Here is a 144,179-nt window from a genome sequence, read left to right as displayed (position 1 = left end):
TATTTTCCACTATTACTATTCGGATTAGTAAATATAATAATTCTTAGAATGCTAACAAAGATAATGAGCTACATATACACATATAAATTGAGAATCTTGGTAAACAAGAATTGATAATAGTTTTTAATTTGTACAGTTCTTGGTTCGAAGTAAGAGAGGGCCAACAGACCAAAATAAAGTCAGTGTACATCACGCCATAAACAAAACCATCAATTACGTGTCTGTCTCCGCTATAGCGAAAAGAAAACTGATATGGCGATCTTTAGGAAGTGTACGGAATGGCCTTCTTAGGCAGTTCACATCATGATAGGAAGAAGATGTATGTGTAAATATAATGCAGGTTCTTAGCCATGGTCTATGGGTGGCGTCTTTGACTACAAATCAAAATATCCTAGGGCCCGGGTTCGAACCTCGCCACTGGTTAAATTCAGCAGTGACGGCGAAAGATTTCCGGCATAACAGGGCACACTCTTTCTACCAACGGCCTTTTCAAAGTGGGTGGATGAACGTAGAGGGGTTCAAGGCAATATCTTGCCCTAATGAGGGGGAAAACGTGCTAGGGCAGCTAGAAAATGTCAAAAGGGAAACACTAAGGCTCACACAAAATATAGAGGGATTTAGCGAATTGAAATGGGAAGACAACAAGGATTTTTGGTCAGACGAGTCCAGGATAATATCTTTAGTTGGTGTAACATGAGTAGGAACCGTTATGAAATGAAAGATAGGGCAGAGAATAAGTTACTACGAACGTTCAGTGCCAGAGTTGTTCCCATGAGAATCGAAAGCAAACCGCCACCGACAGCAATAGTTCAAATACACATGCCGACTCCCCAAGCGTAGAAACCACGGGTAACAGGAGGAATATTTCAGTTGATCGACGGAAGAAAGAACAACAAAATTTTGAGGGAAATTGAAGAATACAGAATTACAGGTCGCTCAGGAATAAAATGAATAGAAAGCGCAGGGAATCTAAGGCGAAATGGCTGCATGGAAGAATGTGGTGAAATCGAAAAATAAATGACTGTCTAAAGCAGTGATGCAACATATAGAAACGAAAGAACAACCTGCAATGGAATTAAAGGCAAGGGCGGTAAATTAACAGTGCAAAGGGAATTCCACACTTGAATGCAGGAGAGAGAGCGCTCATGCGGAAACAGTATATTGAGAGCCTCTATAAGGAACAGGAATCGTCGGATGACGTAATAGAAGGAGAAACAGGAGTCGACAGAAGAGACAGAGGGATCCAATATTAGAGTGAAATTTAAAAGAACTTTTGAATTCAAATAAGGCAGAAGGTGTAGGTAACACAACTTAAGAATTTCTAATACCGTTGGGGGAAATGGCAACAAAACTATTATTCACAATGATGTGTAGAATGTACGAGACTGGCTATACACCGTTAGACTTTCGGGAAAACATCATCTATACAATTCTGATGATAGAAAGGGTTCAGGAGCCCAAGTATTATGGCACATTAAGCTTAACAGCTCATGCATCCAACTTGCTGACAAGAATACTATATAGAAGACAGGAAAAGAAAATATAGGATGTGTTACATGACCATACGTTTGGCTTTAGAAAAAGGAAAGGCTGCAGAGAGGCAGTTCTGACATTGCGGTTGATAATCGTAGCAACACCCAAGAAAAATCGAAATACGTTCATAGTATTTGTAGACCAGGAAAAAGTGTCGATCGTGTAAAATGGTGCAAATTATGAGAAAAATAGGGGCTAACTCTGGGTAAGAATGGGTAATATATAATATTACGAAAAACCAAGAAGAAACAGTAAGAGTAGAAGACCATGAACGAAGTGCGTGGATTAATAAGTGTAAAAGACAGGGATGTAGTTTTTAACCCCTAATGTTTAATCTATACATCGAAGAAGCAATGACGAAAATTAAGTAAAGATGCAAGAATAGTATTAAAATTCAAGGCGAAATAATATCAACAATAGGATACGCTGATGACATTGATATACGCAGTGAAAGTGAAGAAGAATTGGAGGATGTGTTGAATGTAATGAACGGTCTAATTAGTACAGAATAAGGACTGAGAGCAAATCGATGAAAGACGAAGTAGCAGAAATGACGACAGCGAGAAATTAAAAAGCAAAACTGAGTAGACAAAGTTGAGGAACTCTATTACTTAGGCCACAAAATAAGGCATGGTGGACGGAGCAAGGAGGACGCACAAAGACAGACAACTATTGGCAAGGAAGGTATTTTTGGCCAAGAGGAGTACACTAGTGTCAAACATAAGCCTTAATATTAGGAAGATATATCTGAGAATCAATGCTTGGAGCACAGCGTTTCATTGTAATGAATTACGGACTATGGGTGTCGAGGCATTTCAGGTGCAGTATTACAGAGGAATGTTGAAAGTTCGGTGGACTGATATTGGTAAGGAATGAGAAGCTTCTCCACAGAACTAGCAAAACGAGTAAATGGAAAACACTGACAAGAGGAAAGAACCGGATGATAGAATAGCCTCTGTACTACTAGTAGTGGTTAAAACTGTAAAGGAAGACAGATTGGAATGCATACAGCAAATAACTGAGGACGTAGGTTGCAATTGCTACTCTGAGATGATGAGGCTGGCCCAGGTTAGGAATACGTGGTATGTTTCACAGATAAGTGGTTTGGTGGGAGAGGGATACATCGACCTTACGTGGGGGAAGCCTACTGGATGGCACTATTTAGGATCAGTACGTCGCCGGTTGTGACCAATATCTGAGAGAAGGCAGCCCCCTGGTTTGCCATACCTAAACTTCACTGATAGCGGTGGGGACAGTAGATTGGTGACCTGCGTAGCAACACACACCATCAGTGCTAACACTGCAGCTTGAACACTATCGGCATGGTAAGTGGGTCCCTGTGTTTCCGGACTATAAGTCTTCTTTCATATTACGTGGAGTTTCATAATTTTTGTGTACAATTCTTTTAGGTCGCGAATTAATGAAGAAATAAAAGATACATTGGTTAAGAGTTTGTATATCACAAATAGGAATGTGTAACGCCCCAAGGACAGAAAACCCCAATTAACAAACTTTGAGAAAACTTAAAGTAGGGGAGTGAATCATCTTGACAGTGACGGCAACTATTGACGATAAAATCTATACTGGTAATATTAACACCTTTATCACTCAAATACTGAGACTAGCATACAAAAATGGGAGATAAAAGGAAAGGATTATCATAGATTCTTTATCAAACATTTGTGGAAAAAATTCCAAATCATATGAACGAAAGTTAAATCCAAGAAAGTAATTCCGTCAAAGATAACATTTACCATGGAAGAGAATTGTAGCCGCATTGAAAAGGAAATTCAGTGCGACTACAGTGCAACTCGGATATGGAAATGTTCAGTTAGTTAGTTGCTCTTGAGTCGCTCTAGAGTACTTTTGCGATACTTCAAGATTTTAAACATGGCTGAAACAGCAACTGTTGACATTCTTCACGGTAAATAATGACAGCCAAAACAGTTGCAGGATAAGGAGTTATAAAAATTCTTGACCACTGTATCGGTATATACAAATATACCTTCATCAGAAGTAAAATATCCAAAATTACATCCTGCAATGGAGATAAATAAAACAATTGTGCCAAAGGCGTCGTCAGTAGTTAAAACATCATCTCCATGTTGTATAAATTGAGATGATGTTTTAACTACTGACGACGCCTTTGGCACAATTGATTTATTAATCTCCATTACAGGATGTAATTTTAGATATTTTACCTCTGATGAGGGTATAGTTATATATACCGAAACCGTGGTCAAGAATTTTAATAAATCTTTATCCTGCAACTGTTTTGGCTGTCATCATTTACCGTGAAGTACTTTTGCGATAGTTGTCTGGACGAAAACGCCATTAGATAGTTTCAGTTTTGGTAGTTTGATAATTCGTGAGCTAGAGACTGAAATTTTGCTCAATCATTCCACTGATGAAAGTTAATCTTTACCGTTCTCAACGCGACGGTATAGCAAGACTGAATGATATTGGTTTATCGGACTTAGCCTTCGTACTGACGAACAGTTACAAACCTTGCGAGTAATGGATCAACGACAGACAAACAATTCGTAGGCTTGAGTAGGACACAATAAAACGAAGACACGAAGAAAGACAAGTACGCCGATTAGTCAAAAGTTGTCGTCAGCATCACGATTACTGAACTGAAAAGAAGTTAATCTTGAATGACATATCGGCGTGCGTGTGTTGTAGGGACAAAGAATTAATTACAGAAAGAACAACAAAATCTGAGTCAGAAGGTAAATCTTACGTGTCGCCTAACTCATTAAACGGTCAGTACAATGTGTATTAATGCACGCTGATTGACTCTTTAAATATTTTAAGTGACTAAGTGAGTGCATGAATAATGGACAGTGAAGACTGATTAGTTTAAACTAGTATTACGGCGTATATAAAAAAAACATTTACTCCAACATGAGTTATCTCTGGGGTTACGTCGGACCGTTGTTAGTAACTGGACGTAGCAACTGCATAGCAACGGAACAGTAGACAGCAAATTTTCATGCCCTCTATGTATGATGTGAAAAACTACCGTAATGATGAAATCAAGAGTCAAGATTTTATTTCATCACGGAACTAACCGGACATAAAAATGAAAATAAACGATGGCAGTTTACCAGTTCGCACAAACTGAGAAGACTGTTGCGGACAGATAACAGAATATTTCTAAACCACGCGAGGAGTTGTGTTCTTGCGAGAGTTACAGGTGCTGTTCCATGTCACACCGACGGGGACGAACACCGTTACGAGTCGCGTCTCTTCCCGGCGAGTGAAGAAGGAAGGAAGAGACGTCACATCAGTTGGCGCCTACAACGCGGAGCTCAAAGGCGCCAAACGACACACTGTTCACCTACAGCGCGAGGTTTGACGACGCCGGACAACACATCGTTTGGCGCTTCACATCGACGACGCCGGCAGCGACAACGTGCGGAGCTCGACGCCTCTACGGCTGCCACGCGAGGGTCAACGCTTCGTGACTACGAGATATCTGAAGACGGAGCGACGCAACGCGTCGGAGAACTGTTCGAGAGCAGAACGTCGGTCGAGACAGCGACATAAGCTGCCGGCAGGTATGTGGGCGAAGCTGCAACAACCCCAAACAGACGATAAAAAGTAAGCACTAATCAAGATAAGTGATTTTTCAGGTACCGTAGGTTTCATTATTTTACCATATTGGTAATAGTGAGATTTTCTTTGTGCTTGTGTCGAGTAGGAGTAAATGTAGAGTCGTTTGAGTATTGTAATTGTAGTAAACGGTAGTTAACAATATTTTCTATCATGTCAAAGCGAAGTAGCAGATTGCGTAGTGATTTTGACAAAAAAATTCCAGAATCTAATGATGAACTAAGTGAATTATCTGAACATGAGGAGATTAACAGGACAATCGTTAACGTAGGAGGAGAATCGTTTAAAGAGTAGGACAAAATTATTACCCCTAGTGTATCTGGTTCTGGAATGAAAAGTAAGTTTATGGAACTAGATGATAATAATTTTGATCCCAAGGAGGAAGCAGGCAATGAATCGGTTCAGGAAATGTAGATGTACTTAGTGCTATACTATCAAACCTAAATACCGGGTGATCAAAAAGCCAGTATAAATTTGAAAACTTAATAAACCACGGAATAATGTAGATAGAGAGGTAAAAATTGACACACATGCTAGGAATGACATGGTATTTTATTATAACAACAAAAAAACCAAAGTATTGCTAGACGTGTGAAAGATTTCTTGCGCGCGTCGTTTGGTGATGATCGTGTGCTCAGCCGTTATGCTTGGCCTCCCAGGTCCCCTGACCTCAGTCCGTGAGATTATTGGCTTTGGGGTTACCTGAAGTCGCAAGTGTATCGTGATCGACCAACATCTCTAGGGAGGCTGAAAGACAACATCCGACGCCAATGCCTCACCATAACGCCGGACATGCTTTACAGTGCTGTTCACAAGATGATTCCTCGACTACAGCTATTGTTGAGGAATGATGGTGGACATAGTGAGCATTTCCTGTAAAGAACATCATCTTTGCTTTGTCTTACTTTATTATGCTAATTATTGCTATTCTGATCAGATGAAGCGCCATCTGTCGGACATTTTGTGAACTTTTGTATTTTTTTGGTTCTAATAAAACCTCATGTCATTCCTAGCATGTGTTTCAATTTGTGCCTCTCTGTCTACATTATTCCGTAATTTATTCAGTTTCCAAATTTATACTGACTTTTTGATCACCCGGTATGTTGGTTGATTTAAATACTAAGCTAGTTGAACAACAAGTGATATTAAATTCTAAATTTTCTGATGTAGCTGAACAACAAGCAACTTTAAATACTTAATTTTCTGAACAGAGGGAGATGTTAGAAAATACATTATCTGACATCGATGCTACAATAATGGTGAAGCAAGCATCTATCGATGCCAAATTTTGGGATCAACAACAGGCCTTAGAAAATAAATTTGCAGAACCACAGGCTAAGTTGATCGTTGCTTAGGAGGACATGTTTATTCAACAGCAGGTTAACGCTGATAATATAGAATCCAGATTAGTTAATCGAGAAAAAGATGAAGTTAAAATTATTGACCGTATGGACAACATCGTTGAAACTGTCAATAATTTTTCAGAACAGTTTGGGGTCTCACCTAAAGCGTTAACAACATGACCGAGAATAATTACAGTGTCACCAAAGAAAAGTTGAGAAACTAATCAGTCATCTTAATGATTTTGTGGAAGTAACTAATCATCATAACAATTTTGAGCACCAATCAAGTAGTGATACGAAGTCGGAAAATGAACAATTAGGTACCCATACGAATACTGCGAGAGAAAACTTTAGCGAGTACAACATAGCGCGTATACAGGTGAACCATGGAAAGTAAACAGCCAATCGGATGAAAAGGATGATCCCTATGTTCAAAGACGTTGTATATCATAGTTAAAAGTAGAATATAGTATTTTCACAAGTAAACAATTTCCTATTTTTGCGAGTGAAAAGAATAACATTAATCCCAAAGTATTCATTAATTCTTACAAAAGGATATTTCTATGTAGTTGGACACAGTATGAGAAACTATAGTTCACAGTATCAAAAATTGTAGGAGAAGCAGCATTATGGGCCGATGAGATAAACGAAATCTGCAATATGTGTTCCGAATTTGAAAAACTATTTCTAGGAAAATAGTGGTCAATAAGTAGATAAGAGAGATTACGTAAAGAAGTTTATCAGCCTGAATTTTACAATTCAAAGAAAGAAATATTGAGACAATATTTTGAACGTTATTTCAACAAGACTCGTTATTGGACTGAACCGATTTCGAGTAGGGAGGTTATCAGAATATTAAAAGGCAGATAACTTTTTAATATAAGAGGGAAACTTATTCATGTACTTGATAGTGATGTAGAACGATTTCTGTCAGTAATCGATTCGATCGACATGCTGATGGAAGATGCGAGACAATGGCCGAATAATAATAGTAATTATTATTCTAGAAATTATGTTTGTAGCAATCAATGGAGTAATGGTAATCAAAGTAATAGTCATTCTCCATATTTTAACCGAAGTAACAATAATTCTAAGAACAGTAGTGGACATATGAATCGCGCACCAAAGAATAATCAAAATTGGTATATGAATTACAAATACTCTAAAGGGAATTTCGTAGGAAACAATAACCAGATACCAGGAGGAGGAGGTTTTCAACGGGTGAACGTTGTAAATACAAATAGGAAAAGAGAGCTTGGGGAGCGGCAGTCGTGAGACAATCCACGTTGCAACGATGGCCGTGGGAATAATTGCGCTCCTATGGATCCACCGAATAAGTCAAACTGGGGAACGTATCACATGAATAATGTATGTTCGACAAACACTAATACTACAGGTAAGTCTTCTGGACCTAACAGACCCATACCGTTGACAGATGGGAGACATGTAGCTGTGGATAATACATATCAACCAACAGGAAATGAAATTGATTTATTAGAGGTACATGAACCGCTGAGGAATGACGGAAGGTTAAACTAGTACCAGTCAATTTAAGCCTTCCTCGGGTGGCTGGTATTGGGGAGGGAGGCAAACATCGTGAGTCAGTAAATATTCTTGAATATAATACGGAACCGAATATTCGGGAAGATCTCATGAAAGAACCAAAGAATGAAAAGAATGAAAAAGTATATACTTTGCAAGCGATTGTAGTAGTAAAGATTAATAATTTACCGGTTAATGTACTGATAGATACAGGGGCGACGGTTAGTGTGTTGACAAAGGGTTGCTTGAATATGGTTAGTCAGCAACAAAAAATACTCACTTTACCAGTAACAGGCTGCACAGTGTCAGGTGTGTTTAGCGTGAAAGCGCAACGCATAATTAAGTAGATACGGGTGACAGTGCAACTACAAGGAGTAGCCATCGACTGCACTTTCTTGGTAGTGTCGAGAATGTCAACGCCGTGTATTTGGGGTATGGATTTTTTATATGATTATGGTGCAGTGATTGATATTAAGGAAGGTGTGTGTCCTTTTATAGTTGAAGGCAAAGCAAACTTTAGGAAACTATTGCCAGAATCTAACCGTTAATTGTCTTCCTGTAAATGCTTTGCCTTTCAAGAATAATGATTGTGTTAGGCAAACTGCGTTTCTGGATGAGGTATCGAATATTTTGCTTCCCCCTACTTATACCTCCCGAGGAGACCACGAATGTAAAATTAGAGAGATTAGAGCGCGCACGGAGGCTTTCAGACAGTCGTTCTTCCCGCGAACCATACGCGACTGGGACAGGAAAGGGAGGTAATGACAGTGGCACGTAAAGTGCCCTCCGCCACACACCGTTGGGTGGCTTGCGGAGTATAAATGTAGATGTAGATGTACATCGAGCATCACTGAAAAAGTACGAGAATCGGAATATCTATCGCCCCAACCACAAACTGAAATGAGTGAAGTCTTGCAATTATTTTTGCCTGTATTTAATAAAAAAAACAGGTGTAATTAAGGACTTTGAATATTGTATGGAAACATACCCACATTCGGCTTGTTGTAAAGCTACGAATTCAGTCCCTTGGTCGAAAAGAGAAGCTGTAACTAAAGAGATCAAAAAGATAATAGACTGGGGAATTATTGAGACTTCCAATTCCGAATACTCGACCCCATTGTTGGCAGTGACTAAGCCGAACGGTGACATTTGGTTAGTCTTAGACGCTCGTGATATTAATAACATTATTCAGCCTGTGAGGACTCGCTCGGAAAATTTAGAACTATCACAGAAATTTCACGAGGTGAAATTCTTGACCCTTGACTTCCGAAGCTCATATTGGTAAACTAAAATATCTAAGCAATCAAGAAAGTATACGGCGTTCATTTACCTAGGATGTTGTTACCAATTTAAAGTAATGCTGTTTGGACTGAACGTTAGTGGTGGTGTTTTTATAACTGCTGTAGATACAGTACTCGGTCCGAAGTTAACAGATCAGGTCACTGTATATGCTGACGACTTACTGATCACCACAGAGACCTGGGAAGAACATATTGAGCTAATGAATAGTGTATTTCAGAAATTCCTAGAAAATGGAGTCATGATTAATTCAGAAAAATCAAAATTTGGAAGAAATCAGACTAAATTCTTGGATCACATTGTAATTCCTGAAAGAATGATTCCAAATCCTAAAAAGTTGGATACAATAAGAAATTGTCCGTATCCACAAAATAAGAAACAGCTAAAGTCATTTTTAGGTCTGGCATCTCTCTTCAGAAAGTTTGTATCTCAGCACTTATTAAATAAAGACTGCCTGTTGCAATTGTTGAGAAAAATGTACCATGGCAGTGGACAGAATCTTGTAGTAAAGCCCTTGACGAGATTTGCAACGCTTTAATAAATGCTCTGTTGTTGCATCATCCACAGATGGATAAATATTTTTTCATAGCAACAGATGCGGAGGAAACAGGACTAGGTGCTACATTATTCCAAGTGGACACTGAGAATAAAGTAGAAACTTTAAAAATTGTGGCCTTGTCTAGTCGAACCTCATCAGGTTGTAAACGCTCATACAGTACTACTGAGCTGGAAGTATTACCCATTATATGGGCAATAAAAATGTTCCGATATTTTGTATATGGTAAACGGGTAGTGATAAATTCTGACCATAAAGCAGTGACGTTCTTAATGACAAGTAGAATGTTACATGGTCGACTTACGCGTTGGGCCTTATTATTACAGGAATATGTCGTAACGGTTAAACAAGTCAAAAGGTGAGACAATGTTGTCGCTCACGTGTTGTCAAGCTTACCAACTACCAAGATCTATGAGGTTTAAGAAGAGCGAGTAATGGATTTTAAGGTGACGATGTTAGGAACACTTCCATATAGGAAAGAGGTTAATGAAATGTGTTCGCGAATAGGGCAAATGCAGAAAGGAGATGGTAAATGGAGAATAAAAGTGATTTAAGAAAAGGAACGATTCATAAAGTTTAAGTCATTACCAATTGCAAGAAGGAGTATTGTTTTATCGTAAAACTGAGAACGAAGAGTGGAAGATATGCATTCCCTCAAGGTGTATTCGTTCCGTTTTGTGGTTGACACATGTGAGAAGGTGACATTTCGGAGCTCATAAGTGTACAGATTAAATTGTTTAATTTTTTTGGATTAGAGTAAAACCGATTCAGCACACCAACTGCTCAACAACACATCACACAATAAATTTGCATGACACAAACACTAAGCATTTCGCATTCTTTAGCAAACAAAAACACCAAATCTTTTTTAAACGAACGTTACAGTATTTTTAAGAAATTAAGAGATTTCTCATTAAATCTTCTGAGGCATTGTTTTTCAGCACGTCCTCGTATCTAGACCCGTGGGCTATTCAGTTTTAAGAAAGTAATTTGGTTTGTTCAGTGTTTCTTGAACTGTAACATTCACTCGCAACGATCGTATCCGAAGTAGTGATGTTTAAGTGTTTAACTAACAGAATTCTTAAATCTCTACTTACCTACTCTAGGTGGTTAGCTTGGATACAGTGTTTCAAAATATTGATCCATTTACACTACTTTTTGTACTTGGATGAAGATAAAAACAATGATTTCAAGTTAACCATGAAAGCTGAAAGTCAGTTTCCATGATTTGGCTCTTAGATCTCATGGATGCTAGTGGCTTGTTCATTCGCTCCTTTGTTATCTAGTGCGAGTCGAGTCCACATGGCGATGTTACAGATACAAAAACTGTTTACTTTCTTCGTTCAACGAGTCACAACTGTACAGCATAATTTTGTTCTACCGCACTACTTCTCCCATAGTGTGTGGCTTTTTTTGTTGGTAGTTTGTGACAGACCGTGTCTTTGCGTCATCCCTTCCAACAAATGTCGTTGAACTGTAACGCTGCAAATAATCAGCATAGAATACTCTAGAAATGCTCACAAAAGTATGGGACGATTTGACTATCATCTACATGTTTGTAGATGCGTCCAATGGTGGGCAGATCCTAAAGCAAACTGTGAAAGTACTCCAAGGTTGTATGTACAGACATATGGCAAGTACGTCCTTATAAAAACTCTACGGCTATTTTTAAAATTAAAAGTTTGTTACAGTACACCTCAAATGTATATTTTCTTTCGCGTTCAAATGTAGGATATATATGACTTTTGGAAATCAGACAAGTCTGCTAGAAGTTAAAAAGAAAAGTGACGTTCCTAAGCTGCAGAAAAATATGGGTATCTAGTAGCATTCCTTTAAATGTGATAATTAAGAAATTCTGTTAAATTACACAACCTGCATCATGGCCCATAAACATAGGAAATATGTACCGTACAACCCATTTTTGTAAGAAAGGGTTTACAGTTGTAGGCAACTGATTAAGAAATACCTGCAGTGTTCGTAAGAAATTGCTTGTCATCGCGAATAGCTCAAAGAGTAAGGCAGATGTAATGCAATCAGGTATTACACTGACCTTTAGCGTTAAGATCGATCCGCAGCTACAAAGGTGGGCGATGTCAGCGCACCAGGTCGCAGCTAAGCTGTGGGTGTGTGACATATAGCAGACTCCATCTGACAGGTCGCGCGGGCATTGGGCATTTGACATGAGGCTATATCGAGGCCGTGTGAAGCGGGTCAATATCAATAACGTGGTAATGACGCCTTACGCCGTCATCTGCTGCGTATTATAACAGCGTAAGTATCGACCATAGAGCAGAAAATTCTTCATTAATTCAGTGCTCAAATGCAACAAACACTGAACAGCTATACTAACCAGAATTATGTGCCCACTCCATAAATGGTTGTACAAAGGGTTTGATCGCGAAGTGACGGATACACTGCACTTTTTGATAGCCCTTCTGTTGCGCAGCAAAACAGTACGTAAATGCAGGAATAAAATAAGAACCAACAGAGATGCCTAAGTGGTTCGTGCATGCTGGCTACACAACGGTGTCGTCACTGAGTGTCAACACAAGTGGCCCGAAGAACAAACATGCTGTGGGATCTTTTCATCAGACTGTGCGAGGGGGAAGCCAAGAACAATTAACGTAGTACTTCGGCGACAGCGCGGAACAGAGAGAACGTATCACTGCAATGAGGCTAAATGAAGTAACTTAGAGATGTCATAAGAACACTTTACGGGATGCATACTTCGCATTGAGGAACGCTGTGAAACCCTGAAGTTAGACACTAGTGAAGCCGAGAGGTCTGACAGACTCGTGAAAGGAGAGCAGATTCGATGACTGATATGGGGAGTATCACGTCATCACCTGCTATAAAACGTCCGTCCTCCCCAAGCTCATTCTCAGTACTAGGCCATTCCACCTGCATTACGGATACCGATAGAAGGCCATTTCTGTTACGTTAGAGGATGCTATAGTAAATTCAACAAGTGTCTACAATTTGCGGCGAATTTCGAGTCCGTGGGGACTTCTGATCAGCAAGTCGCATTCCATATGGTCACAACGGTGACTGACTGAGCGGATCTTCTATGGATGAAGAATCAATCTGCCATCCCGCAACCTATTCAGGCACTGGGCGTCTGTCTCGCTGCTACTGGGTTACTACGAGTACCGGCTGTAAGTTGAGACCGCCACTTGGTTGGTTGTTTTTGGGGAAGGAGACCAGACAGCCAGGTCATCGGTCTCATCGGATTAGGGAAGGACGGGGAAGGATGTCGGCCGTGTCCTTTGAAAGGAACCATCCCGGCATTTGCCTGGAGCGATTTAGGGAAATCACGGAAAACCTAAATCAGGATGGCCGGACGCGGGATTGAACCGTCGTCCTCCCGAATGCGAGTCCAGTGTCTAACCACTGCGCCACCTCGCTCGGTAACCGCCACTTGGGCTGTGCGTATTACTGCTAAGTCTCCTGTCTACACACCACCTCGACAAAAGACAACAGGGCGTGCAAATTTCTGGGGCAGGACCTAAATCTAGCTTCACTCATCTAGAGCGTAGTTGTTCTGGCAGACATCCACTGGCACTCCAAGTTGCGGGGACGTAGTGTCGCCGCATCGTCGAGCGACGGAGCAGCACTGACTATACCTGTAAACACTGCAAGGCTGGTACTCAGCAAATTCATCAGTCAGCTGTGCGGACTGAGTATGGTCGCTGTTGGACAACGCCGTGAAAAAGACGGAGTGATTGTAAGACTCTTGCCAATACATGACTGTTAACTGAATGATGTTTTATTGGTCCCAGGTACTGGACAGGAGCACTCACTCCGCTCTCCACTCGATCTCCTGGTAACAATGCAACCAGGATTCGGCTAATAACAATGATACCTAGAAGTGAAGTAGATACGTGGTTCTGGTACACTACATTCGCGTCAGAAAGTGGTTCTAGCACACTGCGTGGTGCTAGGAGAACTTGCAATCGCATATGTTGGGAGCCTGAGTGTTCTGACTAGGGTCAAACAAATATGGTCACAAGCCCAGGAGAGGCGCCGAAGGCGATGTCGTGCTGTTAGCAAAGGCATTCTCGTTGGACGTCTGTTGCCATAGCCAACTAATATCAAATTTCAGCGCATTGTGCTAACGGATACGTTCGTCGTACGTCTCACATTGATTTCTACTGTTATCTGGGACAGTGTTGGTTGTCCGTTAGCACTGAAATCCCTACGAAAACACCGCTGCTTTTGGTCATTAAATGAACGCCGTCGGCCACTGCGTTGTCCATGATGAGAAGTAATGCCTGAAATTTTATATAATCGATGCATCCTTGACACTGTATGATTTAAGAAAATTGAATTATCTAAGGAGAATAAATGTCCTATGGGTCTAGTTCCAAGTACCATCTTGCGTTCAGAGTCCGTGAATTGCTGTCGCGTGTGTGCATCATCACTTCGGAAACCTTTTCCATGGATTAACTCAGTACAAATAACAGCTCCACCAATGCATTGCCGTTTTATACCTTGTGCAGACGATAAAATTGCCATCTGTATATGTACATATCGCAGTCCCATGACTTTCGTCTCTTCAATGTAGAGACTCAGATAGAAGGTTGGGTTGATTTTGGGGAAGAGACCAAACAGCGAGGTCATCGGTCTCATAGGATTAGTGAAGGAAGTCCACCGTGTCCTGTCAGTGGAGCCATCCCGGCATTTGCCTAAAGTAATTTAGGGAAACCACGGACAACCTAAATCAGGATGGCTGGACTCGGGATTCAACGGTCGTCCGCGCGAATTTGAGTCCAGTATGCTAACCACTGTTACACCTCGCTCGGTACTCATATTCCGTTTGCAGGAAGCAGAGACAAGGTCTTCGACGTTTTTGTGAGAGGTATTTCAGCTGGTATTTTGCGAAGGGCCATTATGGACAAAGCTAGTGATATTTCTTTGGCTATCAGAATTGTCACACTATTAGAGGAAATAGATGTTTAGATTCTAAAACGATGGACGAAGGTGTTTCTCTGATATTCAATGTTACAGACGTGGACAAACGAGACACATGAAGAGTAAAAGTCGCCAGACAGAGTGCTTTCAATGTGGTGAGGTTGGATATAAGGTGCGTGACTGCAGAAATACACTCCTGGAAATGAAAAAAAGAACACATTGACACCGGTGTGTCAGACCCACCATACTTGCTCCGGACACTGCGAGAGGGCTGTACAAGCAATGATCACACGCACGGCACAGCGGACACACCAGGAACCGCGGTGTTGGCCGTCGAATGGCGCTAGCTGCGCAGCATTTGTGCACCGCCGCCGTCAGTGTCAGCCAGTTTGCCGTGGCATACGGAGCTCCATCGCAGTCTTTAACACTGGTAGCATGCCGCGACAGCGTGGACGTGAACCGTATGTGCAGTTGACGGACTTTGAGCGAGGGCGTATAGTGGGCATGCGGGAGGCCGGGTGGACGTACCGCCGAATTGCTCAACACGTGGGGCGTGAGGTCTCCACAGTACATCGATGTTGTCGCCAGTGGTCGGCGGAAGGTGCACGTGCCCGTCGACCTGGGACTGGACCGCAGCGACGCACGGATGCACGCCAAGACCGTAGGATCCTACGCAGTCCCGTAGGGGACCGCACCGCCACTTCCCAGCAAATTAGGGACACTGTTGCTCCTGGGGTATCGGCGAGGACCATTCGCAACCGTCTCCATGAAGCTGGGTTACGGTCCCGCACACCGTTAGGCCGTCTTCCGCTCACGCCCCAACATCGTGCAGCCCGCCTCCAGTGGTGTCGCGACAGGCGTGAATGGAGGGACGAATGGAGACGTGTCGTCTTCAGCGATGAGAGTCGCTTCTGCCTTGGTGCCAATGATGGTCGTATGCGTGTTTGGCGCCGTGCAGGTGAGCGCCACAATCAGGACTGCATACGACCGAGGCACACAGGGCCAACACCCGGCATCATGGTGTGGGGAGCGATCTCCTACACTGGCCGTACACCACTGGTGATCGTCGAGGGGACACTGAATAGTGCACGGTACATCCAAACCGTCATCGAACCCATCGTTCTACCATTCCTAGACCGGCAAGGGAACTTGCTGTTCCAACAGGACAATGCACGTCCGCATGTATCCCGTGCCACCCAACGTGCTCTAGAAGGTGTAAGTCAACTACCCTGGCCAGCAAGATCTCCGGATCTGTCCCCCATTGAGCATGTTTGGGACTGGATGAAGCGTCGTCTCACGCGGTCTGCACGTCCAGCACGAACGCTGGTCCAACTGAGGCGCCAGGTGGAAATGGCATGGCAAGCCGTTCCACACGACTACATCCATCATCTCTACGATCGTCCCCATGGGAGAATAGCAGCCTGCATTGCTGCGAAAGGTGGATATACACTGTACTAGTGCCGACATTGTGCATGCTCTGTTGCCTGTGTCTATGTGCCTGTGGTTCTGTCAGTGTGATCATGTGATGTATCTGACCCCAGGAATGTGTCAATAAAGTTTCCCCTTCCTGGGACAATGAATTCACGGTGTTCTTATTTCAATTTCCAGGAGTGTAGTAAACTCGGGAAGCCGAATCAGAAGAATCGTTCGTTGTACACGAACAAGATTGCCTCGACTGTCGGAGGTCATTCCCAGTAAAACAGTACACAGCAATAAACGACATAACAATAACCGGTCTTTTGTGGCATATGATCGAACTTGGTCGAACTTTGTTTCAGTTAGGGGAGAAAGCCGCTAGTGAAGCAATGTCGCAAGGTGCGCCTGTCATGAAGGCAGTACCAGCTCAACTGCGTACATGTACAAGGTTAATTCACAGGATAATGTACCAGTAGGTATAGGGAAATTGATCTGGGATGCTGTATGTACAAAATTACTGAGGGAGTTGTTGTGCAAGGCGGAACCACTGGCATGCAACGAAGAGATAGATAAGCCACTTTATGAGCGTAGTACACGTTTCTGATATGGAGGGAGAATTTATGGTTCCAGTGAGTTAAGACAGTTTTGGTAAGAACGAAATGAGTCTGCCTAAGTGGCTGTTGGTTGCCAGATTGAGTGTTTGGAAGAAGACGATGCTGACAGATCGGGTGGCGACCACAACCATGTCCATTCCGTTAGCAATTCCGTGCTGTGTGATAAAGTTAAACACTTTCAAGGAATAGAAAGGGAACATGAAAACTTTATTGCTTAGGTTCATTTTCTCACTCCAGTGGATCTATTACCAGCGACACCAATTACACAGCATAGGATACCAACAGGAACCAGTGGTCTGGTATATAAGAAACCATGAGTGCCAAAGCAGTTATAACCGCTAATGAAGGAATTCATTGATCAGCAGTTGGCTTAAGCAGTCATTCAGGATAGCGACGGTCCCTGGAGTGCAAATGTTGTCACTGTGCCCAAAAGATATAGGTTCTGTCGCAGTTATCGCTTCTCAGACACAAAACCTGTCACTGATGTTTATCCCATCCCTAACATTATGGAAACACTCGACAGTCTAGATCAATGTAACACTTTTTGGCTATGGATTTGAAGAGTGTCTACCTTCAGCTTGAAGTGAAACTGGAAGATCGGCCGAAGGCAGTATTTTCCACAACGTGAGGACACTAGTAGTATCGTAGAAGGCTGTTCGGTGCAAAAAACACAGCGGCGATATTCCAGGGACTCTTAGATGGAGTGCCTCCCAGACCGAGACCTAAGAAATGCATGATAAATTAATCGTATTTGCAAAGGATATCGAAGATCGCATGAAGTAATTGGCATCTTTAGATGGCTACGAACATCGCCTACGTGCCATTTGTCTCAGAGCATAATAAACTATCTAGGACATGTGACTGGCCAAGAAGGAGTAAAGCCTGATCCACATTCCATACCACCACTAATTAGAAAAGAGCAACAATCTTTTTTAGTCTTCTGTAACTGTTATAGGAAATTTGTAAAGGATTTTGAGCAAAACTGATGAGTTCTTGATCAACTGCTAAGAAAAGGACTAAAATTCGAGTGGTTTAGCAGAGTGACACGTTCCAGAAATTTCAGCATGCTGTAGTATCCAGTCCTTTGTTGTTATTTCCTAACTTAAAACATGGCTTCATCCTGTCCCATGATGCAAACAATAGAGCAGTTGCTTGTGTATTGAACCAGATTGTGGAGAATATTAACCAATGCCCTGTGGCTTATGAATCTAGACAGTTGAATAAAGCAGAGTTCAATTACTCAACAACAGAAAAAAAGATGTTAGTTGTTATTCGTGGTATTTCCTACTTTCACTGTTATTTGTACCGACACACATTGAAGGTAGGGACAGATCATGCTTCCCTTAAGTGGCTATTTGGATAGAAAGACCCTTCGAGTAGATGAACATTGCGGACACTAAAATTAAGTGGGGTTAATTATGATGTAGTTCATGAACAAGAGAAAATGCACACTAATGCAGGTACGCTAATTATAAAAATTGGAGTTCTGCCAGCACTAGGTAAAAACTTGTCAGAATGACAGAAAGCACAAGCAGCGGACATAGATGTTTGAGTTTCTGGGTCATGGCCACAGTTGATGACTAGTTAAAAAAGCGAACACAAAAATACTTGAAAATCTAGAAAAGGTGGGACAATATTGGGGGAAGCTACAATAGTATCAGCGCAATTTGCCGACTAACCCAAATACAGCAAAAAGGAGAACGACAAAGTTTATGAACTGTTTACCTTTAACTTCTGTTTGTTTTAAAGTTTTTAGTTCGTCTTTATGTCGAGTATCTCTTTTAGCTGGATGTTATTCAACTACGTACAGGGGTCCATGTCAGGCGATAGAGATGACATCAGCAGTGAATGTGAAGATACAGTTTCTGACGTTGATTGTCCATGTAAGTCAAGTCAAAAATTTCAGTGCAGTTATAGATATTTTTCCACAGATTCCAACACCACAGGCGGTAACGAATAAAAACCAGAAATCAAAGCTAATTAGTATTAATGTAGCACATCAAATGCAGGTAGAACAATTGTTTGGTTTTCGTTTATTAATTGTGTACATTTGTTTCTATTTCAATCATTGGGTTTCGTATTTTTCAGTTTGGGGGTGTTGTTTATACTATGAAGTTTAATGAGTACATGTTGTGTAGTATTTAGCAGTAAAATGAGGAGACATTCCTTTCCCTCAGGTGGCATGCCATCATGGGTAGCCAGGAAGAGTGTCGTATTATTGCTAATCCTACACCTCATACAGTAGGGAATAGGTGATTATTTTCGGAAGCAACCTCATTATTCTGCAATTGTGTTCTCAAGACAACCCATTTCTTTTTATCGGTTATCAGTGGATGCTTGTTTTAACTCCAAATGTACGGAAAATGAGAAATGAGGTGCACCAGTCAGAAGATACCTTTGAGGAAATGCAGAACGAAGTTGAGAAAAGGGGAAATACAGAGAAAATGGAGGAGGAATATCGCAGATTGCAACTTTCTTACAAGACTCTCAGATAATAGTTGAAGGAGGTAATTTGTCAAGTGCCATGGAGATGATTCGTGAAAACAGAGGACGGAAAAAGGCGTGTAGAGATATTTTGAAGACACTATTTGGAACAGTAGATGATATTAGAAATTTAACTAACACACTAGGGCAGGTACAAGCACTAGCAGACGTTACGAGCAGTATTATGGAATGGGGTACCATCCATCTGAGGAACATGGAACAAGCTACACTAAGACCACAACAGCGGTATGGGAATTGGCAATGAATTTAATGCAGCACACAACAAGTGGTAATCAGATTATAAATGAAGATCTTAGAAGGGTGCAGGACCAACTGCAGGAATTAGATGGGCAGATAGGTGTAGCTAGACTGTGACGCATTTTGACAGATGGTATCTATGATGCAAGATTGGGGACAGTAACTTTGCAGGGGGCTGTTTTCCACGCCGCACCTGAGCAGCTAAGCACTACACTATTGCCACAACAGCAGTTGTTAGCAGGAGAACGAGAAGAACAAAAAGGATTTGGTAAATAAAATGTGGCATATAGAGGAACCAGCTGAGGGTATCTTACCAAATGTCAGTAGGTGATAGAGAATGGACAGAGCGCGATTACAAGTTTTCCGGTAGTAAGCTTAAACGTCTATATCAGTGTTTTTATACACCTTTACCATTTGAAACGGACCGTGGTAGGAAAATGGGTACAAGAACGCGCTGGCTATGTGTTGATATTTTCAGAGAACAAAGAAGTATGTGCACTGACGTCTAGAGAAGGGTTATGGGATTCCCAGCAAGAGAATATTACCATCTGTGCGACCAGAATGGTCCAATCTGACATGCACGAATGTGCAGCACAGTTGTTCCTGGAAGTTCGAAAGCAACTGAGTGTCAGAGGGAATTATAAATCCTTATCCGTATCTCCAAGGAATGGGCGCCAGTGGATGTTTTCCCTGTAGACTACAAAGAATATAATTTTGAACTGGTATAAGAAAGAAAATCCGCAGGGTTTGTCCAAAATGGAATAGAAAATAATGAAATCTTAATAAATGGAACGGTGTGCGACATAGCCAGAACAACTTTCCGCTACAGCAGTAGACGAATTAACACATCCTACTGTTTTGTCCAGAGCCATGTAACTTTTTCAAATGATAGCCTACACGCGGATATTCTTCGCTCAGTAGACCAACTAATTGCATTACGGATTTCGGCAGAACGGATTTTAAACTTCATCAGGCAGTACTCTGAGAAGTAGCGTAATCAGGTTACAAACATAAGCAGTGCAGCTACAACTATTAAATATAATGGTTCTAGTCTTTATTTGCGTAATTTAGGTTTGCTGCAAGAGAAAAACTATGAAACACCTAGAATTACGTGTGCATCAGCTGCCTGTTGCTATATTTGGCAGTGTGACAGGAAACAATTCGGAGTAGTTGGAGTGAATGATAGGTCTAAACACTAGGAAGTAGGAGTAAGGAAATGATTAGGAATTGATTCAATATGTTAAGCGGATGAAGAACTTTGATATTGACTTCAGTCTCTGAAACAAGAATATTCCGTGGACGATGGATTAAAATGATATGTAGACTAATCGTAAGATGCGAAAACTGGAGTCGAATTATTTTTAAGTATGGGAAAAGTTCCACAGTAGAATGGTAAGTGAGCCCAGGAACAAAATTTTATTAACAATCAAGGGAGACGTGTACGTGCGGGCTGTCTGCTGGCTAGGCAACGGTGTCGTACTGAAGGTAGACACAGGCGGCCCGAAGTAAAAGCAAGGTACGGGCTCATTTGATCAGACTATGTGAGAGGGAAGCCAAGAACAACTGACTCAGCAACTGAACAAGAGTACGGAGAAGTCTGAAGGTTGTACTGTAACGAGGCTAAATGTAGTGACTTTAGGTAGATCAACCTACATCGCTAGCAAACTCAGAAAATGATAGCACATTCGTTCAGCAGTGTGGCGGGTATTACGTCATCGCCTGTTGTATTACTTCGGCCCTGCTCAAGCTCATACTCAGGCCATTCCGACCGTGTTACAGAGACCGATGGAAGGCGAGCTGTGTTAGTTTCCAGGATGCTCTGGTGAATTAACCAAACGAAAGGCTACAAATGTCAACAGGCTGCTGCCAGTGCTGCAACTCGAACCGGCACTTCTGATCTACTAGCTGCATTCCTGCTAGTCACAACGGAGACTGGCCGAGGATGGGGGCCGGGAAAATACTCCGTGGCTGCAGAGCCGATCCACCTGTCTGCAGGATTCTCAACTACGACCATGGGCGCCTGTTTTGTGATTACTGCGGCAGTACAAGTAAAACCTAACCTGATGTATACTGAGACCGCATCTTAGGCTGTCTTTCTTGTTGCTGCTGAGTCTTCCGCCTAGATTCCATCTCGACCACCAACACCAATGGCATAGACATTTCTGCGAGCGAGCCCAAGCGCGGCTTTACTCTTCGAGAGCACTGAGGCTTTGACGGATGTCCGTAGCCACTTCGGCCGCCGCCGCCTCCTCCTGTAACGGGGCCACAGAACCGATCAAAGGCAACGCTAGGGCCCGTGCTCAGTAAGTTCCTCGCTGGGCACTGACGTGTCACAGCGCACTTTCAAGTAGCGCGGACTCAGCACAATCACGGCTAGGCAGAGTGAGGAAGAAGACGTAATGATTGAAAACTCTCGCTACTAAGTGATTGTTAATTAATTGAATGAGGTTTCAGTGGCGCCACGGCGCTCTGCAGGGACACACACCCTCCGCTCTGACGTACACTTCCTGACAACAGTGCGACACCCGCTGGGGCCTTTGTTGTTGTTGTTGTTGTGGTCTTCAGTCCTGAGACTGGTTTGATGCAGCTCTCCATGCTACCCTATCCTATGCAAGTTTCTTCATCTCCCAGTACCTACAGCAACCTACATCCTTCTGAATCTGCTTAGTGTATTCATCTCTTGGTCTCCCTCTACGATTTTTACCCTCCACGCTGCCCTCCAATGCTAAATTTGTGATCCCTTGATGCCTCATAATATGTCCTACCAACCGGTCTCTTCTTCTCGTCAAGTTGTGCCACAGGCTCCCCTTCTCCCCAATTCTATTCAATACCTCCTCATTAGTTATGTGATCTACCCGCCTAATCTTCAGCATTCTTCTGTAGCACCACATTTCGAAAGCTTCTATTCTCTTCCTGTCCAAACTATTTATCGTCCATGTTTCACTTCCTGACATGGCTACACTCCATACAAATACTTTTAGAAACGACTTCCTGACACTTACATCTATACTCGACGTTAACAAATTTCTCTTCTTCAGAAACGCTTTCCTTGCCATTGCCAGTCTACATTTTATATCTTCTCTACTTCGATCATCATCAGTTATTTGGCTCCGCAAATAGCAAAACTCCTTTACTACTTTAAGTGTCTCATTTCCTAATCTAATTCCCTCAGCATCACCCGACTTAATTCGACTACATTCCATTATCCTCGTTTTGCTTTTGTTGATGTTCATCGTAACACGTTCAAAAGATCCAAGTCTTTCCATTTGCTTCATTATCACGGACATTGTGTGTTCTTCCCACTTCATATCGTGTGATTACATCTCAAGTGATCTAGCATTAGAAATATCTCGAAAACTGCGGTCAAATTGTACGAGAAGATTTGGAAAAGATCGAAGAAAGGCTTTCAAATTGTTAAACTATAATACTTTGTCAATAGGACAGCATTAATAAAAGGCTACGAAATAGAGACAATTTGCCGGATGCTGTGTCCGAGTGGTTCTAGGCGGTTCAGTCGGAACTGCGATGCTGCTGCGGTAGCAGGTTCGAATCCTGCCTCGGGCATGGATGTGTGTGATGTAGTTAGGTTATTTAGGTTCAAGTAGTTCTAAGTCCAGGGTCCTGATGACTCAGATGTCAAGTCCCTTAGTGATTAGAGCCATGTTAACCATTAGGGACATTTCAGAAATACTGTCCAAGTGTGAAGTACAGTAGAGGAAATCGGTATAAATGCAAGGTAACAATACAATGTCAGAACTGTGGAAGTATCGAATTTATCTTGGCAGCAGTAGACACACAAAAGACTTAAAAATCACGACGAAATTACACAGTTTCATTCATAACACGAGTAACAAAATGAGGCATTTACATTTCCTGGATGGATGATATTCGCTAATCAGGTGAGGTGCCTATTTTGCTACACATGTGATTAGTTATCAGTATTGTCAGTTTACTTAACCAGTTACGATTTCTCGTACAAGGGCGGCTTAACTTTAAGAATACGACGATGTGTAATGACTGTCACACACTGAACAACATTTTAGACTGGTCTGTAGATAGTTCGGCAATGACCCGAAACCGGTAATCAATAAAGAAAATTTTGGATCTTGACGAAGGCTTTGTGTCCACGTACGTTTTAAATCAACAGGTCACGTATCTCCCATGATAATGTCAAATCATTACAGAACAGTTGGGAATACGTTGTCTAACAATTCCATTGCAAACTTGGTGAATAACTGTCTTCTGTGTAAGCTACCACCACAAGATATGACATAAGAGGAAAATAGAAATGAAGGTAGCATTTCTTAGCCCCCATAGCTTTATGACTGGTACATCAGGCAAAACTTGCAGATCAGTACTATACGCTGCAAGCTTCCAGGTCACTAACCATTGACATTTCACCTTTATCCAATGAGATTCCTGCTTTAACGGTGAGTGCATTTTGGATCCTGTATTCAACGATCCAGAGAAAAACGTGCTTCAAGTGGAAAGTTACTTTGCTCTGAGCAAATACAGAGTGCGAAACGTTGTTTAATGCATGGAGCTGTGTTAACTCCTTATTGCACGCTGTAGAAGGACATGTTGAAGGTTATCTCTATGAGAGCTCTAGTTTATTTAACGAAAGTCCTCTAGCTCCTCAGTGAGCTAACAGCTCCCTCAAAAACCACTCTAAGCCATCCTATATCACTATCCGCTTTTGGGACAGGCTGGACCAACCAGTATACAATAAACGGAATTTTCATAGTTTTTTTGGTTCTCTTTATGCCCATTTTACTTTCATTCCTTCAGAATAGGCTCCGTTTATTTTGTCAGACCAGTTTGTTGCGGTCTTCTGGGATGTTTCAGGGACGCTAGGTATTAAGTCATGAATTGGCTGCTGAAATCTTTTTTCTCTCATGTATATCAAGTTGTGTTATCCCTGCCTCCTTCCCTGCTCCCTTCACGTCTTCACTTACCACTCCAATCTATTCTATTGTTTCGATTTTAGCTTTACTGCGGCTTTCGTAGAATTTCACAACCTTGTAGTTAAACTTTTTGGTTCTCTTATTTTAATATATTTAAGTACTTTAGTCTATGTTTTGCATATTAGAAAACCGTTGGTATTATTTTCAGTTTCTCTATTTGTTCTTAGTCTCTATATTCCTTCTTCTGTTTGGTTATATAAAACAAACGTGTACAGATACAGGAAAAAAATTTATTGCACAAAAATCTACAAATGTTAAACTACTTTTCTACATAGCTTCCGAAATTTGGTAGGCACTTGTCATTGCGTGACACAATTTTTTGTATGCCTTCTTCATAGAAGGTTGCCACTTGTGTATCCAACCATGTGGTAACGTGTCTTTCAGCTCGTCATCATCGTTGAAGTGTTGACCACCAAGGACAGATTTTAGGTGTAAGAAGCGGAGCGAGGTCCGGGCTGTACGGAGAATCATCAAACGCGTCCCAGTGTAATTCCCGTAAGAGTTGTTTGGTCATATTCGCCGTGTGTGGTCGGGCAATATCGTGGAAAAAAAACACCTTTTGACAGTAATCCTCGGCGCTTGTTCTGTATTGCGCCACGCAATTTCTTAATGGTTTCGCAGTAACCATGTGCATTGATTGTTTGACCTCGTGGTAATAAATAAATCAGAAAAATGCCTTTCCTTTTCCAAAAAGCGGTGCACATGACTTTTCGAGGTGTCAAGATTTGCGTAGGCTTAACCTTCGTTAGGGATGAAGTGTGCCTCCATTCCATTGATTGCTATTTTGTTTCAGGGGTGTCGTACGATACCCAAGTTTCATCTCCCCCACCATTCGAGAAAGGAAATCATCGCCTTCTTCATTGTAGCTTGTCAAAGACTGAAGTGCGCTGCCCATCCGTTGTTTTTTGTGGTTGTTCGGTAAGAATTTTGGGTACCCAACGTGAACAAAGGTTTCGAAATTTCGGTTTTTCAGTAACAAATTCATGAATTAGTGACCGTGAGCTTTGCGCAACTTCCATAGCAAGGGAACAAAGTGTAAACTTACGGTTGTGCTTAATCTTCTCTTCAGGTGTGTGAACCAGTTCATTAGAGACCACAGACGGGCGTCCACTTTGCTCTTCATCGTGCACTTGATCACGTCCGTCATTGAACAGTCTGACCCATCTTCTAACCATCGAATCACTCATAGCATTTTGTCCGTAAATCTCGCAGATTTGACGTTGAATTTCCTTGGGTTTAACTTTCTTTGCACCTAAAAAACGAATTACAAATCAGATTTCACACGCGGCAGCACTTTCAGTTACGGCTCGTAAATTGGATACAGAATCTTCTTGATCCCTTTTAGTTATCTCTTTTTGTTTAAAACTAGTGTTTCAGCCCCATACGCCCTATATCGTGACTGTTTTGTAATATTTCAGTTTTATGTGTTTTAAGAAGCATTATTTTGGAAAAAATGTCTTTTAAAAGACCGAACGCTGTTTCCATTTTGTGGCAGCGGGTTTCGTTACCAGACTTTTCCTGAGTGGTTCCGCCTAGCTATTTAGACAGAGAAACGCTCTCTGTTTCTCCGTAGATGCACTGTCTAACAAGACAGTGAAGTTCCCAGAAGAGAAGGAGGAAACGAAATGAAACTTCACAGACTGAGAGGGTACGTGATGCCATTTCTACAAAAAGAAGACGCAATTACGAAGAACTTTTAAGTATGAGTCCACTTACGAGAATGGCGTTGCACCCCCTCTGGCATGGATGCATGAACTGATTCCGTTGGGAATGGTGTCATAAAGCCTAGTATTCGCACCCGACGCAAGCTGGCGCGCAATGTAGCTAGTCCTTCATAGCATGATTACTGGCACTGGGGTGAAGTTGACGTTTACGCGGTCCCACATATTTTCTATCGGGAACAGATCTGGGAATATTGCTGGCCACTGGAGTACCTCAATGTAGCACAGAAAGTTCATAGAGATACGTGCCATGTGTAGAAAACCATTGTGCTGTCGAAATATAGAACCACGTTACTGTCGCGTAAGGGGTAACACATGAGGATGCAGGAATTTCGTAACGTACCGTTGTACCATCAGAGTACACTCGCTGTCAGACGTGGCCTGAACTAATACGCGATGTCTGCCCGCAGTGTAACACCAGGAGTAATACCTCTGCGTCTCTCCAAAATAATGGAAGAATGGGACCTCCCTCAGGTCACCGCCATACCAGCTGGCGGTGCTCATCCGGTACAGTGCCGAACCGCAGTTTATCGCTGAACACTATAGGAAACTATCTGTCAGTAGCCCATGCTTCCAGGTTTTGGTGCAATTCCAAAAGTAGCCGTTCGAGTTGGTACGTCAAAGGCAACCTACCCTTCGTATGGTAATTTCCCAATCCGGCAGGTGTTAGTTTTCAACCAATGGCGAGGGATGACAGGTAATGTTGCAAGGATTCAGTTAAATGTCCTCGGATCGCAAGCGTAGATGTGTAGGAGCTACGTAGTGCTTGGTGCCCAATATGGTGGTTCTCTCTTGTGGTGGCCAGACATACGACGGGAATCTTGACGACGAGTATGCCTGGTCTCACATTCCAATGCTATCCCCTTTCAGACTTTCTCAGGGGACGATAACGCTGTATCACACAACAACGCAGCATCGACTTTTACAGTAATCATACGTTCTTATGACACTGTTCACGCCCCTTACGTAGCCAGCTAGAAACAACACTATACGCTAACAATGGTAATACACTCTTTTGGGCGTTCTACCTGTCACAGAGAATTGAAACTCTAATTATTTCATATACGCCGGTAGTGTGTACGTGTACGGAGTCACACTGAAATGCGACCATGACTTCTGGATGCTTCACTTGCTTTGGTCAAGTCCGCAGCTCGTGGTCTCGCGGTCGCGTTCTCGCTTCCCGAGCACGGGGTCCCGGGTTCGATTCCCGGCGGGGTCAGGGATTTTCACCTGCCTCGAGATCACTGGTTGTTTGTGCTGTCCTCATCATCTTCATTCATGAAAGTGCGAGACTGGGCTGAGCAAAGGTTATAACTTCGTACGGGCGCAGTTGAGCACCCCACAAACCAAACATCATTATCATCTTTGGTCAAGCGATGTAATTCTTACAAGTTTTTGTTCCATCTTTTTCATAGACATGTATTTTTCTTTAAATAAGGATATCGAGAGACCTCATCTTTCTGCTGTTTCTAAGCCTAACGTTGCACACGTTTTCTTATTTATTTGTCAAAAGAAATCCACTCATAACAGGTTAATGTTCAATAAAGAAATATCCTGTATATTTTCCCGTTTTTTCATGTGCGTCATCTGGAACGACACATTCCGCAGCGGTTCACCTACTCACGGCACGTGCACGATTGTTTAACATGTTGACATCATTTTCAGTTCTCTGCATCGGAGACAGGCCTGAAGTTGGACTGCCAAGAAGGAAGACACGCCACTGTCTGAACACATCTGTGATGTGCCAGTCAGCAACTGGATCACAGAAGTAACTCACGAATCGATAAAGACCAACGTTGGAATAAACTAAACATCTGATGGAATTCATTCAGAGCAGGACGATCCAAAGCCTTCGGGTTGGATTCCACAATGTGCATGAGAGCGTGAGATGTGTGCCTCCAATGAAGATTAAATTTTAGTAATTTCTGACCACCTATTTACGTTCGTGCTACGCACTAAACGGATGTCATCACGATCGATGGGAATACATTCTCAAATTGCCCTTAGAGATGTGCTGGAACGGCCGAGGTTATCAGCAGTGTCAAAGGATATCAACACGATTTCCTGTTGCTCATTTCACTGCGTCGGAACCTGTGCCTCAGGGGAAAAGTTGATTTTTATGACGTCATGTTACGCCACCCCCGGGGGGCTTTCCATGCCGACTCTGAGTGGTGGTGTGTCTGGAGTTTTCCCGGCGGCCATTCCTAAGGAAATCGCGTGATTCAACGCAGGTCGTCGCTGTTATGACTTCCATCGCAAAGGCTTCAAAGGAAGAAGTGAAATGTTGGAAATATAGAGGAGTAACCACTTTCTGATCTTGTGACACGTCCACGGTATATTGGGTACAATTGTCATGAAATCTTGTGTCAATGTGACATCATTAACCATCATATGTACTTCTGAGCTGTGGCATTTTATTGGCATGTGTCGACACCTGGTGTTTGAATCTAGGTTTAGCCCGAGTGTGACGCCGCAGGACGCCACGCTTTTGCTCTATTTGTTTTAACCAACAATTTGGAAACGTTAGCGTTGTAATGAGTGGAAATTGCGTGGTATCGAAAAAGTGATCCTTTAATTCTGTTTCCACAGTCTACTTTCTGGTACTAAATAGCCCAAAAAAGGTACTACTCTTAACACCTGTAATTATCAGTCTGCTAATGAAGTAAACACTGATGTAATGTTATTCAGTACACTTTCCCCTGACACCAATAATAATACCTGCGCTTATACCCGTAACACCCTCTACATGGCATTTGAAGGTTTGGAAAATACTTTACGAATTGTAAGGACTGATTTGAATAAACCATTCCTTATAACACGTACCCACTTTCTGTTGGCTCCAGAGATATAGCTGGTAACCTACACAAGTTATCATTTCGTGCGTTGGTACTCCAGTTTTTATGGGTCGTTAATATTGTTTTGAGCTCAAGCTGGAAATACCTGTTTGAGTGTGTATTACTGAATTTTTTGATGTGATTTATTGTCAGTCCTGCTCCATTGATTAGTTGACTGGTTCTGTTTTACAGGGACCCGCTACCTCAAATTTTTTAACCTTTTAACTGGCGACATTCCGATGTTTTATCACTACAGCTGAGGTATCGTCTCCGAGACCGCTGTATTGTAGGTGTCTTACAAGCTTCAACAATGTGTTATTTAATTTTCCTTATAGAACTACGTCAAACAAATGCGTAACAATTAAAAGGAATATTAATTTGTGTAGAAAATATATTGGTTATAAATTTGACGGGTCATGTCCCATAAAATGTATTAAAAACAAGAGCCGAGCAGAAACGGCGCAATATGAATAACATAAGCAATGAAATTTGTCTATATTACAAGTCACACTTTAAAACAATAACTTATATGATACTAAGAGTAACGTAACATGTAAACTAAATATTTTGATCATACGATTAAAAAAGTGTAATAACACTAAATTAGTCGCTGTTTTTGCACTGAAATGTATCAGGTTGTATAAAAACAGGGTTTTTGCACGTGTTATAGGTATAAACCATTTTTCTCTTCAGTTTTAATGGGCAGACGTAACATGTGCGTCTGTTTCTGCCTCCTTCTTCAGGGGCTAGTGGTTGTTGTTCTGGTGTGTCGGCTCCAAGAACTTGGGTGACTGTCGCTCTTAGTTCTCGTGGCAGACTGTTGTTCAAAGCGCGTCGCTGCATCTGCGGAAACGGTAAATTGCATTATAACACTTTTAGAAAAACTCCTCTTTCTGTTGGCTTGGTAAATAGAGCGTGTACGGCACATGTGCATGCATTCCACGCAGCTCTAAAATTCTACAGAAAATGGCCATCGGCCATCGTCTTGTCCTTGTCCTTCGGATTTTAGAGTAAATTGCGCAATTATTGTCTATCTCATCTACAGCCCCTTCGTGGACTCATAATAGGTAATAATTTCAGGCTTCTTTGTATGCCTATCTGTTCCACCAGAAGGTGCATTGATGGAACTAGCATCACTGATTTATTTTTGTGGGTACATGGGAACATAACGTCTTTGTACCCGTGAAACCAAATTATGCAGACCCAACTTCACGGTTTTTGTTGGGATGAAATGCCTTATGTACTTATTTCTATCGTTTTCACAGTTCCGACATACGTAAGTTCCTTTTTTATCGTATACCTAAGCAACTCAATACTTGTAAGCCAATTGTCAGGGGTAATATTGCGACGAGAGCTGTAAATTGGTTTACATAAGCGGACAAAAGATTGAGTTAGTACCAAAAATTTCATTTCCTCGGAATATACATTTTTGCCAAGAAAATCTTTTCCAAAATAGACGTACTCATCGCAGAGGTAATTGGTATTACTGTCGCACATATAATTTTGGTGCCGTATTCACATGTTTATGTGGCATGTAGACAAAGAAATAAGAACGGCCTCGGAAAGATTCCACTATTTCAATTACAGTTATACTTTCTCCTAAACTGTACAGGCTTTAGGAATTAGAAATAATTTTTTCAAATAAAACGATAGACCTGCAAGCTTACCACTCAACAATCTTCCTCTCCTACCTGCTACACTGTCGAATGGTAAACAGTGCAGAAGTACAAGAAATCCATTTTTGCTCGTAATGCCACAGAAAATTTCTCGGCCAAAGCCATCAGCTGCAAAAGTACAGCCAACATTTTCATGATTTGATTTGGACAATCCCGAATAGAACAATATACCAAATAATTCTCTCGGTTCTGATGACTCTAATTCTTAGAGTTCAGGCCGATTTTCGTTTGGGAATTTATATTTATTGGCAACCTATTTTTTATTCGCCAATTTCAAAATTACATCCATTATTTAATTATTCATTAGCTTACACCAAATGAAAAGCGGATTATGATTTTCATTTTTGGGCAACTTTAAACATGGTAATTTTACGATGATGTTAAGCGAATGAGTTCTAACTGTTCTGTCAGCTGCATATTTTTATCACTTGTATCTGTTCTTGCCATAAAAATTCCTTGAGGATCTTTGTACGGGATGCAGGTCTACCTATTCATCGTATGATGGAACATCTGAAACTTCCATTCCTGAATGACTGTTGTAATCAAATTATTCGCTTTACGAATTCTCGAGTGCATCCTCTACAATACTACTTCTTTGTTTTCTTTTTTCTTTTTTTAACGGTACGTTGCTGATTGACCTTTGTTAAACTTTTAGAGCTAGGCGGTCCATCTACTTCCGTTTTTATGTGCACACTACCAATAAAGAAGAATGACGGAATAACCCCTTTGTTGTAAATAATTACACTAGTTCTTAGGTGCGGTCTTAGATACCGCAGTTAACATTTAATTAGTTCTAACTCACGTATCTAGGAGAAGAGCTGGTTGACTGGCGATCACCTAATGCTGCTTGCACCTCTCCGAAGTTACTGAAAGGGTGGCGGGAAACTTGGTGTGGGAAAGTACCGTATTCAGGTACTTCACAGACCACACCTCAGCAGTAATACGTTAAAACGAACTTCCAAAGTTATTGTCTTTTTGGGCAAAAGGTTGGGTATATTCTTCCAGTATAATGGGGCCCTTAAAAATTCTATTCAGCTCATACATCATCTAACCTAAAAAAGATTTATTCCAATCCATGATAGGCTGACTGGGTCAGCAACCTGTTTTCATAGTCAGGCTCATTAAAAGAGAGAGAGAGAGAGAGAAAGAAAAGAGAAAGAGAGAACGCCATGAACCACTAGATCAAGAACTTACATATTCACAGGACATGTATATTAGTATGTTCTGCAGAAATAATTAGCATTTGAATCGTACCGGCGTCCGGATTCAAGGTCAACATCGATATCACGGTGCACCACCACTTACCGGTGAAATGTGCCTGCGTCTCATGTTGTCACTATAAACCGAAGGTAATAGATGAGTGTGACTTGAGCAGACGTGCAGAATGCCTCGCACACGTATTCGCGAACCATTCCATCACATCAGTGACTTTCGAAAAGGGAGCATCACTGGCATGGGAGAATGTGATGCATTCATCTGGGAAATTGCTGCTCGTGTGTGACGAAGTCTTCCGGCAGTCCAACCGATGTGTGCAGATTGGTTCACGGAAGGCCGTAGAAGACGACGAGATGGTTCAAGTCGCACCACCTAGACCAGTCCCCGATAAATGGACACTTCATCCGAATGGCACTGCAGGACAGATTTGCGTCCTCCTCGCCTCTGCCGCAACAGTGGAACAGTGGAACACATCGTGCACCACAAGGGGTGACAATCCGTCACCATTTATAATGACACGGGTTATGTGAGCGTCGTCCATTTCTCCGTCTACCTTTCGTTAATGTTCAGAAACGTACTAGACGGCAATGGTGTATGGAACGACGTCATTGGGGACAGGAATGGCATCAGATAGTGGTTTGGGATGAATCCAGATTCTGTTTGTTTGAAAATGATGGCCACATTTCCGTCGCCGCAGACAGGGGCAGTGGCATCACAAGGCCTTATGGTGTGGGGTATTATTGGGTAGAACCTCAAATTGGAGTTGATGCGTGTTCAGCGCACTATGACCAGTGTGACCTAATTGAATGACATCCTGCGAACTTTTCTGCACAACGCCGCAGACGCATTTTTCAGCAAGACAATTCACGACTACATGTTGCTGCACATACATGTGACTTCGTGGTGTCACAGGACGTCAGCCTTTGGCCCTGGCGCGCCAGATCGCCAGACTTGTCACTAATCTAAAACATGTGGGATACGATGAAACGACGTTTACTTTGACCCAGCGCGAGCTACCACAGGTGAACTTTGGAATCAGGTGAATGCAGGATTGATGGTTATACCACAGGATGCCATTTGCGCCTTATAGGCTTCGTTACGCATGGAACAAGTTATCTGGGCCCATGGCAGACCCTGTGCCCACTGGACAACAGGACACGTGCTGAATCGACGTGACCAAAATTCTACCAATATACTAATGGACATGTCCTGTGAGTATGTACGTCCTATCTCTAGCAGTTCAAGTTGTTCTGTTTTTAGTGAATGTGAGTGTATTTAAAGAGACAGTATCCGTTGCAAAGTTACATTTATTACAAATAATCCATTTCGCCGGATTAAGGCTTCCACAGATGTTTCTACAAGAAAGGGAAAAGCCAGGATGTAATTATATAAAACTTCAAATTAAGGGACATTAAGCAGCACAAATTTTATTTTATAAAATGGTTTTAACAAATTTTAAAAAGCGATTTAACACTCACGAAAGGCTATCAATGAAACGTATATGACTGGCTGGTAGTGTGTTTATCAGAACGATGGTAGTAAACCATCTAAAGTAGCTACACTGTAACAAAATCAAGTGTATAAACTTAAAAGGATAAAAATCAGGGATAAATGTATGAGGCCAAACATAAATGGTCCAAAGAAGCATAGAGAAGTAAAGGGACGAAAATTATCTTAATAGTTATAGCGGACAGATGAGGTGCAGCGTGGAGCCACACGTATATCGGATAAACCTAGAGAGCGGGTGAGTAAACGGTCTAATAGACGCCCACATCGAAATCATACTTCCAGCGCTAGTAAGGCGGTACGTCAAAAAAAGGCACTAGTGTCCCAAAAAAATTAGCTGATCTAGGCGTAAAACTATAGAAAACAGCTATAGATAATAAGTAAAAGTGTTTAGGTAGCACCTTGACTGACAATGTATGGTAACACTTAGGATAAAAATTCAGAATACATAGAAATTAAACTAACATGAAGGATAAAGGATAAAGAATAATGCGATCCTTTATTGTCTTTTGGAAACATTTGATTCTGCAGGATTACCTCGTCTTTAAATTTCTAAACGTCCTGATTAGGACAGGGAGCCAGACACATGTGGTGGCTCTGAGCGTTCCCAACTGCGTTTTTCAGCTGGACTTCCACTTTAGCTATGTGTGCACTTCTCATACAGAGTGACGAACAATAGTCAGCCACACTGTAGACAAAAGTTGGTGTTGAAGTACTCAATATGCTCGCTCCACAACCTTATGTCGTTCCAGCCTGATTCGAGAAGACAGCATTACGGATGCTAGACGTGAGCTACACTTTAGAATATGATCAAATAAAACGCTCAATTATTTAGCCTTATCCTCATGCCTGATGCGTTGGACATTCGTAGAGTTGTAGTTTTTTTTTATCTCTTTTGATACGGTGCGTTATGGTGTAGGTCATATCGTTAGCTTTTAGATCAAGAGACCACTTGCAGTGGTATGTGTTCAAGATGAACAAGTGCTCATAGCTCTGTAGGTATGCATTTTGGAGCACATATGTGCTAGACAATATTTTTTTTAATACATACTACCCTCCTCTGAAAGTTGCCTACCGTACGGTCTTATCAACAACGGGTACATATATTCCACTCTCTGAGGTATCAGAACGATTTTTCCGTTATAACTGTCGACTCCGTCGTTTCTCGGCAAAAATTTTTTCCGCACAGTGATACATTTAACTTTTTGTATCATCCGCAAAAGTCTGAAACATCATTACGGAACAGCCCTGCAAGAAGAACTACTACTAATAATCAGTTAATCATCCGCTTACACAAACAAAACAACATTTCGGCACTCAGTTACAGTGTCACAACATTGGGGTTCCTGAAACAGATAACAGTCGACGCTAAATGTTCTGAATGGTGGCGGCTTTTAACGATCTGTGGTTGGGGGCACTTTATCTGACAATAGCTGCAATTTTAAAGATATTTAACATCGGTACATACGCGGCCGGTGGTGACGACTTACAATGTCAGTACAGCCTGTTGAGAAAAAATGTTTGACCACCGCTGGTGTACTCTGAAGTACCTAAAATCATGGGTTACTGAGTAATATAGTGTCGGACCTCCTTTTTACCGAGATAGTGCAGCAAAGCGATGTGGCGTGAAGTGAACCAGTTGTTGAAAGTCTCATGCGGAAATATTGCGGCATGTCGCCTATGTGACTGTCCATCATTGCGAAAGAGCTGGCGGTGCAGGTTTTTGCGTGCAATTTGATTTCTTGATTATGTCCCTTAAAAGTTCAATCGGATTCATATCGTGCGCCGAAATGACCAGAATATTATTTAAAGCTGTCGCATACAATCGTGGCCCGGTGACCTGGATTATTGTCAACCATAAAAATTCCATCATTGCTTAGGAACTTGAAGTCCATGAATAGCTGCAAATGGTCTTCAAGTAGCCGACATAACCACTTCCGGTCAATGAGGACCCAGTCCATTGCAGGTAAGCAAAGGCGACACCGATATGGGGCCACGACCAGCTTGCACAGTGCCTTGTTGACGACCGCGGTCCAGGGCTTCGTTACGTCTTCTCCACACCCGAACCCTACCTTGAGCTCTTACCAATGGAAATTGGGACTTATCTGACCAGGCCACAGTTCTCCAGTCGTCTACGGTGTAACGGATATGGTCATGACCCAGGAGAGGTGCTGGTTCGGACGTCGTGCTATTGGCAAAGGCACTCGTGTCGGTCCCCTGCTACTATAGTCCATTAACGCCAGATTTCGCCACACTGTCCTAGCCGATGCGTTCTTCGTACGTTCCACATTGATGTTGTAAGTAGGCTGTTTATGTTTTCTTATTGGCAACGTTACGTAGCTCTCTGTATGAAAATCACTGACTGTGCTGTGTGCAGTCTGTGGCTAGTTTGCATTGTTGTCTGCCATTGTAGTGTTGGGCAGCTGGATGTGAACAGCGCGTAGCGTTGCGCAGTTGGAGGTGAGCCGCCAGCAGTGGTGAATGTGAGGAGAGAGATGGCGGAGTTTTGAAATTTGCAATACTGGATATCCTGAACTGCTATATACATCATGACTTTTGAACACTATTGAGGTAAATACATTGTTTGTTCTCTATTAAAGTCTTTCATTTGCTAACTATGCCTATCAGTAGTTAGTGCCTCTCGTAGTTTGAATCTTTTATTTAGCTGGCAGTAGTGGCGCTCGCTGTATTGCAGTAGTTCGAGTAACGAAGATTTTTGGTGAGGTAAGTGATTTGTGAAACGTATAGGTTAATGTTAGTCAGGGCCATTCCTTTGTAGGGATTTTTGAAAGTCAGATTGCGTTGCGCTAAAAATATTGTGTGTCACTTTAGTGAATGTCTGAGTACGTTCAGTTTTGCTCAGCTGTTTGAAGAGCAAATAGTGTAAGAGGTTTATCAGCACAGTAATTCAGAAATTGTTGAGAGGGGACGTTTCAATGTCTGTGGTTATTCCACACAGTACTGTTGGTCTGTCAACACTGACAATTCTACGCAAATCTCGCTGCTCCTTCTCGTTAAGTGAAGTTCGTGGCCATTGAATTGAACATGGCGAGAGTAATGTCTGAAATTTGAAATTCTCAGCACACTTTTGGACACTGGCGATATTGGTATAATGAATTCCCTAACGATTTTCGAAATGAAATATCCCATGTATCCAGCTTTAACTACCGTTCCGCTTTCAAAGTCTGTTAACTCACGTCGAAAACCTTTTCACATGAATCAAATGAGTACAAACCACAGCTACGCCTATGCACTGCCGTTTTATACCTTGTGCTCGCAATACCACTGCAGCCTGCATATGTGCACAACGCTATCCCATGATTTTTGTCGCTTCATTGTAGATTCTTGTAACAGAGCATTCGGCGCTCACTTCTGCGTCCGGCAAAACGCCTGCAAGCAGCGAGTAGTCTGCTGCAGATCTATAGGTGCTCCCTCGGAGTCAGTCAAGTACCGAACTTCGCAAGTACTCCGTATGTTAGGAAACTTTACTGCAGAGAAACAATAGAATACCTGTTGACATGATAATCTCTAGCAGACGTCATCAGAGCAATCTGCGTCGTTCACAAGCGGAGCGGCCATCGGTGACAGCTGCGCTGCTATTGCAGGGACTAGTGCATCGGCAAGTCCCGTGTTCGTCGAGTGACGTGCGGTGTCGTTGCCGCTGCGGCCTAGCTAAGCAGCGGCTCGATAGCTTGCAAGCAGCATACGCTCTCGCTCCGGGAATTACGTCGGCCCCGCAGCGCCCCATCAATCGGAGATCTCGCCATGCCTACCCCAGGGAAGTCTAGCCCCAGGGAACTCATCCACATCGCACCGCAATGCCGATCCAGCGGCCGCTAGATATAACATTACGCAGCAGCTACACCGAACCACCAGCGATCTTCCTTTGGTTCCCAGGACTCGGTGGCTCTGGATTGGTATTGTTTCTGTACAACTTAGCCTTGTACTTGTGCCTTTGCGACTAAGGGCACCAAGTACTTTGACTGCGACACACTAATACCAGATCAGGATTACCTTTCACTTGTGTTACTCTGACTCTGCCTTAAACTGAGCTATGGTTTTGTGTGTTATGCACATTATGATTAAATACTACTTAGGAACCTTCATCTGCATGCGTGCATACTACAAAGCACATAAAAAGAGATTGTCAGTTAACTCTCTGCTTAACCCAGTGTAATAGTTGCCTTCTAAGTAGACACAAAACTCGCTGTTGTTTGATTACATGACAGCTGAACTATCACTGGATGCAGTCATATGCACTGAATATCACGGAGCGAAATCAAGTGTAGTAGCCACATAAAACTGATAGTCTATAAGGCAGGTGCCAGACAGGGTAACTGAACGAGTTCTTAGGAATTGTACACTGCCCGTCTGACATAATTTAAGCGATGTTTGAGTTTTATATCTCCTTCTGAAGCCTTTATAAAGAGGGGCTAATAGAGGAAATGGACAAGAGACAAAGAAGATCAGCGCGCTTCGTCACGGATTCGTATCATAATCATAAAACTATTACGAAAATGCTCGTAATCTACAGTAGTAGATTATTAGAGTATTACTGTGTGGTTTGCAGTTAAATTTCCAAGAGCGTGCTACCCTTGAACGGAAAACAAATCTGTTGGAAGCTCCTAATCTCACGAAAATGTCACGAAAGTGAAAGCTAACAGATTCAAGCTCATATGGACTATAACCATCACTTGTTCCTTCGTCGTAGTACTTGTGACTCAAACAGGAAAAGGAAAAATGACAGTTACCATTAACTCCCTTACGCAACACATCATAAGGTGACTTGTGCAGTTTACATATAGATGTAGCAGATATATTACGACAAAGTACTCGTAACTTCTTCGTGCCATTTTGCTTCTTATGCATTTGGGTTAAGGTGGGCAAGGACGAACCTAAATATTTTTACACACATAAAAGATGCCTGCCTGCAAGTAAAACACTCTAAGGCAAAAAAAGAAAACGATCTACCACGAACCGGTGGACCTGATGTACGTATATAGAAAGAGTTTCACAAATTGAGCAAGTCATAAACAAGTTGGTCCACTACGGCTCCTAAGCAAGCAGTGATTCGGCTTAACCTCGACTGACAGAGTTCCTCCTGAGGAATACAGTGCCAAATTCTGTCCAACTGCCGTTTCAGATAGACATAATCGCGATTTGGTTGGAAGGCCCTGCCCATAATGCTCCAATCATTCTTTGTTGGGGACAGACCCGGCAACCTTCCTGGCGAATGTAGAGTTTGGCAGTTCGGAACACACGTTCTGACCATGTGGAGAATGACATTGACTTGCTGAGGTGTAAGCCCAGATGTAAGCCCCCCATGAAGGGGGGAAAAACCGGGAGTACAATATTGCCGACTTACCGCTTTGCTGTAAGGTTGTCGCGGTTCTGTTTGTCTGGCAGTATAGCAGGCGACCGTCAGGTTGATATCCCGCAATGTCTGGGACGTGTCCAGACACATCTTTGCTAGACATCGGGTCTCATTTCGAAACGGGACAAATCACTGAAAATAATTGTACACCAGGCAATGAGATGTCAGACCGAAGACGTCTCTCAAGACGACTCGGACAGCCGTGGGATACCAACCTGAGCGTGCCCGCCTTACAACCAGACAACCAGGAGTGATGGTCAGGGATGCTTTTTCTTTTCATAGAGGGACCCATTTGTTGTCATCCACGTCACCCTTACAGCACGATATTCTATGCAACGTTTTGTTGCCCTTCGCCGCAAGTCATCCTGGGATTAAATTTCAGCAGGACAATGCCCACCTGCAGTCGACGAGAATTTCTACCGCTCGTCTTTATACGCGATAAACCCTACCATATTCTCGAATTCAGAATGCTTGGAGCATTATGGGCAGGATCCCCCAACCAGTTCGGAAATCTTACTACCTAATGCACCAATTCGACAGAATTTGGCGCTATATCCGTCAGGATGATATCCAACATCTGTGTCAATCAATGGCAAGCTGAATAATTGCTTGCATAAGGGCCAGAGGTGGATTAACGCGTGAATTCCTTGCTCAATTTGTCAAGCTGTTACTCTCGAATAAATCATCCAGTTTTTTCTCAAACAGTAATAATTTGTTTCACTGCAAATGTAAATGAGATTTACCGATATCCGCCCATTTGGATGATTTCATCGTGGTGCGTCGTCTTTCTTTTGTCTGAGATTGTATTATGCAAATATGCACCTACCGTACTGTGTGATTCAAACATTTGTACCTATTGAGCTTTTGAATGAAATATGTCGTTTCTTCTGTCAATAATGCGAAAAGGTAATACTGAAGAACATTAAAGAAGGTACTGAAACGAGAAGTCGTGTTAAGTAGCTAAATTCGAAATGCACAGTGCACTCAAAATGTGAATGTTGCCTTTGCAAGAGTCCTATAAAGTCCACAAACGTTACGAATTTTGATGTAACAAAAATGTTTCCGCCTGGACTATAGTCTCTTTGGAGACCACGTATGAGCACTGTGAACCGTTTATGAAACATTTGCTCAGGCTTAGTATCGTATGACATTTTTCAAAATTTCTGTGTAGCTGGATGTATCTCAGGATAATCGCATTCATACGATAAGACGCAGTAGTGAAATCGATGTCGTCCTTTCCCGTCAACATCACCTCATTGGCTTTCATGGTGGTACAGCTCCCTCCTGTTATTGCTTTGTTTTGCATCACTGCAGCATCCATGTAAGGATGCACTGTGACGCTTGTTTAGCAGTAGTTCCTCCAGTTGCCTTCGTTACCTTCAGTGAATTGTAGAAAACGTAGTTCGTCTTGTGTTCGGTCTAGTTTGCACTACTGGACTATTACATCGCTACTTGCTAGCAAAATCTCTTATTTACCGATCAACACATAACCCATTGATACTCTGCAATACTTATTTCTTAAACCTGTTTTTGGTTTCATAGTTCATCGTCAGATAATAACTATTACCGACCGACATTGTAGAATGTCGGCGAATAGTTTCGAGAAAGGTATTGTGTGAGTAGCTTTTGTTCCATACGATTAAAGAACATCTTAGACTGTGAAATATGTTGGTCCCACTCCACTCTTCTATACTGTTTGAAAAATTGAATGTCATCACAAGTAAAATCAAGGTCCTAGTGGAGTGCTTTTCCATTAACTTCCTCCTATCAGTAATGAAGTGTAAAGTGTGTATCTGTGCCGTGTGGATGGCTGTGATCAGTGTTTGTGTAGTGTAGCGTTGGGATTATGTTGTTTGGACGAAGAGAAGTGAGAGGGTACCTTAACGAACCTACTGCCCCCTAGTACCAATGTGGCCGCCGTATTTAGCGCCGCCATCCGACGTATGGACCTCCTTCAACAGTGTCACATGCCCACACTCCATGAAACGCTGCGGAGTAGTGATCAAGAACTTTACAGCACGACCTCTCAGTCCCGTACTAGTCGGGGTAGAGAAAATTTTCCACCACTAGGGTTCAAACCAGCTTACCTCCGAGTCGAGCGTCACTCCATAAATGTGCGTTAGCGACCTCGGCTATAGACGTGGGTAAAAAAAGTTGAGCTTAGCCAAATGTTTCTGGTCACATTACCCGAAACTGGAGTATTAATTAATCTGCTCTCATTTACGAAATAACAATACTTATGGCATATATCACATGAAGACGTTGCAAAAAGATGAAACCGTTTAGGATTAATGTATCCGTTGATTTCGTTGAGCTCCTGGCTGTGAATTCTAATACTTTAAGAAATACTGAAACCAGTCACATTCCATATGTTTTTATCTTAATTCTCTTTGGGGTCTTATGTCCATCTTTATAGGCTTTAAGCATAACTACCACTTCGTTAGCACATCGTTAACCATCGACCCCGTTTTGGATGCGGCAACAGATAGGCAGCTGCAGCATCCACAATGCAGTCTGCAGATTTATGATGTGCCAATGAGGATTTATATATGTAATGCACCAGTTGAAGGTGAACGAAAGCCCGACTATTGGGATAAAAAAATGTACAGAAAGTGGTTCGTCATAGTGTTTCTTAATGTAATTAGAAAACAATTCACTATTTCATTGTATCTCACTTTGGCCTATTCCAAGAACTGTTCAAGGAAATCCCTTTTCATCATTCTTAAATAATACTTGATTCACCAGTAAAATCCTTCAGTTTCCACCTATCCTCTCTCAGTGAAATATTCTGGTGAAAGCATATACTATACTCATCATTCACACTATCACAGTTAGGCATGAAGAAGGTTAGACATTGTTAAGTCTGCATTTTTACCGGCATGCTACATTAGAGCTGTTCATGAGAATGTAACACCCACAAGTACATTGAAATTTTTCTGCTTAGTGGTTACACAGAATATTATAAATAATAATAGTACCACCTCGTATTTTCTTCTTGCCTTTTAACACTAATTCAAACTGAATGTCTTTCTAGTGTACTCAGATTTTGAATTCAATGGAGAGAACTGCTTTTAATTTCCTAAACTGACAGAATTAACTTAATGAATGCAGGATCGTTAACACGTTAGGCCTTTAGTTACTTCCTCACAAGTCCCAATTAGGTATGTATTCTTGGAAAATGAATTTTGATTCGCTTTGCAATTGGTTCGCATCGAACATTTTACAATCCAAAAGTTAATGACTAATTTTTCGGCAAAAGTTTTGCGGATATGGTTTACGCTTAGCTTGACTATGTCTCTTACTCACCAAACAGTTGTATGTAAGAGAACCGCATGGCAGTAGTAATAATACAACAGTAAATTTAATATGACAGTGGATAATATATTCACTGCGAAATATTGATAAATAAAAAAATTAATAATGAGGGTCACATAGCTTTTATTAATTACGACAGTCCGTCTCATTGATTTCACAGAACGACACTCTAGTCAATATTATATCAAAATGGAACTTCGCGTTAACACTAGCTGTCAGCAGCCTATACAATGAAATTAATTTATTATAGAATCGGGGAACACATTAAGTAATAATGACATAATAACTACGCAAGTCCTTTCAAAGTTTTGTTTGGCTTATAACTAAATGTTGATTAAAATGTGGAATGAAGAACCAAGAAACAAGAAAGGAATAAAACTAGAGAAGGACCATTAGATAAAAACACTAATGTATGCTGATGACCAAACTAAAGTAGCCGCTTCACAAGTTGAATTAAAAGAAATATTTTTAAATTAAATCGAACTGATCAAAATGATAATTTCCAAATGTCTGTTGAAAAGACAAAAATAGTGACATTCCAAGATAAATAACACGCGAGATCAAAAAAGGTGAGAGAAAACAAAATACTAGAGCAAGTAAGTCATTGAACTAGACGGTTTGCGACATTTCCTTTGATCATTACATGTATATAAATAATTAAACAGCAAATTTCAGGATGTCTTTGGAAAAATGAACATAACATTAAATATAAAATAAGAAACGCAGTTGAAATTCTGTAAAACACTAGTCGTTCCATTGCTACTTTACGGATCTGAGGCTGGAATAGCAAACAAGGAAGAATAGTGTCGTGAGAAATGAATGTCCTCGTATCAGTTAAAAGGTGACTCATTAAGAAACGGAAAAATTATAAATAAGCTTAAAATATTTACAGTAACAGAAAAAGTCAACACCTACAGGAAGAAATTGAAGGATCACGGTAACAGACTGCAACCAGGCAGATACCGTAAAAAAAAGTTACGTAATAGAAACCCAAAGGGAGAAGAGATGTGGATCGGCCTGGGAAGCGCTGGCGCTTAGAAGATGAAGCCGCACCAAGTCCCTCGAAACGAATTCATGAATGAAGATTATGATATTGATGATGATGATGATGGTGATGATTTCTTTAAAATGCCCACAAATTAAACACTGGTATCCCACCTAATGTACATGCATGAGTCTAAACTCATATTTCGATATGTTTCACTTGTATTGTTAGTCCACGATACAGGACTAGACGAAAATTGTTACCAATTGGTACAAGTATTGCTTTAAGATCTGTCTTCAAAGCTGTGAACGTTCAACATTAATTATGATTCCGATTCATATTCTGTGCATCAGTTAGACAATGTATGTCTTAGAGCTACGTGACGTCATTTGGACGCTTAAAGAATTGCTCCAGATATTGAGATCTATTTCGAAACACGGACAGTTTCACGAAGTCGTCACATTTACTGTTTTAAATGTGCTAAGACCTATTCTGCCCTATTATAGGACGGTATAGAACATTTTTCTAATCGCAGCCGTACTGACTATTCTTGGCAATGGAAAAATATAGTAAAGTTCCTTACTGTCATTTCTATAGCGCATGTAACTCGGCAGCGCACAATTCAAAGCACAACTTCTTCAAGCCTACAGCTGGCTATCGAAAGGCAAGTCAAAACGCCATAAGCCTGTCTGTACGATGATTCAGTAGTTTCCATACGTGTTACAACCTGTTCGTGTTTAAGGTAACATGAAACAACCTAATTAGTTTCTCTGTAGAATATTTAAGAAAAAACGGTTAAAGATCACATTATGGTTGTCTAACGAGCTGATGAAAGTCGACCTAATTTCCGATGTTCTTTGGAACTTGTAGTATCATCTGTGAAAACTGTACGTTCATATACTGCAGTGAACAACACGTACAAAATGATCTTTTATTCAGAAATGTTTTGATATATTGAATACACACGGCTATTCAAGGAAGGAACAAATTTCAAACATGCACTGCTTCCAAACTACGGAGGATAGGAACACAACTACAGCGTTCCAGGAAAGAGAAAAGTTCAAATTTTTATGCTTCAATGTGAATACCATGTGTTACACGACAGTTATCAAGACGGTGGCTCACTTCCTGCCACATACGAAGCAGCTGGTCCCTCCTTATAGAATTCTCAGCTTCAACAACGCGACGTCGTAGAATTTCAAGAGGGATAGAGACGCAGTTTTTTGCGTAACCCTGCAGATAAAAGTCAAAAGGTGTGAGGTTTGGAGACCTGGAAGGCTACCGGCGATGAATTTCATCTTATGCTCCTTCTCTTCCAATCCATCGTCCTGGAATGGTGTCAATCAGGTAACGTCGGACGTCTTAGTTGCAAGAACCACAAAATATCTGACTTCGGAGTAAAGAAACATGGCTTAAAAAAGGAACTAAAATCGCTCGACAAAGGAGAGGCCACTGGACCTCACGGGGTACCAACACATACATAGTGGACGTGAAAGAATTTGCCCTATTCTAGCAGCAGCGCACGGTAGGTCCCTGGAGGTGCGAAGCCTTCCTAACGGTCATTGCCATTTTCAAGAAGGATCGTCGAACAAATGCACAGAATCATAGGCTTGCATCTCTCACGATGATCTGTTGTAGTATTTCGGAACATTTTATGCTCGAGTATTATGACGTTTGTGGAAACCCAGAAAACTATGGATACAAGTGTCATGGAAGATGCCGTCTTCCTCAGCTTCTATAAGTCGTTCGAAACAGTCCCGCACAGCCGGATGGTGAACAAAAATTCGAACGTATGGAATGTCAGACAAACTGTATGATCGGACTGAAGAGTTTCTAGAAATCAAAACAAGGTATATCTTTCTCAACGGAGGGAAAGACTTCAGACCTTAAAGTAATTTCTGGCGTACCCCAAAGTAGCGTTACATGGCCATTACTTTTCACGATGTATGTTAATGACCTAGGGAGTATCATCGTAACATGTTCTATGAAACTTTTCGCAGATGATGCTGTTGTATGCAATAAGGTCGTGAGTTAGAAAATTGTAGTGAAATGGAAGAAGACTTTGCAGATTATCGACGTTAGGTACATGGAGTCGTAATTGAGCCCCAACATAAACAAATGTACCGTATCACGTATTAATAGACAGAAAGACACATTGTTTCGTGATTACACGATTACAGCACAATCAGTGGAAGTAGTTTCTTCTATGAAACATGTGGGTCTATGCGTACCGAGCGATTTAATTTGAAACGACCGGAGGAAAGTAATTGGAAGTAAGGTAGATACCGGACTGAGATTCATTGGGAGAATTCTCAGGAAATGTAGTCCATCAACAAAGTAACTTAAAATGCCTTCATTCTGCCAATAGTTAAATACTGCTCGGTTATTCGTGATCCCTACCAGATAGGACTCCTAGAGGAAATAGAGGAGATCCAAAGGAGAGCAGTGCGTTTCGTTACAGTTTCATTTAGTGAGCACGAAAACATCGCGGAGTTGGTCAGCCAGCTCAAGCGGAAGATGCCGCAGAAGAGCCGTTCCGCATCACGGTGTGGTCTAATGTTAAAGTTCCGAGTGAGTATAGATGCAGACGTGCTCAGTAATGAAGAACAAAGAAGAACTGGTGCATTCAAAACCGAGCCTGCATTAAGAATTAATCTGTTAACAGTAACGTACAGCGTTAAATGCCAATCGCCTACGATGATTGCAATTTGTCGAAGTTCCCATTGGTTCCGCAACGTGTTGCTCTCGTCATGGCTGTGTGGCCTCAAATTGCGTGTCTCGCCTGAGAGCCAACCGCTGCCAACGCGCCTGCTGCGTGCCTAGATTGGAGCGGTGATTGGGTGACTGGCCCTTTCCGTCCAGCCACCGGACAGCCGTAATCCGTTCAGCAGCAGAGGGGCTGTTGGACGGTCTGACGTCGCCCTCTCTGAGTACATTAATAGCATCGGCTACTGGCAGCAGAGAATCTCCGATGATCGTACCAAGTGAATATCTTCACTAATATCGTTAACAGACTGTGAGGTCTTTCAGGGAAGAGTAGCTTGTATTTGAAGTAATCGAACGCTTAAATATGGAAAAGCATGATCGAATTCTTTTTAAATCTTCATTCTCAACATCAATTATCGCACAATAATAACGCTTCACCTAAGTAGTTAATGGGTCTATGTTGTACAGTTCTACGTAACTTTACATGCAGCTATAACAAGTAGTGATGTTGCAGTTAATTCTACAGTCGGCAAGCCACTCCTTTTACTATTACATTCTGCTGAAGCTACTAAATTCTACTGTCACTACACTACCTGCAGCGTTACAAGTGTGCCAGAGATCTCTAAACCTACCATGCTCGCCGTTCCCACCGAGCTAACCCTCACAGACCTTCCCCTAGCACCGGCCTGGCCCAAAAAAGTTTATCTTTGCTGCAGTCTACTACTGTTAGTATCTCCAGTTAACTACATCCTACTATAAAGTAGTCTAATTCTATAACTGAAACTAAGTGCAGTTGTCTTCTTCAGTTAATGGCGAACCGACCCTTTGTTCCACGGCGTGGCGGATTCCGACCGTAACGGCAGTCGGCCAGTCCACACCTGGCGGTATGGGGTAGGTGCGATCATGCTTCATCTTCTGTATCCTGCGGTTAGTTATTATCCTTCAAGATATCCCATAGCGTCTTGAATTATACGTCGCTTGCCATATTGCTATGTATCTGAAAGGTGTTCTTTCTTCAGTTATCAGGTTTTATGTGTCACACTTGGGTAGTTGCTGAATTCGGCTGCCACGTCATAATGTGTGGGAGCTTCATAGACAATGTGAACAGGGGTGCTCTCCATCGCTCCACAGTCAATCTAAAATGTAGCCCGCTTCCAAAAACCGGCACAATTATATCGGATATTGCCCATGTCCCGTGAGAAAGTGCAACAATTCTCTATTAGGCTAAAAATACTTTAATTGTTAATGCTCTCTAATTATTGGCAGCAGTTGATTTGTCATCAGTGTCCCAGGAATCCTGCCACAGCTCTTCCCATTTTAATCATAATCTTAACCCCCAGCCTGAACCCCCCAGAATTTCAGCTGTTCTCTCAATTTTGCCCTTTTTTACCCAATACCAAGCTGCTTGCTCCCTTATCTTAATGTCAAGGGGAAACAGCCACAGTAACACCAACAGTGCCCGGCCCAGACATGCATCTACAGAACATAGTAACATTTTCCGTTGCATTCTTCTCACTATCATGGCAGGCATGACCCTCGTGAACCTGTGTGCTCAGGCTCCTGAAATGAAACCCACTATAGAAATGAGAATAGTATTGTGATATAGTTTTATTAAGTTTACTGGTAGATGTAATCTATTGTGCCCAATCCCGATAAGATTGTTGAGCACCTCCAGGAACAATGGGTCACAGTCTTCATATGCGTGGCAAAGGTCCACTTCTCATCTATGACGACTCACAGGTATCGGGACTCGAGGCGCCAGAGAACTGGTGAGCCAGCAATCCTCGCATTCGGAATACTGACTAACTTTCCTTTTAGAAGCAACTTAGTCAATTTGCTGGTAGCAATCTGATTTACGACAGCATTCTATTATTAAACTCACTGCCCATTCTACCTGTGGCTTCAAATCCTCGCGGCAGCGGCCGTCAACCAGCACACTGCGTAGGCGATCTCTTCTTACTAACTCGCCCTCCAGGGGACGATAGCCAAATCTCCCTTCGCTCACAACAGCTCCTGAGAGAACCGTATAGCGGCCCTGGAACTCCGTCTTTCGTAAACAGAAGAGCGAAAGCCACGACCGGTGGTCAAAGGTGCCGGTTATGTCCGCCATGCTGCCGACTAACTACGTATGCGGAGCTGAGCTACAGATGTCGGCCACAAGGGCAATAGCGTCAGTCGCCAATCGCCCTGGCCGAAAGCCAAACTGCCTACCAGTAAGAAAACGAAACACCTACAGTCATCGTTAAGATAATTGCATGGCTACTAGTTTCAGTGCTTCAGTGCATTATCTTCAGGCCTTAATTGATGCCGACAGGGTTAACACCATTCATATATACTATGTATGAGAGGCCAACATTTATAACTGATTTCGCAGATTACCTGTAGCCGCAATATTGTAAGTCACAACGGCAGAGCCCTGGTAGGAGAGACCATGTTACGGTTACATGTAATCTGCGGAAATCAGTTATAGATTTTGGCCTCTGATATATCATGTATACGGATGGTGTTAACCGTATCGGCACTAGGTGTCCTGAAGATCGTACACTGAAGCACTGAAACTGGTAGCCACGAATAAATGGCATCATAAGGACAGCAGTAGGTGTTTCATTGTCTTACATGAGTGAACGGCCGAAGCCCCTAGACCTCTTAATTGCAAGGGTGGACATACAGAAATTGCCTGTCAGCCAGCAGCTTCTCGAGTAGCTTCCCCAGTATGTCTAATAAATAGACTGGCATATACGATTAGCCACTGCTGGGTCCTTTTCTGCATCTTCCTTTATAATTACAACGTTGACCATCTTCCAAAGAGCGGGAAATTTTTGCAGCCTAAGAGACGCGTTATGGTCTTGTGAGAGGTGTATCTGTCCGAGGGGTGAGGAACTGCACCATCTCTGCTAGAATTCCGTCTGGCCCTGAGATTTTACATCTCTTCAGGGATTTTACCTGGGCAGCAGTGTCCTCCTCTGAAAATGGATATACTATCGTTTTATTTATATATTCATCCCGGCCGGCTTTTTTGTGTCCATTCGCTACCAGGAGGCACTTGGCTGGTAGTAACTGTTCGCCCTTCTGACGGCTGGCGCATGTGTCCCAGCTCGGTGAACCATAGCAATGGAGACGCCGCTATGGCTCTCCTTCTGGCATACTCATCCATTTTGTCATCACCACCACATAATGATGGAATGTCACACTCTCTTGCCAGGCATTCCCATTCAGTCTTGTTATAGTTAAGTTGAACTTCCCATCACATGTCCCGATGGCACTCTCTGTCGCTAAGCGTGAATCTGATTGGACTGCGAGCGTTTATGGTGCCCCTGACATGAACCATCCAGATCTTAACGTTGTCTGCGGCGCTGGGCGTCATGAAGATGACATCTACATTCGTGCCCTCACCTCTTCCGCTAGTGTAGGTGGAAGGATTATACGGCCTGTTAGCTATCACAATTTGCAAGGCCACGATAGCCTCTTTCGCCTTGCCTCCATGCACGTCACGAGTGACACAGAACCACAGGGGGGATTTCGCATTGATTGCAGCCATACCAATGACCGTTCGTCCCAGCAACGCCGTAATCACACATGTAAGGTTCTTCAGGTTCTCTTCTGTGTTCTAGTCATAATGCACATATTTGCTAGGTAAAGCACTCCCAGAGGTGACTGAAGGTCTGCAACGTTGCAGTGGCTATTAGGTAATCGTGACAGAGCCGTGATCTTAGTGCTCTATTGATCACAAGTAACGCGGCCTTTGGCTCTTCTCCAATGCTAATGATTTGCCATGTGGCGGTCATCAAAGCGATGGGTCTGGCAAGGGAGTATGGGTTCTGCAGACGGAGCACATCCACTCTACTCCTGCATAACTAACATACTGTTGTGCGTATTGATCTGTGCAACACTTACGTCTATTATTATGGAAAATGAGCGTGGACGTTACATTCGTATCCGTTTCTTTCCAATCCAGCGCCGAGCGCCCTTTGATTACAAATGATGGTATGTAAATTTCATCTAATTCGAAATTCTCATTCCGCATCTCAAAACCTTTTTCGACAATGTCCCACAGAACTCCCAAGTCAGTGGGAAGGTTCATTGATTTTAGCTGTATTCTATCTATGGCCTCCATTACCGAGAAGTTAACTTTCCTTCCATATTTGTCTCCCACACGAACTAAAAATCACACAGTAGTGGTCAGGACGGCCGGCTACTCCAGAAAGGCAAGTTGCATAGCAAATTCTAAGTTAGGGTATACCCTTACAGGGTGTGTTCCCAGCCATCTAGTGGGGGGCGAGGCTTGACCAAGTGCTGTTCAATTTCCACTACTCACAGTGCTGTCCAGCATTTGACCACTTTGCACGTCATTTTCCTGTACTACCACCGGTCGACCAATCACAACGGGACGCCCTACTTACCTCTCACGGATTTCTGAGGTCAGAAACTCTAAATGTGTTCGTTCTTTCAGCACCTCTTCTCCTTCGTCTCGGAGACTTTCTTTTAGGCATCCTGGGCTCAGTATTGGTACCAGCCATAAAATATTCTGGATATCAATCCATAATCGGACACCTTGTATGTGGGGCAGGTCCCTCCCGTGTTGCCACAGGATTTTTTTTCCTTTCCTTGTACAAGGAATACACCTCCGGTTCCGCTCCAATTCTTCCGCACTTAGAGAAATCCGGCTTCCTGTAACAGTGGTTATGAATGTGGTCAAGTTCCCAGCAATTGTGGCAACGAGGTAATCTCTTAAATTCATTTTGTGTGACCCACGTATAGTTTGCCAATACTGATTAACTTCTTCCACACCTTCCCCGAGCCTTCGGCAACGTGGTGCACGACGTTACGTTCCCGGAGTCCTGCTTTAAAACCGAGTTTAAATCCTTTTTTGAAAGTCTCCATATTTATTTCATCAAAGTTCTGTTGTCGTACTGTGATACGAATCCATTCTCCCTTCCTTCTAACAGGTACATCGTACATTATGATCAACAGGCTCCTCTTTCTAGGCGGTTAACACCTAACAGACATACACAACTTTTGGTTACTCAAAAGCTTGTTTTTGTCTTTATCCGTAGCTACATTCACAATTACGACGTTATTTGTGGGTTTTATTTTGTTTGTTTTTATTTTTTCCTTAGAAGGGTTCACCATTGTAGTGAAAATCTCCTGCACCTTTTTTATGTGTTGATCTGTCATGTGTCTACCGTGTTCGGTAGCTCTGATATTTTCTCTCGTTATTTGAGCTTTGGGAGACGCTTACGCAGCCACACGAGCTGAAACCTTCAGCTGTCATTTATTTTACACAATTCGCTACTAGTTTCGGTCAATGACCATTATCAAATTTATCTGGCATATACGGCAGGAAAATTAAACCATAATTTGAACAAAGGTAATCTGCTCTCTTAAGCCTACCAAAGTACGTATAACATTTTTCACATTAATAACTGCGTACGATAATTTTCGCATGAGGAAAATCCACTTCGACAGCTAGTAGCACACTGACCAAAGAACCGCACAGTGAAATTTTTTTTATGTCCTATGGTGAGCTCGAAAGAGAAAGTTACTTTTGTTCAAATTATTGATTAACTATCCTCCCGTTTATGCCATCTAAGCTTCATAATGGTCATTGACCGGAACTAGTAGAGAATTGTGCAAAATAAATGACAGCTGAAGGTTTCACCACGAACTTTAACAGTTATTTGGTTGCTGAATGACACCTCCAGCAAACGTACATAAATGATATGGCATACTTGAAGAAACGTATTGACTCTCTTTCGTGCTGAAATGAGGCCATTATCAACACTGAACACGGTGTTATACTGATGTCTCTTGGCGAAATCTAACTTTTACCCGGCGCAGTTACGTTATCAGTCTATATAGATTCACGTTATGTTTTCACTCAAACCGTGACGACTCGTTTTGAGTATGTTTTTCTTACATTCTGACGTTTTTGGATAGAATTTAAACGACACTCAGTGGCTAAGACAGTTATATATTGATTTATGTGCTCTTCTCTTTTAGCCTGCTATGTATTTAATACGTAAACACTACGTACATTATTAGGGATAAACCGCTGGTTCACTGTGGTGAATGTGTTCCACTGGGAAAAACTGTTCCTTATAATCCGTCTAGATTGCATAAAATGTTTATTCACATGACCGGTTTCGTTTCCTCTAGAACCATCTTCAGATCTGCAATTTCGGTTACAGAGGTAATCTATCAACACACAGCAAACTTCACATGCTGCGTCGCATAACATATCTGAAGATGATTCTAGAGTAACCGAAACCGGTCATGTGAATAAACATTTTTTGCAACCGAGATGGATGATACATCTTATTATAAAACCAGTGATTGCGGTTATCACATCAGACATTATGTCTGTTTTTACAAAGGGAGAAACTGTGTTGATACCTGACCATCCTGCTCGCAATACTGTGGATAATTTTCGTCTCCTCACGTTTTGAATTTTTATTACATGGTGCTGGTGAGGCAGTAAATCGCCTTCTGGTCGCTCTATGGCCGAATACTATGATGTGGTTTCGGTTGCTGCCGTTATATCTGCCCATTGTGCCTTTGCTTTTTTGGATTTCAATAAGTCTTTCGAGCGTATAAATCACGTAATCCCTTATTGGGGAATCGTCGGATTTACTTTTGAAACATCTAGAGTATTGTCGAACTTGATCATGGCCATTGCATCTTCTGTAGTTTCCAAAGGAAGTTGGCGCACCTGATTACTATCCGTCGAGAAGTGTCACAGTCTTTGTTATCTCTGGAGCTGCCGCTTAGAAAGGGTGAGCTCCAGGTTCAAGGTTGCACACTTTCCTGGAAGGACCCTCAGTATTCGCGCGTCCTGATGATAAGAAAATTTTATTTGGACGATGTGCACATATACCTCGGCTCAACATTATCGTCGATTGGTGCCTGTCTCGGGAGCTTGACTGAACGTGAGCAAAGTAATTTACTCGTTGGAGCAGTAATCACGTGGGCCACTGCTGTTGATCGCCATACAACACACGGAGCTATTATTAATAGCTGTTTACTCTAGATGACAATTCTCAATTGGAAATCGGTTACTGATAAGATCAAGGAGCCAATACTGAAACATGGACGACACAAGGTAGGAATTTTGGATACGTAGGTTTTCAAAGCCAGATTACATCATACAACTTTTCCCGCTTCCAATCTTGATGATTAAGAAACTGAGTCAGTTGTCCAGTCGCTTTTTACGGAATCGTCACTCTTTAGCTTGTGATACAAGACTATGACGAAGTCCCGTTCCCTCGGCAAACTGGGCCTTTCTGACATTAAGAGAAAGGCGCCCAACGTTGACGATCGTTCAGGAATTATGTACCTCTACATCTTGGCTATTCCCCTTAATGCGTTCGGCAAGTCTTGATCTCCCTCTTAATGTTGGTCGTCTGAATTTTAAACTGTGATACCTTCGAGAGTTCTTCTTACGTATGAGCTACCTGGGAGATGACGTGTTGCAGTGGCCGGTGCTCACGCCCCAATTTTTGTCGACCCGCTGGGAAGATATTTCCTGCCCTTACCCTACAGTACGATTATCGCCGCGAATATCTCAGAAAATTGTGTGGACCGACATATACCTCGTGGTTTTATCCATAGCAGTGGCCTTCTGCTGGTACAGTGAGGTCACCAGTTTGATTACCACCAACGAGAGTCTATATCGTATTGGGGTTAGCGACATTATTATAAAAGCAGTAGGTGTGCCTCCCTACATACGTTTCGGCTGCTGTTTACTTGTTGCAACCACCAGTAAACCGGTCGTGGATCAGGAAACAATTCGCTTTCCTTACGTGGTCTGCTGAAGCTACGTATTTCACATAATTCTTTGGCAAACTACGTCTTTTTTCCGAGAACGAAGAATAAAAGGGTTATATAGTTGGTTGGCCACTTTGTGCGTTCCCTCGTCGCTGGTGAGTGTGATGACAACCATTCTTTTGCCATGTTACGTCTAAGGTCTACTGGTCCTGCTTACAAATGCCCCTATTTCAAGAACTGCAAATCGGGTAATCCATTTAGATGAGCGACTTCGACAAAGGGAAGATTAATATTTCGCAGGGCCTGTGAAAGAGTCTCTCAAAAACGGCGAAGGTAGTCGAATCTTTACATAGCACTGTTGTAAGCATCTATGGAAAGAAGTAGAGGGACATGAAACTACTACTATGCGCTGAATGGTTGGACGCCCACGACTCTTCACAGAACGTGGGGTTCTGAGGCTTGTCTGCTCCGTAAAGCAGGAAAGATGATGATTCGTGGCATCTGTGCCGAAAGAGCACAGTTCTGGTGCACGCACAAGTGTTTAGAGCACACCTTTCACGGGTGCATTGTTGAACATGGAGCTCCGCAGCGGACCAACGGTACGTGTTCACAAGTTGATCAAACGACATCCTCAGTTACGACTGCAGTGGTCACAGAACCATCGGGATTCGACCGTCGATCAATTGAAACTTTTCGGTTCCTCGGGTGAATCACATTTTTACTACACTAGGTCGATGGTCGTCTCCACAAATGCCGTCATCGAGGTGAACGGTGACTCGAAACGTACAGCGCTCCACGGACGTAAGCTCGTGAGAGCAGTATTATGCTATGGGACACTTTCTCTAGCGCTTGTATGGGGCTTGTGGTAGTAATCGAAGATAGATGCGAACTACCTGCATCCATTCATGCTTGATGTCTTTCCCGACGGCGATGTCACCTTTGAGGAGGATAATTGTCCGTGTCTCGGAGCTAGAACGTGCAATAGTGGTTTGCAGAGGATTGTAGTGGAATAAAGTTGAAGTGTCGGCCATCAAATTCTCCTGGTGTAAATCCTATGTAATCCATCCCGGTCTCTATTGGGTCCCGTCACCGCGTATCCAAATCAGTGGTTCGCCGGCCGCGGTGGCCGTGCGGTTCTAGACGCTTCACTTGGGAACCGCGTGACTGCTACAGTCGCAGGTTCGAATTCTGCCTCGGTTATGGATGTGTGTGATGTCCTTAGGTTAGTTAGGTTTAAGTAGTTCTAGTTCTAGGGGACTGATGACCTCAGATATTAAGTCCCATAGTGCTCAGAGCCATTTGAACCATTTGAAATCAGCGGTTCGCTATTTACGCAAATCACATGACCTGTACGTAGACATCTAACACCGCGTTACCTCCAAAAATCTACAAACAAACTGTCGGACCTCTGATACGCAGAATCAGTGATACATTTCGTTCCAAAAAAGGACCAACAAGCTATTAACCAGATAGTCATAATGTTTTGAATCATCAGTGTATATCAGTTTGCAGTAAACGTTTCAAATAAAAATTCAGCTTCTACATAGGTACAGTGCGTATTTAATACAATAAGAATAATACTTTAGCGTCTGTCTTAATAATTTATTGGTAATAAGTCTTGTAAACATATTTTTAGATTTATTTTATTCCACGTTTTAGCTCGTATACTCTAGTGTGATCACATAAATGCCTTTAGTAAGAAATACATGTTATACTAGCGCCACCTGTCGGTCCAGTCGTGAACGCCCGTCATTTACTGGTTACCGCCGCCATGTCTAGCGGACCCATGGCTGCAGTGATATACTCTGTTGTGAGTGACATAAGGCAGCTGTATGTGGTGAATAACTGTGTGTGCAACTCTTTTAATTTTAACATGCCCTTGCATCAGTCATGTAGTCTGTAACGTTCCTCGGAATGCGTGAGAAAGAGTACTTTCACTACTATTTTAAGATAAATGGAATAACCTGCCAGTTGAGGTATGTTATTTCTCCTTCCTTTCTGTTATATTGTACCTGATACTGTGTATTACAATGGTTTTGTATCTAAACAGACTGCAGACTATATTAATGCTTTCCAGCTCTGAAGATGGTAACATTGATTACCGAAACCTGTTCTCGAGAATAAAGATTATTATTGGCGATCTTGGCAAAGAAGTTTTTCTTCTCTAATGTATATCATAATATAATTTGATCCGGGGTAAAAATCACCTGAGCTAAAACTGACCAAAACAAGCGCGAAAGTCATTATTAGCGTGGGTACCCGGGGAAACCACGTGTATGAAACTAAATAACGGACTAATCACGAGCACAGAGTCCAAAGCGGCAAGTTTACTGATGCCCTAATTCAAACACATCACGACTTAATCATGCTTCTTGTCCAGTAGGAACACACCTGTTTACAGAGCAAGTGTTGGAACACGATTCCTCGTCACAAATAGAATCTCTGTCCCTTGTTCAGAGCGGAGGCCGAATTTGGTAAGAGAGGAAGGTGGCATCCGCTCCACTGGCGAGTGAGGATGGGCAGAAAAGCCGCTAGCACTACATGCTGTTTCAGCAGATGATCTGAACGAGGCGTGAAAGGACCACGATGCGCTAGGATTGGTTCAGAGAGACCTCTTTGCGACACGAAATACACGTCACAAATGTAGTTCTCGATGTTGGTACTGCTGCTTGGGAGAACGAGTAAAGGGATTACTGTGGCTCCCTCCAAGCTATCAGACAACACGGTCAAGGAGGGAAAAGTAAACCATTACGGCTACCGTGAGACAGACTGCTGCACATTTGGAAAAATAAAACAGAATAGCATGCTCTGTCACGTACCAGTGTGATTTTGATGTAGCAAATTAAGAGCAACAAGATGAAGCCATCGTAAGCTTTCAAAACTGGCCAAGAGCGAGTAGAACTCGCGAGCTGAGGACTCCATGCAAACTTAATTACGTATGTACGTATAGTTCATCCATCCTGAGAATCGAGAATCTAAACGATAGTTTCCTGTTTTCGGGAATGCCAAGACCGAGTCACAATCTGTAGAGGTGTTGGTCAGACTAGGCAGGACACACAAAAATAAGCGAGCAGGTGACTTCAGTTTATATACACAGATTTAATAAAATATTTTCTGTTTACTTACTAAAGCATGAGTACAACTTACATTTTATGTTTACATGCAGCAATGCTCGTTTATTATGCTTATGACTAATGATCGATGGACTGTATGTTGTGTGGGCAAAATGATATTTTACAAGTGACATAGTAACAGCTCAACAGTTTCCACATTTTGTCCCTTTACCTGTACTGGGAAACCTTGCTTATTGTCAAATTTGCTGATTGTAGGTAAAGGGGAAATACGCTATATGATTGATCTGTGAGTTTTCGAGTATCATATTACATTGATCAGTCAGCACATTATGACCATTTAACCGACAGCCGGTAAGTCAACCACTGGCACGGATAGCAGAGGCGTCGCGTCAGCCGTAGAGGCAATGGTAGGTCTCTGGAGGGAGTTGGCAGCGCGTTTGCACGTACAAGTCAATTGATTCCCGTAAATTCCAGGGAGGGGGCGATAATCTCTGACGCCACGCTCAATCACATCCCAGATGTGTTCTGTCGGGTTCAGATTTGGCCATCTGGGGGAGCTGGAACTCACCACTGCGTTCCTCGAACCACTCCATAACCCTGCTGGCATTGTGACATGGCGAATGACACAGTTGAGAAATGCCACTACCGTCGAGAAACATAAACGTCATGAAGAAGTCTATGTGGTCTGCAACTAGTGCACGATTCTCCTTGGCCACCATGGTGCCCTGCACGAGCTCCACTGGACCCATGTATGCACACGTGAATATTCCTAGCACAATGGAGCCGCCGCCAGCTTGTGTCCACAACGCAGTACAGGTGTCAAGAAGCTGTTCGCCTGGAAGACGACGTATTCGTGCGCTTCCATTGACATCATGAACAAGGCATCTGACATATCGTGCCCATTACTGTCTTACTTGATATATCACGCTGTTATCATTGGCAAATGCATGGATAGTCGGCTGCGGAGGCCCATCGTTAGGAGTGTTCCGTACACTGCGTGTTCAGACACACCTGTACTCCGCCCAGCACTAAGATCTGATGATTGCTCCGCAGCAAATACCTGTTGTCCTGTTTTACCTGCCTACCCAGTGTACGACGTCCGACATTTGTAATGAAGGGTGGCCACCCATCACCAGAACGTCTGGACATGGCTACACATTCGATTCGGCATGTGTTGAAACTCCTCCAACACCCGACAAGTTGTGCAGCTTCAGAAATGATCGTTCCAAGTCGAAAGGGCATCACAATCTATCGTCGATCAAACTCAAATAGATCGCGTGCCTTCCCCATTCTATAAATGAGCAGCACGCTCACTGTTACTGTACATCCACCGTGCGTGTGTCTGAGTAGCAGTCGTTCCTCGCCAGGTGGCGGTACTGACGCTTGCACGGGCTTATATCGATATAACATAACGTTCTGGCTGTTGAGTGTTGTTGTTGTTGTGGTCTTCAGTCCTGAGACTGGTTTGATGCAGCTCTCCATGCTACTCTATCCTGTGCAAGCTTCTTCATCTCCCAGTATCTACTGCAACCTACATCCTTCTGAATCTGCTTAGTGTATTCATCTATTGGTCTCCCCCTACGATTTTTACCCTCCACGCTGCCCTGCAATACTAAATTGGTGATCCCTTGCTGCCTCAGAACATGTCCTACCAACCGATCCCTTCTTCTGGTCAAGTTGTGCCACAAACTTCTCTTCTCCCCAATCCTATTCAATACTTCCTCATTAGTTATGTGGTCGACCCATCTAATCTTCAGCATTCTTCTGTAGCACCACATTTCAAAAGCTTCTATTCTCTTCTTGTCCAAACTATTTACCGTCCATGTTTCACTTCCATACATGGCTACACTCCATACAAATACTTTCAGAAATGACTTCCTGACACTTAAATCTATACTCGATGTTAACAAATTTCTCTTCTTCAGAAACGCCTTCCTTGCCATTGCCAGTCTACATTTTATATCCTCTCTACTTCGACCATCATCAGTTATTTTGCTCCCCAAATAGCAAAACTCCTTTACTACTTTAAGTGTCTCATTTCCTAATCTAATGCCCTCAACATCACCCGACTTAATTCGACTACATTCCATTATCCTTGTTTTGCTTTTTTTGATCTTCATCTTATATCCTCCTTTCAAGACACTATCCATCCCGTTCAACTGCTCTTCCAAGTCCTTTGCTGTCTCTGACAGAATTACAATGTCATCGGCGAACCTCAAAGTTTTTATTTCTTCTGCATGGGTTTTAATACCTACTCCGAATTTTTCTTTTGTTTCCTTTACTGCTTGCTCAATATACAGATTGAATAACATCGGGGAGAGGCTACAACCCTGTCTTACTCCCTTCCCAACCACTGCTTCCCTTTCATGTCCCTCGACTCTTATAACTGCCATCTGGTTTCTGTACAAATTGTAAATAGCTTTTCGCTCCCTGTATTTTACCCCTGCCACCTTTAGAATTTCAAAGAGAGTATTCCAGTCAACATTGTCATAAGCTTTCTCTAAGTCTACAAATGCTAGAAACGTAGGTTTGCCTTTCCTTAATCTTTCTTCTAAGATAAGTCGTAAGGTCAGTATTGCCTCACGTGTTCCAGTATTTCTACGGAACCCAAACTGATCGTCCCCGAGGTCAGCTTCTACTAGTTTTTCCATTCGTCTGTAAAGAATTCGTGTTAGTATTTTGCAGCTGTGGCTTATTAAACTGATTGTTCGGTAATTTTCACATATGTCAACACCCGCTTTCTTTGGGATTGGAATTATTATATTCTTCTTGAAGTCTGAGGGTATTTCGCCTGTTTCATACATCTTGCTCACCAGATGGTAGAGTTTTGTCAGGACTGGCTCTCCCAAGGCCGTCAGTAGTTCCAATGGAATGTTGTCTACTCCGGGGGCCTTGTTTCTACTCAGGTCTTTCAGTGCTCTGTCAAACTCTTCACGCAGTATCGTATCTCCCATTTCATCTTCATCTACATCCTCTTCCATTTCCATAATATTGTCCTCAAGTACATCGCCCTTGTATAGACCCTCTATATACTCCTTCCACCTTTCTGCTTTCCCGTCTTTGCTTAGAACTGGGTTTCCATCTGAGCTCTTGATGTTCATACAAGTGGTTCTCTTATCTCCAAAGGTCTCTTTAATTTTCCTGTAGGCAGTATCTATCTTACCCCTAGTGAGATAAGCCTCTACATCCTTACATTTGTCCTCTAGCCATCCCTGCTTAGCCATTTTGCACTTCCTGTCGATCTCATTTTTGAGACGTTTGTATTCCTTTTTGCCTGCTTCATTTACTGCATTTTTATATTTTCTCCTTTCATCAATTAAATTTAATATTTCTTCTGTTACCCAAGGATTTCTACTAGCCCTCGTCTTTTTACCTACTTGATCGTCTGCTGCCTTCACCACTTCATCCCTCAGAGCGACCCATTCTTCTTCTACTGTATTTCTTTCCCCCATTTGTGACAATTGTTCCCTTATGCTCTCCCTGAAACTCTGTACAACCTCTGGTTCTTTAAGTTTATCCAGGTCCTATATCCTTAAATTCCCACTTTTTTGCAGTTTCTTCAGTTTTAATCTACAGGTCATAACCAATAGGTTGTGGTCAGAGTCTACATCTGCCCCTGGAAATGTCTTACAATTTAAAACCTGGTTCCTAAATCTCTGTCTTACCATTATATAATCTATCTGATACCTTTTAGTATCTCCAGGGTTCTTCCATGTATACAACCTTCTATCATGATTCTTAAACCAAGTGTTAGCTATGATTAAGTTGTGCTCTGTACAAAATTCTACCAGGCGGATTCCTCTTTCATATCTTAGCCCCAATCCATATTCACCTACTACGTTTCCTTCTCTCCCTTTTTCTACACTCGAATTCCAATCACCCATGACTATTAAATTTTCGTCTCCCTTCACTATCTGAATAATTTATTTTATTTCATCATACATTTCTTCAATTTCTTCGTCATCTGCAGAGCTAGTTGGCATATAAACTTGTACTATTGTAGTAGGTGTGGGCTTCGTATCTATCTTGGCCACAATAATGCGTTCACTATGCTGTTTGTAGTAGCTTACCCGCATTCCCATTTTCCTATTCATTATTAAACCTACTCCTGCATTACCCCTATTTGACTTTGTGTTTATAACCCTGTAGTCACCTGACCAGAAGTCTTGTTCCTCCTGCCACCGAACTTCACTAATTCCCACTATATCTAACTTTAACCTATCCATTTCCCTTTTTAAATTTTCTAACCTACCTGCCCGATTAAGGGATCTGACATTCCACGCTCCGATCCGTAGAACGCCAGTTTTCTTTCTCCTGATAACGACATCCTCTTGAGTAGTCCCCGCCCGGAGATCCGAATGGGGGACTATTTTACCTCCGGAATATTTTACCCAAGAGGAAGACATCATCATTTAATCATACAGTAAAGCTGCATGCCCTCGGGAAAAATTACGGCCGTAGTTTCCCCTTGCTTTCAGCCGTTCGCAGTACCAGCACAGCAAGGCCGTTTTGGTTATTGTTACAAGGCCAGATCAGTCAATCATCCAGACTGTTGCCCTTGCAACTACTGAAAAGGCTGCTGCCCCTCTTCAGGAACCACACGTTTGTCTGGCCTCTCAACAGATCGCCCTCCATTGTGGTTGTACCTACGGTACGGCTGTCTGTATCGCTGAGGCACGCAAGCCTCCCCACCAACGCCAAGGTCCATGGTTCATGGGGGGCTGTTGAGTATGTGACACAAATCGCCGTATCTTTTGACTGAATAGACTCAGAAGCTTAGAAGTTTTTCATCGCCAAGGAAGTATAGGCCTCGGTATGTGGAAAATTTGAAGTTGATAAGCCAACTCCTTCAAGAGAAAATAGTTTCCTGACAGACGGGTAGACAAACGAATAAAAATTGACCAAAAATATATTTTTTCGTGTTATATAAACACAAATTGAATGATTCTATAAGGGTTCCAGTATTACGGAGTGGGCCACGGAATCCTAAAAATTGAAATAAAAGAGGAAAGGAGTGCGAAACAAAAGCACGCCTTTCAATTTCTCAAAGTTTTCTGAGATAAATGTATGTGCCACAATTTATTTTTCCGTGAAGTTACATGTTGAAATGTCTAAACGAAGAAGAGGACAATGCCAGGTATTGAGCCTCACTGCATTTTGCACTCTGTCTGAATGTGGACAGAATATAATTGTGTATTCATACTACGCGTATAAATATGGTCCTTGAGTCATTGCGGCTTCCGTGATGGCGCGCTCGCGATCCTACTGGCGTCATTTGTTCCCGCATCCCGTCGACTCTGGCCCTCGTTGCACCATCTTTGCTGGGTGATGTGTTCTCTCTCGGACTTTGTGGTGAAGAGCGATGTGTGAGACACGAAGCTCGACGAGTGTGCCTGAGACGCGGCATCCTGGCGATTACATTGAGTAAACAAAAAATGGCTCTGAGCACTATGGGACTTAACTTCTGAGGTCATCAGTCCCCTAGAACTTAGAACTAATTAAACCTAACTAACCTAAGGACATCACACACATCCATGCCCGTGGCAGCATTAGAACCTGCGGCCTTAGGGGTCGCGTGGTTCCAGACTGTAGCGCCTAGAACCGCTCGGCCACTCCGGCCGGCAGTGAGTCAACACCGTTAACCGCTGGGCTATGGGGGCTCGCGTTTTCCTGCAGCGTTCACCGTTGTTACCGGCATGTTTAATGGGCAAGGAGGAGCTCTCGTCACGTGCAACTTGGTTATGACGTGCATCTGTCATATGTCATGTGCGAAATACTCCGAGATGTGTTGAACAACTTGTTAGCAGCAACAAGCAGCAGGGCAGTATTATCGGCTGCCTTCATTGAGTCCTGAAGGTATTGGCCCTCGACAATTCTTTGAAATTATCCATGGAGACTGGTTAGTAAGTACTATCCTTAAAGGTTGTAAATTCTGCCTGGTGTGAACTTGACAGGAATGCAGTTTCTTCATGTCTTCCGGTGACCGCTTTGGGGCTGTGTGTCTCAATTTGCAGGTTTCTGTAAGCGCCAAGCTAGTATTTTGGAATGTTAATCTTGTAGTTGAAATCATGGTTTGTTATTATTGATAATTTCATACTGCTGATTGTAATTCCTGAATGTTGTAAACCTCATTGCCCTTTCTGGGGCGATTTATTGGATTGGGCTTGTAACTAAAGTTGTGTCCGTTCAGCCTATAGGTAACCATGTGTGGATCATATGTGAGTGCGTGCTTGTATTTGCACACTCTCTTACTCCCTGTTGAGGAACCCTTCAGGTCTTAGTTGTACAGTTTAACGGGCCATTTGTCTTTGGTGCTTACCGCAGTTACAGCGTCTATTGGCCCTAAGAGGCCTCAGCAAAGATGTAACTGATTTTTAAAACTTGGTGGAATTATTATGTACTTATTCTTTTAAATGACCTTCTACATTGCTTCTTGTTGTTGCTAGGGAGGTTAACTTGCAATTTTATGTATATACTTACATTGATATGGTGTCTGTTCTTTCGGACCTGTTCGAAAGAACTGACACCATATCCATATAAGTACATAGTTCTGACAACACCGGCCATGACCTTCTTCTTCTGTGAGGATGGACACATATTCCCCCAACTCTAACGGGACTTGGTAAGAATGTCTTCACGAGTAATGAGTGTGTCGGTGTGGTACACTACAAATGTAGTGTGTGGACATACAAGGTGAGAATGTGGGTCTCGCGGGAGACGTGCGCGAGATAGTCCCTGCAATCGCGGTGTCCTCTGTGCTCTCGGTGGCTCAGATGGATAGAGCGTCTGACAAGTAAGCAGGAGATCCCGGGTTCGAGTCCCGGTCGGGAACAACGTTTTCACCTGTCCCCGTTGATATATATATAAACGCCCTCAGCACCTGAAGGTATTCATATAATTCTAACTTTGCAATGTTATGAACTGGCCGCTCCCATACCGATGATTTTTATTTGAATTTTCAATTGCTCGTTAGCTGTTACTGTGTATCTTAATTATTATTAAACTTATTTTGCTGTTAGTTGTGTGGTATATGTTGACGGCCTTGGTTCGGCAGTAGTGTACGCGTTTCTGTTCTGATGGTTTGTGGCAGGGACTCATTTCCCTTCGGCTTCGGCGGCCCCTTGCCGTCATCGCACGGGGCCTACGTGTCGACAGGTGACAAGGGATTCGGCTGATCTCCCTTTCCAGTCTCAAGCTGAGTAGTTTGTTGTTATTGTTTTGGTATCGTGCCACGGCGGGGGTGTCACCGGATTAGGAAATGATTGACTCAGTATTTCTGTTATTGTAAGATCCTTATTAGCCTGTGATGAAAGTCATTGGGAAAATTGAGGACTGAGTTTCTTGTTTTCTTTAAAAAATTAAGAGTTTAATTGTCATTATCATTTTAACTGTGTTTTAGGGGCATGGTAGTTTATTTAAGTACTTAACGCGATTTGTGTGGAACAGGCTTATGGCCAATCAGTAAAGTGCTACTGCTGCCTTTGTTTTAGATGTGAGTAGCCTTTTGACAGAACATGAAAGCAGAATAACCAGTGGAGATGAATGCATTTAATATTTTTCATTTAATGTTTCTTAAGCTTATATTCAAGTGCTGTTGTGGGATCAGCCCACAGTTGCGGGAACAGAGTGCAGCCACAGGTTTATTTAGTTAATTAGCTATTTGTAGTTTGGCCGTCACTGTGGTGCACAGTCGAAATATTTTGAGTACTATTTGTAATTTTATGCATAATGATAATGTCCCTATATGCTGTGACGTAAATTTAAAAATCTTAAGTATTTGTATTTTCACTGAAGAGCCAAAGAAACAGGTACAGCAACTTAATATCGTGTAAGGCCTCCGGTGCACGCTGAAGTGTCGCGACATGACGTGGCATGTCTGAAGTAGTGATGGAGGTAACTGACACCATGAATCTGTCCATAAACCCGTAATAGTGAGTAGAGATCTCTTCTGAACAGCACATTCCAAGGCGTTTGAGATATGCTCAATAATTGTCATGTGTGGGGCGTTTGGTAACCAGCGGAAGTATTTAAACTCAAAAGGGTGTTCCTGGAATAGCTCTTTAGCAATTCAGGACGTGTGGGGTGCCGCATTGTCCTGCTGGAATTGCCCAAATCCGTCGGAATGTCCAATGGATATGAATGGATGCAGATGATCAAACGGGATGCTTACGTACGTGTTCCCTGTCAGAGTCGTATCTACACGTATCCAACTTCTCACGCCCCACACCATTAGAGAGCTTCCACTAGCTTGAACAATCCCCTGCTGACATGGAGGGTCCATGGATTCATGACAGTGCCTCCATACCCGTACGCGTCCATACGCTCGATTCAATTTGAGACGAGACTCGTCCGATCAGGTAACATGTTTCCAGTCATCAACAGTCCATTGTACGTGTTGACGGCCCCAGGCGTAATGCTTTGTGTGTTCAAAAATGGTTCAAATGGCTCGGAACACTATGGGCTTAACATCTGAGGTCATCAGTTTCCTAGGACTTAGAACCACTTAAACCTAACTAACCTAAAGGCATCGCACACATCCATCCCAGAGGCAGGATTCGAACCTGCGACCGTAGCAGTCGCGCGGTTCCGGACTGAAGCGCCTTGAACCTTTGTGTGTTCAGTCATCAAGAGTACACAGAGGGCCTTCGTCTCTGAAAGCCCACATGGATGATGTTCCGTTGAATGGTTCGCACGCGAACACTTGTTGATGGCCTAGCATTGAAATCTGCAGCAATTTTCGGAAGGGTTGCGCTTCCGACACGCTGAACGATTCCCTTCAGTCGTCGTCGGTCACGTTGTTGCAGGATCTCGGAGATTTGATGTTTTACCGTATTCCTGATATTCGCAGTACCCTCGTGAAATGGTCATACGGGAAAATCCCCACTTCATCGCTACTTCGGAGATATTGTGTCCCGTCTCTCGTGCGCCGAGTATGACACCACACTCAGGCTCACTTAAATCTTGATAACCTGACATTGTAGCAGCAGTAACCGATCAAACAATCGCGACAGACTCTTCTTGTCTTGTATAGGCTTTACCGACCACAGTGCCGCATTTTTCTTTTTGCATGTCTCTGTATTAGATAAGAATGTCTATACCAGTTTCCATGGCTCTTCAGTGTATTTAGCAGGACTATTGGTAACTGTCAGTTGACTCATGACTGAATTGGCTGGCTCTGAGCACTATGGGACTCAACTGCTGTGGTCATAAGTCCCCTAGAACTTAGAACTACTTAAACCTAACTAACCTAAGGACATCACACACATCCATGCCCAAGGCAGGATTCGAACCTGCGATCGTAGTGGTCGTGCGGTTCCAGACTGTAGCGCCTTTAACCGCTCGGCCACTCCGGCCCATGACTGAATTGTCATTGAATAATAATATTTGTTTGAGAATGATAAATCACGCAACAAGTTGGGCCACCCTTCCACGTGTTTTCCTTAAATAAATCCCGATCCTTGTTCTCGGCCTCAGTGCGATTGTCCCGCTATGCGACAATGCGCTAATCAGATTATAAGAAAAGTGGTAAGTGCGAAATGACGAGCGTGAAGGTAGTAAGCCGTGTTTGCTGCGTTGACGTGTGCCCTCTACGAGCCACGCAGGGGCGCCGCTAAGTCGCAGCCGCCGGCCTGGCCTCATATTGACCAGAGGGGTCGGACTGGCAATATCTGGCCGGGGACACGCCCCGTATCAAAACTTATAATGTTTACAGAGGGAGGGGCGGCGACCGGCGGGCGCGCCTAACGCCGAGGTGGGCCGCTCCCTCTTCCGCCTCACTTCGCCCCGCCTGGCCCTCCCCGGCGCTGCTCGGCCCCCACACACTGAGTCGCAGCCCTATTTGAGGAGGACGGCTGCCGACCTATGGGCGCTGAACGGGAAGCCGGCTAATGCGCTGAGTCCACAAGAGGCGGCTGCCGCGGCCCTCCTACTACGGTGGCAGCCGGCCGGCTGCCTGCAAAGCCCGGCCGAATACGCGCCGCTGGCAGTGGCGCAGAACATCCGGGCGCTTAACTGTTGACGGTCGCGTACAGACTGGGCTACGGACTTTTTATTATTCAAAAAGAAATGCTGGCCGGAAAAACTGACTCGGCTTATAGCAAAGTAAAAACAACCTTCGGTGAAACTAAAAGCAAGGGTGGTAATATTGTGAGTGCAACCGGAATTCCATCAGTAAATACAGAGAAGAGAGCGGATAGGTGGAAAGAGTACATCGAAGGCCTGTCTGAGGGGGAAGATTTGACTGATGTGATAGAAGAAGAAACAGAAGTCGATTTAGAATAGACAGTGCATCACAATCAGAATTTATTAAAGCTTTGAAGGCCTTAAGATCATATAACGCAGAAGGGATCGATACAATTCTATCAGAATTTCTAAATTCGTTAGAGAAAGTGTCAAAAAAAAAAAACAACTATTCACGTTGGTGTGGATAATATTTGACCCTGGCAATATGCCGTCAGACTTTCGCAAAAATATTATCCTTACAATTCCGAAGACTGCAAGAGATGACAAGTGCGAGAATTGTCGCACAATCAGCGTAACAGCTGAAGCATTCAAGTTGCTCACAAGACCAGTATACAGAAGAATGGAAAAGAAAATTGAAGATGTGGTAGATGACGATGAGTTTGGCTTTAGGGAAGGTAATCGCACCTAAAAGGCGATTCTCACGCTGCGGTTGATAATGGAAGTCAGACTAAAGAAAATTCGAGACACGTTCGTAGGATTTGCCGACATGGAAATAGCGTTTGCTAATGTAAAACGGTGCAAGATGCTCGAAATTCGGAAAAAAGTAGAAGTAAGCTATAGAGAGAGACGGATCATGTACAATATACAAAATACCCAAGAGGGAATAATAAGAGTGGACAACCAAGAACGAAGTGCTCTTATTAAAAAGGTTGTAAGACAAGGTTGTAGCCTTGAACCACTACTGTTCAATCTGTTCATCGAGGAAGCAGTGATGGAAATAAAAGAAAGGTTCAGAAGTTGAATTAAAATTCATGGTGAAAGAGTATCAGTGATACGTTTCGCTGATGACAATGGTATCCTGAGTGAAAGTGAAGAATTACATGATCAGCTGAACAGAATGGACAGTCTAACGAGTAAAAATTATGGATTGAGTGTAAATCGAAGAACGACAAAAGTAATGAGAAATAGCAGAAATGAGAACAGCGAGAAACTTAACAGCAGGATTGATGGCCACGAAGTATATGAAGTTTAGGAATTCAGCTACCTAGGCTGCAAAATAATCAGTGACGGACGGAGCAAGGAGGACATCGAAAGCAGACTAGCACTAGCAGAAAGGGATTTCCTGACCAAGAGAAGTCTACTAGTATCAAAGATAGGCCTTAATATGAGGAAGAAATTTTTGAGAATAATCGTAGCGGAACATACTGTGGAAAAACCGGAACAGAAGAGATTCGAACCATTAGAGCTGTGCTGCTACACACGAATGTAGAAAATTAGTAGGACTGATGAGGTAAGGAATGAAGAGGTTCTGCGCGGAATCGGAGAGGAATGGAAAATGTGGAAAACACTGACAAGGATGATAGGATATCTGTTAAGACATGATAGACTGACTTCCATGGTACAAGAGGGAACTGTGGAGTGTAAAAACTGTTGAAGAAGACAGAGATTGGAATACATCCAGCAGATAACTGAGGACGTAGGTTGATAGTGCCATGTTGAGGTGAAGAGGTTCACACAGGAGAGAGATTCGTGGCGGGCCGCATCAAACCAGTTAGAAGACTGATGACTCAAAAAAGAGTCAAAATAATAACAAAATTACTCGCATTGCCAACGTCCCTGTTTTTAAAATCTCGTTGCCTCAAATGCATTATTAGAAAACAAGTGAAATCGCTAAAATGTAACTCCGTGGAATCCGTGTCAGATTCTAAATCGAATTTTCTGCTGAGTTAGCTCCTCTTTTAATCTAGTGTAGATGCTTGAAACGAAACATCGTGCACGGTAATTGGAAGATAATCCAGGTTGTGACATTTCTGGTTCTACGTTCCATTGTATTGATTCCCAAGACACACTTCGTGATTGTGAACGTAAATGTTAGTTGAGTATCATGTAAGAAGTGAAGTGAGCTGCAGACATTTTTTCAGATACTAACATTTCTCTGCCACAACATTTTTACAGTTTACTGACTATTTAAGAAATCCTCATTTATTGTTCCGTCTCAGCATCTATAGTTAAGTTACACGTTTCAAACACTCAGGATCTTCAGATTTAAATCAAAGTAAAACTAAATAGGTATTTTACAGTAAGTATAAAAGCACAGAATTTAACATAAATGTTGAAGTGACCTAAGTAATAGCGACAGATATCGGTCTTACACAGAAACACGTAGCGGAGTACTGTATTCTGGAACTGCCGTCATTGTTTAAGTCAGTGTATATTGGACGTAGGGGAGGGGGGAGAGGGGAAAGTGAAGAGGAGTGGGCTGATTGGGGGAGGGGCAAGGAAGTGGGTGAGCGATGGACGACATATCATGAATTTCACACCAGAAGTCAAGCTAAAATCATGAAAAGTATAAATTTGTAAAAAGTCTCATTAAATACTAATAGTGCAAAACAATGAACATGTAATAAAATGAAAATGGCATAAAATAGTAAACTGATATAATAACCGGCCAGAGTGGCCGAGCAGTTCTAGGTGCTACAGTCTGGAACCGCGTGACCGCTACGATCGCAGGTTCGAATCCTGCCTCAGGCATGGATGTGTGTGATGTCCTTAGGTTAGTTAGATGTAAGTACTTCTAAGTTCTAGGGGACTGATGACCTCAGAAGTTAAGTACCATAGTGCTCAGAGCCATTTTTTTTGATATAATGGAGAGAGGGGGATTCAGAGCTGTCGAAGATGTCTGGGGGGGGGGGGGGGGGAGGGACTGCGGGTTTAATAACAGAGGGTCTTATGCTAAATTTCCACTATGTCAAATGTATAAAAATCCTTTTTTAAATAGTAGAATGGATGGGTAAACGTGTAAAAGGGGTAAAATAGTAAAATGATGTTGTTGTTGTGGTCTTCAGTCCTGAGACTGGTTTGATGCAGCTCTCCATGCTACTCTATCCTGTGCAAGCTTCTTCATCTCCCAGTACCTACTGCAACCTACATCCTTCTGAATCTGCTTGGTGTATTCATCTCTTGGTCTCCCTCTACGATTTCTACCCTCCACGCTGCCCTCCAATACTAAATTTGTGATCCCTTGATGCCTCATAATATGTCCTACCAGCCGATCCCTTCTTCTAGTCAAGTTATGCCACAAACTTCCATTCTCCCCAATCCTATTCAACACCTCCTCATTAGTTATGTGATCTACCCATCTAATCTTCAGCATTCTTCTGTAGCACCACATTTCGAAAGCTTCTATTCTCTTCTTGTCTAAACTATTTATCGTCCATATTTCACTACCATACATGGCTACACTCCATACAAATACTTTCAGAAACGACTTCCTAACACTTAAATCAATACTCGATGTTAACAAATTTCTCTTCTTCAGAAACGCTTTCCTTCTCATTGCCAGTCTACATTGTATATCCTCTCTACTTCTACCATCATCACTTTTTTTGCTCCTCAAATAGCAAAACTCCTTTACTACTTTAAGTGTCTCATTTCCTAATATAATTCCCTCTGCATCACCCGATTTAATTCGACTACATTCCATTATCCTCGTTTTGCTTTTGTTGATGTTCATCTTATATACTCCCTTCAAGACACCATCCATTCCGTTCAACGGCTCTTCCAAGTCCTTTGCTGTCTCTGACAGAATTACAATGTCATCGGCGAACCTCAAAGTTTTTATTTCTTCTGCATGGGTTTTAATACCTATTCCGAATTTTTCTTTTGTTTCCTTCACTGCTTGCTCAATATACAGACTGAATAACATCGGGGAGAGGCTACAACTCCGTCTCACTCCCTTCCCAACCACTGCTTCCCTTTCATGCCCCTCGACTCTTATAACTGCCATTTGGTTTCTATACAAATTGTAAATAGCCTTTCGCTCCATATATTTTACCCCTGCCACCTTCAGAATTTGAAAGAGAGTATTCCAATCAACATTGTCAAAAGCTTTCTCTAAGTCTACAAATGCTATAAACGTAGGTTTGCCTTTCCTTAATCTAGCTTCTAAGGTAAGCCGTAGGGTCAGTATTGCCTCACGTGTTCCAATATTTCTACGGAATCCAAACTGATCTTCCCCAAGGTCGGCTTCTACTAGTTTTTCCATTCGTCTGTAAAGAATTCGCGTTAGTATTTTTCAGCCATGACTTATTAAACTGATAGTTCGGTAATTTTCACATCTGTCAACACCAGCTTTCTTTGGGATTGGGACTATTATATTCTTCTTGAAGTCTGAGGGTATTTCACCTGTCTCATACATCTTGCTCACCAGATGGTAGAGTTATGTCAGGGCTGGCTCTCCCAAGGCCGTCAGTAGTTCTAATGGAATGTTGTCTACTCCTGGGGCGTTGTTTCGACTCAGGTCTTTCAGTGCTCCGTCGAACTCTCCACGCAGTATCATATCTCCCATTTCATCTTCATCTACATCCTCTTCCATTTCCATAATATTGTCCTCAAGTATATCGCCCTTGTATGGACCCTCTATATACTCCTTCCACCTCTCTGCTTTCACTTCTTTGCTTAGAACTGGGTTTCCATCTGAGCTCTTGATATTCATACAAGTGGTTCCCTTTTCTCCAAAGGTCTCTTTAATTTTCCTGTAGGCAGTATCTATCTTACCCCTAGTGAGAAAAGCCTCTTCATCCTTACATTTATCCTCTAGCCATCCCTGCTTAGCCATTTTGCACTTCCTGTCGATCTCATTTGTGAGACGTTTGTATTCCTTTTTGCCTGCTTCATTTACTGCATTTTTATATTTTCTCCTTTCATCAATTAAATTCAATATTTCTTCTGTTACTCAAGGATTTCTACTAGCCCTCGTGTTTTTACCTACTTGATCCTCTGCTGCCTTCACAACTTCATCCCTCAAAGCTACCCATTCTTCTTCTACTGTATTTCTTTCCCCCATTCGTGCCATTTGTTCCCTTACGCTCTCCCTGAAACTCTGTACAACCTCTGGTTCTTTCAGTTTATCCAGGTCCCATCTCCTTGAATTCCCACCTTTTTGCAGTTTCTTCAGTTTTAATCTACAGTTCATAACCAATAGATTGTGCTCAGAGTCCACATCTGCCACTGTAAATGTGTTACAATTTAAAACCTAGTTCCTAAATCTCTGTCTTACCATTATATAATCTACCTGATACCTTTTAGTATCTCCAGGGTTCTTCCATGTATACAACAATAGTGAATTATAAAATGAAAATAAAGTAGGGAAAAACCATAAGCTGTTTCTCTGAAGGTATAGAAAATAAAAACTATATAAAGGATTTTTCGTGAAAATATTAAGATTATTATCAGAAGAACAATGGATGTATTAATAGTGAAAAATGTAAATATCGTAAAATTATTGAGGGGGAAATATGTAAATGATCTAGAATTACATGAAGTGTCAAAAAATATTGTTTTGATCTTGAGTCGTAAGACTGGTATAATGCAGCTCTCATTGATAATCCATCTTGTGCAAATTTTTGAAAGCATTGGAAGTATAGAACTGTAAAAATTGTAAAGCAAAAATTATAAAAGTGAAACTGCATGCAGCAGCTGAAGGTACTGGAAACAACGTGTGACAGTTAATGTTAAGTGCATTTCCTTCTGCTTTCGGAGCGTTGTAGGGCGCGCAGTTTCACAATATGTTAAGCGAGTCTGCACACCGGCCTGTTGCTACTGTCAATTATAGCAGCGATGAGTAATAGTAGGATGTCCTACGGTACATTGATATTCATTTAATTACCAGCATTATCAAACAACTTTAGCTTTGAATAACGCAGACGCAGCACTTCATGCGCCTTCAACGCGCCAAAAATGCACATAGACTGCAGTGTTTCGGGCTGACTACAGGAGTCGAAGTTTGGACACGGTCGCGTGAGCGTACCAAGTTGTAGTGGGAGCATGGTACAGTGTAGAAGGTAAATTTAAAATATTATTTACCCACTGTCTAAGTAATTAATTCACTCAATTGAATCTCTATGAGCAATGAAAAATAGAAAGTGTAATTAACAAGTTTATTTGATTATGTAAATGTAAATTATGTGGACTGTTTTATGAATAATTCTCATCATTGTTACGCATTTTAAGAGTATAATGTATGATACTGTACTCGAACATTTATTTTATCGCTTGTTAGTAGTTTTTTAGTTAGTCTCCTAGGTGATTCGTGTGTTTATTAAAAGATGACTGGCATCCCTATATAAATTTGACTTCTTATTTTCTAGTTCTAACGGAGAGATCCGAAACCACGCTCTATCAGCTGCCTCTGAGGAAGGAACGTCTGTAGAAGTCACCAAGTGAGTGGACAGTTAGACTCTGTGTGTTCTGCCTTGGTATGTCAGATAGAACGAAGATCCCTCCAAAAGTCTTCCTTCGCAGTACAAATGTGACCAGGTGCATGCTGTATGTAGTGATGCAGATACAGGAAAGCGCGCGACGATTATTGCGGAATCTTGCCGAAAATCCAACGTCAAATAACTAAGTGATCGAAGCATCTATTCAGATACATGTGACACACGTCTTGTGTAGAAATAAAATACAGTGTGACGAAATTTAATTTGATCTGTTAGAGATGGTAGGTGGAAGCCAGTGACTGACAGCAGGAAACTTATTTCGCAAACAAACCCATTAAATTTTCTGTTACAGTCATGTTTATCTTTTTATTTACGTTTTGCTTGATACGTTTGTGTGTGTGTGTATATGTGTGTGCGTGTGTGTGTGTGTGTGTGTGTGTGTGTGTGTGTGTGTGTGTATGTGTGAGTGGGTGTATGTTTCAGAAGGAATGAAGACTAGGTTAAGTACCGTCAACAACTAGTTTATCAGACACGAAGCACAAACTCGAATTGGGGACTGGCGAGGAAGGAAATTGCTCCTATCAAAGGAGCTATAATGGCATTCGCCTCCAGCCATTTTGAAAAATCACAGAAAACGTGAAGATGGATGGCCGTATGGGAATTCGAGACATCGTCTGTAGACGATCATTTACACGTTCCTGAAAGCACGCAACTAGGCGCGTGCTAGAGTGGACTGGAAAAGCCGCGTGTGATTAGACGAACCACGGAACGCATTGCTAGACACACTGAGCAAGTCATCGTAGCGTCGAGTGCTAAAAGGAAATAAACAAATTTCGTTTTCTCCTCAGCCGTTGCGCTATAGGCGACGGCTGTGAGCAATACAGAAAGAAGATAGTGGTCATTATGGAGAAAGAAATAGATTAGTAGGCGATAGGAGAGTGGAAACTAGACAATTCATTAAAAATACCTTCTATTTTGTGGACTCGTTTCAAAATTATTTGTGGAGAAGCGGGTATAAATATAGATTCGCACTAGAGCTTGAGCAACAGTAGTTAATGAAGCACGACACCGTGATGAGAAAATCTGCTACCTTTCCAAGGAATTTTCGGCTGTAAGATTCCATGCCTTTGGGGAATCGATGTCTTATAAGAAACTATACTTTTTGTATGATTACATTCTCACTGCCACAACCACATCTCTTCTAGATCTTAGTGAAAAGTATTTCTAAACAGTACTCTTTATGCTGTTCTCCTAGTATTCTTGATTTCTTCCAGTGTTGTCTGCACCCTACGTCCTTTTAAAGTACAACCTATAGCGTTTCTCTGTCACATTTGATCCGGTTGTGAAGACTTTTACTTCTGATGCCACAAAGCTAGAGCTTCATATTGACAATATTCCAGTGTACACAGTGTTTTAAATAATTTGGGCCAAATAAAGACAGGTCATAGATGACCCACAACCAACTACAATGAGATGGGGAACGATTGTGCTATGGATATACTAAGCATATACCATATAACAACAACGTAACTCATAGTAAATGTTCAAATTCATGATCGCCAATCTCAACGCATGTATAACAATGGCGTACAAAGATCTGTAGCACATTTCCAAAGATCCGTAGTACCCGTTGTACTAGGAGACAGGTAGTTTGAACACCACTAATCAGGCCTTCTTTCGTTTCTGCGGTAATTCATACACCAAAGTCTTGACGTAACCTCAGGAGAAAGAGCCCACAGGTGCGAGATCCGGCGTTAGCGCTGGGCATGGGACAGGACCTCCCAATCCAACGATGAGTGTACTTTCTATTCAGGTGCTCGCGGAAATTAACATAGAAGTGGGCTGATGCACCATAGTATTGAAACCATATCCTTTCGCGGCAACAACGGACGCAGACTCCAAGAACTGTGGCAGCAACACCAGATAATGTGGAGCACTGAAACGGGGAGGCAGCAAATAAGGTCCCATTAGGTGATATTGCAAAATGCCAGCCCATACCCAACACAGAATACATGTTGAGAGCCAACGATGTGTGGATAGCATGGGGAATAGTCCTCACTTCAGACGTGGCTGTTGCGGCTGTTGAAAACACCATCACGGGTGAATTAGACCAAATCATGAATAATACAGACTGTTTAAAGTTCGGCACTACAGCGTTACGGTGGATAATCCATTGACAGACAGATCCGCTGAGGCCTAGTGCTTGCACATGTTTTTTATAATAGGGGTGTGATACCTGTTCCACCAGTACTCTCCACACTGAATCCCTGGAAGGTGTGATTCACCGGCAACTTTGTGCGTGCGTGACGGGTGGTCGGCCACACGATGCAGCACCAATTCTGCAAACTCTGGTGTTCGGACATGTTTTTAGACGGAACCTTGGCGGTCTCTCTGTGACATGAACGAAACCTTCTCTCGTATATTGGTATCTAGAGAGACAATCGTTTTCTCATTGGGATGACGTCTATTGCGAAAGCGTTCTCTAAACATTCGAGCTGATCTACAGGCACTACATCCTGCCACACTTCACATTAAATGCATGTTTTTCTACTCTAGTGACTACAGTTCACCATGGACACATCACAAGGTGTCTGAAATTGTGGACACCTGACACCTGGGACAGTGGTGTGCGTGTGGCACAGTTTAATGCGCTGGCGTGATGCACGCGGTTGTCACATGATACATGTGCTAAGGGCTAAGTTGTGTGCAGTATGTCCGTTTGGAGGTCAGGGCTGTACACTGTCTGTTCCAATGTTCAGCAGACACCTGGAATCTTTCCGAGATTTCGGCAGAACTGCGTCCGCCGCTGCGATACATGCACTGAGACTGATATTCGTTGGTATGAACATTTACTACGACCTACGCTGTTGTTATGCGGTGTATTCTGTGTATGCCCATAACACAATAAATTTGTTGTGGTCTCAATATCACTAATTTCAATTTGTCCGAAAAAGGTTAGAGACAATCTGCATATAAATTATGTTGGTTTTGTTGTTCTTAAAATATATTACGTAGAGACGTCCAATGTCTTGAAATGGTGATCTACTCATGAATAAAACTCCTAGTAGTAGTACTAGCACTCCAATTACATCATGTTGTCGTGACAGTTTTGACGATCACATCAGCGAACGTCTTCACTGCATGAAGCAAATGCTTCGACTTCTGTCGGCAGCATTCCTTTGTCGCCAAATGCACTTTCACACACGGCGTAGCAGAAAAGAAACAAGGGTATGACACACAAGCGAACTAATTTGCGTTGTCTGCCCATGACGTTACAGTGCGCGGTCGCTCATATAAGTAATGAGCTAAAGGTTCATGAAACAACCATTTTTCATGACATATATGTAATGAACATGTTACATGAATTTAAACACAATTACGGACAAGTTATAAATCTATTCTGAGCGTCATACTGGTGTTATGTTGAGAATTTATGCGGTTGTAGTTTCTCTCTCTCTCTCTCTCTCTCTCTCTCTCTCTCTCTCCCACCCTTCCCCCCTCCGAAGTAACTGCTAGTATTTGCTTTGAAACTGTAGTTTTACAATAATAAAATTTCCAAATCGGTTTATACTAACAATCAATGTTATATCATTTCTGTGTCATTTTATTCTTCAATATTATCAGGAAAATTCCTTAACTTTTGCCTTTCAACAACCTGAAAGTTAAAGGTCTGCAAACAACTACCTTATGTAACAAACTCTTTCGAATGGAACAAGTAATTGCACCAGTAAAACTGTTGTTTCAATCGATATCAGTAATGGTTGTGGTAAATCCTAACGTAAAATGTCATCATCATTATCTTCTCTTCAGGTATCAGGCAGGAGTTGCCTGTTACGGTACCCATCTCTGTCGGGGTCTACCTGTCGCTTCTCCCATGGCACTTATAATTTCTTGCTTTTAGGGGAAGTCTCTCACTCTCCATTGTTTGTAGATGTTCGTTCCATTTTCTTCTCTAATCTGGAATTTTATCATTGAGGCTAACGATTTGCATTTCTTGTGTAACATCTTGATTTCTTAGCCTGTCTTCTCTTGTGCAACCTTTAAGACCTCTAAGCAATTTCATTTCTTGTGCCTGAATCCGACTTTCTTGCTTCCTAGTAATCACTTCCATAGAGCAGTATGTGAACTGCAACAGTTTTGTAAAATTTTATTTGAGTGTCTTTCCTGGTTTTGTTTTTTAGGTTTCTGTTAACTGTTCCACATACTCGACTGGATTTATTAAACTTAATTTCAATATCTCTGCTGTAGCCGTATGTTATTTCACATCCGAGGTAACTGAGATGAGAGAGGATGAAGGCGAACTTATTTCCGGCGCCTTTACATAACCAGAACATACCGGCCAAGGGAGATAACCCCGAAAGAAAATCGTGGTCCTCCTAGACGGGGACTGAGCATATGGCTGGTAACCAACTCTTAGAAAGCATTCTGCCACATTACTGTCCAATAAGATCCTTGTTGACATGTCACAGTCTATCAGTAAACTGCTCTGAAAATAACAAGTCTTTTATTTTTCCACATATTGAAATTGTAACCATTATCTCTAGACGCACTGAGACACTCTCCACTGTTGTCGTCTTCAACGTTTCTTTCCCTTATAAGTGCTGTTGACGAATGCTTGTCCATAATGTACCGATATAAACTGATCATAAACTGAAGTGCGACTCGATGACCGTAGGTGTGGCTTATACTTCTCATCTCCGAGAAGTAGTTCTCGAGGATATCATGGTTAATTTTTGCAGTTAGGAGAAGATGACGTACCGATCGAGGGACAGCAGGACACTCCGCCAACTCTGCCCCTCTCTGATTTATTTTAGAACGGTCCGCCAACTCTGCCCCTCTGTGATTTATTATAGAACGAAACAGAAAGACATTAGTTCTGCGGCACTTTCAAGAAAGCAGGAACATGTAAGGCATTTTAACTTGTGGCGAGTGAATCGAGAGCCATTCGTAACTAGTAGCTGCTGTACACCATCAATAATTATTTCGCAGGAGAGCTTCTGTAAAGTTTGGAAGGTAGGAGACGAGGTACTGGCAGAAGTAAAGCTGCGAGGACGGGGCGAGAGTCGTGCTTGGGTAGCTCAGTTGGTAGAGCACTTGCCCGCGAAAGGCAAAGGTCCCGAGTTAGTTGGCCTTCGGCTGTGCTGTGGTGAGGACGCGCTGTTTTGTGTTCCTGCCGCGGAGCGAGCGCTCGTGTTGTTTACATCGTACTCGGCCGTTTCGCGCGTGCCGTACTCAGCATATAGATCACTATGGCGCACCAATACAGAAAATCGACGCTCAAATATACGTTCCGCAACGAATTTGCACGGCCCAAAGCTCTCGAAGTCGAACGATTTCTACGAGAAGAAGTTAAAATCCCGGCGACCGACATTCTCGGTATTCACTTGTCCATTGTGAGTAGTATCGTATATGTCAAGATCATCAACGACGTAACATGTGAACGGATCCTTCGGGACACGAAACAGGGCCTCCGTTTCTGCCATGCTGATGGCAATGTGGGGACTGTGCACGTCGATTATTCTGGCATGGGACTTCGCACGATCTGAATTTTCGAACTTCCTTTCGAACTACCGGCGGAGGACGTCGTGACAGCGCTGCGCCCCTATGGCACGTTGCATGATCATATTGCGGAAAAATGGACGCAATTCCAGACATATCCTGTGCTGAACGGAGCCCGCCAGGTCCGAATAGAACTTAAAAGACATGTACCTTCATATCTGAATATCGGTGGCTGCCGTGTCATCGTCATCTACGATGGGCAACTGAAGACCTGCTCTGGTTGTGGGAAGGAGGGACACCTCAGATCAGAATGTATCCAACGTCGAATCACTCAACTGCCGCCGGTTGACGCGAACCCGCCATCGCAGCCGACGCTGCTTCCCGTGACTAATGCAGCAGCCCTCACGACAGCTACCACTTCACGACAGCCGACATCTACTGTTGGGTCGCGGCTCCATCCTCCAATACAGGGCGATGATGACACACCCGTTCCACAAGCTACGGATTAAACTCCGATGCCGCCGCCCCCGTCGACGGATAACAACATACATGACGATAGCATGGCCATAGACTCGCTTATTGTGCCAACGGCTGCCTTTGTGCCGGAACGTCGTGAATCTTTGCCATCGTATAACACAGGACACACCAGGAAGCAACGCTCTCCGAAGCGACGGAACCGGAGGCTTACAGCAACTTCCGAACGGGATGCGACACAGCCTCCAGAGGACGACGACTCCACCTTCAATGACGACGCTACCACAGAGGCAGCCGCCATTTGCTGCAGTGTGGCACCATCGAACGGAACTGAGGACAAACCACATATATCTACAGTGGCAAAATCGGATGCCGATATGTAGGACAGATGCTGCCCACCACCTTCTGGAGTGCAAGCACCCATGCCGTGTCCTGAGGAAGCTAGGGTAACCGATCTTGCTTTGAGTTCCCCGAGCGGGCGAATGACCACGACGACGACGGAACCATGCAAGTTACGCCAACAGGGCTCACGCCATTGGCGCCGGCTCTCTAGAAAGGACTGCAGGTGAGGTTTGTGGGGATGCGGAGGTGTCAATACAGTCAGAAGCGTCATAGGTAATTCCTGTGTTAATGGATAACTTAACACCTGCGGTTCGGCAACAAGCTTATCGTATCCCCACGCTTAACCTCAACACGATACGAACTGCATTGCAGATCCAGTTGCTGCGTGAGATGCTTCGTTCTTCAGTTGTTGACATTGCTCTGTTGCAAGAAGTGTATATAGCGGCCCTCCTCGATTTCTACGGTTATGTGACATACGTGTCACAGGCGGACCGGAATGGCAGCGGTACGGCAATACTAGTGCGCGACGGAATTGCCATCGAAGAAGTGACTTACCTTCCGTCAGGAATGGGGCTGGCGATCACAGCACTGGGCACGCGCATCATTAACATTTACGCTCCATCAGGAACTGACCAACGCCGCGAACGATCGCTGTTCTACTCGGAGGATATCGCCCCCCTCTTTATCAGCCGCTTCGAGCAGTATATCTTCGGCGGCGACTTTAACTGTGTGCTCCACCTCAAAAACCAAGTCCCACATTTCTCGACTTGTCAAGAACTTCGGCTCCTGGTCCGAGACCTGCTTCTCACCGACACGTGGGAGACAGTGCACGGTGACCGTCCCGGGCCGACATACCTTACTAGTCACTCAGCCAGTCGCCTAGACCGCATTTATGTCTCACGAGCTCTAGCGCCGGGAGTATTGGACGCCGAACGTTGGCCGCTTGCCTTCTCCGATCATAGCGCTTTCATATGCACACTCACTCTACAACAGCAGGGGATATTGCGGAGCCGAGGACCCTGGAAGCTAAATGTGGTACGTCTTCAAGCCCCGGAATGCCGTCAGAGTATCGCCAACACACGGCTGGATTGCGAACGTCGTCTTCCCCGATACCCTTCGACTCTAGCATGGTGGGTGGACTGTGCAAAACCAGCGTTTCGGCGTGTGCTAACACTATTCGGAAAAGATACCGCAGCTTGGCATCGTCACACATTGTACTTTTATTACACGATGCTTCGCGAACTCGACAGCCAACCACCATCTCCAAACCGACATATGGAAAGCCGCCGAATTAAAGGTAAGATATTGTCTCTTTGGAGGGGGTCGTAGTGCGATCGCGACGTCAAAACCGAGTGGAAGGAGAAAACCCGTCTACGCATCACATCGTGCTCGACAGCTGCCGACGCCGACAGCAGCTGATCACGGACCTCGTATTGCCAGGTGGTAGGGTCGTAATGACAAAGGCGTCCGTTACAGAAGCCTTTGCAGATCACTATCGCCGGTTTTACAACGAGGTGAATACAGAGGACGAGGAAGCGGACGATCACGACATACTGCAGCACGTGTCGCACACCCTCGAGAATGCGGCAGCGGCGACGCTGTTAGGTGGAATTACACGGGACGATATCGAGGACGCGCTAAACGAGGACGCACTCGACAAATCTCCCGGGCCAGACGGACTGCCGCTCCAGTTTTATCGGACTTTCCGCGATCTACTGATCCCCCGATGGATCATCATGTACCAAGAACTGATGACCCCCGGTTCCCACGTGCCACCTGCATTCGTGTAAGGTCTCCTTATACCGATACACAAGCCTTCCAGAGGTCGGACGGTCGAGGACTACAGGCCAATTACAATGCTCAACTCGGACTATAAAATCTTCGCCCAACTACTCGCCAGCCGCATAAAGAAGGTTCTGCCGCTACTCCTCTCAATGGAGCCAACGACACAGGGCGGAGTGACCAACATGCAAACGGCAACCAGCGAATGCAAGGATTTAATACCCATCGCCACATCCTGTCGCCTTCGAGCTGCTCTGATCTCCATTGATTTCGACCAAGCCTTCTACAGAGTTCACCACAAGTTCCTTCTGTCCGTTATGGCCCGCCTGACTTTCTCGACATGTTTCAGCGCCTTTTCCGTGAAGCTGCATCCCGTGTACTGGTGAATGGACGGATTACGGGTCCTTTTCCGATCCGACGCTCAGTTCGCCAAGGATGCCCACTCTCCACGATCCTTTACGCGGTCTCACTCGAACCACTTGTCGGAGGGTTGAAATACAGGCTCTGGGGATTATCATTGAGGGATCACACCTTTCACTGCCGTGTATATGCTGATGACCTTCTATTACTTGTCCGATCTGGTGACGAGGTACGCTCGGTGATACAATGGATCAATCGCTATGGATTGGCAGCGGGCAGCCTCATGAATGTGGCCAAGTCGGCCGCGATACCCATTGTGAGAAGTCTACAGGAGGACGCTTTAGCCCCACTCCCACTAATTAACAAGATTCAGTTCTTGGGCATAAAATTTACACAGGATGTGCGCCGCACGGCTGCCATGAACTATTCACGATTACTACAGGCAATACGCACAGAATTTCGCCAGAACTTACTTCGACGGATGGACCTCCTACCGCGTGTGGAATACCTCAACCTTCACGTGGCGACCAAGATGATCCACATGGCCCCGGTCCTACCGATATCGACAGTGATGGCACACAGACTGCAAGCAGCGTTTTGATATTACATTACCGCCGGACACCCACTGAAATCCCCCATGAACCATGGACCTTGCCGTTGGTGGGGAGGCTTGCGTGCCTCAGCGATACAGATAGCCGTACCGTAGGTGCAACCACAACGGAGGGGTATCTGTTGAGAGGCCAGATAAACGTGTGGTTCCTGAAGAGGGGCAGCAGCCTTTTCAGTATTTGCAGGGGCAACAGTCTGGATGATTGACTGATCTGGCCTTGTAACATTAACCAAAACGGCCTTGCTGTTGTGGTACTGCGAACGGCTGAAAGCAAGGGGAAACTACAGCCGTAATTTTTCCCGAGGGCATGCTGTTTTACTGTATGGTTTGCATGGAGAGCTGCATCAAACCATTCTCAGGACTGAAGAACCACAACAACAACAACCTATTCAAAGTCCGCTACGAAACACTCACCCTCCCTCCACGTGTTGGCGGATTGGGACTTATAAATGTACGAGCGAGAGCTACAGCGTTATTCTTGTCCACAATGATGAAATTGTTGACCCACAAAGATGCTTCCCTTACGGGACGTCTGTTAGAGGAATTGCTGCCGGCATCTCTTCTGCCACCTGTCACGATTGCGCACATTACACCCTCACTCTCGCACCTCTCGGCATTTATTCTTGAGTATAGTTACATGCACCCAGACCATCCAAACACTCGCACTCCCAAGGCGAGAGACGTTTACAGACTGTTGCTAAGGTCCATCCCTCGCAATGTGATTGAGAGGAAGAGCCCTACGACCCTATGGCCTGCAGTGTGGAGAGCGGTCTAGAAGCCGTTCATCCCCACGCGGGTACGAGCCGCGTGGTACCAGGTGGTGAACGGGAAGGTTGTAACACGACAAAGGCTGCACGCTATTGGGATGACGGATTCTCCCCTTTGCCCACGTTCCACCTCGTGGATACTGACGAGCACCGTTTAACATGTGGATTGGCGTTAGAGGTATGGCTGCTAGTGCAGAAGATCCTCGCCTGCTACCTACGTACCGCGCCTCGCACAATTGTGCCACGGCTCCTCCTTTGTCCAGAGGATACTTATTTCCCATCTGCGAAGACTCACGCTCTCACATGGTTTAAAGGCATGTCCATATACTACCTCTTTCGAGATGACAAGAAGATAGTGCTTGATTACTGGCAATTTCTCCAGGACAGTCATAGCACACTTGAGTGTACACCCCGATACCGACAACTATTTGCGAACTATTTGCCCAGGGTCTTCGATAACCCCCCTCACAGTTGGGGAGTACCGGGCAGAGGATGACCGCCTTCATGGGGCTCCACACGCTGCGAAATGTTGTACCAATTTGGAACATGGAATCTGTACGCAGATGGGCCATCCACATGGAATGGCGTGCGAGATTTGGTTACATTTTTCTTTCTTTATTATCTATCATCACACTATTAGTTTCAAATTCTATTTCATAGTTTAGAAGGAACTCTTGTTCTGTTGTTGCTACGAATGTACATCCTAGTTTTGTTTGTCGTAACTGAAAGACGCCTTTTTCCATATTAAAATAAATAAATAAATAAATAAAAAAAGAAAATAGGTAAATAAAAAAAATAAAATTAAAGATGACAAAAAATATAAATCAAAAAAGTAATAGAAAGAAATAACGAAAAAATAAAGACAAATAAAAATAACAAAACAAATAAACGATGGATCAAAAATAAAAATAAAAAAAATGATGCAAATCTAAAACCAAAGCAAGACAGAAAAAAAATGTTGGTAGAGCACTTGCCCGCGAAAGGCAAAGGTCCCGAGTTCGAGTCTCGGTCCGGTACACAGTTTTAATCTGTCAGGAAGTTTCATATCAGCGCACTCTACGCTGCAGAGTGAAAATCTCATTCTGGAATAATAAATTTTATTTGTTATCTTATCTTTTCTCAGGCTCATGAAAGTGCAGTCCGAAAACATACTTCTCTCTTTCTTGCCTTCAGGATTTATTCGAAAAGAGAATGTGAAACGAGCCACTGATACGCCGTAGAGATCCAACTTTTAGTAGGAAAGATTCTTCTCCGTAATAATGCTAAGCCCTCGCATCAGGATGGAAGAACAGTTGTGTATCAGTTCTGACTTACTGTTTGTCTTTCAGAAATACATCTTTGCCCCGTATTTAGTAAGCCGTTTATTAATTCCTTCACATTTCTTGAAGAAGGGTGTAATGTTATTAACAGGTAGTCTTTATTTGACACTTTCCAATTTTCAGATATGAATGACTTAGCCGAGAAATGTTTTATGGCAAGTTTCAACTGTTGGAAAAATTAGCAAAAACATAGAACTTGATTTTGCGAATCGGCAGGATTTTTACATTTGAAATACCTCAATGTCGTCCCTTTCGTCTTTCTGTTCCTGTTCATGCTAAAACGTGAACAGCACAGTTTGGTACATTAACAGAAAATAGGAAATTTTACATGTCAGATTCGAACTCACATAAACGTCTGAAATTGAGCCTTGTTCGTGTTTTACGTCTCACTACTCCTTTCACCATGCACGCATGGATATAGACGTGCTTCCGGTTTCGTGCAACTTGCTGCAGCAGGCTGGAGGTAACGAGTTCAAGCAGTCTGTGCAACTCAGCTGAATCTTGTTGCGTAGTGAAAAGGAGCGGTAAAAGGCACTATCGGTTCTGGGAGACGGTGAAATAGAGTCGGCGGTGGAGGGGCGTGGGCGGTGCGGTTGGGGGGGAGGGGGAGCAAGAGACCGGCGGGAAGGAAAGGACATTGGTATACCTCTGCTGTCGGTCAATTTGAAGGGGCAGGTTCCTAGAAAATGTAGTAGCGAAACAATAAGGCAAATATTTTACGGCAACAGCCGGCAAGTGACATCAAATTGTCCACTCCCTGAAACAGAAGCGGGCAAATAGTGTCAATTAACAGCCGGTCCTAGTTCGCTGGGCTTCGTTGTGACTGCCAAAAGATTCCTGGACTGTGTATCACTACGTGAGGAAAGTTGAACGTACAGACGACCATAACAAAAAAGAGGAGCAAATTGGTCCAGTGCTCTTGGAACTCATTAGATTCTAATACACAGCCAATAATCAGGAACACATGTTATTGTTTCCCATATTATAAATGGGTATTGCTTAGTTCAAAAGAAAAAAATTGATTTTATAAGTTCGGTATGACATACATAAAGAAAGCGCAAGGAAATAGCATCACTAAAACTTACAAACACTGAGTGCCACACAGAATTCTGTCCGAACTTTTGGGAATTGAACCCTCTGCCAGGCACTTTATTGTGAGTAACAGAGTAATCACGTAGATATAGATGTAGATGAAATATTACGGCCCTTCGTAATGCGATAATTGACAGCGTCAAATCCAGATCATCTTAAAATTAATTTTTCGTTCGTTATTACTCTTTTGCTATCCTAACAACATTCTCGCATTCGTCCTTCGCAGAAGACGTTAGTGTCTTCAAAGTTTCCTGATCATATCCCTACATCTCCAACTATCTACCCATTATTGATGACAAGAAAGCAGTTCCACTAATGCTCGGGAAAACTTGAATGGAGATTAAAATTATCTTCTACTAAAGGATTTAAAATGATTAATGTCAAAATAAGAGCTACGAGTACCGTAAGTAAAATTTTCCTGTTTTTGTTGTGTAGATCGCATCTTTTTTCAAACGCATGTCCGAGATATAACGCAGAAAACACAGGGCTATGATTACGCTATTATTTAGTTTTATTTGCATTGTCATACAGCAATAAGGGCAATATGTCTAGGTGTGGTAATGGTAGCGAAATATGCGAAACGAGGCTCAAAAAATCGAAACTAACGAACCGGTATTAGCAGAAATTGCAAGACAGCGTTTGTGAATTCACTGAGTCCAGTGTCTCCGATTGTACTGTCAGTAAAGGATTTATGTGACTCTGAGTGCTTCGTCTGACCTAATGCGACGCTCACCGAAAATGTATCCTAACCTAATGAGTTTCAATTTCTTTTCTGCTAGGCAAAGAGCATGTTTTAGCACCGGACCATGCAAGCACAGTTACTGCTATGAGCCATGGCACGAGAAGCAGTATATCGTGCAACGACCCGCACCAGTGACCGCTGTTTATTACGCCGTTCTGAACGTTCAGTATCTGATCTCCTCCGTAGAATATTAAACCTGAGCACTTAACCCCATAAGCTGAGTATATAGCTTCGCAGATCGATTGTCCTGTTTCACTAAACTAGGAACTCCAATCATAAGATATCTCGCATAGCGCTGTTCCACTTGCCATGTATTTTATGTAGACGTCCATTTCTTGTTTATTTGTGTGTCTCACATATATCAGATGAACTTGTTTTTAATTGTGCAAAGAATTTGAATTTCTTTAGTCTGACTGAGTCGTCAGAAGAATCAGTATTCCTAACTACATCTACATCTACACACATACTCCACAATCCACCATACGGTGCGTGGCTGGGGGTAACTCGTACCACAACTAGCATCTACTCTCCCTGTTCCACTCCAAAACAGAACGAGGGAAAAATGACTGCCTATATGCCTCTGTACGAGCCCTAATCTCTCTTATCTTATCTTTGCCTATATGCCTCTGTACGAGCCCTAAGCTCTCTTATCTTTGTGGTCTTTCCGCGGAATGTAAGTTGGCGGCAGTAAAATTGTACTGCAGTCAGCCTCAAATGATGGTGCTCTAAATTTCCTCAATAGCGATTCACGAAAAGAACGCCTCCTTTCCTCTGAAGAGTCCGCCTCCGGTAGCTGAGTGGTCAGCGTGACAGAATGTCATTCCTAATGGCCCGGGTTCGATTCCCGGCTGGGTCGGAGATTTTCTTCGCTCAGAGACTGGGTGTTGTGTTGTCCTACTCATCATCCTTTCATCCCCATCGACGCGCAAGTCACCGAAATGGCATCAAATCTAAAGACTTGCACCCGGCGAACGTTCTACCCGACGGGAGGCCCTTGTCACACGACAGCATTATTATTATGTCCTCCAGAGACTCCCACCCGAGTTCCTGAAGCATTTCCGTAACACTCGCGTTATGATCAAACCTACCAGTAACAAATCTAGCAGCCTGCCTCTGAATTGCTTCTATGTTCTCCCTCAATCCGACCTGATAGGGATCCCAAACGCTCGAGCAGCACTCAAGAATAGGTCGTATTATTGTTTTACTAGCGGTCTCCTTTACGGATGAACCACATCTTCCCAAAATTCTACCAATGAACCGAAGACGACTATCCGCCTTCCCCACAACTGCCATTACATGCTTGTCCCACTTCATATCGCTCTGCAATATTACGCCCAAATATTTAATCGACGTGACTGTGTCAAGCGCTACACTACTAATGGAGTATTCAAACATTACAGGATCCTTTTTCCTATTCATCTTCATTAATTTACATTAATCTACATTTATAGTTAGCTGCCATTCTCTTTACACTAATCACAAATCCTGTCCAAGTCATCTTGTATCCTCCTACAGTCACTCAACGACGACATCTTTCCGTACACCACAGGATCATCAGCAAACAGCCACACATTGCTATCCATCCTGTCCAAAAGATCATTTATTTAGATAGAAAACAACAGCGGACCTATGAAGATCGTTTAAACACATTTGTCCACAATGATACTCGTCTCTGAACCCCAGAACTGCCAAATGTGATCTTTGTGAACGTGAAGAGTCACTTACGTCAAAACGATCCTCCTCTAAATGAGAAAACAAATTTCTTGCCATAATCTGAACATTAGCATTATCGGCAATGTTTATGGCTGCCTCGGCTGCTGTCACGTCTCTGTTGAATTCAAACAGAAGAATATATCGGAAACGTTCAAATTTCTCCTCTTGACACTCTATTTTCTAGCGTCCACAGCTCCATTCATTATCTCCAGACGACAACATGACAGTATGTAAACTCAAAATTTTGTAAATTGTAGTAAGGCCGTACTTGACCAAACTGCTGTGGTCTTCGGTCCCTAAGCTTACACACTGTTCAATCTAACTAAACTAACTTACGCTGAGGACAACACACACACCCATGCCCGAGGGAAGACTCGAACCTCCGAAGGTGGGAGCGGCACGAACCGTTATATGATACTTGAGACTACGCGGCTACCCCGCGCGGCAATATGTAAACTCAAATAGCAACAGTGAACTACAAATAAAAAATTACGACTGACATATTAATCGATAGCAACGAGAATACCAACATGCAAAACAAAAGCGTTACGAACTTACGCACAAACCTAACACTATAAACTTGTATGGATATGGTGTCTGTTCTTTCGGACAAGACCTGCAGCCGTCTAGAACCAAGTTAGAATTATATTAATACCTTCAGCTGCTAACAGGCGTTGATATACTGGGTGATCAAAAAGTGAGTATAAATTTGAAAACTTAATAAACCACGGAATAATGTAGATAGAGAGGTAAAAATTGATACACATGCTCGGAATGACATGGGGTTTTATTAGAACACAAAAAATTCACAAAATGTCCGACAGATGGCGCTGGAAAGCAAAGCTGCTACGTGACGGTTGAGAGGTACGCCGAATGTTACAGAATCGCATCATTCCCAACCTGGCTGATAAACACCTGCTGGAAAGTACGATGTTTATGCAGGATGGCGCTCCACCCCATATTGCTAGACGCGTGAAAGATCTCTTGCGCGCGTCGTTTGATGATGATCGTGTGCTCAGCCGCCACTTTCGTCATGCGTGGCCTCCCAGGTCCCCAGACCTCAGTCCGTGCGATTATTGGCTTTGGGGTTACCTGAAGTCGCAAGTGTATCGTGATCGACCGACACCTCTAGGGATGCTGAAAGACAACGTCCGACGCCAATGCCTCCCCATAACTCCGGACATGTTTTACAGTGCTGTTCACAACATTATTCCTCGACTACAGCTATTGTTAATGGTGGACATATTGAGCATTTCCTGTAAAGAACATCATATTTGCTTTGTCTTACTTTGTTATGCTAATTATTCCTATTGTGATCAGATGAAGCGCCACCTGTCGGACATTTTTTGAAAGTTTGTATTTTTTCGGTTCTAATAAAAGCCCATGTCATTCCAACATGTGTGTCAATTTCTACCTCTCTATCTACATTATTCCGTGATTTATTCATTTTTCAAGTTTATACTGACTTTTTGATCATCCGGTATATCAGTGGGGACAGGTGAAAATGTGTGCCCCGACCGGGACTCGAACCCAGGACCTCCTGCTTATATTGCTGACGCTCTATCCATCTGAGCTACCGAGGACACAGAGGAAACCGCGACTGCAGCAACTACATCGCGCCTGTCTCCCGCGAGACCCACATTCTCACCTTGTATGACCACACACTACATTCGTTGTGTCCCACCCCAACAAACTCATTACTCGTGGAAGACATTCTTACCAAGTTCTGTAAGAGTTCCAGGAATATGTGTGCATCTGAACAGAAGAAGGTCATGGCCGATGTTGCCAGAAATATATACTTATCTGGTTATGTCCGAAAGAGCAGACACCATATTCATTTAAGTATATAGTTCTGGCAACACCGGCCATGACCTTCTTCTTCTGTGCTGATGCACTCATATTTCCGAACTCTTACAGAACTTGGTAAGAATGTCTTCCACGAGTAATGAGTGTGTTGGGGTGGAACACTATGAATGTAGTGTGTGGACATACAAGGTGAGAATGTGGGTCTCGCGGGAGCCGTGCGCCAGTTAGTCCCTGCAGTCACGCTCTGCTCCGTGTCCTAGGTGGCGGAGATGGATAGAGCGTCTTCTATGTAAGCAGGAGGTCCTGGGTTCGAGTCACACACATTTTCACCTGTCCCCGTTGATATGTATATCAACGCCCGTTACCATCTAAGGTTATTAATATAATTCTAATTTAACACTGTATAGGTTCACTCTACCCGCAACTTCTGCATAGATTATTCATCTTTGCGATCAATTTGTTACGGTCCGTCACTGCTTCATCTTGTTCTTCCTTTTGTTCATCATCATAATTGTCATGTTAAGCACCAGCTCATCATCCTTAGTAGGAAAAGGTTGTTCTCTAAACAGCTTCCAGAAATGCTATCGTCAGCTCAATGCTGCCAATTACGTCCCAGTTATTTTTATGCCATCTACCTGTTATCAGTTAAGAGGTCTTTCAAATGATATCTTGTCGCAATACTGCCAAGGATTCTTCCTTTCTGTTGCAGTAACATTCGAGTAATTAACTCCCAAATCTCCTAGCATAATTTATGAATTGTTATACACAGAGCTACACCCACCGACTAACTCTCACACGGTGTTCAGGTCTAGCTTCAGAGCACAGGATGATTCAAAAAGAAAGATTTTAGTTGCTTATTACTGACAAACTGTGAAAGCCACAAATATGTTGTGCATGTCAGTGGACAGACGAATTTTCGAACTTCACATTTTCGCACAAATACTATAGCATGCACTCGAAATGAGCACCACGCGTTGCTCGAGATACATCTAAATGGTTTTCCACTTCATTTCACACACGAATCAGCACGTACCTGTTTATTGACTGACAGCTTCAACAGTCCGATTTTTCTGTCAGAACTTGAGGAGTAGCTGCTATACGTGGGACTAAGACTCTGTCTTACGTGAAGCCACACAGAAAAAAATCGCAAGTAGTGGATTCTGGTGACTCTGAGGCAAAAATTTATTGAACAAGATTATCACTTTCAGTCCAACGTTGTGGAATGGTGCTGTTAAAATAGCGCCAAGACCTCGTGGTGAAAAGGATGCGAAGCTCCGTAAGCAGAAAAATGAAGTTATTGTACTCTTCGTGAAGTTGAGGAAACAACCAATTTTGCAGCATGTCCAGGTATGGCTTTCCTGTTACAGTTTATGTTGTGAAAGAGAGAGGTCCGTACACTATGTGATCAGAAACGAAAAAAGCACATTCAGTTTCGATGAGTCTTTTTCATGTTCGACGATGACGCCAGGATTTTGCGAGCTTCCATTTCTTACATTATGGTGGTTTACTTTAAGCGGTGGCTGAAACGAGAAGATGAGTCGTTAGGAAAAAAATGTCCTTTGCAGTATCCTGGAGAACTGTAAAGCAAAATTCTTATCTGCTGCTATGGTCTTCGGGACGTAATGTTGCAGAAACTGCAACTTGTAATACTTCATAAGCTGGTATCGTTTCAGTACATTCCACGTCGTTGTTTGAGGAAGGTAAAGTTCCTAGCCTGCCGGTCTTCTGGATTTCCTTCAGCTCCGTGTGAACGCATCTCGGATAAGATAGACATTTCCATATGAAGTGTGTGGTCAACCGGTGCTCTTCCTTTGTATACACCCAACTTGTCAGTCATAAATCTCCTTGTGCAACGGCGACTTCCCGCCGAATCGACATTGGAATGCACGGTGCACTTCAACAATGGATTGACTGCGCTCAAATTCCAGCACACAAAATAATATGCCTTGTGAGGTGGTGGCCATAAGTCGCCATAATGCTAAAAACAAACTGTGTCAAACTGAATCTTTCTCTGACCAGTAACAAACGGAACGTGTTTCTACCTTTCATAGTTTTTCTGTAATAATCAACTGAAATCTGAAACTTCCTGGCAGATTAAAACTATGTGCCGGACCGAGATTCGAAATCGTAACCTTTGCCTTTCGAACGCTCACGGCCCGTCCTCACAGCTTCAATTCTGCCAGTACCTCGTCTCCTTCACAGGAGCTCTTTTGCGTACCTTGTAGAACTAACACTCCTGGAAGAAAGGATACTGCGAAGACATGGCTTAGCCACAGCCTGGGGGATGTTTCCAGAATGAGATTTTCACTCTGCAGCGGAGTGTGCGCTGATATGAAACTTCCTTGCAGATTAAAACTGTGTGCCGGGCCTAGACTCGAACTCGGGACCTTTGCCTTTCGCGGACCAGTGCTCAACCATGTGAGCTATCCAAGCACTCGTTATGGGAACTGAAATTTGGTCTTTGTTTTTGTATTTCGGTATTATGGAGCAACAGTGTTTGGTGGCTTGATAAAGAGTTATTGTATTTCGTTTGGTCCGGGTAATTGGTTCTATAGCACTCTTGTCACGAATGTCAAAGTGTGCTTTGTGGAAACGATGAATCTAAAGCCAGTTGGTAAGTGACATTTATATTTTAGTTAAACAAAACTTTTTAAACATTTTAGGTGCTTTTGTTGCTGGATAAGGAATGTCCAAAACTGCTCAGTGTACTTTTTATAGTGAAAAGCCAGTGGTGCGTTGACAATAATAGGGTGTGTAGACTGACTAAGAACGGGCGGTGTCTCTCTATCGAAGATGGAAGAAATTACAACCAAAAAGGTAGCTCGTGGATAAAACAAACCGTGTATTGCTGTTTGATTAGATTCATTACACTCTGATGCAAAGAGATTCAGTGGCAAGCACAGCAAATACACCGAACACGGCGTCTCTCGCTGCGCCGACTATCGGCCCGGACTTGTAATTGACACCGCTGACTGTGTGCCACCGTTATGCCGTAGCAGACTCATTGAAGCATCGCTTTATCGCCAGTCCGTAGTGTTGTCGGCACGGCGAAGACGGCTGTCGCTGTGAATCAGTAAGGCTGCCCAGTGGCAACGTGGGAGGAAGTGCTCCGCAGATACCACAGCAGAGCTGGAGATGGATCGATCCCCCCACATCACAGCCCCGAGAAGGCGGCAGAGGGCTGAGTAGCCTAAGCACCTGGACGGTCAGATGGCGGAAGGCGGTTCGAGGGTCGTCCGCAAAGCACGCAGAGCTGTCGCCATACAACTGCGCAGCTGTTCGATTCTGAACTGCTGCTAGTTTGAGGGAGTGAGTCAAATTCTGCTATTCCAGGCTGACTTTAGAATGGTCTGAATTCGTATATCATTCAGAAATGTCCAGGACAGAGGCCGATGACAAAGGTCTGGCTGTCGTCACGCAATAGTAGGTCAAACTGCAGTACCCTTCTGAGGTATGGCCCACTCCCAGGTCACTAACATGTGGAAGCTGTGGCACAGGAGAGGCTCATTGCTGCTGTGTTAATGAAGTGGCAGGATCTCATAAACAATTGATTTCCCTGAGACCTACTGAGTCTCACCTTTATCTTGATTAATGATGTAGGCCTAAGCAATGAATTAAAGTTTGTGCCATCAGTAGGATTCGAACACAGCTTTCTTGATTACTAGGCAGATGCGCTATCCGTTTCGCCACCAGTTGTACTACAGTAGTCGACGCCGCACTGACTATCGTAGCATGTCTCCCTCCCTTGGAAATACTAATGCAACTTTAAAAGGGGAATAGGAGCTGACTGAGGTGTGTGGCGGCTGCAGTGCCTTGCAGCCCAATGGCTAACGCATATGCCCAGTAAGCAGAAGAACTGGATTGCAATCCCGGTGATGGTCTCTTCTTCAAGCAGTGACACCTGGTCCTTTCCGCTATTTACACTTCTCTTGTGGCTTCAGTAGCACTTGGCTAACGCACTGAGTTTAAGGTCCGTTACTAATTCCTTCTCTAGTCAGAATATTCTTCGCTCATGCTGCTATTACTGCTGCGAACCCAGGGGATGAAGGTTGGCAGAGATGGAATTTGGGAATTTTTCGGCTTTATTATGCTACTTCCTCGTTTTGAAAACTAACCTGCCCAAGTAAGGTGATCATACCTTCTCTCTTAGGTGAGCCAGACTCGCTCGTAAGATCACAAGCAAATACCTCAGTGTAGCTGATGTAGCATAGAAAATGCGGAAATCGATCTATATGTTAGTGACACAAATTCATTAGTATGTGCCAGTAATCCTCATGTAAATAAACGGAACATGAGAAAACTGACTGACTTAAAGAAGACACATTTCACCGGTGAGAGGAGAGTTAATTTCAGTCACAGTAAAGGTACTTCAAGAATCTCCTGTACGTGGGGAAAATTTTTTATTCCCTGAATATTAAACTGGGACTAATTGAACATTTTAGTAAATGTTTGGCTGTCGCTCATCACTTTATAAGACACTCATGCGTTGCCGGGATATGTACACAGACGGAAAAAATCGTAGCATCAAGAAGAAGTTGCACGACATAAAATTGGTAGGAACGTTTCTTGATCTGAAAGATGATGTCTGTTCAAATTTCGTGGCAGCTATGTAAAAGTGGTGCTAGTAGGGGCACTGTGAGGAAGTAAATAAGGTTTACTTTAAATCGTTTTAACTGTTGTGAGCATCAGTTACCTTTCAGATTGGACCTGGTGAGCTGATGTTATCCGATGATGATGATGATGATGATGTTTGGTTTGTGGGACGCTCAACAGCGCGATTATCAGCGCCCGTACAAATTCCCAACCTTTGCTCAGCCCAGTCTGCTGTTGTCCGAAAATGCCATTATCAATTCCTCACGGAGTTTGGAATCGGTCGTGTAATAAGGCTACGAGAAGCTGGATGTTCCATCTGCAATACTGCAGGAAGACTTGGTAAGAATGTAATGATTGCTGGCAGTGGTAATCACGAGAATGTAGGGTCGCAAGAAGACCGAAATTCGGACTACCACGTGGCACCATCCAGGGGAAGACCACTGTGTTTGGCGAATGCCTGTAGCTCATCGTACTGCATGTGCAGCAGCAATCTGATCAGCAATTGGCACCAACAGTGACACAACGAAATGTTACAAATCGGTTACTTCAAGAAGAGCTCTGAGAGACAAGACCTCTAGCGTGCATTCCACTGACCATAAACCACTGCTGTTTGCGACCTCTAGTGTAAATCAGGTGTTCGTTGGAAGAAGGGTGGAGGTCTGTTGTGTTTCCTAATGGAAGCTAGTTCTGCCTCGGTACCAGTGGTAACCGTGTGTTGGTTACAAGGAGAGTTGAAGGCCTTCAACCAACATGTCAGCATGCTAGACACGCTGGACGTACAACAAGAGTGTCCTTGGTGGATTTTTCTATGACAGGAGGGGGGCTCTCGTGGTTATCCCATGCACCCTGACTGCAGATTTGTAAGTCAGTCTGATGATTCAGACTGTTGTGCTGCCTTCATGAACAGCATTCCAGGAGACGTTTTCCAGCAGGATAACGCTTGGCCACATACCATTATTGTAACCCGAAATTCTCTATCGAGTATCGACATGTTGCCTTGAGCTGCTCGAACACCACATCTGTCTCCAACGGAGCGCTTATGGGACATCATCGAATGGCTACTCCAGTGCCATTCACAAACAGCATTAACAATCCCAATATTGGCGGACCAACTGCAACAGGCATAGAGCTCCATCCTACAAATTGACATCAGCACCTGTACAACAAAGTGCATGCACGTTTGCATTCTTTCATTTAACTGTCTGGCAGCTACACCGGTTATTACTGTGCCACCATTTCCCATTTTCAATGAATTATCCCGCTCTTACATTAACTTGTGACCTTGCAACATAAATCGTTTCAGTACATTACCTACACAAATGTATTCCCGACATTACATTACGTTGCATTAATTATTTATTGGTGGTGTAAGTAACCTGCGTATTGAATTTGACTCAAATCATTCCAAGGGTTAAGAATAAGCATTTTACTCAAGCCTTTGCACACATATGCATATGCCAGATCTAATTCACATATACTTAACGTATGTTATTTATTGGTGCTGCAGTATTTATTCCGTCACTTTATTTATTCCAAACTTCCTCCTTCCCTTACTCTCACTATCTCTACCAACATCTCTCACTGTCCATCTCCTCCATCCCAGACTTTTTGACCATCTCTGGGCCCTCTCTGTCTGTCTCATCCTCCCCACTCTATCACTCTGCTTATTCCCCCTCAATACTTATTCCTCACCCCCCCACTTATTCTGTTTTTTTCTTAGATCTCCCTTTGTTAATCTCTTCCTGCACCTTTCTATGTCCATATACCCCACCCCCTCTCTCCATCCACTACCTCTTCCTACCCCACTCTATTCATTCTTATCCGATATCACTCCTTCTCCCATATCTCTATTTTCTCCTCTTCCCTTTCATTGTCTTTTTTCCTCTCCCTCTTTCTGTTGATCTTCTCCTCCCTCTACTCTCTGTCTAACTTTCAACTCCACTGTCCTTGTCCGTCTCTTCCTCACCCCTTTCTATGCTAATCTGCACCTCTCCTCCCTCTTTCTCACCTTTACCCTCCCCTATCTCTATCCATCCCCTACCTACGCCTGTCTCCTCCATCCCACTCCCCACCTGTCCATCTCTCCCTTCTCCCTTTCGTCTCCACGTTAACACACTCACCCCAATAGAAGGCCGGTGGTTCTAACGGCTGAGTACTTCTTTCTTGAGTGTAAGTAACCTGCGCACTGAATTTGACTCAATCATTCCAAGGGTTAAGAATAAGCTTTTTACTTAAGCCTTTGCACACATATGCATATGACAGATCTAATTCACATATATTTAACGAGTGTCACCCGTATTGTACACATATTTCACCTGTATGTTTCGTGAAATTCGCCCTGCTCTTAACTTTTCACGCAGATGAGTGTTTATGACTACATGACTCCTGAACTATACGGTGTACAATGATACATTTTGCTCGTACATTCATTGTTATATGTGCATATCGTCTGCAAAATGTGTTGCGAACAGAGTTAATACTAACGAAGTAATAAATTGAAACGCCATGCATGGTCGCGTAGTTTCTCACGCATCACAGTGTTCATGATGTCATATCTCCTGAACTATCTGTCATACAATGATATAGTTTTGTAGGTATGCTCGGTAGCACATGTGGATACTGACTGCGGTATGTGATGAAAATAGATTTAGCAGCAAAGAAGTAATAAATTAAAACGTCGTGCATGATACGGCTGTTTTTCATGCTTTCCAGTATTTGACAGAATATGTCATGAATTATGAGTCGTAGAATGAACGGTTCTTTTAGGTAAATCGAGCGGTAGATGGCGATACTGTCTGAAAAAGTTTTCTGAATAGATTTTGTAGCAATGAAGTAACAAATTTAAATGTCTTGTACGATAACATAGTTTCACATGCATCTCAACGTTGATGACATCGTATCTAATAAACTAGGAGTCGTACAATGACGTAATTTTTCTGGTGTACTTGATGGTGTATGTGTATTTCGCCTGGAAAATGCTTTGTGAATGCAGTTAGTAGAAAGTAATTAAAAAAGTAACTGTCATACCTCAGGTGGAAGTTTTACTTCCTGAACATTTAAAATATAGTAAGCGATAACCATTTCTTCCTTTCATTATTTGGTGGACATTATCAGATAGAAAAGTTTCTGGAAAGTTAGAAATTTTGCACAGGGTCTGCTGTGAGTCTGTAAATGCTCTCATTCTCAAATGGTGGATAACTAAAGTGTGGGGATTCTCGTGTCACGGGCTACTCTGATTTTTCGCCCCTTCCCTATCTCTTTCATAGGTGGATTGTTCTAAAATCCAGTCTCAATCTATACGGCCAGTAAGTGACATGTTTGTCAAATTTGTTTGAAGTCGGCCCAATGGTTTAGGAGGAGATGTGAAATATGCAAACATATGTACATCAATTCTTATAATTAGTATGGATGTTTCTCCAGATAGCTGATGAAAATGTGAAATGTGGAATCCTTACTGGGCCCCAAATTCGGCTCACAGTGACAAATTCCGGACGAAGTAATGATGGGCTCCAGAAGAATGTAATTCATGAGAGCAACTCATAATGCCGGGGCAAAGGTTTTTAGGTACGAAATGAGGTGAGAATTACCTCCTGCTTATATATATGCCCTAATTCAAAGCTACAAAGCCATCGGATGCAGAATATCACTTGAAATACAGGATTCAGATACTGATTTATTGAGAGAGAATTTGGGACATATGAGATAATAAATATATGAATATGAAATAATAATATATGAAAATGAGATAATAAATATATGAATCTACAGAAATTATAAAAAGGGATGTATATTGGCATGTAATTACGTATATGTATTTATGTTGCACCTTCCCCGTAAACCATGGGACCAATTCAAACCAACTTGGTACAAATATCATTTACTGTCTGGAAATATCTGGAACAGCGGGACCGCTACGGTCGCAGGTTCGAATCCTGCCTCAGGCATGGATGTGTGTGATGTCCTTAGGTTAGTTCGGTTTAAGTAGTTCTAAGTTCTAGGGGACTGATGACCTGAGAAGTTTAGTCCCATAGTGCTCAGAGCCATTTGAACCATTTTGTCTGGAACGAATCTTTCTGAGGTAAGGAGGGAGGTGAAAAAACAACGTAGTTCACGAAGCGGGAGCAGGTGTCCAGTATTTGAGAATGAGAGCATTTAGGAACTTACTAGATTTTTTATGGTCATTCAGTGGAATTGTTACCTGTAGCGGGACATATTAATTTTTACTTTTTTATTACGAACTATATTTGTGAACTATTTTACAGGCGTTATTCACATATCCCAGAAAATGATACAGAGAAATTACGTCGTTTCGCGGCAGTTATTTTGGGAGATATGACGTCATATACTCTGAATGGGTGAAAATCTTCAGCGTCATGCTAGATCGATAAATTTATTACTCCGTTGCTACTAACTCTATTCGCAAGACTTCTCGCAGACAGTTCTACATCTGGATCTGTCTAGAAAAATGTATCACTGCATGACACAGTGCAGGATACATGACGTCATAAACGCCGAGAAGCATGATTAAATGCAGCATCTTGCGTGACGTTTTAATTCGTTGCTTCTTTACTACTAAATCTATTCGCAACACAGTCCGCAAACGGTGTCCACTTATGCCGCTCAATGTACCTACTAAAATATATTGTTTTAGGACACAAAACTGAGGAGACATGACGTCATAAGCACTGAGATGCATGAGAAACTGCTGCATCATGCATGACATTTTAATTGATTACTTCTTTACTGTTAACTCTATTGACAAAAAATTTCGAGAACAGCAGACACATACACCACTAAATGTACATGCAAAATAATATAACTGTGCCACACATAGTTCAGGACAAACAACATCATAAACATCGAGCTGCATGAGAATGAAACTGCAAGGCGAAATTCGCTAGACATGCAGGTGGCATATTTACACAAATATGAGTGAAGTACGAATGAAATATAATTGGCATATGCTTAATGGCAAAGCCCCCAGTGAAGCGCTCATCCCAAACGCCTCACATGGTTTGAATCAAATCGGGAACACATATTACCTACAACCTAGAAAGAAATATTATAGGGGCAAGAACACTTGCCTCCTTTTGGGGTGAGGGTGATAACATGGAATAACATTGAGAGAGAGGTGAAATTCGGAGGTGGACAGCGTGGGGGAGAAGAATATAGGCACATGTAGGATATGCAGGAGAGAGGGAAGGGAAAATGGACAACGAGAGGGAGAGGAGAAGATAGACAGAGGAAGAAAATAGGACGACATAGACAGAGACATATGGAGGAGTATACAGAGAGTGTTATGGACGACAACAAGACGAAAAGTTAGAGGGGAAGGACGAAAAGGACAGATAAAGTGCAGAGGAGGAGAATGGTACAGAGAAGAAAGAGGAGGAGATGAACACGGAAGGAAAGCAGAAGAAATTAATATGGAGAGGGAATTGGAGGAGATGGACAGAGGGAGGGAGGGGAGATAATTGACTGAGAGAGGGGTAAGAAGAAACGGAATTAGAGGGACAGAAAGAGTGGAGAGAAGGTGAAGCAGTAGATGGACAGAGGTGGATTAGCAGATTTTCAGAAGGAGCAGGGACGAGTGCAGGGTGTAACGTGGACGAGATGATGAGAGAGGGTCATGGTGAAGAACGAGAGAGGTGGAACGAGGCGACGGACTAAAAGAAAACAGGAATAAATGCATACCCAGGCAACTGTTGGTGCTCAGCTAGTTCAAGCTGTATGTATAGTTATGGGGGACTATGTATTAGGCCTAGCGTAGCAAATGAAGGCAGCACCATGCAAATGAAGAAGCTGTTCTTCTGTTAATTTTTGGATTACGTTTCTCCCAAACTAAAGACTACAAAGTCTTCTGCGTATTATAAGAAACGCTGAAAATGCTGTGCTTCTAAATATTAAACTTTCTTATGTATTATTCTGTTTGTTGAACACAATAGTTACTTACGTTAGACTAGTTTCAGTTCACTAGAATGGAATACCTTGAAAGTACACCAATATGTTAAAATCGGAACGCTGAAATGTCATATACGATCTGGAACGAAATTAAGATAATAGAAAATTTGTTTAAATTTTTACTAGTCTGAGATTGTCGAGATAAGTCAAGATCAGAAAATTGATGTTGAAGAGATAGCAGTCAAACCTACGACATGTACATATGATTGAACACGAATTCGAAAACATTACACAGAAGAAAAGATGAAAATCCTAATTTTGGTAAACATTTTTGGAAAGCAGTGATCAATTAATTGTTATATTTTGACTAAAGTTCAGTCTTTATCACTCATGTATGTTTTAATGATATAGGTAACCGGCTTCGGTTCTTTCTACAGAACCATCATCAGACCCGTGGCTCCCTTAGGATGGTAGGCGGAGCTCTCCTCGCTGCTACGCAGAGTTGACTGCGTAGCAGCGAGGAGAGCTCCGCCTACCATCCTAAGGGAGCCATGGGTCTGATGATGGTTCTGTAGAAAGAACCGAAACCGGTTACCTGTATCATTAAAACATACATGAGTGATCAAGACTGAACTTTAGTCAAAATATGAAAATCCTAACTTTTCTTGAGACTACATGTGAAAGTGCATTAGAGACAAGGTATTGTTTTGTATAAGTTTCGATAATATCCCTCGCCAAATTGGACAAATAACTTTCATATACGAATTATTTGAAGAAATCGTTTATACTAGTAACTTGAACGTCGCATATCTGCTTCCTTGCAACTCTTATGAAACCTTATATTGGATAAAATGGAAGATTCTGTGGAGTGTTGATATTCTGCTATATAATTTCTCGAATTTACATCTAAAGAAGTCCAAATTTTACTTTATCATAGCACATATAAATTGTTCAGCAAGAAGCTATAAATAAAGTGGCCTATGTCTGCAAGTTGGTTTTATAACTCTTTCATTATATGATCTACTTTGCCGCCGCTGGCCCCATTCTCAGATGCACTTTACACAGGCTGAGTCAATAGCTCGACATACATTCAGTACCTCTTTCTCTGGTTGTTCATTGTACAATCTCCCTCCCATTTGCACAGCTGAACATCTAGATGTTACTTTCCAGATGTGGCCCTCAATTCTGTGTCAGTCTTTGGTGACAGTAGGGTTTTTCTTTGCAGGAAGTATGCTTCTCTTGTTCTGACTGGTAGGTCCGTCTTGATTAGTTGTCCTTTCTCAAAAGAGGAGCTCTGTCACTTTTTCTAGGTATCTAGGGCACTTTTGATGCTGAGCTATTTACGAAATTTGTCTGTTTGTTGTTGGTCGTATGCTGAACCTGTGTGTAACTGAATTTCTTTAACGATACAAGAACGGTCTGTGTTTTAAATTCCGATTACAAGTTCAGATCTATAAACAATGTACCTATTTCACTTTTTAACATGAGGTTATTCATGAAAATTACTTTTTACGAATCTGATTTTGTTGTTAATGTGAACTGCACGTGTCAGTAAATTAGAGTGCGTAAAATAACGATTCACAAGAATACTCAGAAAGACTAACTTTTACGTAATTTTGATGCATCCTACTACAAAAACGTTTTTGTTGAAATTACATGACACTTCACTAGTTGAAAATTGTTTCTTATATTCTGTAAAAAAATTTCATTTAGACCATACGACAAATTCTTACCTTGCAACGAATAACTTAACTCTGTGTCGCTCCACAGACGGAATGATGAGCTGAAATAAGGAACTGCGCACCAGTTTTCCTTCTCATTCTTATTTAAGTATCTAAATTGCTGTTCGTAGTAAATTACTTTTTGACACTGTTATCAAAATTGTAAGTACTAGGTGAGTACCAGGCAGTGCCCAGATACGTATTTATTCTATTCTCCTCCCCTCTCAATCTCATTCACTTTATCTACGTCAATATCCTTTGCTCCCTCTTTTTGTCCAACTTTCCACAAACCCTCTGTCCATCTCCTCCTGCCCCACTCTCTGACCATCTCCTCGTTTTTCATATATCTGCCATTCTGGTCCTTCCTCATCTCTCCATTTGCTCCCTCCCCGCTGTCCATTTCACGCTCCTCCCCTAATTCTAGACCCTCGCCCCCTCTCTTCGTCAGTCTCCTGCTCGCTCCTCCTCTAACTCCTCCTCCTGCCCCTCTCTGTCCAACTCCGTATCCACCCTCTCCCTGTTCATCTCGTTCCCTCTTCCTTCTCATTGTCTAATCTTTTAATCGTCTGTCCATTTCCTTATCCTCCTCGGTATAATCATCTGCTCCTCCCCAATCTGCATATCTCACCTCTCACTAAGTTTGTTCATCTCCTCCTCTTTCCTTTCTTTGTCCATTTCCTCTTCCCTTTCTCAATCCTTTCCCCTCATTTGTATCTGTTCATCTCCTCCTTCTCCTCCTCCTGCTCCTCCTCCTCCTCCTAACTGTGCCTGTCTTCTCCTCCCCTCTCCCCCTACTGTCTGCCCTTCTCTTGCTCCACCTGCTCTCTATCTCATCACACTCACCCTAATAGGAGGCAGGTAGTTCTTACCCCTATAGCACTTTTTTGCAGATTTTATCTGTGTACCAGATCTGATTGGTGTCATTCCAGGGATGAGATTTTTACCCATGAAGTCATCTGCATATGTATACAAAAAACACGTTTCAGAGATATTTAACGTGTTTCACATGAGGGAAAGCGAATTTGGTGAAGTTATTTCATTTGAACAACCTCAACTTTTATGACACCATATCTCCTGAAGTATGTGCTGCATATTGATATAATTGTGTAGATACGTACAATGTTATACGTGGCTACTGTCTGCGAAATGTGTAGTAAACAGAGTTACCAGTGAAGGCGTAAAATACAATGTCATGCATGGTGCAGCAGTTTTGCATGCATCTCAGTGTTTGCGATATATCTCCTGACTTTTATGTGATACAACGATATATTTTTGTAGATACGCCAGTGGCATATATGGATACTGTCTGAAAATGTGTTGTTAAAAGTAGTAGCAACAAAGTGCTTAAATGTCTTGCATGATGTTGGACATTCCCACTCCTCCATCCTGTCCACCCTTCACACTTCATATTCTTCCTTTTGTATGTTTCTATCTACAACTCAAAGCATCTCCTCTTCAGTGAGTGGTATCCTTCAGTCTTGATGTATTTATATTCTACAAGAACTTTCCACAACATTTATACACACTTACATGCCTGTGTACATCGATTTTTGTAATTTCTATCTATTGTTCACACAGAAGTGCAGGGCGTGACAACGCATATGAGTCCAAAAAATATTTATTTTTGAAGACTGGATTTATGTTTGTGAGATATTTATGAATGACAAAAGGAATTACTTTGAAATTATAGTCTGTCCTTTTAGTGACATAAAATTACACACAAACCAATATGAACAATCAGCGTTGTCTTTCTTGGAATGGTCATACAACACAATTTCTGCTACTACAGAATATTTGTTTTCTTGGATTCCTAATTCAATACTATTTTAGTAACCTAGATGGGGATAAGCTAATTACAATACTAAATGCATGATTCATGACTCTCCCTGATTACCAGGACGTAGATATTATTGGACACAATGAATCATTTGTACCATAGTAATTTCTGAACCACCACTTGCAACAAACAGACTCGAAAGCTACCTTTTTCTGAAGCGGTGTTTCTTTAAACAATCATCTTAAAAATCATCCTTAATCCTCAGTTCACACATCATGGAACATCTCAAACAGAGATCTCTGTGCGGCACATCCGTCATCCAAGCTGCTCATTCCGGCATTATACAACACCCCGCCTCCACGACAGAAGAACTAGCACAGCCCCAAAGCTGTGACTCGACTCGAGAGTCACCTAAATGCTTGACCACGCTGACTTAATAATGCAACATCGGAAAACCAGAGACTGTGTATTACTCAAGTGTTCAGCGTACAAAGATGCTCCAAATGATAAGACATCAAACAAACCTAGTTTACTGCCATATCACTTAGGGAATGAACCCTGGTCTTATTATAAATCCGTGTCTTATTATTCACTATTCTTTTTGTGTATGAATCTTATTTGACCATTGATAATGTTTGCCGTTAAATGTTTCGGTCACATAAATGAGAACTGTCATAGCTCGTAATGCTTTTAATAACATATTTGGGCTTAAACTGCATCACATGGCGAGATCCTCCAACCTGAACTTAAAAGACGTTTGTTACGTCTCAGCTGACAGCAGAATAAAGCTGACATCGTCACCGCTACGCTACAATAACGATATGAATAAACGCGTCTCCTCTTTAGAACGTAGGATACGTTATATGATTGTTAACTTATCTTCTCCTTGTATTCAAGATTGATTGCGTGGAAAACAATAGTGAAAGCCATGTGTTCTCATAACGAAATTACATTGTGTATTGAGATATGTTTTAGCTGACCTCATAGTTTGGTGTTAGGCAGGCATATTAATGAACACTTGCAGATTATACTGTGACGGTGGTAGGTTGTTGTTTGAAATAAAACGGATCAGTCAGTGAATCACTTTATAAGTCCTCACCATTAATAAAACGAAGAAAAATTACATAGTGGCTTGAAACTATCTTTACTATCTTTCTCCGATGAAGCAAAACAATCAGTACTAGTAAGGGAAACAGTGCTTCAGTCTGGCAGAGGTCGTGGTTTGCGGAGGCCCGCTTCGGGCGAGTGCTCAAGCGCGGCAACTCCACTGAGGCGTGCTCGCTGCGGTTGCAAACATCGGAGGATGTGTGTGTCTGTGTGTACAGTACATGCCAGGCGCAACCACGCGCGGCCTCACAGAAGTTTGTTTGAAGAAGCACATTGTTGACACCGGCCACTGTGTGCGAACTCAGTAGCAGCAGAGTTTGCTGCGCTTGGGCAGATGACTTCTTCCGACCGGCAGTACCACCACGCATCTACGGAAGCATCACAGCTACAGAAACAAAAAGCTACATCGTTTGCAGACATCAGTGGGAAGAAAAAATTATTACACATTTTATGAGATTATGACTAACTTTACTATAAAACTGGCTATTTCATGTCGTAATTGACTTCCCCACAACATTGTTAGGCACAACGTAAGTCCTAGTAGAAACCATTTTTTTGGGAAATATTCTTCGGGTTACGTTACAAATTTACTTTTCCTGTATATTACTTATTTACTTGCTGATGTTACGAAGTAATCCCGCGATTCTATTTGCTAGCTGTTGCTGGTTTTATAGGTGCCGCTATGAGAAATATAAAAGAAATTCATTCATAAAACTATTACACGTTATTGAATATATCTCATACACCATCTTAACAACCAATCACGAAGCTTAAAAATACTAAATATCACGAAAAAATCATATAACTATGAGTAAATAAATTTTGTATGGAACAACGATTTAGTGTTCCTGGAACAACTGGTGTTTTGCAGCCAGATTCTACATTTTTGTCGTTGCTGTTGTCTTCATTTCCAAGCATGGTTTGATGCATTTCTCCATGTTAGTCTGTAGTATACAACTCTCATCATCTGCATAGCTGGAGCGACCTCCAGCCTCTGAAACTTTTTTTTTCTTTTCTTGTCTTAATCTCCTTCCACAATTACTACCTGCTGCACGTAAATTCCCTGTCAACTTGTCACTTCTTTTAATTAAGTTTTGTCATAAATTTGTTTTTCCCCTGTTGGATATAGTACCTCCTCATTAGTTATTCGAGCTACCCATGTGTTCTTCAGCATACATCTATAGGACTGCATTTCAAGAGCTTCTATCATCTTGTTATTTGAACTACGTTTCGTGAACGTTTCACCTCAACAAAAAGCTACACTCTAGAAAAATATCTTCAGGAAAGATTTGCTAGCACTTAGACAAATATTAGATGTCAAACAAATTATCACATGAGATAGGTTGAAGAAAGACAAACTTACATTTACAGCATTTGTAGACTTAGAGAAAATGTTTGACAATATTGACAGGTCTTAACTATGTATCTTTGAAGGGAACAGTGATAGCATACCGTGAGTGAAATGCTTTTTTATAATTTTTGAATAGGAACTTTGACTAAATTATTTAATGGATAAACGCTAGCCATCCCACGTGTATCAGGGCCACTATAAGGTTCAGTATAAGCGCATATGAGCGTGATTAGCGTAACATCATGATTCTGCCTCCTAATTTGCATAACAGTTAAGGTTCCCACAACAGCAAACACGGGGCTAGTGTCCATATTGGCAACCCAGCCACGATTCATACCCTACAGGTCACACTGATATAATTTGGTCTCTCTCTCCTTCATCAGTTACCTGAACTTTTTTTAAAAATCGGTTGTAAATTAAAGTTGGCGGCGCCTATGTACTAATCGTCTGTGTGACAATTCTTGTGTTTGCTCTGTCTTTTATTTAGCAAGTTATATTCTATGGTGACTCATTTATTTTGTGTTTCTGCAGCTTCTTCATGATACTTATCGTAGATCAGCGTTCTGATCACGAACGGGGAATACGCTCCATTCAGAGTAAAGTGAATTCTGTTGAACTAGACCGATGAAACCTATTGATGTCATTATAATAATCCAAAACCTGTTAGAAACAGACAACAGGTCAATCAGTCGGTGCCAGCGTAATGGCGTGCGAGAATCCAGAGTTGCAACCCCTGTTATCAGTATGGCATATGAACTACCGGAGGATACTATTTTAGCATTCCTGATGGAATGAAAATAAAAAGAGAGGAAGCAGATGAAAGAAGGGAGGAAGCAGAAAGAAAGAGGGAAAAGAAGGACTATGAATTTCGTAAAGAAATTCTCAAGGCGGAGACAGAGAAGGGGAGGGAGGAGGATGAAAATGTACGAGGTGCTAATTTTAAAGTAGATGTGGCAGAAGCCAAGAAACAAGCTATCACAGCACCCGGGATAGCTAAGCGCAAGAATGAAACAGCGAGTCAGAAAGCAAAGACCTGCACCAGTCGACTAAGAGAAGGTTATATCACGGCAAAGCTTATCTTGAACAAAGTCACAAAAATAAATGATCACCTTCAGTAAACGTTCGAAAGAGTCACTATAATGGAAGGTGTACAGGACCCTGTATGGTTATTTGGGTCACTGTTGGTTCAGTCTTTTCCTGTGGGTTCCAATTAAAGGGTCACCCTGCGGAATTAGAACAGAGACATGATCAGTATGCACTCGGAGATCCATTGTGGACAGATACAAGAAGCAACACCGGACACCCTTAGCGGTAATTCAGGTCCATACGATGGTCGCTGTACACATGATTTAGCATATCGCGTCGAACCTGTTCAGATACTGGAGTTGATGAGATGTTCAGGAGTGGCTCGGTCACAGACACATTCTGTTCACCCTGAATTTACAGAATTTCAAAGATGTAGGGCATACTTTACATCCCAAGATGTTACTGGGACGGGTTGGCAAGTCGCTAGCCTGAATGTGGCCACTTAAATCAAACCTAGAATTTATTTGAGCTTACCTGGACGCTGCTCTTCGTCCAACGAATTTAGACGCATTTCTTACCACAACTGCTGCGAGACATGCAAGACCGCATTAAGCAAGAAATCATCATGTGGCCAGAACTAGATGCTTTTTGATACAAGAACCCTCTCAACATATTCGACGCACTGCTCAAAAAATATCAATTCATAGACTCTTCATGGAGCACGTATGAGATAATTCAGTTTTTCTTCAGCAAACTCCACGCCCAGTAGCAGCATGCGTCAGTTGGAAGGTGCCTTGACAACACTGAATCGTTTAAATGTTTGCTATCCGAACTGGAACTTGTGTTAGACAAACAATGTGATGATGACGATGGTTGGTTTGTGGGGCGCTCAACTGCGCGGTTATCAGTGCCCGTACAAAGTCCACATCATTACACAGCCCTATCTCGCCACGTTCACGAATGATGATGAAATGATGAGGACAACACAAACACCCAGTCCCCGGACAGAGAAAATCCCCAACCCGGACGGGAATCGAACCCAGGACCCAGTGATCCAGAGGCAGCAACGCTATCCACTCGATCACGAGCTGCGGACTTGACAAACGAAGTGCCACGGAAAGAAGGAGGGCAAATGAAGGGAACAATCAGCAACGCCATAAGAATAAAGAAAGGAGGGATGACTAAAATAAACCACAGAGTGTGTGACAGAAAAGAGTAGCACAGCAACAATAAGAATTACGGAGAGCAGGGTTACAGAACTGAGAATACCCTTAGGTTTAATAGCACCTGAAGTGAACAAGGTCATAGCCAGCAGGGAGACAGTTGATGGGGCAGACAGAACCACAATAATAACAACGGTGACAGAATCGAAATTAAAGGTCCGAATCCGTCCAGTGGACTACAGACAGTGAAGTGACAGTCATAACTGAAGCCAGACGTCACATCTACATAAGCCTACTGACGAGTCTGAACAAATTAATGTCTTTCACGCTATAACTAACGTACACATTAATTCTAAAGACCTCAGTATTATATTGCCCAGCCAGCAATACGCAAAAAGAGCAGAAAATGTCGCAGGATAAACGGTGAGCTGCTAAACAACCTTATAACCGCCATCTGACCCGGGATCCTACAGTCCTACAACCGCATGACAACTGGTTGACTTCAGAAGACTCTGGACGTCTCTTGGGTATGGTCATTAAAGCCAAACCACTAGAAATGATGGAACAAAATTAGAGAGAAAAAGTTCACCTAAATAAAAGCTGAGTTAAGAGAATAACACCTGTTCAACTTAGGCAGTTCGCAAAGGTTATGTACATCTGATATTGGCAGTCTTTGGGCCATCTGGAGTGTATAATAAATGAAGAAAATTTCACAAGTCAAGGTCGCTAAAATGCATTTTCCTGGATGGCCAGCTTTGGCAGAGCTATGCTGTCATCATCGGATACTCTGCCTCAAAATTTTAAAGCATACGATCCGATGACGACAACATAGCTCTCAGGAAACCGATCATCTAGGAAAATGCATTCTTAGTGATCTTGGCTTGTGAGCAATTCTTCAGTTTTCAGATCGCAAGGGGATTATTGCGTAAATGTTACATAGTTGCAAAATTCAATCACGTTGCAGTGAGCTTACATAAGTCAACCAACTGTGCAAGAAAGATTTCATGTGGGTTAAGAATCTTCCCAAATTACTCTTTCTGCCACCACTGCCCCTCACTACAGTAGATGGGTAGGTCTGCACAACATGTGTCAGCATTTTATGGCCACGCTAACTTACGTATTTCGTAGCAACAGTCTGTAAATTCCGTAATGATGACTACCACAACAGGCGGTACAATGGAAGATGAGTGGAAATCTCTAAAAACAGTCATCACAAAAATTGGACCGATAAATAAAAGGTGCAAGGAACATAAGTGTGAGGAAACAGTGGCTAACACTGAGGATAGTGCTGGTAGTTGTAAATAACACACTGAAGGACTCTATGAGAGAGGAAGAGCTATGTGTTGTTGCGGTAGCACAAGAATTAGAAATTCGATTTGGAATACATAGTGTAGTGGGACGCGAAATTGAAGCGTCACCCATCCACCCGTGTCAGCCCAGTTTGCAGGTGACTATAAGTTTAATTTAGTTTGATTATATATTTTTCTTATTATTGGTAATAGATGTGAATTATCTAAAAGTTTTGTATTTTTTTTATGTGTTTCATGTACGGAGAGGGCGGCGCAACGAACGGAGACAGCATCTTCGTTGCCGCGACCAGAGAGGAAATCGCTGGCCGCTATACGTCGCGGGTCGACAGCCGAGGAGCAACAGAAGATCCTGGAACCGAGTTGTTACGTCGTGCTTCTAAAAATTAAAAATGAATTTGTATACTCTTTTTGTACAACAATGACGTCATATAGAGCTTAATCTTGTTGAAAAGTCAGTCCTACTTTGTTAACCGTCAAGTTCACATATGTATGTACGAAGCTAATAAATTAGTGGAGGTTACTTAAGTTGAAGCACGTGTTCTGAGGATTTATTTATGGAGAAGTATGTGAACTGATGAATAGTATATTTGACAAGATTATTGAATTTTGACAGTGGTCATCGCAACTTTGAATCTAAAAGGTTTAGTCAATGGGTGATTCTGATATCGATTAAGTCAAGATAAAGTGTGTCAATATAAGTTCTGAGGAGAAACAAACGAAATTTAAATTGAAAGAGTTTACGCAAACCAATTGGCCCAAGTGACGAAATTCTTTGCTTACGACTCAACTGATGTTTTACAGTTTCGTTCAAGAACCATTCTGTGACAATTTAAAAAGAATATAAATCATTTTGAAGTGGGTTGTAACTGACGTAGGTGACGAAGTCTGCACATGGTCATATGATAAACGAAAGTCATTTATAAACAAACCTATACGTCGTTACACTACACCGTGGCGACCTTATAGAAACAGGACTTGTGTGCAACTAAGGCACACAGGTACGAAACAAAGCATCAAGAGTCCTTCGGAAGTCAACGCGAGTTTTCGTGGAGCCTTCACCAGCCAGCGGCGACTTCGCGGGTGTGGGCATCTGACGGAGCGCAGCCAAGCAGTACGGTCACGCAGTTGTTCCACGAGAAGGCTCATCTGTTGGGCAGCAGCTGAACGCTGCAAACCCCGACAACCCTTTTTCTCCCTAAACTAACAGGCCCAGTACGTCAGCTGCGGGGTGTTCCTCCGGCTGGTATTAGAGGTGGCTGAGGGCTTCGCCTGTCTACGGCGGTGCCGGGCGTGGTTGCAGCCAGTGACGTCTCCGGTGTTCGACTCAGCGTCCTGCCAGTTGCGGAAGCGGGGTCGCAGCATCTCAGCGGCTGCTTCGACGGCGGTTATATCTGCAGCCCATAGCAGCACACTGATCACCGAGAACTACAAACTACAATATTATTGTCCGGTGAGTTTGTTTCAAGTTGGAAGTGCAGTGTTGTACATAGGGAGTGTGCTTTTACAGGATTGTTAATTACAAGTCTGCGCGTGTAACTAGTTAATATCTTACAATAATGTCGGGAAGTGAAATGTCAGACGAAGTGCAATCTATGTCCCATAGGAGCATGAGATCCCTTTTTAGGGCGATCGCTATATTAAAACAGTCTAACGAAGAATCTACTGCTAGATTAAAAGAGGAACTAAAACAGGAATTAAAACAGTCTAACGAAGAATCTACTGCTAGATTAAAAGAGGACCTAAAACAGGAATTAAAACAGTTTAACGAAGAATCTACTGCTAGATTAAAACAGTCTAACGAAGAATCTATTGCTAGATTAAAAGAGGAATTAAAACAATCTAATGAAGAATCTACTGCTAGATTAAGTGATAAAATAGAGGCTTCTAATGTTGAAATGCAGGAAAAACTAGTAGGACTTAGTAATAAGATTGCTGATAATTGTAAAAGGTTAGAAGAACATATCCAGGAATCACGAGAGGAAAAAGCTCGTATGCGAAACGATATTACTGACTTAACCGAGAGACTAGATAGTGTCAATATCTTAGTTGTAAATGAAATACAGAAAAATAACGATATGTTACGAGATGAATTTTCTATGCAAACGGAAACTGTTCGTAGAGAATTATTGGGATCTATTAAAGAGGTCTCTACCAAACCTGTAGAGATTTCTTCAATAGATAATGTAGAATTAGAGACATTAACTCATCAAGCAGAAAAGGACCATACTGAAATCGAAAACATGAAATTTTTAATTACTGAAATATGCAGTAACCTTGAGACTGCCAAAGATAATAACATTGACGAAGGTACAGAGCGTTCACATCGTGAACACAGTGAAGAATCGATATTAGCTAATCGCGTTTCCAATACAGAAATGCGAATACAGGAAATTACTAAACGGTTATCGGAATTAGATAATAACGAAAACATTTCAGATAGCAGAGGTAATAACATAATCAAAGACAACAGTCGCATCGAATTTGCTAGCTCGGACGACAACAATATGAATAAAGAAATCACGGCAAGCCAATCCGATGCAACTCCGTCTCCGCAATCTAAACAAAATCCGACTATTTCTCTCGCAGAATGTTTGGATGATATAACGACAAATTCAAATGTGGCAAGTCGATTCCCTGTATTCAAACCGGTAGGCGAACTTCACCCTATAATCTTTATAAAAGCTTTTGAAACTTCATTATCTCCTAAATGGAGTAATGAAAAAAGGATTCAGTTTGTAATAGGACATTTGGAAGCAGAAGCTGCGGAATGGGCAGTACTGCATAGAAATGAATTTAGGGACTGGGATGATTTTGTTAAGCAGTTTAAACAACATTATTGGTCAAGAGGAAAACAACAACACTTAACTTTAGAGTTGCTAGACCCTCCTCCATATTCTAAACGGTGGGGAGGTTATAGGAATTATTTCGAATGGCATTTAAACAGTGCTAAATTAATTGAAGAACCAATTATTGAAAGTCATCCAATACGAGTCCTAATTAGTGGATTACCGTATTATGTAAAGGAAAGAAAAATGTTACTCTACGAATTATAGGTGAGCCTTTACTAGCTGCTCTACCTTGGCCACCAGCAAATGAGATCCAACAATGCATCCCAGACGAAAAAGTTTGCGAACAGATTGTTAAAAATGCCGAACGGAGAATTAAAAGTTATAATCAACATGCTATAGAACCCTCATTTCAGGTAGGAGATCTTGTGCTAGTACGATCGCATCCTAAAAGTTCGAAGATCAGTAAGGAATGTAGAAAATTCTTCTTTATCTTTGAAGGTCCATATGTTGTACATAAGATTGTACATCCCAAAGCGTTACTTCTTATGGAACCTTCATCAGGTGTAATTAAAGGATTATATAGTGTTGATCAAATGAAACCCTTCATTCCTAAATAAGTTAATATTTAGTACGTGTTACACACGGAAGAGCGTTCACAGTTTATTCATGTGAAGTTTTTCGTGATAGTTACGTATTATTTTAAAGAATGAAACAGAAAGCTTAAACAAGTGTTCAACAATAATCTACTGGTACTTCAAAAAGAGGAAGATAACCAACAGGGGGATTTATATGGAAGAAATTTTGCTCTTAGGTCAAAAGGAATATTGCATATTTTAAATTTACTCGGATAGTAGGAACCAAAGGGGATGGTTAATAGTTTTAGGGACCATGGGCGTCCAGAGCTATATGGCTCACGAGAACATAGCAGAGTGCCTTTAATAGAGGTTTGTAATAGTGTTAATGTAGAACACACCAAACGGGGCTCTCTCGCATGTTTCTCCTAAATAAATTGCCATTACCCAACAAGGTGTCCGAAGGGAAAGAAAGCCGTGCCGAGATTCTAAAGAAAGTGTTGCTTGATTTCTTCTTGACCTCAGGCATAAATAAGGTATTAGGGAAAAGAATGAAGTAAAGTAAGTAGTACTATTAGTTATTGTGAGAAACTAATTAGTAATGTACAGTTTAGGAAAGAGTAACTCTAGTAAATGAATAAAACTGAGACTAATTTACCACAATTTGAACGCTCTGTCCTAATGTAACAACGTTAAAGAACGTACTAAATTAGTATTTACTAGCAACTATTAAATGAAGAGGAGCAATCTCCATATATGCGGTTATGAATTACCACAATGGCACAATTAAGAGTAAATGATAAATAGTCACAACAATATCGTAATAAAAGGATTAAATCTATCTGAGAACAAGGACTCTAGATTACGTAAAATGTGAGGAAAATGTATTAACAGTTAAATATGGTATTTAGAAAAGGTCTTATTTTCGGTTAAAAACCTGACAAACTGAGCTTGTGGGTGGGGTATGTAGTGGGACGCGAAATTGAAGCGTCACCCATCCACCCGTGTCAGCCCAGTTTGCAGGTGACTATAAGTTTAATTTAGTTCGTTTATATATTTTTCTTATTATTGGTAATAGATGTGAATTATCTAAAAGTTTTGTATTTTTTTTTATGTGTTTCATGTACGGAGAGGGCGGCGCAACGAACGGAGACAGCATCTTCGTTGCCGCGACCAGAGAGGAAATCGCTGGCCGCTATACGTCGCGGGTCGACAGCCGAGGAGCAACAGAAGATCCTGGAACCGAGTTGTTGCGTCGTGCTTCTAAAAATTAAAAATGAATTTGTATACTCTTTTTGTACAACAACGACGTCATATAGAGCTTAATCTTGTTGAAAAGTCAGTCCTACTTTGTTAACCGTCAAGTTCACATATGTATGTACGAAGCTAATAAATTAGTGGAGGTTACTTAAGTTGAAGCACGTGTTCTGAGGATTTATTTATGGAGAAGTATGTGAACTGATGAATAGTATATTTGACAAGATTATTGAATTTTGACAGTGGTCATCGCAACTTTGAATCTAAAAGGTTTAGTCAATGGGTGATTCTGATATCGATTAAGTCAAGATAAAGTGTGTCAATATAAGTTCTGAGGAGAAACAAACGAAATTTAAATTGAAAGAGTTTACGCAAACCAATTGGCCCAAGTGACGAAATTCTTTGCTTACGACTCAACTGATGTTTTACAGTTTCGTTCAAGAACCATTCTGTGACAATTTAAAAAGAATATAAATCATTTTGAAGTGGGTTGTAACTGACGTAGGTGACGAAGTCTGCACATGGTCATATGATAAACGAAAGTCATTTATAAACAAACCTATACGTCGTTACACTACAATAGGTACCCAGAAATACAGTTAAATTCTGATCGAACTTACAGCCAAATAACATAGCAGGAAAACATAACATTTCTAAGCAATTTCTAAAACAATAATGGAGAATATCAAGAAAACGTGTTTTTAAGTTGGTGTGTAGACTGTATGAGACTGGAGACGCACAATCAAACTTTTGGCTAATATTCACACGATTCTGAAGATGGAAAAGAACAAACACGACTTACCGAAAAGTCAGCTTAACACCTCGTGCACCAAAGTTGATGACAAGATTAATATATAGAATAATGAAAAGATATTGAGACTCTCTCAGAGACGGTCAGCTTGGCTTAGGAAGCTGAAGGCACGAGAGATGCAGTTCTGACGTTGCGCTTGATAATGGAAACAATACTTAAAGAAAACCAGCTTCATAGGATTTACCGCCTTAGAGAACGCTTCAGATAATGCAAAACTATGCCAAATTTGAAATTCTCAGCTAATTAGTATATTCTATTCGAAACGTCGGTGACATGCAAAATTTGTAACTACGAGAAAGGAGTAATAGGACAGAAGACCAAGAATGAAGTGCTTTGATCAGAAATTCTGCCCTACAGTTCAATCTATTCATTAAGGAAGCAATGCAGGGCACAGTTATGGATTTAGGAGTGGGATTAAAATACAAGGTGGAAGAATATCAAAGAAAAAATTCACTGATAGCCATCCTCAGTGGGGCAAGGAGAATATAAAAAGCAGTCTAGAACAGGCAAAGAGGACGTTCTGGCCTAACGAATTCTTTTTACGTATGTAGACTGAAGCGGCGAGAGACCCCGGTTCGAGCCCCAGTCTTGGTAAAAAAATTTCACCTTGGTTCGATTCCCGGCCTAGGTATAAACTTTGACTCACAGCTTCAGTCTATACACAAAACATCACATCTGTATGAGACCAATAAAGTCTCTGAGACTGAGTCATTTCGTTTGTCTAATGAACTCTACTAATAACAAACAGTGGCCTTAATACGAGGAATAAGAGATATGATCATGTAAGTTTAGAGTACAGAATTGTAAGGAAATGTTTCATAGACTGAGGGAAAACCGCAAAAGAAGAGAACTGAAGTATCTGAAGTGCTACAGCTAGATGTAGAGATGTAGAGGGAATGGTAAGAAATGAGAGAAGCATCGAAAAGAGGAAAGGACAGGATGAAGATTGTTACGTTGAGACAAAAGTGAATAATATCCATAGTACTATAAGAAACTGTAAATATTAAAACTGTAGGGAAAGACACAGACTGGAATGTTTCCAAGAAATAACTCAAGATTTTGGAAGCAAGAGCTATTCTGAGACAAAGAGTTAGGTACAAGACAGGACGTCGTGGGAGGGATGGCGGCATCAAATAGATCACTGATGAGCGAAAACAAACTGAATCTGAACAGCTTCAATAAGCTAAGGGGTTTAGTAGTTCGGCCATAGACCAAAATAAGTGTGGGATGTAAAGTCTATTAGCGCTTCCTTTCACATTTATTCGAGTTCACGAGCAGCTTCTATCTGCATTCCTACCCCCCTCCCCTCCCGCCCCCAAACAGCACCCCATGTATGATAACAGTACAGTCTGCTACTTTCGCAATATCTCATCAGTCTGCACACGACCTATGGTTAACACATACGACTCATATTCAAAATGAGAGACATTGTCATTTACATTTCCTATCTCTTCCCTAAATCTCTACAAACGAGAGTTCGAGGGGCTTGATTGTTTTCAATATAACTACTATCGAATAACCAGAATAACCAACTGTGGTGGGTTAACGCTGCATGGCGCACCAGAGCATGATTAAGCATCCCGACCCTTTGGAGGCAATTAGCTCTCATTCGAAACAATACCATTCCGATACCGTAATTGGTGGTAAAATGCCTTCGAAGAGGAGTTGCAGTTCAACATCATATCATAAATCTTTATTACAGAGCAGTCTTCAGTAAGTTGAAATCATATCATCCGATAAAGTGTTTTGACTCTAACGTCCTCAAGTCATGCGTACTTTGAGAGCCAACCTCATCTTTCCTCAGTTAAGTAGCCCTCTCATTCTTATTTCCGTGTGCTGCGTCTAATTTAGCCGACGTTCAACGTATACAAAGTTCACTCTGTTTGCGTGACTGAAAAATAGGGCAGCGCGATTCACGGTAAAATTCGGAAAATTGTAATAAAGCGTTATCACGATAAGTGAAATATATTACTAATTTACAAAAACCAGCTGTTGCGCCCAAAACTAAATTGTACAACCCACTTGAGCATTTTGATTTTACACAACTAAATGAGAGGGTTCATGTTAAATTAACAGCAGCGGCTGCATATTTCATGTAAAACATCTAAAAACACTGCTTACATTCAGAGTGAGTGGTATATTTGGAAACAATGCTAATGCACTTGGAGGGTGTTTCTGAAAGTGTAACGTGTGTGCTGTGTTGTTTATCATCGTGAATTGTGTATTGAAGCCCTGTTCTACAGAGTATTATATGAACATTTAAATCCCTGTATACAACTGGAACGCGATATGACCACAAGTAACTAAAGAACAGTCGCAGAACACAGACACCTAATGTATGCGAAACAGTAATGAATTTACATTGCTATGTACTCTAACGTCCATTAGTAGGTAATCGCTCATCAAATCTTATCCAAAATTAGATAATATGTTTACCTTCAGCTTCTAGCTTACAGCCGTGACGAACTTTCCCCACATCGGCAATAGCTGAGTGAACGGCCCGAAAGATGGATTACTTAAATATTTCCTTAAACTAGTGAGATTATATACTTCAAAAGCAAAACGTGGATACACTATTGAAAACAGGGAACACATCACTATTGTGTCCTCTACGAAATGCATCACTGCTGAAAATGGCGCCGTGCGTAGTCTTCCGCAGTTGCCTATGTTCCAGAAGAGCGTCCACTGACCTGTATTGTAGCACCAGACTGTTACTAATTGAAAAGAACTGCACTTATGTAATTAATGGGCTGAAACAGCTCGGTATATATATGATTTATTTGATTATTCATACACTGACTGATCAGTGATTCACGAAAGACTGTAGCAAAAGGTGTCGAAAAAAATGACAGAGTAATACCATGTATGTAAATAAGAAGTATCAGAGAAATAATTAACAGAAATATTACAAACAACTACTATGGTCTAGAATCAAATTTTCAGTCTACAGCGGAGTGTGCGCTGAGATGAAACTTCCTGGAGGATTACAACTGTGTGTCGGACCGAGACTCGAACTCGGGACCTTTGCCTTTCGCGGGCATGTGCTCTACCAACTGAGCTACCCAAGCACGAATCACACCCCGTCCTCACAGGAGGCGAGGTAATGGCTGACTTAAAGCTGTGAGGACGGGGTGTGAGTCGTGCCTGGGTAGCTCAGTCGGTAGAGCACATACCCCCGAAAGGCAAAGGTCCCGAGTTCGAGTCTCGGTCCGGCACAAAGTTTTAATCTGCCAGTAAGTTTCAGCTACTATGGTGTCCTCAAATCGATCAGACAAATCTCAAAGATCATATGGATCCTCAGTTCACATAACATGAATTGAAATTCTAGGAAAAGTACCACAAAATCACATGTTTTCGAGATGCATGTTCAAAATGGTTCAAATGGCTCTGAGCACTATGGGACTTGACTTCTAAGGTCGTCAGTCCCCTAGAACTTAGAACTACTACTAACTAACCTAAGGACGTCACACACATCCATTCCCGAGGCAGAATTCGAACCGGCGACAGTAGCGGCCGCGCGGTTCCAGACTGTAGCGCCTAGAACCGCTCGGCCACACCGGCCGGCGATGCATCTTCCAGCGAGACAATATACCACTTACGATGCATGAGAGGATGACACTAGTTAATATATAATACAGCAGATTGAAAGAATATTAGTCGATCGGATAAATTAGATTCCGGTCTACGAAAGAAGTGTGGTCTGAGACCTTCTGTGTCCGCACACGGAGGGATGCCGTTTCACATAATAATTCAAAAATGGTTCAAATGGCTCTGAGCACTACGGGACTTAACATCTGAAGTCATCAGTCCCCTAGAACTTAGAACTACTTAAATCTAACTAACCTAAGGACATCACACACATCCATGCCCGAGGCAGTATTCGAACCTGCGACCGTAGTGGTCGAGCGGTTCCAGACTGAAGCGCCTAGAACCGCTCGGCCACTGCAGCCGGCTCCTAATAACTCGCTACAAGTTCTTAACAGATTGATTGCAAAGTAATAATGCAAATACTTTTGTGTCGTACGTCTCAAACGACCTACACATCATCAGTTGACAACAACGATAAGTAATAATACGGATCTCGACAAAAATCTGCAACACTGCAATATCCGGAACCGCGAAATGACGACCAAGCAGAAAGTAGAATACAGCACGCCAAAGGCAGGAAACAGCATGCAGGCTACCGAGTGCTCTTTTGAATCTACCCGGTTTAGTGGCCAGACAACTACGAAAGATGTCATTCGCTGAGGGGTCACTAGCACATCAAAGGACAACACATTTCAGTGGTATCAGAAAGAGATAACCCAATATATATGGCTCAACTAATCGTACCCGACCGTAGGATGATCTTGCAGCGGATTAGAAAGATACATTCGCAATTTTTGAAAACAAAAATTATGGACAAAAATAAAAGTGCAATCGAATAGGAAATTTTCAAGTGCAATGAAAGTTGGATTTGAACACGTAAAGATGTGTACACTTTATGCAGAAATAAAACATACATATATAGGTTTGAAATATGTTGTAACACTTTTGATCAATACACATTAATATACCGGGTGATCAAAAAGTCAGTATAAATCACGGAATAATGAAGATAGAGAGGTACTAATTGACACACATGCTTGGAATTACATGTGGATTTATTAGAACCGAAAAAATACAAAAGTTAAAAAAATGTCCGACAGATGGCCTTCATCTGATCAGAATAGCAATAATTAGCATAACAAATTAAGACATAGCAATGATGATGTTCTTTACAGGAAATTCTCAATATATACACCACCATTTCTCAACAATAGCTGTATTCGAGGAATAACGTTGTGAACAGCACTGTAAAGCATGTCCGGAGTTGTGGTGAGGCATTGGCTTCGGATTTTGTCTTTCAGCATCCCTAGACATGTCGGTCGATCACGATACACTTGCGACTTCAGGTAACCCCAAAGCCAATAATCTCACTGACTGAGGTCTGGGGACCTGGGAGACCAAGCTTGACGAAAGTGGCGGCTGGGCACACGATCATCACCAAACGACACACGCAAGAGATCTTTCACGCGTCTAGCAATATGGGGTGGAGCGTCATCCTGCATTAACATTGTACGTTCCAGCTGGTGTTTATCAGCCAGGCTGGGGATGATGCAATTCTGTAACATATCGGCGTACCTCTCACCCCTCATGGTAGTAGTTACAAAACCAGAATCACGCATTTCCTCGATGATACAAGGCCCGATAGCGGTGGATGTGCTAAATCCAACACATACCGTGACTTTCTCGTCGTGCAATGGTGTTTCTACGACAGTTCTAGGATTTTCGGTAGCCCAAATTCTGCAGTTGTGGGCGTTGACAGACCCTCGGAGCGTGAAATGAGCTTCGTCGGTCCACAACACGTTACTCAACCAACCGTCATCTTCCGCCATATTTTGAAACGCCCACACCGCAAATGCCCTCCGTTTCACTAAATCGCCAGGTAACAGTTCATGATGCCGATGAATTTTGTACGGATAGCATCGGAGGGTACGTCTCAGTGCCAGCCAAACAGTAATGTATGGAATGCCGGTGCGACGTGCGACTGCATGAGCGCTGACTTCCCCGTGCATTGGCTAACCCGCTACAGTCTCCACTTCTTCCTGAACTGTCTCAGCAGCATTACGCCTTGTGCTCGGTCGGCCACTACGGGGTCTATCGTCTAATTTAACCCGTGGCTTCGAAATCATTCTCGCCACAGCTGCGTTTGTCAACGGACCTTTACCCTTTCGAATCCAATTTCTATGGTGATAGGATCGTAAAGCTGAACTAGCACATTCCCCATTCTGATAATATAGCTTCACTAAAAGCGCCTCTTCAGGTAACGTCAACATGCTGCGACTGCTGATGCATCTGATTCTCTCTCTCATTACCGCTCCTTTTATACACGATTGTCATGCCAGTCACTGTCGTTTTGCTGTCCAGCGCCATCTGTCGGACATTTTGAGAACTTCTTTTTTGTTCTAATAAAACCCCATTTCATTCCAAGTATGTGTGTCAATTTTTACCTCTGTATCTACATTATTCCATGGTTTATTAAGTTCTCAAATTTATACTGACTTTTTGATCACCTGGTAATTTGAGAGGTGATGTAGATAACCAGTTATAGTGCTCACAGAATAGGAATGTCGTATGAAACGATCCTACACACATGAACAAAACAATAGAGTTTCAATGTCACTGTGTATATGGCCCATTATTGAATGGCAGATTTAATAATGCTACAAGAAAAGTAGATTGTTCTTCATACTAGAGAATCAACGAGTTAGGAAGTAATTCAAATTTCATTTTATTTTTTAACTTTATTGTAATATAGTAATGTAACAGTGTTGTTAGAACAAGGTAGCATTTGCTATACGTCTCGATATTTGTATGCTGTTCCCCAAAACTGAAGCAAGTTTCACACGTTCGCGGCTGTTGTGAATAGATAGTTGATATTTGTAATTATTCTAGTTATTGCGAGTACTGAATGAATTTTGAGTGAATTATTTACGATGGCAATGTGAAATCACTCGACACGCTACAGACAGCTGCTAGAAATCTGTAATTATACTCAGTAGCTACTGGGAACGTAAGACCAGGTATCAAATCTTTTTTTATACCAATAACTAGTTCTTCTTTGTTCACGTAGGCCCCTCAAAGAGCAACCTTACTCTCCAGTATTTTTTCAGTGAGAGGCAGATTACTTAGTTGTATCGTATTTTAGGAAAGTTCAGTTCAGCACAGCAGCTTTGTAGTTTACGTAATGTACAAAATTAATATTTTAAATTCTAACATCATGTTATTACATTTTAAACCTTTCCTGAAACATCCCTCTGCCAGCAGAAGATACTGTACTCTCTACAGTATCTATTCATGTTTTACGTAAATGCATGCAAATATATTAAGCAATATCTGTACAATTGAATCATACATTGCAACTGTGATGCATTAAGCAAGAACACGGGTTTGCAGACTATATACAATTATTAAAGCCGCCAAGGTTCTACGTACCATTGAGCACTGAGTTAGTCCACTGCCGGTCCAGCCAGATAAAACTCTAGTTTTTCCGACAATTTTTCGCAGCGGTAGCATACACATTGCTTTCTCAAAACATTATCATCGTAATGGAGTGGCTACTTGTTATGACAAAACAATAACGCTTTTATTTGGGACCGTTGCTCCGACAAAGTGTTTACATTTGCGTCCGCGTATTACGCTCATAGCGCACAATGCCCGCTCCCGTGGGTGGTGCGCGAGCAATACTCAGTCCATTGTCCCTTTCTTTTGAGTTAGAACGCTGCCATTTTTCGGATACAAAGCAACAGTGTTATCACTGTTACGCAACATGAGCACTATGCATCGTAGGCCCAGTCATGAAGACCAAATCGCTCTAACTCTGGGCGTCATATGAATGTTGTGCGACTTTTTCCGGCTGTGTTTCGAAACCTTTCCGAAAAACATTAAGTCGAACAAGTAAAACTAAAAAGCAGAACACGGGGAAACGGGTATAATTAACAATGCTGGAGAGATGCCCGGCGTCTTAGAGTGATGGAATGGTACATTCATTTGCTACAGATACTCTAGGGATATTTCATGGATCGTTCAGTACAGGGAGTGCGAAACTTTATACAACCGACAATATAGATAAGACACATTTCTTGCAGATGATTCCAAATTAACGTTTCTTCGAGATGTGTGCGAGGTTTCTAACCGTTCTGACAAAACACCGAGTCGCAGTGCGCTATGAAAATGTGTTTCACGCAACACACACCTTACATGCAATGCGTTGTAATTTCATTATTTGTTGCGGAAAAAGGAACTGTGGTGATCGTCCGTAAACGTTTCTGTGCAATGTGTGGTAATGTTGTAGTTGATAGGAATTCTGTTGGGCGTTTTATAAAGAGCGTTAGAAATGGTTCAAATTGCTCTGAGCACTATGGGACTTATCATCTGAGGTCATCAGTCCTTTAGAACTTAGAACTACTTAAACCTAACTAACCTAAGGATACGACAGACATCCATGCCCAAGGCAGGATTCGAAGCTGCGACCGTAGCGGTCGCGGGTTTCCAGACTGTAAAGCCTAGAACCGCTCGGCCAGACGTTAAAGCGTCGAAGTGCAGAAACACGATCGGCCGAATTCGGGACCTCTTGCCACAGCCATTTTGCCCAACGTAGTGGACGTGGATGCATCACTTTGAGCAGGAAACCAAAAGGGATTCGCTGTAGAGGATCTATCAAAGAAAAGAAATTCAGGGCATATCCCTCTGTGTCCAAGCCATGACGACAGTCTTCTGCGATAATGATAGTGTCGTTCTCGAGGATGTGTTGCAAAAAGGGTCAAGCATTAATTCACAAGCGCATCTGAATACTACGAATAAGCCGAAGAACCATTTCGACGTAACTGCCCGAAAAAGTGTGTAAAACAAAAGTTGCTTCAACGTGACAACGCACTCCCACACGCAAGTCTCAGAACCTAGGAAAATAGAGGCAAATTGAGTTGAACACCATTGCCTCATCCACCCTGCAGCCCAGATAGTGCGCCCTTATATTTCAACTCTGTAGGCCATTCACTTATTTGAGGAAGAAATTTCGGAGAATGTACGTCTGGAGCATCGCATTGTATGGGAGCGAAGCATGAATTATGGGACAACCACAAAAGAAGAAAATCTAAGTATTTGAGATGTGGTGCTATGGAAGAATGTTGAAAATTAAGTGGATTTATAAGGTAATACATGAGGAAGTTATACGCAGAATCGGCGAGGAGTGGAATATATACAAAACACTCACTAGTAGAAGGTACAGGATGATAAGACATCTGTTAAGACATCAGTGATTAACTTCCATGACACTAGAGGGAGCTGTAAAGCTTAAAACTATAGAGAAAGACAGAGATCGGAATACATCCAGCTAATAATTGAGGACGTACGTTGCAAGTGCTACTTTGAGATGAGAAGGTTGGCACACGAGAGGAATTCTTGACAGGCCGCATCAAACCAGTCAGAGGACTGGTTGCCCACAAAAAGATCATTCTCTGGGTGTAACACGTGATTCATGTCGTGAAAACATGGCTACGAGCACAGGAGAAGAGCTTTCACCATCGAGGAATAAGTGCTGAACACATGACTCCCGTAGAACCATAGACCATGATGGAGACTATGTGGGAAAATAGTACAGGTGAAATTAATATTTAGTCATATTGTCATCAAATTCTAGTTCTAAATTTGTTCTGAGGGAGTTCTTCGGTACTACTTATTGTACGGACCACGCAAAATCAACGACATAACACTATACAGGTTAATTCTTTCAATAACTAAAAACGTCAACCACCCACATCTGATGGTGAAATTCAAATAAAAACGAAACCGATTATAATAAATAAGGGCAACCGTTCTGATCACGGACTGTGAAAAACTTAGATAACGAACTTGTGGGACACTGTCTCACAGCGTAAAAAGCTGTAGTTTGCTTTTATTCTGTCTTCTAGCAAGCTGCATCATTTACATTGTCTAAACTCGACGAAAACGGCAGATCTCGTTACCATTCATTTTTATTTGTTAACTCTGGGCGCCGCATTTAAAGTTAGCCTTCATGTAGTGATTTACATAATATCTGCAGTTAATTTCTCAGAACTGATCAGAGTTAGCATCGTAGAAGCTTGAGCATTACGATGGCAAAGTCACATCGTTGAAGGCGGTCTGTGTGCTGCCAGAAAAACAGTGTACAGCAACAGTGAACAGTGCCCTCCGAGTAGTGGGTATGCCTGAAGTATCCGATTAAATGGCTAAAAAAAAAAACAAGTGTAAAGCGAAGAGAACAAGTTAAAGGATTTCTTGCAATGGGTGAACATTTTATGACAACCTACATCTGTGTAGCATAACAGCCTCCTGGTTTGGATAAAGTATGTTCACTGGCGCCACGTATTTGACATATGATTGTCAATTACAATGTTGTTTCAGTTGTATTAGAAGTCAGAGGAGTCCATACCATATACGTTGGTTCGTTGCGGGAAACCTGTGACCAATCGTGCTATATAATGAACTTAAAATTGATGTTTAAGATCAACTGTCGAGCTTTGCAGGATCGAAACGTAAGAGAACTACCGAGTGCGACCGTGTGATAAGGGTAATAACAGAACTTCTGTTCTGTTACAATTAGAACTTCAAATTCACGAACTGTTCCAGTTTGGGGAACCGACGATACTACTTTTATTTTTTTTTATTTGAATATAAATTTAATCGACTGAAAGTTACAAATCAACGAGAATATGCAGATACAGATAATTCGTGTAGACGTACAAACATGGAGAAGGATAGTAATTTTCGATACATTTATGGCAAATGTAAGATAGTCCATTATAATTCGGGCAAACGGATGCAGTTTACACGCAGAAAGAGTGGTTGCATGAAAGAACTGCATTTGCAGTAACAGCATTGCAAACCGCTTATTACGCATGTACACTGCAAACAACTACATGTTTAAACGTAGGGTGCCGCCTGTCCCCGGAAAACAGCGGTGACAGCCAATTTGGTTCAATGTTCACGTAATATTTATCGGACAAACTGCAAAGGGGGGGGGGGGGGTCTTTGCAGAACGGCAGAAAATTGCATTCTAATAAAAGTGGGGATATTATGATATTCAACCACAAACTTTCTTTGCTCATACACGAAATGTCTCATTTGAAGACCGAATGCATCACTGTCACTTTCAGTAATCCAGGATAGTTAAACATTTGCACAGATACCCGTGCTTCCTGAGACGTATAACTCACGGCGTGTAAACACACATACGCCCAAGCACTGAAGTGTTTTGAAGAGAACAGAGATGTTCTTCTAGCTCACTGCACATAGGTAAGTAGTCTTTGATGATAATCATGCTGCCTTTTTCTGAAGAAGAAAGCAGTTCACTGTTTGCATTAACATTACTGTACGCACGTTTGGCCTAGCTCATTTTAATCGGATTCCTCTGTGTTTATAGCTGAGAAGTTCGTAGCCGCTACTTAGTTACTTGATACTGGGAAAGTCTATGTTGAAAATGGTTCAAATGGCTCTGAGTACTATGGGACTTAACATCTGAGGTCATCAGTCCCCCAGAATTTAGAACTACTTAAACCTAACTAACCTAAGGACATCACACACATCCATGCCCGAGGCAGGATTCGAACCTGCGACCGTAGCGATCGCGCGGTTCCAGACTGAAGCGCCTAGAACCGCTCGGTGAAGTCTATATAATTTGTTTTCTGTAACAGCAACTTCACACAATTGGTTAGTGTCTATTCTCAGCAACAAAGAGCCGAATGCTTCCCTCACTAGAAGATACAGGCGTTAAACAGCTGAGATATGAGTCCCTTGGCTTTAAAGCGTTTTATTTCATTATCATAAAATAGGAGTAATGTCCTGAATTACAGTCTCATATCACTAACGTAGATTTGCAGTAGGATTATGGAAATATGTTCGAACGTTGGCAATTACCACGAAGAAAACGGCTTATTAACACATAGTCAACATGGATTCAGTAAACACTGTTCTTGTGAAACACATCTAGCTCTTTATTCTCATGAAACAATGAGTGTTATCGACAGAGTATCTCAAATTGATTCCATACTTATAAACTTCTAGAAGACTTTTGACACCGTGCGTCACCAGCGACTTCTAAACAGTGTGTCTATGGTTTTGTCGCGACAGTTTTGAGGCTGGATTTATGCTTTCGTGTCAGAAGGGGTCCAGTTCATAATAGTTGACGAAAGGTCATCGATTAAAACAATAATGATATCTGGTGTTCGCCGAGTAATTGTTATACACACTTACAGATTGTTTGCAGATGATTCTGTCATTTGCCGTTTAGTAAAGCCATCTGGACATCAAAATCAACTACAAAATTACTTGGACACGATAGATGTATGGTGCAAAACGTGGCAGTTATCTCTCTATAAGGGAAGTGTGGTCGTCCACATGAGTATGAGAAGGAAACCTTTAATGTCGGTTGCACTACAAGTCAGTTTTTATTTCAGCTAAACACCTACGTATTACAATTACAAACAAATTTAACTGGAATGAACACATAAAACTTTTGTGTGCAAGGCGAACCGAAGATTCCGTTTTATTGACTGAACACTTAGAAAATGCAATGGGTCTACTACAGAGACTGTTCGTCTATTCTCTTCTGGTATACTGCTGTGCGGTATGGGATCCGTACTAGGTATCACTGATGGAAGACGTCGGAAAATTTCAAGGAAGGGCAACTTGTTTTGTATCATTACGAAATAGCAGAAATAATGTCACAGATACGATATGCGAGTAGGTGGCAAACATTAAGCCAAGGTGGTCCTCGTAGCGATGCGCTCTTTTCAAGAAACTTAAATCACCAACTTACACCTCTGGATACGAAAATATTTTGTTGACGGCAACCTACACTCGGAGAAAAGTGTTTCTGTTTCCGGAGTGCTATTCAAGAAGGGAACGGTAAAAAAAAAAAAAAAAAAAAAAATCTGAAAGTGGCTCGATGAGCCTTCTGGCTAGCACTTAATTGTGAGTTGCTGAGCTGACGTACAGATATACAGGTGGATGTAGACATCTTTTTCGATTTTATTTCAATCACGAGGGAAAATATTTATTGCGGCTGTTCTCTTTCTCTTAACTTACCGTTCAGGCTTACCAAAATATTCCGAGATGAGCTGCTGTGGAGGATGATGTGTAAAGAAAGAGCTCATGACCTTTCAGAGGAACCATCGTAGTAAAAGCCGAAGCTATTTAAGTAAGTAACATAGAATGTAGCTGTTGATGGGCGATTGGCCCTTGGTTGCCCCTGATAATTTACATGACCCTCGATGCGATATTAGGAGCTTTGCAGTATCGTTCACGGCGTTCCAATTCTATAATGACACATGTAGCTGTATAAAAAGGAGGCAAGTTTTAGTCACATTCACACTGATAATGCACTTTGGATTTCAACCGCTGCAGTTGCTACGGAAAGAGAATACTGGACAGTTTCACCGCAAAGGCAAGCAGTTAATGTGAAATAGAACTTCATATAAGCCTCCTACGTCGAGGCATTGACCATGGTAATGATAGACCATTTATTGCTTCCTTCTTACATCTGCTGGAACCACAATGTCTTGCTGTGACAGTAGTCTGTCAGACCAGCTGGAAAATGCCATTCAGTGTTCAACTGCAGTTCTGAAATCATTAAAATTTCTCAAGTTACTGGGTTGGGGCACAATTCCGCAGCGTTTTGCCTTAAGTTAAACAAAACAGATACACATAACAGAGACTTAGTCAGTTATAATATATTCTCCTTCACTACCCTCCTTCATTGTTTACAACAGTCTGCCTACGCTGTCGTAACTTTCATTTTCCGTGACTGTAGGAAGGACGCGATCTTGAGGGGAAGGACTCGTCGAATCATATTCGGAGCGCATTTTCATCCGGAAATGAAGTTCGTTGAAGGTTGTTCGGTGGAGTGGGGAAAGTCTGAGGGTGCATGGTAAGATATTAGGTAGGTATGCAGTTATTTCCCAAGTCCTGTATACAATGCTGAGCCAGAAACTTATGACCACCTAACTAATAGCCGGTATGTTCAAATCTGGCACTGATAACAGAGGCGATGAGTCTTGGCATGGAAGCAATGATACTTTGGTAGGTCCTGGAGGAGTTGGCACCACATCTGCACACGCAAGTCAGCTAATTTCCGAAAATTCCCAGGGGGGGGGGGGGGTGATGAACTATGATGCCAAGTTCAATCACATCCCAGGTGTATTTGATCAGGTTCAGATCTGGTGAGCATGGGGGCCAGCACATCAACTGGAACATGCCACTGGGTTCCTTGAACCACTCCATCACGCTCCTGCCCTTGTAACATAGCGTATTATCTTGCTGAAAAATGCCCCTGTCCTCAGGAAACATGAGTTTCATGAAGGGGTGTACGTGGTCTGCAAGCAGTGTACGATACTCCTTGGCCGCCATAGTGCCTTGCACGAGCTCCATTGGACCTATGGATGGCCACGTGAATATTCCGAGCACAATGGAGTTGCCGCCAGAGCATCCGTTCCGCAGTACAGCTGTCTTCCTGGAAGAGGACAGATTGGCACCCACACATTGTCATGATGAAGAAGATATCGTTATACATCAGACCATGTAACGCTCTGCCCCTGCGCCAAGGTACAGTGCCGGTGGACATGTGCCCATTTAAGACGTAGTTGCCGATTTCGTAGTGTTAACCTTGGCACATGCGTCGCTCGTCGGTTTGGGAGCCCCATCGTTAGGACACGTTTGAACTCTGCCCAGCGTTAAAGCCTGATGTAAGCCCTGCCACAGTTCTTCGCCTTTTCTATTTTACCAGTCTACGCCGGCTATGATGAGTGACATCTGTAATGAGTGGTAGTCCCCCAACCTCACAATGCCTGGATGTGGTTTCAACTTGTTTTTGCCATGTATTGAAGACACTCACCACAGCGTTCCCCGAACACCCGACAAGTCATGCAGTTTCCGAAGTGCTCGTGCCGAGACTCTGGTCCATCAGAATATGCCCCAGGTCAAACTCAGATAGACGGCGCACTTTCCCCATTCCAGCCGGCCGGACAGTCTGGAACCGCGCTACCGCTACGGTCGCAGGTTCGAATCCTGCCTCGGGCATGGATGTGTGTGATGTCCTTAGGTTAGTTCGGTTTAAGTACTTCTAAGTTCTAGGGGACTGATGACCTCAGAAGTTAAGTCCCACGGTGCTCAGAGCCATTTCCCCAGTCCACACACGGACAGCACGTTCATGGATACTACATGCTCCGTGCGTGTGTTTGACTAGCAGTCATTCCTCAACAGGTGACGCTGCTGTCGCCTGGACTTGATTGTATCGATAATGTCCGAAGTCATAAGATTCCAGCTTACGACTCTAATGTTTTCGTCAGTCTAGCAGGATGCGGGCGGGCATTGTCGTGGGGTAGCATGACGTCACGCTGTCTTCCTGGTCACTGTTGGCCTGCTTCTCCGAGACGTATCAGTTGTTGACAGTAAATGTCAGCAGTGATAGCTACACCTCTGGGAAGCGGCTCGTGCTAGACCATTCCACCGTTGTTCCATCAGAGGCATGAAGGCTGCGTGTAGGTCTTTGTACAGAGAGTTGCTGCTTTGTTTGGGCTCAAACATTCCCTTCTTTTCTAAATGTTAACATAAAAACAACGTTTCTCGTCTCCAGTAACGACACAGGATAGGAATGATTGGTGTTGTTCACGAGCCAAATCATGACGAGCAGTCAGAGGTACAAATATGGCCACCCACTGATCTTTGTGATTTTCACTTTTAGCATGGGGTAGCCATGCACTTTATTTTTAAACGTTCCCCACTGCATGGAAATGTGTCACGACATTGGAATGATCACAGTTCTTCACGTTTGCGGGTCTTCGAGTACACTGACGTCCATCACTGTGGACTAATGCGTCTGAACGATCTTCACCTAGCACCGAAGACCTTCCTGAAAGTGGATTCACAAATGTCAAAACGATCTTCCTTAAAAAGAGAAAACCATTTTTCCGTGCCCTCGAATTACCCTCACAAAAGGTGCAAGTGTTTCCGCCTCCCTCTGCTGTTGTCACCACTCTACTGAACTCGAACAGGAAAATACGTCGGAAATGTTTCTATTTCTCCACTTGGCATCCCATTTTCTAGCGTCCATTGTTCCATTCACTAGCTCCAAACGACAAAATGACTACGTGTAAACTCAGGACTGAAATACAAATAGAAAATAATAATTGATAAATAAACCCATAGCAATCGGAATACCAATAAGCAAACCAAAAACGTTACGAACCTATGCACGAACCTAATACACTCCTGGAAATGGAAAAAAGAACACATTGACACCGGTGTGTCAGACCCACCATACTTGCTCCGGACACTGCGAGAGGGCTGTACAAGCAATGATCACACGCACGGCACAGCGGACACACCAGGAACCGCGGTGTTGGCCGTCGAATGGCGCTAGCTGCGCAGCATTTGTGCACCGCCGCCGTCAGTGTCAGCCAGTTTGCCGTGGCATACGGAGCTCCATCGCAGTCTTTAACACTGATAGCATGCCGCGACAGCGTGGACGTGAACCGTATGTGCAGTGGACGGACTTTGAGCGAGGGCGTATAGTGGGCATGCGGGAGGCCGGGTGGACGTACCGGCGAATTGCTCAACACGTGGGGCGTGAGGTCTCCACAGTACATCGATGTTGTCGCCAGTGGTCGGCGGAAGGTGCACGTGCCCGTCGACCTGGGACCGGACCGCAGCGACGCACGGATGCACGCCAAGACCGTAGGATCCTACGCAGTGCCGTTGGGGACCTCACCGCCACTTCCCAGCAAATTAGGGACACTGTTGCTCCTGGGGTATCGGCGAGGACCATTCGCAACCGTCTCCATGAAGCTGGGCTACGGTCCCGCACACCGTTAGGCCGTCTTCCGCTCACGCCCCAACATCGTGCAGCCCGCCTCCAGTGGTGTCGCGACAGGCGTGAATGGAGGGACGAATGGAGACGTGTCGTCTTCAGCGATGAGAGTCGCTTCTGCCTTGGTGCCTATGATGGTCGTATGCGTGTTTGGCGCCGTGCAGGTGAGCGCCACAATCAGGACTGCATACGACCGAGGCACACAGGGCCAACACCCGGCATCATGGTGTGGGGAGCGATCTCCTACACTGGCCGTACACCACTGGTGATCGTCGAGGGGACACTGAATAGTGCACGGTACATCCAAACCGTCATCGAACCCATCGTTCTACCATTCCTAGACCGGCAAGGGAACTTGCTGTTCCAACAGGACAATGCACGTCCGCATGTATCCCGTGCCACCCAACGTGCTCTAGAAGGTGTAAGTCAACTACCCTGGCCAGCAAGATCTCCGGATCTGTCCCCCATTGAGCATGTTTGGGACTGGATGAAGCGTCGTCTCACGCGGTCTGCACGTCCAGCACGAACGCTGGTCCAACTGAGGCGCCAGGTGGAAATGGCATGGCAAGCCGTTCCACAGGACTACATTCAGCATCTCTACGATCGTCTCCATGGGAGAATAGCAGCCTGCATTGCTGCGAAAGGTGGATATACACTGTACTAGTGCCGACATTGTGCATGCTCTGTTGCCTGTGTCTATGTGCCTGTGGTTCTGTCAGTGTGATCATGTGATGTATCTGACCCCAGGAATGTGTCAATAAAGTTTCCCCTTCCTGGGACAATGAATTCACGGTGTTCTTATTTCAATTTCCAGGAGTGTATATTCAGAGACTATTTCCTACTGTCCGTTCTCACATTAGCTTTGCCAATGGGAAGTCTGATATCAGCTTCATATATCGTTTATGATGCGTATATTTAACATCCTACAATAATTTCGGACAAAGTGTCTCAATGTTATATCAAAATCTCGAAATGAGAATCATTGATTTAGATAAGTGGAATGTACCTTGAAATCGACAGAAGGGAATGTGGGTGCTATAAAATCTATAAGACTTCTTAATTTAATGGACGGTGCTCAGGCACTACGGAATCATTTCAAAATTGCTTAAACATTTTGCCACTAATTTACCGTTCTACATAACAGAGGAATTTTTGTGTGATTGCGCGCATGGTTCGTTTATAGAACACGACGCACACACGAAGTTATTGAAATGTAGGCCCTACGTATATGACACACGTTTCTATTACTGACTTGACCGATATAATCGTAGCGGAAATATTGCTCCTCTTTTGCTAGCGCAACATATGGTATTTCTTAGAAGTAAAATGATAGTCCTCAGACTTGTGTTCCATTTTTCATTGCTCATGTTGCCATGTGATTTCATGATTCGTAGTGAAGTGACGTGACGCTGATGTAAGAAGCAGTACTGTTCCGTGAATTGTCTAACAAACTAAGATGGCGCTTGTGACTATGTCGCACGCAGCAGAGAACAGTTTATAACATGAACACAAATATTTCCAATTCCAACACGTGGAGCTTTATTGTGAGCAGTAGTGATTCCTTTCTAAAATACCAATAAGTATGATGTTCAGAAAGATTGCTGCGTTCAGCAGATCGGAGTTTCTAAGACTGCCAAACATTCTGACTCAGAAGACATTGGCGTAGTGGAAGCTTCTCAATCTGGCGTCCGTATTGTGATAATGTCAATTAAATTTGTGTTCATGAATCTTAGGCAACACCTGAGTCATGTAAGAAACTGACTTCTACACAGTATTGTTTTTACTGTTTGTTAAAGTAGTCGTGACTCTTTCGCCCATATGTATAAAATAAACTATCGTGCTGTCATAAAAATCTTGTTTTGAACTGTTTACTGCCTATGGAGACTATTGCAAAGGTTGTTGATGCAGCCTTTATTGAGGGTGGTCCACATGGACGTTCCACAGTTCCATCCAATGATGAAAGAAACAGGACAGTATAATACGCTATGGGTAACCTGCGATTGGGAGTTCGTTAAATAATAACTAACCTCTAGACACTTTGGTAGATGAGATCGGAAACACCAAAATTAAACTTAAAAAACTCTTAAGTAACAAGATGTAGATTTTTCTGTGTTGGGAAGGCTATGGTCAGTGTTTCCATGAATGGTAAAGGGATTTTCCTCATCGATTTTAAAGGGCAGGTGCACGTTCCAGGAGTCGTTTTTATAATGAGCAAGAAACCTCGATAAACTTAGAAATTTACCCTAATTGCCAGAATTGGCACTCTCTCACTTCGACACACTACCACGTCTAACGAAATTTATAACAGGTAGCCGTTTCGAGACTACTGAAAACATTGTGCCAGCCGCATTTGTGTAATTGGCTGACCTACCAGACTGCATTCTAGGAAGTGACTCGGCTGGAGAACACCGGACAAATTTCATTCAGTTAAAAGAGAACTAATAGAAAAGTAAGTTCTGGTTTGGCCTAACAAAAATCTTTCGCCGACAGGACGTGAAACTACCATCTCGAAGTTTTAAGTTTCTAGGTCTAAGCTGATTAATGCCATTATCATAGAATCTTTAGTTCATTCACCTACTCGTGCCTATAAATGTATAAAGTTATTACGCAGGAGCCATAGAGTTAATCATATTGCTTTACCGCAGATTTGTTGACTGTGGCCTGTGCAAATGGTCCGTGCAAACTGACTTGTTTACCATTGCTATGAGCTGGTGGTGCTCAGTACGCTATTACGGGGAGTAAATAGTAATTTAGTTGTAGTTCACATACCTTTAACAAAGAGGTTTGTAGCGCCGCAGAGGAGTTACCGTTTATATCGACACACACTTCCAACCAAACACATCTGAATAGATTGCAGAGCAACGAATACTTCGTTTGAATTTTCTTTTGTGAGATCATAAATCTTAGTCGGAATTCCGAAAGCCACAGTACGCTGTGGCACGAAGAGTAGCTGATACGCCCGAATTATTCCCCGTTTCCCGGCTTTCCACTGTCATTCATGGAAGGCGAGCGGGGAAGAAATATCGCCGTTTCTGTTTCGCTTCTATTCTTATTTTTACCACTGTTGTCTGTACGGTAGATACAAGCTAACGTAAGTAGGCTTTTTCTTGGCTTGCAACGGAAGAGGGGTTCTAGGAGTTTGGGGGAAAAAAACTCGACACAGCGCTTTTCCCGTGTCGTATATCAATGAATTTGTCGATCATTTCTGTGTTGCTTTAGCGAGGGCTCAGCAAACCAATAATGAAGCTCAATGTTCTTAATTGTATGGACTTAACGTAAGAGATAGAGCGGGTTCACCCGAATGTTACCCACGAATTATCTAAATGGCTCTGAGCACTATGGGACTCAACTGCTGAGGTCATTAGTCCCCTAGAACTTAGAACTAGTTAAACCTAACTAAGCTAAGGACATCACAAACATCCATGCCCGAGGCAGGATTCGAACCTGCGACCGTAGCGGTCTTGCGGTTCCAGACTGCAGCGCCTTTAACCGCACGGCCACTTCGGCCGGCACACGAATTATCTAATAACTATTATTTTGTAAGCGACCTTTTTATATTAGTTAAAATAATTTACGTTTCTTATGAGAAATATTTGTCTTCTGTCTTCCCTTCTGATGTAGTTTCGCTATCGTTCCACCTTCAGTGACGCAAGTATGATGGTTCCAAATACATGACAATAGTAATCAAGTGATTGAGGACTATGTAGGTTAGAGTCAAGTTGTATATTAGTGTAACACATTACAGTCACTCATGTTGAGCGTCGTTTACTATGTTGTACAGAGAGCTCGTCATCTTGAGTTCTCCTGTATTTTGCAATATCATTCTTGTTGAAAGAACGCGCTACATACAACTGCATCTTCTACAAAACGCCTTATCGGTCTACGGAGATTGTAATTCATTTGTAAATAGACTAGAATGATTAATTTGTGTATTTTATCTAAGGGCTTCCCTACCTGCATTCGTTTCCAATCACATGCGGCGCTGCGTAATTCAGACAGTTAACGACAACCTATTCCTTGATGTGGAGCAAGTTTGTCGTCAAGTGAAGAAATTAGAGGACACTCAGGTCCAGTGTTCCTTCCTCTACCAAGTGTCGTCATTTTATTTTACGTTCAACTCTCATTTATTCCTACTGCTGTGATTTTGGGACTCGTAACAACTGATAATACGAGACTACTAAATTACCAGGTCACAAGCAAACATAACATGTTACCCAAGCGTTCGGCCAAAACATGTGTAAATTTGCTTAATACACTCAACAAATGTTGAACTTCATCTACCTCTTAATGTCAGACATCAGTCTAGAAATCACCAAAATCTAACTGTACCTAACAGACAGTCCTAAACTTGTTTCTGCTGTAGTCTAAGATACAATACGTTTGACATTGCACCCTAACACTGAGTCCGTGGATATTTGTTTGGTGTCGAATATTTTAGTGCTCAGTGAGAACAGCTGAATTTTAAGTTAGCATTTAACTCTTCCAATAAAGATAATGACTGCCGATTAACATTCTGAATCAATTTACATAGTGGTTTTAAAGTACGAAATTTACAAATCTTTATCCTTCAGATACTACACACAGTTCAGGAAGGACATATTTCTGCGGAAACCCAGCAGTTCACATGCCAATTCATGGTAAAGTGTGGCACAGATAAAAGCTAAGGAGGACAAACTGATTCCCCTTAAATGTATATACTCCTTGGGTTGCCAACCTGTTCGCTTTCCCCAATTCCGTTTCCGAAACTGTCATCTGTCGTTAACTTTTTCGTAGCTAAACTGACAATCCCGACTCAAAATCCCGGTTTATTATACGTAATTCAATTTCCACTATGTTGCCCACATTGTCTACTCTCGCGATTTTGAGGGGAAGAGATTCTTGGCGAGTTACTCTTTTGCTCTGCGATCCTCCTTTTCAGATCAGCAAACGCAATGCTCTTCATACACCGTTCAACTTGATCAAGTACAGGAAAGTATTGGTTTATTTATATACTGATTTATTTTAGCAGAAACTACTCACAATCAGTTTTCCGGCTCACCTGTCAAGTATATTACCAACAAGATTATTCCCGTTAACATCAACACATAATGCTAAATGGCCATATAACGCTCTCAGTATAACTCACAATGGTTTCTTGTTGACTTTGTAACCGAAAACAGTGATTAGTAATTAATTCATTGTCTGGCCAAACTGACAAACCTTGGTGAACAATCCTACCACACAAGCTGCTCAAGGTACCCCATTCTCGAATAACCTGGTTAATAATGCTAGCTGACTACTAGCTCATGGGTAAATGATGTGAAGAAGTACAAGATCGAGGCTTTGAAGAGAATTAGCGTGCTGTTGTAATTTACCCAAAACATACAAAGGTTCTACCGTTTGACTACTAGCCTCCACTGATAATTTAGTAGTCCTTTGTATAATAGCGATAATATAGTTAGGTAAGCGATGAAAATACTTCCATATCTCCATACCACCGTCATTCCACCAAACACAGAGTCTCGCGATGGTTACCATTATCTGATCGTCAGAAATTTTCTTCCACTGCGATTAGCGTGGTGATGAGTTCCCTAACTTCCTTTGGCAACTCTTCGATTTCTACACCCTGCAGTACATCAGTAATAACTTCACATAAATGTCGTACCCGATCACTTACGTGTTCGAACTGAGATTACACACGAAGTAACTAGGACTGTGACGGGTAACTATCCCTAAGCAGGACTATACTGTTTTGCACAATATTGAGAGGCTCAGTACAAAGAACAACGGATTTACTTACCTCGCCGGGATAGCAGGGTTCAGCTGCGGCCGGCAGCCCGGTAGACCACGGAGACGATGTGCCAGTTCACTAATGCTGCCTCTGAACACCTGGTTCCAAATCTCCGATTCATATATTATCCGGTCTTTCCTAAAGTTCCCAATTCCATCCAAGTCAGTTACACCCAAAATGAGAACAGTTTCAGTTGGGAACAGCACACTACACGCAGAAACAGTGCAACCAGAAATTATCCTTTTGATGGATTTTATAGCATGACAACCCACTCACAAAGAAAAGAGCAATTCAATTTATTTAACAAGTTGTATAGATGGTCGTCAGTACTTTATTTGAAACGCATATGCAATTTGACAAGTTCAAACGAATAAAACTATTTATAACGATCACAAAAACAACCAGCAGTACAGATTTAGTATTTCAGATTTAATGAATATTAACATTTCAGACCGTGACCTCGCATAGATATTACGTCACTCTGACGCTTCTACTTCAAAATAAATTCCGTAAATCACAGTATGAATTCTGATACATCTAGAAAAGACAGAAAAACATTTCAATTAACTAATGTTCCACAATAATAATCGATCATAAATAAACCTTTGGTTAACACATCCGTTAACGGCTGCAAACAATCCCCATCACGACAGACAGTGAATAACAATAAAACTAGATTAAATTTTAGCTTTACATACATCAGAGTAAGACTAAATAAGCAGGTCGATTAGACAATAACAAAGCCTTCTTTTTGTTTCAAACCGGGAGTCCGTGTATGGCGAAAATGCTTTCGATAGACAATGGCCAAAGCCACTCTCACCTCGAACTTGTGTAGGCGAAGCAGCCGTGTATGTGATGATATCTATCAATGAATCATAGATATGACAGCAATGTCTGCTGAAGTTATATAAAATGGGAATACGGCGGATTATAATGGACACTTCAGTACCTGTCCTCTTTTCTTAGTGTTTCATTTAACAATAGTGATAAGAAAACTTGTAACATTCTGAACATCAGTGATTCATTTCTTGGCTAAACAAACAGAAAACTTCCAGCATGTTTCCTGCCAGCAGATCCCATGTGTTTCATTCACAAGCAGGATTTTGACGGTTTTTTATTTATTTGTTTGCCTTTTCACTAGGCAGCGTTTTTAATGCATTGTCAATGTCTAACTACATGCGTTACAATTTAACACATTCTTCATCCCTTTAACTATCTTGTGATTTAATGAGAGTGAAATGTATTGTACATATGAACTACTTGTATTACTTCACGTAGCTTCAGTTGTGTGTAAACCAAAAGTAAAAACGCATTGGCCCACTAGAGAACTTTATATTACTAAAATGTGTGGATGGAGAACAACAAATGAATATGGACAGTTGACAACAGCAACCGGTAGATGATGTATGAATGGAGAGGAAACATCAGATAGTCAGTAGAAAATCAGTTGTCAGACAGTTAAAGTGCGTAATTAGCTTTTCATAACTGGGAATCACAGTCATGTGAAATTTTTTTTAAAGACATCATGTTTACGCCGGTGACTGTTAAACTTTTTATTTACACTATTGCAATGTCGGCCTTAGGCCAATGTCAAGTGCAGATGTTTTGGCTTTAAGCCCTGTCAACTTTATACAGGATGACACATTTGTATATCATTGTAATTTGCTGTTATATACATTCGTAACGCACTGCTGTATAAAGTTAACATGACTTAAAGCTAAAACATCTGCACTTGATAATGACCTAAGGCCGAAATTGCAATCGTGGAAATAAAAAGTTTAACAGTCACTGGCGTAAAAAATCAAAGTGCGGTTAGGCAGTGCTGAGACTTCTCACAGTTTGACGGATTTTTTTTATCTGTTGGACAAATGTCTCTTGAATCAGAAAAGAGAGTGTTAAACACCAGTTCTCACTGTGTTATACATTTACCACATGTTCCGGGACTACACCACCCCAATATCAAGCGCTATAAAACAAGGCAACAGATCAGTACGTTACAGTATGATACCTATTCACAATCACGAAAATACCTATGTTGTTTATTATAACATAAACGTACCTCAGTATTTCTGTGTCATCAGGCATCGTCAAAAGTAAAAGACCAGCAGCAAACATGCATTGTCAGAGATAAAACTCTTTGTGGAAAATTGTATTCTGTCTCACGCTTTTAAACTACCAGAGACAGTACCATTCTGCGATGTGTGTATCAAAGCCCACAAAGATGCTGCAGTCAACAGTAAAATCTTTGAATGTTATATGTAAAGTCTGTGCAAATCCTAGTAATACACCTAAGCTGCAATGTGTGTCTACATATAGAATGATCAGTAGGAAACATTAAAACTTACCACATCTAAGTAGAATCGGTTGATGGATGCTTCTCAAGTAGGACATCGCTAAAGTGGGCCTAGAAATATCCCTTAGACGATTACATTTAACATGGAGACGTTTTCTTCTCTTAAAGAACCGAAAATATTGACTCCTTCTAAATTTGACAGCAATGTCCGTTTTCCTGGAAAGGGCAATACATTCGCTCTGTCTTTGGTACTACCCAATGAATACTGCTCGTTTTTGAGGTACCTGTCCACCGCTGATGAACCATTCTCTTTAATGTTTTGCTCTTTAAACCTTATTAGTTTCTTCCCATTTGCCCCAAATACTGAAATCGATAATGCTGACAATGTACTTCATAAAATTCCGCTTTCACCATTCACTTCTCAGCTGTACCAGTTTTATGCTTCAACTTCGGCTCCAGTTTATTGTCCTTCTACATGCAATTTTAATCCCAATGTTGTTGAATAATCTGGCAAATTTATTGAGGTTAGCTGTTATGCGCAGCTGCGCTAGCATATCAGTAGTTTCGTTACGTTGACTGATTCTGAGTAAATAAACTGTTGTACATACTATAATGTCAGCTGCCCTCACGTGTCTGCCTGTTCCAGTAACCATTTAAGCGACGTCCACCTCAACACACGATGTGGCAGCATGCTCAGCGTCACTACTGAGTGGCGTGTGTGAAGAGGCGCGGGCAGGAGCGAGCATCTATGCATTGTGCTATTGAAATAACTACACATTACATAGTGTGCACATTATACAACAAATTCAATCATTTTTAGCTTACTTTATGATCGCTGTTGTTAGAAACGATGTTCCATCACTTACTTCATAATCTTAGGAGTCTTCTTTTTCTTTCTAAATTACCTTCATATTTAAGATCATTGACAGTGTAATCGTGAAAACGCAACAGACATAGTTACTTTCGCATGTAATGACACTAGTATGGAGGTACAGTTGAAATAAGTTGATGATTCTGTAAGCATTGTATTCATTAAGTTGAATTATATTACATACAACACGTCAATCAACAAAAGCGATTTCACAAATGTGATAAAGTTCCAACGTCAAAGTGTAAAAAGTTTGTTGAAGGTGTGAATATGGTTCCCTATGTCACATTATAGTCTTCAAACAAGATAAAGTTTTAAGATACAATGTGTATTTTTCCATGATCTGATTTTAATGACGTTTAGTCCGTATATTGCCCCAAGCTACCCTCAAATTTCCTGTGAAAACCCAGAAAAAATCGTCAAATAGTTTTGGAGACTAACGTGTTCGAACAGACAGGCAGACAGGACGATTTTAGATTAAACTAGCTGACCCGGCGAACTTCGTACCGCCTAACAGTCAATGAATGTCGTGTTACCTTTTAGCTGAACTAATTTAGGCTTTGATGAACGTAATACAATGATACAAAATAATATTGATATAGATAGAAATATAAAAGTATTTTATTTTGATGAATGATGATGATGAATACATACAGAATGAGAATAAAAATTAAAAAAATAATAATAATTAAGTATTTCAAACACATGCCAGAAAAAAATCATTGAAAACTATGTTGTGCAGGTTAGGATACACTCTGATTAATTCATTAATTGGATTTTCATTCAAGCACCTTGTGGTAAATGACATTCTTTGTTTTTTGGTCAGGCGCAAGAACAAATAATGCGGATGGTTTGCCGACACGTGAGCATGCCACGTACAATTGACCATGAGAAAAACACGCATTTTCTAGATTGAGGCCACAAATAGTCAAGGATTGGCCCTGTGATTTGTTGATCGTCATGGCGAAGGCAAGACGAATCGGGAATTGAATTCGTTTAAACTCAAAGGGCATATCTGTTGGGATCATCGGAATCCTTGGAATAAGAACTTCCTCATCTTTAAATTTTCCTTTAAGTATCGACGCGTGAATCACATTGCTAATCAGTTTTCTTATCACCAAACGCGTTCCATTGCACAGTTTTGGTTGGTTTAAATTTCTAAGCATGATGACTACCGAGCCAACCTTCAGTTGTAAATTGTGCGGTGGTAAACCAGGCACATCCAAGGAGTTCAAAAATTCAGTTGGATAATTAGTGGCTTCTTCTTCGTTTGTTACACAGTCGATAGATTTGAATGAATACAGAGTACCTACGATTTGATTTTGAATTATAAAATTGAGGTCATCTACATCTTTATTTTTAGCCGCCAAAATTGCTCGCTCACTTAACCATTTAGTATTTTTGTGGTTAGCAATGATATCCGGAAATACTTTGTTGATAAGCTCGTCTTTTGATGAGACGAAATTGCAAAAATTTGGAGGAAATGAAGTCAAATCGCTCGATTCGTCAACAGGAACACGGCCATTACCGATAGTGAGCAATTGCTTCGAGAAATCATCAGCAGATAGATCGTTCAACAATGCAACTCTCATATTTACAGACAGTTGAAGTTTGTTTACATATCGCCACAGATTTGATGCTTTGCGGCAAGCGTTTATTTCGTCGGCAGCAGTAGATCTTGGAATTACTGGTAGTGTTTGTCGGAAATCGCCAGATAATAAAATCATTGAACCACCAAAACATCTCGAGTCATTGCGCAGATCTTTTAATGTTCGGTCTAGTGCTTCCAATGCGCGTTTGTGCGCCATTGTGCATTCGTCCCGTATGATGATTTTTGATGCTACTAAAACTTTGGCCATTGCGGAGTGTTTCGAAATGTTACATGTCGGTTGTTCAGTAGTTTGAAGGTTTAATGGCAATTTTAACGCTGAGTGAGCCGTACGGCATCCGTCTAACAATGTGGCCGCTATTCCAGAAGAAGCAATTGCTACCGCAATTTCGGATCTCGCACGTACAGTGGCCAAAATCAATGACATGAGGAATGTCTTCCCAGTTCCACCGGGGGCATCCAAAAAAAGTAAGCCACCATTTCCATCATCAATTGCATTAATCAGTGTATCATAGACTTCCTTCTGCTTAGGATTCAACAGTGGTACATTCGTTTGAACTGATTGGATTAGTTCATGTGGATCATATTCACGTTCACGTTCCAGTTCTCTATTAAATGCGTCATTCATTCCGCGATCTGGCGCTGGCATTCCTAACCTAACTAACAAACTGCCGCACATGAGGTAACACATATCTTCGATCAAGAGCAAAGCCTGGTTATACATCTCCTCATTCGCCTCAAGATCGGTATTTCTTGAGCTGACACGAATTCGATATAAAATGTCTTCTGACATGTTATCTTTGTATTTGTTCCACAGGTCACGTGGGTTCGATGGGAAGCATGTCGAAATGATGATAGCAAATAATGTGCGTATCTGACTTGGAGATGCAGAAATAATTGCTTCAGCGATTGTCGTGTCCCAATGAGTATCGTTTTCAAGCAAATTCAGCTCTTGACATGCTGCACGAAATGTGGGGCACACTATACCATTAACAGTTCGTAGTGATTCAAATGATGTTGGCCCTCGAAAATGTACCAGTATCAACCGCAAATAGAAACATTCATCATTCTTCGGATGAACTGTGTAAATACGACCAAGAGCATCAGCAGAACGCATATCTGGATGACCAGGAACTGCATCGCCTTGCTTCCGACGTTGAAATTTCTTCGATGTAGCTTTCCAAGCGTAATAACGTGGCATTTCCGAGTAAAGGAACGTTCGTGCGAACGGATCGTTTTGACAAATCGCAAAGAAACTGGTCAGTGTTGTCGCTGGAGGTGTTTCGGCACGTTGAGCAACATTCGACGCTGTGAAATATACTCTCTTACCGTTCTCTAGATGCTCCCCCAAATGTACAACAGTGGGATAACGTTCGTGAATAGGGAATGAGAATATACGCCAAATTGCTTCATTGCAGTTCACATATCTACCAACTTGATAGCGCGTGATTTCATCGTTGATATTGGATGTTTGGATACCAAAAACCGCCATGTCGCTCCCTTTCGTGACATATTTGCAAATGTATTTAATAGATTAGACCGAATTGCAATACTCAACATTACAATGTGCCTTGAATGTTTTGGAAAGAAGTGGCGAATATGGAACAATCCAACTGTTGTCAACCATGAAATCGTTTCCTTTCACTTTAGTTGTGATAGTTCTACCATTATCATCGAGCGATCGACGCCGATACAACGGATAACCATCGTTGCCTGTAATGGTCTCTGCCGTGAATTTTCGCGGATACCGTTTGGAACACTTGCCGTCGACCATGCACGGTGATTGGCGGTTGATAGTGCCACATGGTCCATGAATCATATTCGTGATTACAACATCATGTAGGTCTGGATCGGTTTCAGGAGCAGGAATCTCCGCACATACGATGTCATCTATTTGATCTGGCCGAATTCTGTCTACTAACCAAATTAGAATGTGACCATGCGGTAGGCCTCGTTTTTGCCATTCGACTGAATACATCCAGCATCGAGTAATCCCAAAGACGTGTTGCTTAACAATGTAATTTATTAGTGACCGAATTTTTTGCTTGAAAACCCGTGCGGTGATGTCATGTCGATCACATGATGTTTGTCCGGGAAGCAGCAATTGAATAATTTCCATCCATTTCGGATTAAATGTAAATGTAATGAATAGATCTGGCCGACGATAATGACGAACATATGTCATTGCATCTTGCGCATATTCATGCATATGACGCGGGCTACC

Source organism: Schistocerca cancellata, chromosome 5 (genome assembly GCF_023864275.1).
Source record: "Schistocerca cancellata isolate TAMUIC-IGC-003103 chromosome 5, iqSchCanc2.1, whole genome shotgun sequence".
Classification (NCBI taxonomy): domain Eukaryota; kingdom Metazoa; phylum Arthropoda; class Insecta; order Orthoptera; family Acrididae; genus Schistocerca; species Schistocerca cancellata.
Note: the sequence above shows the minus strand (reverse complement) of the source record.